The 107,895-nt window shown below is 46.7% G+C and overlaps 1 protein-coding gene across 4 annotated transcripts; it reads right to left on the bottom strand.

Moving 5' to 3' along the window:
• Positions 1-2,067: 2,067 nt before the first annotated feature.
• On the bottom strand, positions 2,068-107,170 carry DPYSL3 (dihydropyrimidinase like 3). 4 transcript variants are annotated; one of them, XM_081137256.1, is made up of 14 exons: positions 106,714-107,170; positions 36,240-36,328; positions 31,713-31,897; positions 29,271-29,435; positions 26,674-26,735; positions 25,732-25,812; positions 21,670-21,738; positions 17,464-17,584; positions 13,357-13,513; positions 12,508-12,649; positions 11,330-11,500; positions 9,687-9,866; positions 6,604-6,769; positions 2,068-5,253 (listed from the first exon to the last, which is right to left on the bottom strand). In XM_081137256.1, exons 1-14 carry the CDS (start codon positions 107,092-107,094, stop codon positions 5,165-5,167), a joined length of 2,058 nt encoding a protein of 685 aa, XP_080993382.1. In that variant the 5' UTR covers positions 107,095-107,170; the 3' UTR covers positions 2,068-5,164. The 4 variants fall into 4 exon arrangements, with proteins under 4 accessions (XP_080993382.1, XP_080993383.1, XP_080993385.1 ...); XM_081137257.1 differs by having other exon boundaries at positions 6,604-6,766; positions 106,714-107,169; XM_081137259.1 differs by lacking the exon at positions 106,714-107,170 and adding an exon at positions 61,995-62,192.
• Positions 107,171-107,895: the final 725 nt, after the last annotated feature.

Genomic DNA, 107,895 nt, shown 5'->3' with positions numbered 1-107,895 from the left:
CACCTGTGGCTCTCAGCTGCCACTTGAGGGCAGCGCAGGGTCTCTGATTCAGGAGGGTGCCAGCCTTGAGTGAGGCCGTTTTTGCAGGTTGCTTTGGCCCTTTCATCCCAGACTTCTGTTCACGCTTAGTATTCCCTTTGTGAAGGCTTGATGGAAGCAGAAAGATTCCAGAAAGTTCTTTGAGACCAGAGGGATCCGGTTATTCCTATTCAGTGTTCTCCTTCCCCACCTGGTCAATGTGACTCAGCCTAGAATTCCTCCAACCCGCAGGTGAGGTTAGTCAGTGTGCAAATTGCACTAACATTTTTTAAGAACTGTCCCATCTCTTTTAGAGCCTTGCGGCCTGAGTTTACTGCAAGTGCTGACCGTGCCCTTTAAACCCTCGCTCACCCTAAACAGGGCTCAGCTTGTGCCTTGCTCATGAGCAGGGAGAGGTGCTTCCCCGATCCCGAGTTCAAGCCAGGAAATGGGACTATGGGCCCAAACTTATTTTTTTAATCCTTACCTGTGGATATGTTTTGCTGATTTTAGAGAAAGAGGAAAGGAGGGGAAGGGGGAAGAGAGAGAAGCATCCCTCGGTTACCTCCCGTATTCGCCCTGACCAGGGATCGAACCCAAAACCTGGGCATGTGCTCTGACCGGAAATCGAACTCGCCGCCTACCGAGCCACACCGGCCAGGCTGGGCCAAAGCTTATGGATCATCAACCTTGAGCCACAGCTGAAATGACTCCTTACGGGCCCAGAGGAGCTGTTGGTGTGCTTTCCAAGCTGTGTAAGAAGCACCGCGCTGTGCTCCCCCACAGACAGCATGGGTCTAGCGAAGCAAGAGGGGCTCACCGCACATAAACACAGGTCACCAGCAATGACCACCGCGACCCTCCCCACCCGCCTCAGCCTCAGCACGGCCGCTTCGCTGAGCACCGCATCCGTGCCCCGCAGGCTTGGGGACAGTGGCAGGGCCGTCTGCTGGCTTTGCCTGCCCAGCAGCCATCCCATCCCCTCCTCTTCTGGTATCACAAATCACTTTTCTTTGAGTTAGTGACAGTCCACGTGGGTCAGGTGGCTGGGCACGTGGCCAGGTATGGCTGATCAGTCCACAGTCTCCCGGCCACAGTGACCAGTTCCCTGATGAAAACCCATGACCTGAGCCAGACCAGTCACAGTCCGTCTCCTTGGCTGGAACTATGGAGGGAATCCCTCTGCTTCCCCTGAAATGACTCAGCTGGTAAAAGGAAAGCCTGCAGACGCCGATGGCCAGGTTGGCTCCCACGTGCAAAGAGCTTGCTTAAGAACAGAGCACCGACCAGCAGCAGGCAGGACAGAGATTCTCAAAAAAGCAGCAGCAACATTCTAGACCAGGCTTGGCTGGAATCTACCCAAATCTATCCCTCCAGTTTTCAGTTACACCCTTTTAAAATATATACACTTTTTGCATACACTCGCCCAACATTTGCAATGAAAAATGTCCTACGTAAGTTGTAATTGGGTCCCGGAGTGTTTCCCCAAAAGGGTTTAGTTTAATGGGTTTGGTAGAATGTTAGATGATAAATAGTTAAAAACTAGCTTGAGAACCTTGAATTGGACAAATTTGGAAAGACATAGGGCTTCCCAGAGTTTTGAATTTGATGGTACACACATTAAGTCTCTCAGAGGAGTGGACATGATTAATATCCTTTCCAGCACTTGGGACCAGTTTGCTAAGAATATACCTCGGAACATGCTTAGATTGAGTTTCCTCCAAGTCCCAAAGTCTTTACAAAGAAGCAATGCTTTAAGGGGATCACAAAACAAACAAAAAGCCTTTTACACTAATACTAAATTAGATGATCTGTAGAAAAAACACACATATCTTTAGTCATTCCCCCAAATTTCAATAACGGTCATCAAACTCCGTAGCCAAACAAAAGCTCCCCCTCAACTGAAAAGCTGGGAACTCCCCAAATTGTCTCTAGATAACTCTGTTTTCATCAGCTTTGCCCCCCTCACCAACCATTTCAGGTTTACTGTCCGATCTTAATTCTTTAGGTCAATGTCACGTCACACACAGAAAAAGACGGAACGACATCTGTGATTTGATAGTTATTTTAATAACCAGGTTTACATTAACAGTCACTTGATGAACTTTTTTTTTTTTTAATCTCAGCTAAACTCAAAACACAGTTTTCTTCACGGTTCAAACCAAACAGCTCTTCACATTCCAGAGCTGCCTCACAGCTACCACAGGTCACAGGGGGGTTCACTGTCTGTCCACAGTCACCAGACAAAGAACTGAGCACCCACACACCACTTTCCAAAGAGGGGACTCACGGGGATGCTGGCTGCCGGGACAGCCCACGCGACGTCTGGGACTCCAGCTAGACTTCGCCAGCGGAGAAGGCAGGGAAGCTTGTGTTACTTGTCTCCCTGTTGGGAAGGGCTACTCGGGGTGAGTTAAAAACCCAGGCTTAGGATTGGGGCCTTCGGAGCAGAACGTGACTCTCTGGGCGCAGTCCCGAAGAAAAAGGCCCAAGGATGCCTGGACTTTGGAGAAAACCCATTTTGGGGATGACTACAACCCTGCCATTTTTAGAAAACTTAGAAACTGAAGTCTCTCTGTTGAGGCGATTGAATTAACAGTTCCACAAATACCTTCTCAAGTGCCCCAGACTGTGGCCCTCCAGACAGGACCCTAGCTGATTGCCATCTGGGCTTGGGGACAATGTGGGAAGGTTGGGGCTAGGGGAGGAAGACGGGTTCCTTAGGGGCCAGGCCAAGACAAGAGACAGAAAAAGAAAGCTTGGGAGGAAGACAGGAGATCCCGCAAGGCCTCCCGTGATCTCTTCCTAACGCCGTGTGTAGGGCTCTTTGATGTGTCTCACGGAACAGGCCAAATTTGAATATAACTGTAACTTAAGTAACAAGGAATCAGAAATCACAGTCAATAGTGGGAGTGTTCCTGGAATTCCCAGGAATCTCTATGCTTGGAAAACTACTAATAGTAAAAAAAAGGGAGGCTTTTCTCAGCTCATGTTGCCCAGCGTCAAGGCATGGAGGAGCTGTTCCTAGAGTGTGGAAAGCTTGTGTAGAATACAAAGTTCTGGTTGAATGTGTCCTTCAGAAGCCCCAAGTGCAGCCAACTGGGCCGTGAAAGGTGGGTTTTCATGGCATAGAGGGGTCACGAAGGGACGAGCTGGACTCGGGCGGTAACAGCAGCAGATGGCACTGCAGTGGAGGCTCCCACTAGAGTTACTGACATGTCTTTTCCCCCATCTGGTGGCTGTGGCTGATACGGCAACACATCCTACATCCCAGCCCAGCCAATGAGGTATATAGAATATGCTTCTGACATGACAAGCTCCCTGTCTGCCTAACTGTCCCTCCGAATTTGGGACAGGTTACCACATCTTTGAGTCATAAAGCAAGAGCTACAACCTCCCCTTCACTTACGTTTCCCTGAAAGAAAGGCACCATGAAAAAGCCTTACAAGTAGCAAGATTCCTCTCTTAAGAGGAAATCATCTTTTTCATGATTTGAACAGAAATGAGCTTTGCTGGGGAAACCCTCTTCCTTGGCTATTTCCAAATGCCTCTCCAGCGCGTGCTCCCTCCTCTGGCCTTCAACTCAAAGCCCGCAGTTAGAGGTCATGCTTCTCCAGGCACCTAAACGGTGCCTGAGGCCTGCTCTTCTCTTCGAAGCACCCAGCACCCAGGCTCACGAGTTCTACCAGCTGGATCCCAGCACAGAAGTCTGGCCCCAGGTGAAATACATCTTTTCCTGCATAGGGGCCTCTTGGTTCTACAGATCCTCGTCTGGCTCACAGAACTTGTTCCAAAGTTGAGTTTTGGGCCTGGGGGGAGGGAGGGGCAGGACCGGGAAACAGACATGTAGCTCTAGCAGATAAGGCAGGTGCAAACGCTCCTGTACTTTATGTGCCACATCAGGGAGGCTGCATGTCACTGCCACCCACCTTGGGAGATGTGGGTACCAAACAAAAGCTCCCCCAAAAGGCTGTACTGATGGAGGGGAAGCAGGTGGCTGAGGCCTGAACACCAGCGCCATGGCCACAGAACGTGCTCCCCCTGCTCCAGACTGGCCTTCCCAAACCCCTGCTCGACTCCCATATACGCTGAGATGCCCTGTTAGTGGTCAAGTCAAGGAACACCTAAGAAAATCAATTTTCAACAGCCACAAAAATCCCATTCGATCATGGCTGGGCTGGGATCTCGGGAGATGAAGACAAACACTCACCACTGGCAAGACAAGCCCTTCGCCGGAGATGCCAGGGGCAGGCAGCCCTCCTCGGTTTGCAGAGACCGGAGAGTGAGGGGTCCCCAGCTCCCGTTTAGAGGGAGGTGCTCTAATCACGGCCGCCCCACCCCGGGGCCTGCGCTGTGCTCCCAGCTGCTGCTCCTTAAGGGCACCAGAGAGGCGGGCAGGGCGAGGCAGGGGCGGCTTCCCCCCGTCCGCTCCTCCTCCCAGCCAGGAGAGAATCTGAAAGCAACGCTGAGAAAGAGGCCCGGCCAAGTGGAAGCGATGGTTGGGTTCTGGTGTTTGAATAAAATGCTCAAAGAAATGAAATCTGCTAAGAGAAGACGGGACAAAATCCGGAACCTGAAGACCACCCGCCTGCCTCCTCTGCAGACCCCAGGGGACCGTCATGAAGTGACACTGCCCGCAGGGGCCATCTTCCAAGGAAATAAATGTACTTCATTAACACAATACACAAGACCCCTTATGTTCACCCCCCCACCACCCCCCTCCCCATACACACCCTACCCCAGCCCTCTGAGCCCCCCGCCTTGCTCTGGGCTCCCACCACCCACTCACCCCAAATAACTGTGTCCCTTCTGTTCATTTTCCTGGCATCCAGCTTCGTCTGTCCCCTTGTCTTAAGATGCAGCACTACACACACTCTCAACACTAGATAGCAGACTCTGTACCTTAGTGGCCTGATTGCATGCATGTAAATGGGGGAGGGGCGGCCAAATCAAGGCGAGGCATAAACAAAGCAGTATTCGTAAAGCTAGGCAAGCGAGCGTAACATCGGAGGAACATAAGGCTTGAGGCTTATCGATTCTTCAGATCGTAACTGTTTGGATTCGCTTTCCTTCTTAAATATCGCTGTACCATTTTGGCTTCAAAACAATCTCTTCTTGCTTCTGCCCCCGTCTCGGGAGGGGTTGCTTAGCTCAGGGACGTGATGTTAGAACGGCCTCCAGGGGGCGCCACGATGCGCTTGCTGGCGGAGCGGACCCCTTCATCCACTTGGGTGCCTGCAGTTGGCAATAAATTCCCGGGGAGAAAAAGGGGTGGGGGGTGGACGAGAGAGAAACTGGATTAATTTTGAGAGTGTAAGATATTTCATGACTTCCTGGCCTCATCTCGCAAGACGCTTCTAGTTTGTCAGGTATCCCTGGCTTGTGATGCCCACCCTCCTGAAACTCACCCTCTGCCAGGGAAAGCCAGGTTTATATCTAGATTTCACCCAACCCTCCCCATCAAACAACAACAAAAGGACAGTGGGGGTGTCATAAAAAAATAGCTGCTCCCATTCCTGTGACAAGCAACGTTTTATGTGTTTCTCGGGGTCCCTCACTCAACCCTCCCCACTACCCTTTCGGAAAGGGGCTGTTATCCCATTTGAGGAGGAGGTGACAGGCTGTGAGGGGCTAGGTAACGTGCCCAAGGTCACAACTGGGAGTGAGGCTGGGCCCCTGCAGCCACAGCGCAAAAGGAAACCTCGGTGAGCCCCTCAGTCCGTTCAGAAGGAGCCAGGGAAGCTCAGAGAGCACGGGAGCCGGGGAGCAACAGAAAATGGCAGAAACACTAACAGAAGTTTCTGCAAAGAGCATAAGGTGGCCTCTGGCCACGTCGCCTGGAAACTGGTGGCCCTTTTCTTCTGTCTTCCTCCGCTACCTAAGTCCCCCGGTCTCTTTTCCTCCCCACTGTCCTGCTGCTCCCCTTCCCCCCACCAAGTCCCCCCCCATTTTCTCTTTAACATCTCCGGCCCTTCTTGTTACCCTGCTTCCTCACATTTAAACTGTTCATATGGAGATGCTAACCTACATTTATTTTCTTCACAATCTAAGACTATTGGTTATGGAGCAGGTGACTAATTACGTCCGATTTATATCAGGTAGTTCTCAAAGAATAGATAAGATTCCTGACCTGGCTACCCTACGGTCCATGTCCAGCCACCAGAGCCTGCTGTGAGCTTGATGACTTTTACAAGGACAGGGAGAGAGTAATAAAAATCCTAGGTGGGAAGAAGCTATTGCAGTTGAGCAGGAAAACAGCCTGAGCTGTGTGTCACCTGGCACATGGTACGGCTCCCACAGCCTCATGCAGAAAATCGCCACCAATTCCTCGCCCTCCACCACCGTGTGAGCTGAGCAGAGCTGGGCGTCACTGAGCCTGACCTTTAACCCCACTGAGCCTTACCTGCTTTCGCAGCAGGACTTCTTTTTGATTCGCAAACCATCCTCCTTGCCCAGTAAGCGCTCCCTAAGAGGCAGTCTGGGTTAGCTCCCAGGCCCGCCTGCTAGCCTGGAGCACGGAGTCTCCCCCAACCCCCCCGCTGGCCCCCCTTTCTCCCATGGTCACCATCAGCTTTTCTGACTCACCCGACAGGCTAAATCCCGACTGATGGAGGTTCCTCACGGGCGGGTTCGGCCGAGTGGGAGAGCCCCGGGTGGAGCCCGCAGGGGTGCCCCCCTTGGGGGTGGTGGTCAGGTCAAACACGGGCCCGTCATACATGCCCCTGGGGACGGCGTGCAGGTCTGCCATCTGCTGCAGAAAAAGCACGTCACCATCTGCTCCTTCAACAATGAAGGGTCTGTTCTAGGCAGCACAAGTACACCGACAGATTACGTGTGTGTGGTGGGAGCCAGAAAAAAAAATATTATTTTAAGGAAAGGAGTATAAAATAAAGGGAGGGGGTGTTATGATGGAGTGCTGATGGAGGAGGTAGGCGAAGGTGTCGCTAAAAGATCAGCTTTGGGCCCGGCTGGGCGTGGCTCAGCGGTTGAGCGTCGACCTAGGATCCAGGCGGTCGGAGTTCGATTCCCGGTCAGGGCGCATGCCCGGTTGCGGGTTTGATCAATGACCCTCTCATCATTGATGTTTCTATCTCTCTCTCTCCCTCTCCCTTCCTCTCTCTCAAATCAATAAAGATACATTTAAAAAATAAAAATAAAATAAAAATTAAAAAAATAAAAGATCAGCTTTGGTCTCAAGGGTCCAAGGAGCCGGTTGTGGGCAGGGATGAGGGCGGGCGGGGGCGGGGGCTGGGGATGCGGAGCGGCGTGGAGGCCGCGCTCCCCGCAGAGGAAACGGAAGAGCCAGCTGGGCGGGCAGAGCAGGGCAGAGGGAGGGCAGCAGGTGCTGGCAGGGAGGACATCCCACGGGAGGTCCCATCCTCAGGCTCCCCAGCGCACATCAGAGCCGGCAAGCCTTTAAATGGAAGTGAGCATCCTGGGGCCTGACCCACTGACCTCTGGCTGTGGCTGTGAACTCTCCCCGGGACTGTGGAGCCAGCCGGCCACGGACACGGCCACGGCCACGTCACCTGAGGGATGTTCTGTGCTGGGCCTGGTGCCAAAGGCCGGGGCCTGTGGGCCCACGAAACACAGCGCCTCCCCAAAAGGCGCTCGCAGTCTGTTAGACAAACGCTGCAAGACCAAGGCTGCGGTGCTGTGGCACCCACCTCCACCCGTTACAGGGGAGCACATGCTGCCAGGAGCCTGGCAGTACAGGGTGGCCCCTCGGAAGGCTCCCAGGCTGCCCGCCTCTGAGCTGTCCTCCGCTAGCGACTCAGGTGGAGGCCCAGAGGTCAAGCTCATCACATCTGCAGGTTAATGATCCAGGTGGAATGCTGACTCTCTCTGGACCCCCCAAAACACCTTGACCAATTCTCCAGATCATCAGCACTTTGGTGGTCCAGAATCTAAGTCACGTTAATGGAAATAAAGAGTTGCTATGTGGGAAGTTTGAGTTTCATTCTGTTCTCTACTAGGCCAGCACTGGAGTGTGGAATTTTACTCCAAACCACTTAACTTGAAAATGATCACTAATAAAGGGACAAGAATGGTGAAGGGATTTAAAACACTGTCATAAAATGAATAATGGGTGGCTGCAGGGCGACTTAAGGACAGATGACTTTGGAAACACACAGACACTCTAAGACGGGTTTAGTGTATCCTGTGCAAGTGCCGGGAGCAGAACTGAACTGGGCTGGTCGACTTCAGGGGGGTGGACTTCAGCCCAGCAGAAAGGGAGGGGTTCATTCTCACAGGTAGAGATGGTCAGCAGCCTTATAAGATGGGGAGCCTCCCTGTGCTGCACAGAGGTTGGGTTACCCATTACTGGGACCACTGGGGTCCAGGAGTGGGATGGACACTTGGGTGTTGAGCTTCTGTGAGTCTCTCTTTAATGGGCAGTGCAGCGTGCACCCAGATTCCTGTCCCCAACCCTCCACCTCTCTATCACCATGACTAAAGACTCATTCCCCAGCAGCAGGGGGTGTTAGCAGCAGGACATAATCAGCAGAGTTCCCCCCCAGGGTTGTCCTCAGCTGAAGACAGCCTCCTTGCCCAGGGGCATCTCACATCCACTGGCTGGTTGGCAGGTTGGGGCTGGGGAAGACGGGAGTAAATATAAGGCCCAGACCCCTTGCAAGGACATGCCCAGCTGGGGATGAGCCGAGGCCTTCGTTACGACTGCATCCTGGTCTAACTCTTCCTCTGCTCCATCCTGCTTCCTTCATTTTGCCACAAGGGGTGATCCTGAAAGCAATCCCAGGTAACGGCCTACTTGAAAATCTCCCTCCCTGAGCCTGTCTCCCAGGGAAATTGCCCTGAGACACGCTGGGAAGCTGGGGGCCCCGAGGTGGGGCTAGACCCAGAGGTGGGCAGGACTGTTTCCTCTACACTGATCCACAATGACTTATAAAGCGAGCCTCCCCCACTCTGTCCACCATCTCCATCCCACATGCACAGATGATGGATCTCTTCTGACAGGAGATCAAGACCAGGGCTCAAATTCCAGGCTCCTGGGGCGGATCTCACCCTGCTGTGTAAAGCCCTAGCCTTACCTGAAAGTGACCTGAAGATTGTAGGGGGATAGGATGGGGAGCTGGAAAGATAAAGTTCTGGCCTCACCCCCTAGATCCACTAGAGCTGCCCCGCCTGTAATGTGTAGGTAGGTAAGGAGGTAGGTAGATAGGTAGGTAGATATACGTATGTGCATGTCTGTCTATCTATCTATGAAATCTGAAACATAAGATTTTATTTGACTCACAGATCCAGCTAAAGGAATTATAAACATCTACCCCGTGGACTAGCATTGGAGAGAATGGGGTAGGGAGGGGTGGGGATGGACTCCTGGTTCTCATGAGCCTTAAAGAGTTAATTCTTTCGAGAAACATATACTGACATTATTTTGAATTATTACAATTTTAAAGAAAAGCACCATAAAATGGGGGGAAATCATTTTTTAAAACCTTTCTTGGACCAAAAACATTTTCAAAAGCCCTTTTCGTGCCCATTAAATCTGAGCGACTGCTGTCTGGGAGGGACTGTTGCTGTGAATTTCTTCGGTGGGGTGAGGAGTGCACAGACCCCCCCCCATCCGTGGCTACTGTCCCCGTGCCTGAACCCGACCCAGGCCCCTTCCAGCCCCCGCGCCCGCCGGCTCGGGGCCGTCTCACCTTCCTCCGGGCTTTGATGCGCTTGTAGACGTAGTCGGAGAAGGGGCCGCAGGGGATGAAGCGGCCGGCGCCCTGAGTCACGTGCAGGTTGCCGTCTTCCAGCATGATCTTGCCCTGGCAGATGACCACCAGCGGAGCCCCGCGCAGCTCCATCCCTTCGAAGATGTTATACTCTGCGGCCTGGGGACCGGGGAGGGCAAAGCCGTGGGTGTGGGCGTGGGAAGGGGAGAGAGACGAAGGCGGTTCTCGTGTGCTTGGGACCCTGCCTTCAGCGTCGCTAGAGCCGACTCGCCAGGTGAGCCAGGAAAAGCTGACCACACACCTACAGGTTTCAGTGGATAGAGGCCCTCGAGATAGACGCTCCCCAAATGTAGGCTGGAGAAGCCCCCAGTCTTTGTTAAGGTCCCCGTGTGGAAGTAAATTTTGTCACTGTCCGTGTCCAAGGTGAAGCCCGCTGAGTATGAGGGGTGCTGTGCTTGGCAGCCCGCTGGTGGGTGGGTAGGTGGGGTGCATAAGGTCCCTCAGGTCCCTGCTAGCTTGACATGAAGTAATGTGACATGGCACAATGTTTGAGCAAAGGCCATTCCCCCGACACATGGGATTTCTCCCGACCTTCATTTACTCAGCAAGCACAAGGCGACACTGCAGTGGTTCGGACCCGGCTCAGAGCCAGGTTGTCTGGGTTCGAATCCTAGCCCGTCTCCTTGCTGCCTCAATTATCCATCCCTCCGCCTCACTTCCTTGTCTGTAAAATGGGGAGACGGACAGGGCTGCCACTGGAGGACTTATGGACACCGAGTGCATTACAGGCACAGGAGCTATTTTATGAACTGTATTTAGCTGTATTTTATTAACTGCGAGGCACTGGGCTTTGGTTACCAGCTTCCGCCTGGCACTCTTCACAAGGAGTCGGCGATCCTGGTCACCCCCTTTTCCCCCATTCTTTCCCTTCTAGGCACAAGGCCCCACTGCACTGCCTGCCCTCCTGGAGGAACTTGTGGCCACAGGACCGGCTTGGGCCAACGCAGCGTGACAGAAAGTGACATCTCGGGAAAAGCCTCTGGAGACAGGACACCATTCACCAGGGCCTGGCCCCCGCCTCACAATCACGGGAGCACGTGCAGAGATGACATCTCTACTGGCCTCCGTCGCTGAGTGACTATAATGGGCAGGGCCCGAGCCGTAGCCGCGTTTGCTCAGTGGTTAGAGCGCTGGCCCTGGACTGAAGGGTCATGGGTTCAATTCAGGTCAAAGGCACATACTTGGGTTGCAGGTTCAATTCCCGGGCCCAGTCAGGGCATGTGCAGGAGGCAACCAATTGCTGTGTCTCTCTCACATGGATGTTTCTCTCTCTGTCTCTCTCCTTCCCTTCCACTCTCTCTAAAAACTTGATGAAAAAAACATCCTCAGGTGTGAATTAACAAAAAATAAATAAACAGGCAGAGCCCTTCTGCTGACCCATTTTGGAAAGCAGAAGTGAGAGAGAAACCGTTGAGGCTGGAAGCCACTGAATTTGGGATGGTGGGCTACTGGAACACCCCCGAGCCTAGCTGCCCCGGGACACCGCACACACGCATCTCCCCACCGCCGAGCTCCCTGCGCTCATCTCAAGCCCTGGTCCACACCGCCGGCGCCAGCCTCACCGACTGGTGGTTCTTGGCAGAGACGATCTTCACCGCATCTGGGTCCCAGATCACCAGGTCGCTGTCGGAACCCACAGATATCCTTCCCTTGCGGGGGTACAGGTTGAAGATCTTCGCAGCATTTGTGCTTGTCACGGCCACAAACTGGTTTTCATCCATTTTCCCTGTGGCCTATGGAAATATAAAATTTTTTTTTTAATTGTCAATGAGGGGCTTCTAAGCTCAGAGCAGGGTGACCACAAAGGCCCCAAAATACAAGCAGGGACCTCTGAGGTTGTGAGCCCAGAACCGCACCCTGCAGGCCTTCAGAATCAGCTGGGCTGTCATGGTCGCCCAGGGAAACTGATTAAACACCCGGCTTAGAGGGAAGTTACTGCTTCTGAACTACGCCTTTTTTTTCTGGTTATGTGCATACATTTACTTACTTTCACCCCTTCTAATTCCAAAAAGGATTATGGAGAGTTCACAATAAAAACAAATGTGAGGATGAGTCCATTTTTTGAACATGTGTTTGTATTTGCACGGACATAGGATAAGTATGGAAAAACCTCACCCAAATGATCACAATGGTTATCCCTAGGGTGCGGAATTTATGCATAATTTTTGTTTTCTTTCGTGCGTGTGTTTTTCGGTGGTTTCCAAGGGTTTTTTATCGAGAATGTACCATGTTGGTAATAAATATGTATGTATTATTTTTTAACATTCCAGATAGTGCCAAGATAAACATACATTTGTATGACATACATACATTCATAAATATATAACAATGTAAAAAAAGATAAAATCTAAGTATATAAGAGAAGAGACATAAATATTTATCCTTTCGCTCTTCTCAAAACAAAAAACCCAGGTAAGGGGGAAAAAATTTAGCTTAAAATCTAGCTTTCAGCTTCCTGGTAGCCAAGAAGAAAAGGGAAACTTGGTGGATTACACTGTGTAGATAAATGAGGCATTAGATCATACACATTCTATTTGGCTCTGAAATGAGTGTCCCTAGAGTTTTTAAAATAGAACAGAGGGACATGATCAACTTAAAAAGTTAATCATTAATTTTACTGAAATCTTTGAGAGAACCTTCATTTGCATGGTTATTTTTTTTATTTTTATTTTTTGGCAGCTTCTATAATGTTAACAAGGAAAATAAAACCAGGTCACGCTCCCTTGACCTCGATCCTTACCACAGCCTTGTCCCAGATGACAGACATCCGCTCCTCCACCCCGTTGGTGCCTTCAGGAATGGCTGTGAAGTTGTCCTTCCCGATCGCTTTCTGGGCAGTGCTGAAGGTGCAGTGGGCACTGCCGGAGAGCTGCAGGTCCCCACTGGCAAAGGAGAAAAGCTCCATGTAAGCGGGAGAGGTGGCTAGAGGCACCTCGGGGGCGCAGACTCAAGTGTCTAGTGTCAGCATTCTGAGTGCCACGACTTCAGCTGGGAATCCTTCCTCTACATCTTGCCAACTATGTGAACATGGGTGAATCTCTTCCCCTCTCTGGGGCTTGGTTTCCCCAGCTGGGAAATGAGGGCGTGGGATTAGATCATCTCTTGCTTAACAAAACAGAGGGGCCCCAAATGAGTGATGGGACTGATCCACAGAGGGCAGCAGCAAATGAGTCCCCCCCTATAATTCTGGTTGGGTGGTCATCATGACCAGCTGTTCAAAATTCAGTAAATAATTTCGTCTCTCTCACCCTCAGCTGCTTAATGTGTAAAATGGCTGTGAAAGTCCCTCACTCGTAAAGAGTTGTTATGAGGAGCAATGAGATCATGTGTGTAATCTCACCCTAGTACCCTAGTGCCTGGCACACGATACGCATTAACTGCTACTACCATTATTAATATGATTACCCAAGTATTTTTAAAAATACAATGGGGAAGAACCTTCTGTCTGCGCTCCTGATTGCAGGGAACTCTCAGCGTCTTTCCTCGCTGTAGACCCAAATCTAGCTGACGGATAAGCTACTCTATTTCTCATCTGACCGGCCCCAGGACCTTTGCACACAATGCCAGCTGCTTGTCACTCTGCACCAACCTGGCCAGCAAGGAGTTGATGTAGTCAGGAGTGGTGGGGTCAGGACTCAGAGGTGGGGATGTCACAAAGGCAGCCGCCTTGGCCCAGTTCTTGCTCCAGTAATGGGTCCCGTCTGTGCCGAGGCTGGCAGTGATGGGCTCACCAAAGACCACGTTTCCTGAGAGGGGTAGGAAACAGGCAGAGTTTGCATAAGGTATTGCTGCCCTGGGCCCGGCTCAGGTAGTCAGAGCCCTTCAGCCTACTCAGGCTGTGGCTCTAGAGTCAGACAGGCCTGGGTTCAAGTCCATGTTCCCACCTCCTCTAAGCCTCTGCTTTTCTAGCTGCTAAATGGGGAAAAAAGATTGTATTCCTCAGATTACAAGAAGCCATTGTTTGCAAGATTCAGCATTAATTTTCAAATTTTCAGGCAAATTGAAACTGAAGGCAAAAGAAAAATATATAGACACTTTTTATAAGATTCAACCTCACTTCAGAAATGTTAAAATGTGGAACAGATCCCTCCTGGAATTGATGGAACAAAATAATGTCTATTCCCCAGGCATGTGAAAATGAAAGGATTTGGCCTGTACAAAGTGTCTGGCACAAAGGAGATGCTCAATAAATCTAGTTTCTTCATACCTCTTCCTCCTTCCCATGGTAGGGCCCCGATGCCCCAAATGTGCCCATGTTACTAGGAACTATGAGATGCTGCTGTTCCAAAGACATGATTTGGTTCCACAAAGTACAATCCACTCCTGTGGATGAGAGGCTCTCATGATCTTTTCCATAGTGCTTGTCACTCCCTAACCCAAGGCACAGAGAGATTTACTCAAGGACACCCAATAACCTGGGCACAGCAAAGATGAGGACAGCTCCCTGGACCCTATGTCTGGAATTAAAGACTTAAATGCAAATCAAGGAGAGGAAGGATATTGGGAAAGACACTGATCTAAGCTTTTCTCGGGCTTCTTAAAGAAACGATAGTGATCTAGAAGGCAAATGTAATCTCACAGAGGGTGAGTTGGTACCCAGATTCTCTGTGCCAGGACCCTGGGCTAGAGATGGCCCGCACTGCCCTGGGCTTCTTTAGCTTCGGTCCTTCATCTTCTACATGCAAGTTCCCTACGGGGTCAAAGTTTAGGAAGGCTCTACGGCCAGGATTATAAATAGGTGTTGCCTTGCTCCAACTGCTATCAACTGATTCTGGTTGCCTGGAATTCTGTACTAGGGAAGAATCCTAATACTGCTTCTGGCTTCACCAGAGAAGACTCAGGATCCATTAGCGATGCCTGCCATAGGCGAAAAAAGGAAACAATGGCAATAACTCATACAGGGGTGGGCAAAAGTAGGCTCACAGTTGTGAGTGACACTCAAAAATTTTGAGTTAATAAAGCTACTGTACTAACCATAACCTGCATGTCTTTTTCCATACGAACAATGGTAAACATACTTTTAGCCAACCCTTGTATGTATGACAGCCCTGCTCTTTGGGATGACAGTCATAAAGGATCCACACATGACTAATGAGAATTTCAAGGGCTCTCCAAAAATATTTATCGAGCTGAAGCATACAGGGTCACAAAGAAATGAAGCAACGAAAGCCAAGGCCAGCATTCCAGTACCAATCACTAAGAGAAATTATAACTTTAAAAGTGGAAGAACTCTCCCTCTGGACTAGCTGTGGACGAGTAGAACTAGCAAAGCTGGTCATTGTACCCAGGCTTGAATACTAGCTCTCCAAGCCGGGAGAGGTCTGGACGAGATGTGCTTCAATTTCCTCATCTGAAACTGGGGTGATCATGCCGATTTCTCAGGATTCTTTGAGAATTCTACATCATAATAAATTTAGTGTGCAAGCATACCTCATTTTATTGCATTCTGCAGATATTAGGTTTTTTATAAACTGAAGGCAAGAGCCTCCACTAGCAAAAAGATTATGACTTGAAGTCTCAGGGGATGGTTAGCAATCAAGTATTTTTAATTAGGGTATGTACAGAGGGAACCCTGTTTTTTAGACATAACACTATTGCACGCTTACTAGGCTATAATAATAGTATAAATGTAACCTTTACGTATGCACTGGGAAACCAAGAAGTTCACGTTTAACTTGCTTTATTGCGGTGGTTACGAACCAAATCCGCAATATCTCTGAGATATGCCTGTATTTATCTCAGTGCAGGATACACAGTTGGTCTTCATTAAACTGCAGATTCCTGATATTAATTCTGAGCTGCTAAGGAGCACTTGGTGATTAAACGCACTGGGACTTACAGAGTAACCTGCTCGGGAGGAAGAGGGAACCCTGTTGCACTCTGTCTTCCCATTTGAACGCCCTCAACTCTTTCCCAGGGAACAACAGCTCTTGAGAGGTTTTTTGGCTTTGATCTCAGCAGCCAGTTTTTTTGTCACTGAAATGATGCCACCCTTCCACCCTGAGAAACAGCTGTACTTGTCCGTGCCGGCAAATCATGAGCCAGAAGGCTAAGGGTGAGGAGTTTTTCTACATGAAATTTAAAATAAGACATTGCTTGTAATTGAAACACTCTGTCCTGAGGCCCCAGGTCATCCTGAGGATGGGTCCCAGGCAGGAAGCAGCCATCAGTGGAAGGTACCAGGGGGTGACTATGGTAGTGGTCATGGAAAGAGGTGTGGTGGTTTCCCTACGCTCCTTTCTTTTTCTTTTCCGGCCTTTCTCCCAGAATGGGTAAGGAATGTGGGGCTGCTCTCCTGGTTCTCGCCCCAGGACTCATACCCAGTGGAGCCACCATACCATGTCATGCTGAGACACTGAAAGCTAAGAGAAAACAGCAGGCTCATTGTGAGCAGTAAGGCAGGAGGTGCCCTGGAATCCGCCAGCTAGAAACACTGTCTAGACAATTAGGATGGTTCCCTCCCCTTTGCCAGAAGGCCAGGCCGCTGAACACTCAGCCATCAGAGTCAGCGGGGACTATTTTCAGCCACCTCAGTTACTCACATCTGGTGCCGAGTGTGGTAGATGAATCACTCATTGTGGGTCTCTCCACATCCAGAACAGCCACATGCACCATGGTCATGATCATCCAACCAAGCCTGGTAAATCCCTGCTCCCAACCAGAGCCCCCCGCTCCCAGCCAACCAGAGCCCCCTGCTCCCAGCCAAACAGAGCCCCTTCCTCCCAACCAAACAGAGCCCCACGCGTCATCATTCACAAGTGAGCCCATTAGTCCCTGATTAAGGACAAGAATGAAAAGCGGAAAAGAAAGCTTTGAAATGAGAGTCAACTTTAGCTGAGCACAAGGTGAGCGAATGAAGCCCAGGTTAAGAGCAATGGAGGAAAGCAGCCGAAGGCAGTGGGGATAGAGCCCCGGGTCACGAAGGCCATGCTATCCTTCAACCCCTTTTCTAAAATAACCTGTGGCAACCTGGGTGGCTCGGGGGTGGGACCCTGCCCTCAGCCCTGGCCAATCAATTACGCTACCCCCACAGCATATACTGGTTCAGAGATGAGCCCATGACCCAAGCCAAGGCCATCACAGTTCTGGGGACTTGTGCTTGAGCTGCTGGAAAAGATGTACTCTCTCCCTCCATCACGTTCCCCACCAAGCGTGAGAACAACAGGAACCTCCTGGCATTTATTCTTGTCGCTGTTCCTACTGAGAATAAGGCTGCCAGAGAGGCCAGCAGACCAGGACAGGAATCAGAGTGACAGAACCCTCGTCTCGGTGTGGCCACACCTGAAACACCTTCAACCAATAATTTACTTTTGTTTGTTTAAGTCAGTTTGAGTTGGATCTTTGACTTTCACACCCAATATAATCTTGACTAACGGGCCCATTTATAAAGCTCAGATAATGTGAACTGACAATAAAAGATCAAAGGGAGGAAGATGAACCAAGTCTCCAAATAACCGATTCAAGCTGTGTCGTCTCGGGAAAACCACTAACCCTTTCTGAGCCTCAGTATACTCATCTGCCCAGTGAGATTAATCCCAGGATCCTGTTACCCACGAGGATGCAGAAAAAAGTCACAGATGAGGGGCTCCCAGAGAGCGAGGCAATGAGCCCAGCAGGCACCATTTAACACAGGCTTCCCAGGGAGGAAAGGAGACCTGCAGCGTCAGAGCCCGAGGTCTTGGGGACCACAAATCACCTTTTTTCCTGGCTTGTGAGATGAGGTCGGCGGCACTTTTGCTCATGACCTTCGTGACATAGAGAGGGCAGTTGGTTTGGCTGGCAATGGTGATGGCACGGAACACAGCCTCGGCTTCCAGCTGCAAAAAAAAAAAAAAAAGTCCCCAGGAGTCAACAGGAACCAGAGGCTCTCAGAGCCACCACGCCCCCGCCTCAAGACTGAGAACACAGGGCGGAGGTTAGAAGCCTGGCGCTGGATGCGCTGGATGGAGATCTCAGAGCACTTCCTGGCCGGGTCACGTCACAGGGCCTCCGCCCTCAGCTGTGACGGGGACATCAGGAGAGGACAGCACAGAGCACACTGCACGGCGCAGCTAGTTTTTCCTTGGCCTATTCTCTCCCCTCCCAGCGCTCATCACAAAGGCTGCATGTGATGGAAGCCTTCGCTCCCCAATCTTCCCAGGGCACATTCTCTGGCAAAACACAAGCCCAGCACCAACACGTATGAAATGCCCCGTCAAGGCGATGGGGCTCGTGTGTCTCCCAAGCCTTCCCGCAGCAGCAGGTGGTCAGTAAGGGGTTAATTTCGCAGGCGCCTCTCACACTAATAACTCCCAGGCTTCCCCGCACAAAGACTTCTTTTGTGATCAATCTCCTCCAACCCGCCCCAGTGTGGAATTCATGTTTGTAAAGATGCTAACCAGCCCAGCTGCATTTATTAAGAAACAGTGAGTTTTCCCTTATTTGACTAACAAAGCCAGGTCTGAGCTCAGGCTTTCTCAAACGGCCTGGGTCTGAGCTCCGGTTTTGCCACTTAGAAGCTGGGTGACCTCAGGTACCTTGAACAACCTCCTAAAGCCTCAGTTTCCTTGCCTGTAAAGTGGGGATAAGAGGACCTGAAACATCTGGGTGTTTTGAGGGTTAAAAGAGCTCATCCATGCAAGGCGCTTTGGCCCACTCCTGGGACAAGGCCGTGCTCCTTGAAGGGCGGCTACTGGCCTCCTTGCTGATGGCTTCTGACTAGCGCAAGAGGCTGTGTTATACCCAAAGTTACTACCCAACTTGGTCCAATTCAGCCCAAAGCAGAGACACTGGCATTTTCCCATTCAATCGGCAACAGCTCCTTTTTGGATGGCATTCTGGTTAGCCTGTGCGGCCCAACCCTTTAGAAAAGACCAAAAATAGTTTGCAGATACCCGATGCAAACCAGTTCCTGCCTGTGGCGAGTGTGGCTCAGCAGACAGACTCTAAGAACTTGGCTGGGCCAGCTGGCGTCCCCCAAACTGTACTTTGTCCCACGTGGACGGGACCCTGGAGGCCCCTGACCCTGGGGAAACGAGGCCGCCTTCCTGCAGCACCCGGAGTGGTGTCCCTGGGCTGGGGCTCAGCCCTCTGAACAGCATCGCTCGGGCCGAGCCGGTGTCTGGGTGTCTGGGTGTGCTCTGAACTGAACCGAAGAGGGCTGGCTCCTCCCTGCCCAGTCCTCCCTCTTCACACCTACACTGACCTCTGCGGCCGCCCGTGACCTCCCCGGGCCCCTTTGATCTCACTCCCTCGCAGCACTGCAGGTTTTTCAGCACCTTGACAACATGACTATCTTTGGAAGGTTACATCACTCTCCAGCTTCACCCAAAAGGGCTTCCAGGGTTGTTGGGATCTGCCGCCGAGAGGCTTTCTACTAAAAAGGAGACGGGAACAGGGAGGAACGGGATGTGGGGGGGTTGAACAAACAAACCAAGGAACAAAAATAGACTTTGCTCAGAAATCCCCTGGCTGCTGCTGAAGGCTCTATCTTGCCAGCACATCTCACCAGTGACCAGCATTTAGGAAAGTGTCACACGCAGCGCTGAGCAGCCCAGCCTGCTCGCACTGTGCAACAACTCCCCAGCCCCTGCGCCGCGGTGGGCCAGCGCCTTAACCGCTCTGATCCTCGGCTTCTCAGGGCACAGTAACGCCAGCGGCCAGAGCAGCGGCCAGGTCAGCTGCGACAGAGCAGTACCGGGCGGAGCAACTGGTCCATGGAGGGACCTGGCAGCGAGGACACAGGCTTTTACAGGGATGCTGTGACTGTAACCCCATCGCAATTGTTTAAATGGAGGTTTAATTAACATATAACACTATATTAGTTTCAGGTGTATAACATAATAATTCGGTATTTGTACCTATTGTGAAATGATCACCATTATAAGTCTTGCTAATATCCATCACACATGGTTAAAAAAAATTTTCTTGCAATGAGAACTTTCCAAATCTATTTTCTAGCAACTTTCAAATACGCAATACAGTGTCATTATAGTCACGATGCTGGACATTACATCGCCATGATTTCTCTGATTTATATATGGAAGGTCGTGCCTTTTGACGGTCTTCATCTAATTTCCTTACCCCTTGCCTCTGGCAACCACCAATGTGTTCTTTGTATCTACAAGCTTGGTTTTTTTGGGGGGGTCATAGAGAGTGATTATTGTTTTGTTTCTTAGACCCCACACGTAAGTGAGATACTATGGTATTTATGTTTCTCTATCTGCCTTACGTCACGTAGCATAATGCCCTCAAGGTCCAACCATGTTTTTACAAATGGCAGAATTTCATTTTTTTATGGCTGAATAATATTCCTCTGTGTGTGTGTGTGTGTGTGTGCCACATCTTCTTCACCCATTTATCCATCGACAGACACAGGCTGTTTCCATATCTTCGCTATCATAAACAACGCTACAATAAACATGGAGTGCAGGCATCTTTTTGAATTAGTGTTTTCATTTTCTTTAGATAAATACCCAGAAGAGGAATTACTGATAATTCTATTTTTAATTTTTTGAGGAACCTCCCTACTCTGGTCCATAGTGGCTGCACCAATTTACATTTCCAAGAGACAAAATTATAAATTATTTCAACTGGCAACAAAAATATCATAGACATGCCCGAGGCTGGTGTGGCTCAGTGGTTGAGCATCGCCTCATGAACCAAGAAGTCCCCGGTTCCACTCCCGGTCAGGGCACACGCCTGGGTTGTGGGCTCAATCCGCAGTAGGGGGCCTGCAGTAGGCAGCCCATCAATGATGTTTTTCTCTCATCAGTGTTTCTATCTCTCTATCCCTCTCCTTTTATCTCTCTAGAAATCAGTAAAAACGTATTTTTAAAACAATATCATGAGACAAAGGAGTTTCTGGGATGCTGATGATGTTCTGTTTCTCCCACTGGGTGCTAACTACGTAAGCGTATTCGGTTTGTGAAAATTCATTGTACTTTTATGATAGGAACACTTTTCTCTATGTGTGTTACGATTTAATTTTTAAAAAGATTCTGAAAGAGATGGGCATCGGGAATGCAATCATTTCTGGTTCGGACTCCTTCTCCCTGGTGCGGCGTGTGGCGCTTGGAGTGACAGAGCAGGAACACGGTCCATCTCGCTGACATGGAGGACCTTGAATTTGCCCCAGGTGCCAGACCCAGGCTAGTCCCCCAAAGCCAACGCACTCTTCAGCCATCTGGGCAGCCCATTCCCAGCTGTGCCCCGTGCCAGCAGCTGAGCCTGCTGACATCCCAGAGACATGGAATCAGCCTCTACCTGCCTCTCATTTGCTCTTCAGCTGCTAAGCACAGTCGCTAATCAGCATTCATCTTACACGTGGGAAACTTCCATACCTGATGCAATCAACCCCTTACACAAATCGACAGACATATCGCCTGTGAAAGCCATTCAGCCTCCTATCCATACGGCTAGTATTTTGCAGGACTCAAAATATAATGTGGAATAAGGGAGTAAGTGGAAATGTCTCTGGAATTCATGTTGATTAAGAAAGGATTTAGATATTTTCCACTCCTCCTGAATAACTGCGGAAGGCCCTCCAACTGGGGTTATCTTTAGAGAGATTAGGGGTCAGGAGTGAGAATGCCTTTCTCATTTCCTCAGGGGCCCTCGAGTTGGCTCAGTCAAAGCGGCCTTTGGAAGAAATGTTCCACTCTTGCTGTCTGGGGTTGATAGAGGCCCATCACCTTCAACCATGCCTGTTCATGCACTGTGTGTGCATATGCCTAGGGGAGGTGGGCTGAGCACTAGCCCTGTGGGTGCAAAATGACTGGCAGGCCATCTGGGAAGCTGCTGGGATTGGGACTGGGATGACACGAGTGTCTCAGAAGATGCTGGTAAAAGAAGAAAGCCTCTGCTGCTACTGCTAAGCTTCTCTCTCTCCCTCCCCCCCCCTCCCCCCACCCCCTGTACTGACCTCCTCTGGTCTGCTCAGCACGTGGCCTTCTGGGCCAGTTATCCCCATCTCCAACATCCGGGATTGCTCCTAGAACGAGAAAACAGAGGGCAGTTTGTGTTTTTTATTTGTTTTAAACTTAGGATATCACTTAGTCAAGATTTATTTCAAAGCCTGAAATCATTCAGATCAACCAAAAATGGTACTGCTGACATTTCTTATAAAACATCAATTGTTAAATTAAAACTTCAAAAAAATAAGGTGCTATTAGCTAACGCCTAATTCTATTTCCTAAGAAAGAGAGGACAGTTATTAGATGAGCTCAACTGAGATTTGGAAAAGTTACGCTGCAGATGTGTTCAAGGGGAAAAAGAATATGCATGTTGAACAAATTCATTAACTCTATACGTGGAATTGCAAAGTAGGGTAGAGTCTTAACTAGACGGAGAAGAAACATTGAAGGGTGGCCTGTTTTATTAAAAGAAAGACAGTTTGTTAAAGAGTACCAGCTTTTTCTAAATTATACAACAAAAGTCACATGATCACTTATACTTCGTTTCTTTCGGATGCAGGCCTCCAAAAGTGCACTCCCTTGAACTCATTTTTTAATTCATTCATGCATTTTAAAATCCATTCATTCAACAAAAGTATCGAGTATCTGCTTCATGCTAGGCTCTAGGTTAGATACTTGAATTAAGGCAACGAGGTCCCTGCCTTGATGGGACTTACAGTGTGGTCAGTCCTGCGTTTTCCAAAGTCTGGTCAACCCACCACCTACATCAGGATCCACTGGGTTGTGTTTGTAGAGATGCAGATGCCTGACCCTCTCCAGGTCTACCAAAAGCGAGTACCTGAGGTTAAATCCTAGCAGTCTGCATTTCAGGAAGCCCATCAGGCTGTTTAATGCTTTACTTTTATGAATTAAATGAATGCATTAGAATTTAACCGGACAAAATAGTGCCTCTAACCAGCATTACCTGAGTCCCTCTTTTGGTCAAGTTCTATTTAATCAGGGCTTGGATGAAGCAGAGCTGTCTACCCCTTGTGGCTGACAGCTAAATTCCTCAGACTTCTGGCCAGCTTTCCGAAAGCAGCAGGTGGCTGGACAGTGAGCACACACATGGGCTAATCGGATCTGGCACAAATCCTAAGTGACCATCTCAGCGATTTTGCTGGCATTCACTCTCAAAGTAGGAAGGCCAGTTTCTATGACCCTCTCACTGCTGGTGCGAGAGATGCAGAGTGAACTGAAACATGAGATATTTAGGAAAAAAAAGGATTCCTTCTACCTGAAAAAGAAGGAATGTTGTCGTTTGGTTTTAATGATAATTTTTAAAAGAGGAGTAGAAAGGAAGATGCTACCATAAGCAACCAGGAGAAGCAAACTGCTCACTGTCCTCAGCTCTGCAGAATTTGGAAAAAGGTCAGAGGCTGACTTTTCCAGCAATGTACCTCCATGTTTCATCCTTAACTGTTTCATTGGTCAAAACCTGGATCGAATAAAACTTCTTCCAAGCTCTGGTGAGTTTCCACTTTGAGTTGCCTTCTGAACTCACACAAGGGTAAAGGTCTCCAACCAAAGCATCTCTGTCCGACAGGACCCTCTCACTCTAATCCTGTTCAAGGGTCCTGGGACCACGCATGGATGAAGCTCACCAGGGCAGCTCTTCAAGCACACTTATCTGGATGCTACTCCTGACCTCCTGAATCCGAATCCCCACAACTAGAGAATCCTAGGAACCGGTCCCCGAGCTCCACGGGTGTTTCTACTGCACTGCTCATGCTGGAGAGTCCTGCGCCAAAAGCCAGGGTGCCCCACAGCTGGAAGATTAAGAACGGCATGTAGGAGGCCCTGGCTGGGGAGCTCATTCAGGTAGAGCATCGCCCTAATTCACCAAGCTTGCAGTTGCAGTCCCGGGTCCAGGCACATACAGGAATCAGCTAATGAATGCATGACTAAGTGAACAACAAACTGATGTTTCTCTCTCTCCTCCGCCCTCTCTCTCAAAAGAAAAATCAATAATAATAATAATAATAAAAAGAATGGCATGTGGAGAGCCGTGGGTGCCACCTGACACGGGTGGGCAGCAGTGGCACCTTGGGGCACTGATCACTGCGGTAGGCACCTAGTTTGGGTCATGGCACAGTTTCAGTTTGCTCCATGAGCAAAGGGACCCTCCTTTGTCATCTTCCCTCTCCAATGTCTCACCTATAGTAGGTGCTCACTAAGTATTTGTTGGATGAGTGGCTGAGGGTGCTGTGCTTTCAGTCCTTTTGAACGTACCCCTTGTTGGGACCCATAAGAAAAGATTTCTTCTTCCTCTTTAGTCACTTTGGCACGAAGTGGAGCCAGAGACTCTGAGGACAGCAGCTGCTCCGTTTAGATAATGCGATCGGCTCTTTCAGCTCAAGCTGAATTTAATAAACACACACAAGAAACTCATCCAAATGGAAAAATGCCCTATTCTTTACCTAACTCAAACCAGATCTTCCCAAGGCAGGGAGGGATTGGGGGGGTGGGGGGAGTAGGGGCACTTCTGTGCCAAGGAGTCACAGAGGAAACTGGGGAAGGGGCTCTGAGTTGGAGCCCGTTTGCCTGCACTAGAACGAAGAAGCAGCGAGTCTGGTTTCTTGGGCATCTGGAGGGAGGGCTGGGGCCTCTGGCTGCTGCACTGAAAACTTGGAGAAAGGAGAGGAGTGACACCACCAGATAGCTCCCCAGGGAGCGAGGCATTTGGACCCTCTCTGGAAAATGATTTCATTATCTCTGGGTGTGTGGGGGATGAAGGACAAGGCTGTCAGGGCCCTGACTAATTAACTTCTTGGTCATAAGCAAGAGGAAAGTGCACACTTAGCTCACCTCCTCCACTAGGGAGACAACATTCCCTCTGCTGGAGCCCTGCAGCCAGACTGGGGGGCCAGGGGCCTGGGCGCGCCGTCTCTGGGTGAGATGCCCACTGAGGCACATCACCTAAGGGACTGGGAACTTGTGTTCTCCCAGTTATTGACTGTGATCTTTGGGCCAATGACGTGCTCCTTCTGAGCCTCAGTGTTCTCAGCTATAAAATGGGAAGGATGGCAGTCACCTTTAAAGGGCTGGGTGAAGATTAAATGAGAACTTAGGGGAGCACTTAGCAGAGCCTGGCACACGGTAGGAGGTGCTCACAAATGGTACCTGCTATTGGAAGCCGACGGGTCTGACCTAGGCTCGGCTTCAACACTGTACCCACGCCCCTGCCCATCACATTGACCAAGTCCTGGGCAACTTCTGAAACGAAGGGACAGCCCGAGCACTCGAGAGCCATGGAAGACATCTGTTTGGCTCCCCTCTGTATAGCCTGCTGCCTGGCACAGAGTGCTCAGGAAGTGCTCTGAAAGAATCAATAATGCTTTCTTGCTATTAACGTTATCGTGTGGACTGAGAGAGCTCACACTCTTTCCTGGCAGCCTCCATCTAGCGGAGGCCAGTCCTGGGGCAAACAGGCCCCTGGCTCAGGCACATCTGTGCATCTAGCCCATTAAGAGCCTGGGGATGGGGAGAGACGTGCTTTCTGCTTCCTCACAAGTGATCAATTTGGGCCTTGGGACCATCACTTTCCTCGCATTCCTCGGGTTTCTCCCTACGATTTCTAGGAAACCAACGGGGCGCGTGGGCCCCACAAGACCTAAATTCTTATCTAAGGCTGTGAATGCCGCAGTCCTGGATCGGATGTCTGATTTCTGAGAAGTGCTGCCTTAGGGTTTTTCTTTAGGACAGAGAATGCCACGTAGCTTGGGCTCGTTTTCAAAAGTGAATCAGCTATGCTCTCCTAATAAATGGCCTGATGTGAAAACCACCTCTTCCAGGAAGCCTTTTCTGATTCTCCAGAACGGCCAGGTCGCTCCCTGTTTCCCAACAGCTTGTACTTGCCCCCTCACTTGTCCCCATTTCCTTTGTGCCTCCTCCTGGACAGTGAGGTCCGTCAGGGCAGGTTTTCAGCGGAGTGTTTAAGATGATGCCTTGCAACAGGGACGCACAGAAGCGGAGGGATGCGAGGCGAAGCCCACACAGAAGGCGCCCTCTGGGGAGCCGCACGCTCTTACCTGGGCGATGATGTCTCCGTTCTCAGCGTGAACTTGAGCAATGGCTCCCAGCTCTCCCAGGCAGGTGAAGATCTCATAGAGCTGAAACGGAAATGAATCTCTGTCACCTTCACAAGCCACCGGTGCTTCCAGCAACCCCTCACACAAGGACTGATCACAAGAGCCAGATGGGATAAAGCAGGGGACCTAAGCGATGAGGGCAGAAATACAGCCGAAAACATGCACGACCCAAGAGGGGTACTAGTCCGAGGAACTTCAGAAAACTGTGTATACAGAATCTACGCGTCACCTCAGCAGACAGGCAAATATGTGATAATGCTACTGACCCCTCTACTCCCCATATAAAGCACACGTCTTTATGGAATTATTTCCCACTGAGCTGAGACAGCTTCAGATCCTTCTCAACAAGTGCTCCTGAAAGCCAGAGCTAAACCAAGAGCTGAAACCACTCTCAACCTCCCTTCACCTTCTAATCGGGAAACATGGGAATTAAATTCTCATATTGCCTCTGAAAACTTTAGATCTGTCTAAAACAAACACATCTCACAAATTTCTTAAGGACAGAGTCAGCGGCAAGCTGGGACAATTACCCCAAACAGCAGAAGGCCCTCCTAAATCCTGCACGGCTCGGCCCCTTGCCTGTTCCCTCAGCTCGTAAGGGTTTTGCATCTGGCTGGTAGATGGAGATGTAGGCCTGCCCTTCCTCTGTGTCCTTTCGAGAAAGCTGCTCCCAGTGGCATTTCTAGCTCCCTGTCGGCCTTGCCTCAGCACCCTGCCCATTACCTGATTTAAAATGTCGCGTGGACTGCGAGGGCTTTGAGAAGCACTCTGCCCAGCAGTCTCCCCTAAGCCCACAGTGACTCATGTTGAAGGAGCCAAGGTCATCAGCAACAACAGGAAGCCCACCCAGATACCCCAAGCCACGCAGCAATGGGTCGTTACCTCTGTGTTGGACACTTGATACAAATCCTTATAGGCCATGTAAACCATGAAGGAGTTAACCCCTGCAAGAGAGGGAAGGGGAGGGGAACAGGAGGAAGACAACGTTATCACGACCATTCTCCATCCTTTATTCCCGCGTCTATGGCCCACGGGCCCGAGGACATTACAGGCTCCCGTCTAATGCATAGTGGATGCTCCCCATTCTCCAAGAGCATTTTTCTATTCCTTCCTCACGCTGTAAAAGCAACAATTCCTACGTAATGTCAGAGAGAGTGGTCTCTTCTTCTGCACCTCTTTCTTGCCCCCCCAGCACTCCCAAGCCTACAGGGTCAACGAGCTTCGCTCTTGCTTGAGGCTGTGTGTGTGTGTGTGTGTGTGTGTGTGTGTATCTCAATCACTGAGAATCACTGTAGCACACTGGTTGTGTTCACATCCTGGGGGTTGCACCATATACTAGCTCAATGAGCTTGGAACACCTAACCTCTCAAGCCTCAGTTTCTCATCCGGAAAATGGAAAAATAACAATACCCTGCTTTGTAGGATTGTTGGCAACATTAAATGAGATACATACCAAGCTCTTAGGACCAGCCCTGGCACAGATCTGGCCTCTATGAATGGATCTCCTGGGGTCGGTTTATTTCACTACTTAACAAGTGCCTGCTCTACACGGGACCGGTGCAGGGTCGAATCTGAGAGGACCCTGTCCTTGGAGAACCAACAGAGCTACCAGGCAGAAGTCAAGTGTCACCTTACGCTTAAATATCCAAGTCGTAGAGGTTATGAGGAAAGAGCCATTTCGTTTTTCATCCCTAATAAACTATTAATGTAACAATGCACAGAAATAGGTGGGCTGGGAAACAGAGAATCACTCTGAAAAAAGGGGATAATTTTGGTCTCCAACCATCAGGGCCATCTCAGCCCGCAGTGTTTCAGGCCAAGAGTGGGTTGTAATATGAGAGCTTCCCTACCCAGAGTGGTTCAGCTGAGGGCAGTTTCCCCAGCACTACCCCTCCCACAGCCTCTGTGTCATCTGTGGAATGGAAGTGGGTGTTAAAGCCTTTCCACTCTCCCCAGTTCAGATGCCCAGTGTGAAAGGGGACACATGGAAGAAGGGAGGAGGTTACTTCTATTCTGTTTTGTTTGTTTTTTTAAATATATTTTTTATTGACTTCAGAGAGAGAGAAAGGGAGAGGGAGGGAGAGAGAAAGAAACATCAGTGATGAGAGAGTCACTGATCGGCTGCCTCCTGCATGCCCCCCACTGGGGATCGAGCCCACAACCCAGGCATGTGCCCTGGCCAGGAATCGAATCGCAATCTCCTGGATCACAGGTCAAAGCTCAACCGCTGAGCCACACCAGCCAGGCAAGCCTCTCATTCTGAATCAGGAAGGACTGGGGCAGAACGTGCAGGGTGAGGAGGGGAACAGAAAGGAAAACTTGTCCTCTGGGAGGTCATCCTCTCCCCTCCAACCCAGAACACGCCGCCTTCCATTGCTCTCCTGGCCTCTGCACAAGACTGGACATCGGATGACAGTCCTCAGCCCGTGGCCTCTGTTGTTGCTCTTCACTGGCCTGCGTCCTCCTGCCTCGGATGCTCAGCGGAGGCCATTCCTTATGCTTCCCTACATCCCCCTGGCTGCCTACATGTGGAGTGTATCTCGGTCTGTACGGGGGGGGGGGGGGGGTGCATGTGTGTGAAATATCTGGCCATCAAAACATAGGAAGAAATAGAGAAGTGTCTAAGACGACGATGGGAACCTAAACCATGCACTCACTGAGCGGAGACACACACACACACACACACACACACACACACACACACACACACAAACATGTTTTTATGCCCTAAGCTCCTAGCTTGTGTACAAACACATCTTTGCTCCCAGAAATGTCTTAGCTTTTCTGAGGATGCTGTTGACAGATACATAATAGAAATGGGTTTGATCTTTGGAGTAAAAATGAGGGAGCTTAAAAATTCCTAATCTCATACGGAGCAGGTGTGTGACCTTATGTATGATGTTAACCTTTCCTGACCTCAGTTTCTTCCTCTGTCAAATGGGCAGCTCTGCGTGGAGGTGAAGAGCATAGACGGTCGGGAGACCTATTGCTTACTAGCTCTGGGATCCTGGGCTACTCATCCTGAACCTCGGGTTCTCCATCTGCCAAGTGAGGGTGACAATCCCCATCTCATGGGAACCCTGCAAGGAGTGAGAACGATGGACTCAATAAAGTGCCTGGGGCCCAGCCGGGCGTGGCTCAGCGGCTGAGCATCCGACTCAGGATCCAGGAGATCGAGGTTCGATTCCCGGTCAGGGCACATGCCTGGGTTGCGGGCTCGACCCAATCAATGACGACTCTCTCATCATTGATGTTTCTCTCTCTCTCTCTCCCTCTCCCTTCCTCTCTTTGAAATCAGTAACTATATATTTTAAAAAGTAAATTAAATAAATAAAGTGCCTGGAACACAGTGGTGCCCGTCATCCGGCAGCGTGCCTGAGGCTCCAGGCCCCAAGCAAGAGAAGGGACGCGAGTGAGCGGATGGTGTATGAAGGGCGGGCGAGGGAGGAGGGGGAGGGGGGAGGGCACGCTGGGCTCACCTTTGTCCTTGGTGAGACCCTGCACCTCCTGCTTCACACTGTCGTTCCAGTGGGTGATGTCCACGTGCAGGGCGTAGTCACAGCAGCTCTTCCCATCGGCCCACTCTCGCCACTTCTCATAGGCTTCCGTCAGGCTGGACTCGGGCTCGGGCACCACGTGGTCGACTGCACGACAGAGGCCCCCGAGGGTGGGTGACTCACGGACACAGCTCTCGCTCCCCTTCGCTCAGGCCTGCTCCTGCTGGCTTCGCCATGACTGCAAAAATCTCTACTTCCCGGGCATGGGATTAACCTTAGAAAGTGTTGCCGATGATTTAACTGCGTGACCGTGGACAGATTTCTCGCTTCTCTACACCTCATTTTTCTCATCTTTACAACGGGTCCCAAGTAGGGTGGGAGACAGGGTGGCACAGTGCCTTCCTTCTACGTTTGTTAGGAGATGAAGAGGGAAAAATGCACTCAAGTGCTCTGCCTGATGCCTGGCACATAGTAAGTGCTCAATTCATGTTCGCTATCAATGTGTGCCTACTATGTGCTATTATTACCAGCACTGTAGGGAGTCACTAGAACAGATAAAAGTCCAGCTCCCTTCTAAGGGTGGAGGAGGGGTTTTAATGTTATGTCAGGGCTCAGAAGAGTGACACCCCCATGCTTACGCCGCAGCAAAGAGCCAGTGTCAGCTGAAGGACCCTGACGCTGGGCCCACACACCTTATTTCTGTGTAAACTCTCTGTCAAGAACCTGGTTTCTTTGAGGCCTAAATCTACTCATGCGGTACCTGCAAGCAAAAATGTTATTTTTAAAAATAATAACATTTAGTTGGTGAAGATAATGCTCTCACAGTTTGCCTGGGCGGTAAAGGAAAAGTGAGAATTGGTACAATTTGCCTAAAAACAATTATAAAACAGATCTCCAAAACCTTGACATTTTTTTCATACCTTAACTCAACGATTACTCCCTTATCTAAGAATTATTCCCAAGGAAATAAACAACACTGCGTGCAAAACCTGGGTCCTAAAGGGGTCTGTCAAGGCTAAATTATTACATGTTTATGTAAGTGGAAAACTAGAAACAATCAAAACATCTAACAATAGGGTAAATGGTTAAATACATAAATTGTGATACCTTCATAAAACGGATGGTTGTTCAGCATCCATTTTACATGTTGTGTTAGAAAAAAAATAAACACAGTATGTCTATTACGATCCTATTTTTGTTAAACAGGAAAAAATATATGGGCAAACAGAAATAGCGACGTAAGATTTACGGGTTTTCTTCTATTTTCATAACTAAGGTTTTTGAATTATCTACAAAGGACACATAGGCTTATGCGGTTCTTTGCATGCTTTTCTCCCGTGTCACCTGGAACCCTGGCTTTCCTCCTGCTCCTTCCCTCACACAGAAGACTAAGCAGCATGCACATCCCCAGAATGCTGACAAGTTCAAGTCCTTGTCCAGGTGGCCGAGAGCCAAGCCGAGGCCGCCCATTTCCTCGGCCGCTATCGCCAGCGGCCTAAGTGCACTTATCGGAAAGCGAACGCGCGGGGCTGCATTACTGACGTCTGGACCCGCACCAGGGCCTTCGCGGGCAGGCCGCTGCTGAGAAGTCAGCTGGCTTCCTCCCTTTGGGTGGAAAAAGCTATGGTCTCCCTGAATTGCACCTTTTATGGCCTCAATGCAATTTCCCTGGGCTTCCACACCCCGCTAGCCGGAGCTGAAGCCTGCTAGGGCTCCCATCGAAAGGAAGCAAAAGAGAGTGAATCATTCTATGGCTCAGGCTGTTCTGTTTCTGTGGGTGGATGTACATGGTGTTCAAATAAGCGGTGCTCTTGCTGAACACGTTGGGGACGGGGGCTGGGAGAGGACCCAACTCACTGGCATTCCCTTGGGGGCAGGAAGGACTGACCTGGACACTTTCTGTTCAGTAATGCAATGGCATGCAACTCCCTAGGTTGCTTTGGAATTGCAATAGTTACCAGAAAAAAATAAAAATAATAAAGGGAACCACAGACACAGCTTGCCTAATCTTAAAGATATGAACTGCTCAACATACAGCACAGGGCAGATTACACTCAACGCCACCAGAGCCCACTCATTTCTCAAAACTCTGTCTCCACTGTCACTCTCTCCGGGATGCTCTGAGCCCCACTGGCACGCTCTGCTATGCTCTCTGCCCCCTCCCGCCTGAGGCCCAAACTGCAAGTTCTGAAATAACTTTTTGCCCATTACCCACTTTTCCCATCCTCATTTCCCAGTGACAGGCCAGAGGTGGTCATTTCTGATTCTCCATCACCTGCACACCCAGCCCCTGATACTAACGGCAGACAGGAGAGGATGGCTGCTCTCACGGTCACGGGCCTCATGAGCCTCTTTATGGTGAGCACAGTGGTCAACACATTCCTAACACTTGGGATCCGGCATGTGTAATTTGGGGGGACTTACTGATCATGGTGGTGCCGCCGGCTAAGGCAGCCTTTGTCCCCTGGAAGAAGTCATCCACTGTGGTCATCCCCTTGTAGGGCATCTGGAAGTGAGTGTGGACATCGATGCCTCCGGGGATCACCATCTTCCCATTGGCCTCAATGGTCTTCACTCCTCCAGGGACAATCAGATTGTCTCCAATTTGCCTGGTAAGACAGTGAAACAACTGGCAATTTTAAAAAGTGGCTTCAAAGACATAGTATTATAAGGGTTTTAAACATTGGAACACATTTGTCAAAGTAGTCCTTGCAAGTGATGCACAAGCTTAGCAATCTAGAAACAAATAAAGATAATACATACAGAAAACAGTTTTTACAGACACAAAACAATCCAATATGCTGTTTGATGGAAACACACACGTGTCCTGGTTTAGTACTATAACCCAGGGATTGGAGACTGTCTAGAATATAGGGTTTGAAATAAGCATTTTTGAAAACATGCTGTAAAATAACGAACTGTTGTTAGGAGAGATTGCAGGAGGTAATGAAATCATTTAAAAAACAGGTGTGTGGGCCAGCGGGTGTGTCTCAATAGTTGAGTGTCAACCCATGAACCAAGAAGGTCCCCTGTTCAATTCCTGGTCATGGCACATGCCCAGGTTGCCGGCTCCATCCTCAGCAGGGGATGTGCAGGAGGCAGCCAACTGATGTCTCTCTCATCGATGTTTCTATTTCTCTCTCCCTCGCCCTTCCTCTCTTTCTAAAATCAATTAAAAAAAATTTTTTTAAAAGAACAGGTGTGTGAACTTAACTACCTCTAAGTGTGTTCATCTGGGCTGCTAACAGAAGAGATCCTTTTGCACTTCAGTCTTCACTCAGTTGCTCCCTTCCCTGAGGATGTATCCGTCAGTCACACATGAAGGCAGACTCAAAAAGAGGGAGGGAAAGGTGTAGATGCTCTGTCCCAGCGGCTTGGTGGGGTCAGCATCTCAGCAGAAGCGTCAGGCCGAGGAGATGACTCTGACAGCCTCTGGAGGCCACACACACCTTCCCCAGGAAGCTTCGGAGCACCCCAGGGAGGATGGGAGACGAGAGGGGGACTTGGGTGGGGAAGAAGCTGGTGAGTATGCCCAAGGCTCACTCCACAGGGCAAGGGACAACGACAACTACCCCTGGAACAATGTCACCTCATACCTCATCTCCTGCTGCTTGAATTATATGTGATTTCACACCCTTGACTTAAATGGCCGGTTCAATCTGTCCAATATGGAGTGCAGGTAGAACCCTGATTCATAAGCTCCGACACTGTCATCAAATGCCTCCTACCTTGGGGACAGGGGAGCCCCATTGCCAGTAGCATGAATGCCCCCCTCCCCTTGTTCATAGCCAGCTAAGAAAGAAACTCCCTTGGGGCACTAGAAGTCCACCACTGGCCTGCCAAAGTCTTAGTTCTGCAACTAAAGTAAAGTATTTCTGACATCTCTAAGAGTTCAACTTCACCCCCTCACCACGGGGCCATTCCAGAGCCACCACAATTCAAAACACACTGTGGAAAAAATGCAGCCTCTGATTGCAACCCCCTTCTAGCCCAGATACTGGTCAGCTGTGTTCCCGTGGTTTCTCCCTCACTGATTTTCCTCCGAGGGAAAGGAAGAACCAAAGGCATGAAGAGCTGCCTGGCCTCTGAGTGTGTATGTACGTGTGTTTTGACAACTAATTTACCACCAAGTCCGAATCAAACGCCTTCCCCTTTTCCTCCACTGAACTTACCAAGGTCACATTAATCCCTGAAGGCTCAGCTTCCATCTCCTCTCCTTGGTGAAGTTTCTACTAACACCCAGAGCTAATAATTAAGAGTGTGGGTCAGCTCTGGATTTGGGGTGTGTAGATAGATGTACAATCTTGGCTCTGCCAGTTACAGCTTTATGACCTTGGCCAAGTAACTTGAGGTTAATCACCAGGTCTCAATTCCTTCATCTGTCAAATGCAATAAAAATGCCTACTCCATAGAACGGTTATGGAGATTATATGTTATTGTTATATGTTAAGCCTAAAGAATAGTTAGGTACATGAGAAATCAATAAATATCAATTATTATAGTTAATAAGGACCCTACTCCCATATGGCCCTCTCCTTCTGAATCCCATCATTCTACTACTTTAATATTTGATGTTGATATTATCTGGTAATGTTATATCTGTCCTTTGCACATACACACACACACAGAGATTATTCAGTTCCCCTAAAATTCTGTAAGGTCCCCAGGGGAAGAGAGCACAATGACTTGGGTTCCAATGGTATCTCCCATAGCATGCAAAATAGCATGTGTCCAGACTAAGACAACTGCCTGGCACAGAGCAAGCACTCCATAAATTTTCCCAGGCAAATAACTCTGTAACAGTTGGAAGAAATAACAGATGCTCCCAGACTTACAATGGGATTATACCTCCCAATGAACCCATTGTACACTGAAAATACCATAAATTGAAAATGCATTTAGTACACCAACCTATCGAACATCATAGCTTAGCCCAGCCTACCTTACGCACGCTGAGAACACTCAGATTAGCCTAGGGTTGGGCAAAATCATCTCGCTGCTGCGGCCTAGCATCATACGAGAGTATCTATCATACCACCTATCGCTAGCCCAAGGAAAGATCGAAATTCAAAACTTGAAGTATGATTTCCACTGAAGGTGTATCACTTTCAAACCACTGTAAAGTAAAAAAATCCTAAGTTGAACCATCCTATGTCGGGGACCATCTGTATTTCTGTTTCTGCTAAGAATGTTGTTAGAGACAAAGGAAATTTCAGGACTGGATGAAGATCATGTTATCCAACCTTGTTTCCACCAACACACACACCTGATGGTTAAATTCCTTCTATAACACCCTTGGTAGGTAGTCTCTAGTCCAATCTAATAGAGATGCAAAAGGAATTCATTTCGCATATTCGACTCTGGTAGCAGATGTTTGAATAAGTGTGTGAAGATGGACTGAGCCTGCACTTAAGACTCAACTGTGAAAAGTTCTGTGATCAATTACTGATACCTGTCATGAGCTCTGAAATAAGGAAGCATTAGGTACTAATTTTTTTTCTCTCTCCGAATCTCTAAATGAGGGAATTTGCTACCTCTAAAGAGAGCCAACTATATAAAATAATTTTTAGTAATAAAAAAACATAAAATCAATTGTGACTTATATTTTGACAAAATTGTTTTATATCGGTTAGCTTGCCTAGTATTTCCAGTTTTTCCTACTTCTACTACGAAAAAGCATTTATGGAAATTGGCAAGGCAACTAAACACCAGTATCTCATATTTGTCCATCCATTCATTCAATGTATCTGATTAATGTTGATCTTTAGCAAATTATTTACTTTATACGTTCTTTCTCTTCATCGGAGAAAAGGGTAATAATAGTACTTACTTCATAGGATTACTGGCAGATTAGATAAGGCATGAAAACATTTAACAGTGCCTGACATATACTACATACTCAATAAAAGGTAGCTCTTGTCGAAGCCCCAGTGCTCTGTGTGCTAAGGACCGGGTTAAGTGCAGGGCACAGGAGATGAACAAGGTATGGCCTTTGCTCTCAAGGGGGCCTCCCGGTGTCAGGGCTGCTATGCTTGAGAAAACACAGGTGTTTTTAAAGCTCAGGGAAGGGGAAGCAAGCTTAGATTGGGGGGCTGGTAAAGAATGTCCGCCTACAAAAGATTTCTAGCTAAGCCAGGTTTTCAAAGATAAGAGGTCTCCTATAACCAGAATCTTACACTAGTCAATCAAGTTGAATAATGTAAATATAAAACCGAATGAGGCTGGAAATGGCTAACAGGAGGAGTTGAATGCACCAGTTTTACATCCCTGTGGGGATGTACCTTGCTTTCTGTGGTGAAGGGCTGCGTGTGCGTCAAACCCTTCCTTAAAGGTCACTAGGTAGGAAGCTGTACATAAAGGTTACCTGGCCGGGCTGCTTACAGGCACCCAATAGCAAACCATTTGGTAAAGCAATTATATATTCCCGAAGGATCTATTTGGAAATCTTGCCTGAAATGTATGTCTTCTCTGTGCTCTGCCCATCGAAGTCTTGCCTAAGTCAAGGTTCGGTTTAAATGACCCCTCCAGCCCAAAACCTTCCTCTGGACACTTCTAAAGTACATATCCTCATCTGCGCTCCTTGGGTACCGATTTTAGGATGCTATAACTTGTGCGCATTTTTCAGTACCCTTAAGGACAGTGGTTGTGTCTTCCACTTGTCCAAGACACATGGAATGGGGGTCAAAGCAGCTTGCTCAGGGGCACCCTCAGCATCCGCGGATTGACTGGATCCAGGTTTTTTACTTCATTCGTATAATCCACGTGAACTAAGGCTAGCTCCCACCTTTGAAGAATTATGCACATCCAGACTGGAACGTGAAAAACACTCATTTTTGAGAAGAAGAAATGAAACACAGGGAGCCATCAGTCGAGTAAGCAAAAGGTAGCGAGCTTCTTTCTGAAGAAGAGATTACGTACAAAAAGAGAGAGAGAAGGGTTCCATGTACGTACTTTATCAAGCCATCTTCCATGTAAATATCAGCATAAAAGGACTGATCATCGTTGACGATTCTGCCTCCCTTGATAAGAAGACGGTCACTCTGGAAGAAAAAGGGAACACAGTCATTCTCATAGCCACGACTTCAGAGAAGAGCGGTCTGCCAGGGTTCTCCCACGTCCTTGCTCTAGAAGCCTAGTAAGACCACATTTACTAAAGACATCTGCGTGCCTGACGCACTCAGGGTTTGAGCTGAGTGGATAGGTTGGGGATCCAGTCTTTCTCCTTTGCCTCTAATCCCAATTATTCTGGAGTCTCACCTCTTGTTTCTGCAACTCTCCTAGCCACTCAGAAACAGAGCTACTCGGGGGAAGACACCCTTCTTATGATCTTTTCTGCTTCAGGAAGCACTCAGTATTTAAAGTGGAGTAACATACACTCCAGTGCCTAGCACCCAGTCTGGTGTTCTGCTGACACTCCATGTGATTCTCAGAAACAGAGCTTAGGAGCAAGAACACTGTGAAACAGCCTTTAAAAGTCTTCACAATGACAAGGGAGCCATGCTATATTTAAAGCTCAGGATACTTATACACGTATGCACACATGCCCACAAAGTTGTGGAATGCCTGAGAAAACCACCTGAGTCCTGGCCAGACGGCTCAGTTGGTTGGAGAGTCGCACCGTACACCAAAAGGTGGCAGGTTCAATCCCGGTAGGGGCGCAAAGGGGAAGCATCCTATTGGTGTTTCTCTCTCTCCCTTCCTCTCCCTCTAAAAGTCAATAAACATATTCTCAAGTGAATATTAAGAATGAAACAGAACCACCTGGTGGGAAAAAAAAAGACAAAATATCTCAGGGTGAAAAAATTATGCAGGATTCCTATTTGCTTCATTATGCTCAGTGTTTCTCACATCTTCTGAAGTGTATTTCTTTATTGCTTTTATTATTACAAACTGCTTTTGCTTGTGAGAAAATCTTTAAAAATGACAGCTTAGATGAAGTTTGGTGAGTGATCCAACTGGAAATAATGCATGTAGACGCCAAGGATATTAAAATATAAACACATATTTCACATATAAGTCAGGAGAGGAACAAATCGGTGTCAGCTTTTGAGACGGGAGGTTTCATTAAGTGCATGGAGCTCAGACCGCAGCATGAGAGATGGATGAAGCTTTGTGAGGTTCATGGCGGAGAAGAGAATTCTTAGGAGCCTGTTTGAATGGACTAGAGCATGAAAAAAGAGTGGTAGGTTGGATTCTGTTAAGGTTTCAACTTAAGGACTCCATCCATCCATCCATCCTCTCATTCAGCAAATGTTTATTTAATATTTATTATTAAGCAGGTGGTGAGGGTGCTGTTGTGAATGAGTCACGCCAGGTCATAGCTTTTAAGGAACTTAAAGGGGAAGCCTGGCAATAAAGAAAAAAGAAAGTCAACAAAATAAGTAAAATGTAAAAGTGTATTAAGTGTCCCAAGTGTTCAGCCTCTAGGGGAGCAGAGATTGTTTAACTAGAGGCCTTTTCAGGAAGGTCGGTTTAGACGGGGGAGGAGCGGGAGGACTACAGGCTGAGGGAACAGTGTGTGCAGAGGCCCTGAGGCAGGAGTTCGTTTCTTTGAAAACCTGAGAAAGGTCAGTATGGAGGGGGCTCAGCGATCAAGGAGGAAAGTGGCATGAAATGAAGTTGATGAGGTAGGCACTGGCTTCCAAAGAGGACACAGGTTTTATGGGGAAGGAAGCCCCACACACGAGCTTACTTCTGGCTCCAAAAATAAAAGTGGCCAGGGCCAGAAAATGACACTTGAAACTAGGGATCCATGAGGGATACGGCAAAAATTACCACGTAGTTTCTCCTGCTTCCAAGGTATTGCGTGAGAACAAGAGATTTCATCACCCATACTGTCGGGGGAGCGGGTTTTTAAAAGACACACATCAACGAGGAGCTTAGAAAGAAGCTATACGTGTGGCGAGGAGACGCGCCAATAAGGTGGAACAGGAGCTCCCAGCACCCGTGACCCACAGGCCCCTCGAGGTCCAGGCGTGGTCAGTATGTCCACCCCCTTCTGTCGTGTATTGCCTCGTACTTTAAACAGCAGCAAAACTAAGAAACGCGTAGTTCTTGTCACACATCACGCTCTCAGGCCACTGAGCCTGTGCAAAGATGTTCTCTCCGCTTTCTTGTATGTTTACCTGGCATCCAGCAACCATCCTCTCCTTCGTCCAGCCTCTGCTTGAAGGGTTTCTCCCCGAGGACACACTGCCTGACTTTCCAGAAAATTCCACTTGCTGCCACTGCAATTCACTTCAAACGATTGTACTGTTCTACAATAGCTGGCTTCGTGTTCAATTGTCTCCTGACCGGACCAAAGACTCTTTTAGTCTTGGAACCACGTGTCTTTTGATGATTTTATCTTAGTTCCTGCAGGCCATCCTAGACAGCTCTAAGTAATGGTCAAATGAATGACTGAAGGCTGGGACACAGGAAGTCGTATTATATCGATAGGATGGGAAGGCCATCTGAGTCAGAAAATTGAGTGACGTGGGCAAAAACTGGACTTTTAAGAAAAACTGGGGGGGAAAAACTTGAAGGCCATTATAATCTACTGTTTTAACAGCAATTGAAAATTTATATGAGGCAGTCCTAGGACTCTGCTTCCTAAACTAGAGAATACAGATTCCCATGCCCTGCTCTGGCCACCACATTTGTATTTCATGAGCTCCACACTCAGCTCTGATATAGCCATCAGCCAGCCCAGGACCAAGTCAAAGACCAGCAGCAGAAGCCACTGTCCCAGTCACAGTTCTGTGTGTCTATGAGGGTGACAGAGGTGCCTCCGGCAGGAGCTTCGTAATAATAGCAATCTTGGTAACTGTAAGTTCCCCTCTCATAGCTCAGTGCTTTTCTGGTGTCCTTTTATCTTTCTACAAAGAGCTGAAGTAAGCTGGCTTTTGGAAAGGAGCCAGTTACTGTCTGAAAGGAGACCAGCTATGAAATATGACCATCCTCCTGCCTTGGGACATCCAGCCCTGAGCTGCGGGTGTGCTCACCACTTTCTTCAACAAGTATCAAATGTTGGCCAAGGGCAGAAGCTATCTTGGGCCCCACATACATCAGGGGGATTAGTAAGAGCTGATCTAAGTGGATTTAACACCATTGAGATGCAGTCATTGGAAACCCTTCAAATGATAATTAAATAAACCTTCTCTGGCTCAATAGTCAGGAATCGAAACAGAGCTACCAAAACTTCAACTCACAGAACTCCAGGAGATGTTGGCCCTGGGATCCTCAGTTTATCCCTCTAACTTTTATTCAAGTGGTTAATAAAACTACTTTATTCATTTTAACTTTTCCCATGCATGTGGGATGGGATCCATGACAAAGGGCAGCCCAGGCAAACTGCTGCTAGACACAGAAGGGTCTGAAAAGCAAGACTTGGGCTTGGCATTGCAGAATGACTGCTGACCACGCCCAAGCCACATAAAACCAAACTCGCTTGTTACAGAACACGCTTGCCTGTGAATTCCTGGACCAGCTCTGCAGAGTAACACATGCTGGGGTCAAAAACCAGGACAATAAGTCTGACATCTGAGATTAGAAGGCATCCTAGATGATGTCAGAAAGAATGGGGGGGATGTGGCCCTTGTGAGTTTTCTGTTCCCGGCAGCTAAAGTTGTCAAGCATCACGAGCTGACAATGCCCAAGGAGGTAAAAGGGTCTAGTTTGGAGCCTAACAGCGCTTCTCATGCAGTGAGACATATAAAGGATGAGAGTATTGCTAGAGGACACCGGGATCATTTGGAGGGCATCTGGAATGCAAAACAAAGCTCTTCAGAGCCTGAAGCCATCAGCCGAGGACTCTCTCTGCCTCAGACCCTGCACAGTCGCCTGGGCTGAGTGTGGCCAGCTCCTGCAGCCCATAGGAGCGCCGGGCATAGCAGCCGGTGAGTGTGGGCCCAGCTGGGTCCTCCCACAAGTAAACATCTCTAAATATGAATTATATTTATTCCATTCATATTATTTACAGTACCCTAAAATTTTTTTAAAAAGCCTTAAGATGTTGAAAAGGGACAGTTATTCTCATTTTCCAAATGAGGAGATACACACAGGAAGGTGAGTGACTTTCTCTGAGTTCCAGTTGGAAGGAAATCCAGGTCTCCTACCTCATGGCATCATACCGATTTCCACTGGAAACCGCTGTACCAATTGTCCTTAAACCTGATGACAAGTGGCTCTTTCTGATGGGGCTCTCGTCTCTGCTCAGTACTGAATCTGACTGCTCAGAGCTGACGTTGCCCACTGGCACTGCGCGGGAGGCAACCTTAGGAATCCGTAACTTTGCGCCACTACCTATAGGGTCAGGGCAGCAAACCCGCCCCCGGCGGCCTCAATGTGTCAACGCGGCTCATAAAGGGACCCGATTTACAATCCGGGGTAGCACAGGTCCCTGAGGTCTGAGGAAGTCATGAAGTCCAATCGTTTTTCCTTCACTAGGGCATAATAATAACTGAGACAAACCAGTATAAAAAATTAGGGGTTTGTGAGAAAGAGGGAGAGGGGAGAGAGTAACAGGGAGAGGGGAGAGAGAAAAGAGGGGGGCAGAGAGCGAACACAAAGGAGGCCGGGGGGGGGGGGGGGGAGCGGCAGGCAGGAGGCAACAGAGTCTATGTTGTAACAAGGGCGCTGCTGAGAACGGCTGGGATTCAAACGGGAGCAGAGAGAGAAAGACTAGAACCCTGAACCCAAGCCTAGCGGAGATGAGACGCCGCTTCCCGTGTTTGCTTCCCTTCTCTTGTCTTCAACTTAAAGAGCTGGAACTATAGCCTGCGTCCCTGAGGTCATGAGAACACGCCTCCCAGGGAACCCAGGGAACCCAGAGCCCTCGGGGGTTCCCGTCAATAAAGTCAGCGTGAGAACAGTGCGGATGGCACCTCTGTCACCTCTGTTCTCCAGGCTGCAGACATCGCAGCAGCTCAGAGCAAGAACCAGAGTCCCGGGAAGACAGAGAGAGGACAAGGAGTGGGGAATGGGTCTCACAAAATCAAATATTCTGTCACCTGCGCTCACATCACAGAACACTGGTCTGAGCCTGTGGGGACTCAAGCGTCACTAGAATCCCAGGTGAAGGGCGTAATTAGACTTGACTCCCTAATAACACTTCTGTTCTCGAGAATGCAGCAGGACGGGTAGACTACATGGATGAAATCTTGTTTTTCTCCCCCGAGGCAGCATCAATTAAAGAAGAGAGAGAACAGGCTTTCTAAGACAGTCCAGTGGACTCTAGAAGGTATTCAGAACCAGGTGCAGAGGCCCCTGGGGGACCAGAGTTCTCCTCCCAGCTCTGCCGTGAAAGATGCACTTTGGACGAGACGCAGATGTGAGCTGAGATTCTAACACTAACACTAACGCTGTGTTCGGGGGAGTGACTTTACCTCTCTGGGTTTCAGTCGCATCATCTGTGAAATGGGGGCATTGATACCTCTCTTTGAGGGTGCTGGTTAGGATTACGGGGGATGCTATATGCAAAGGGCTGGACTCTGCTCGGCACGCTATGAACGCTTAGTGCACGTGAGCTACCACCATTACTGCTCCTTATCATTACAGCTGGCTCCTGTCCACTCCCCCCTCACATATGCTCAAGAAGAACTGAACTAAAGGTTTGCTAATCCCAATCTACAGACCTTGCCATGAAGGGAATTCCAGACACCAGTCGCTAGCCAACCCTCAGCAACTGCTCTCAGCTCCTGCCACCAGCAGCCAACGTTAGCCAAGACTGTTCCTTTTAACCCCTAGCCCCACCCCCACCACCAAGGGCAAGTTCCCATGGCCCCTGCAGGTCATTCTTCCTATGGAAATAAGCCTCGGAGAGGAGATAAGAGGAGATAACAATAGACTTGCTCTCTTCCAGCAGGAATGGAGACAGGGTGGAAAGGTCTAAACCCACCCCCAAACCCACACTCCCTGCCCAAGGCATAGATCTGTCTCTAGGACCCTCAATGACAAATGTGCCATTGAGACAGAGACAGAGAAAGTCCCAGAGAAAATACACATCTTCAGGGGCGATGCAGTTTCCTGACTCTTGAGTTTGGCAGGGTTGGCTCCTCCAAACTTCTGAACTGCTACAGACGAACCTCAAAAACATTCCTTTCTCTCACCATCCCAACACGCTACGACCATCAAAGTGTGCTGGATGGAGGTTAACCTGGGGAACCCCCGTCAAAACCCACTAAGCCGAATTCGGACCAAACGAGAAGCACCGTGTTCGCTGGCTCGCGCTGGGTTTGGCCCTGCAGCGCCGGACGGCGGTGGGAAGGGCAGCCAGCAGAGGAAGGAGTAGCCGAGGGATATCAACCAGAACGGGGGGCTGCTCCGTCTTCTCGACCAGAACATCAGAGTGAGCTGTATGCACCCTCCCCTTCCCTCCCCGCCTTCAGAAGGATGTGTTAACGGTTCTAAAGATGCAGTTATCAAAGGGCCAGCCGAGGTATGCGGCCTGCCCTCCGTCAGAGCGCGGTGGGGGGATGAACGGTGGGGGCTCCTTAATCCTAGCCCCCTGATAACAGTCTCTCCGTCTCCAGCAGGTTTCCAGACAGGGATAAGCACAAGTGGGTAACCAGGCCAGGGACGAGAGGATGGGGAGGGGGGACAACCCAGCCCTGCGCTGGAGGAGCCACAGAGCTGAGCCCTTCCAGTCTCAGGCGGGAAGTGGACTGGGCCTGCAGAGCCCAGACTTCAGTCACTTGTACGCTGTTTTCATGAGATTTGACATATCCTGGGACAAACTGTCCTGTTACTGACTTAGTATCATGCCTAAATAAATGTGTTATAAAAGGAAACACTCTCTACCTCCCATAAATTCTAAGCCAGTATCACTTACCAAAAATAGACAATAAACCTAGGAATAAAAACATTGCTAAGTTTTGGCTGCATTCTGCCGCCTTCAAAAGCATTCTAAAGGCTGAGCTCAGAGCTGCTACCTTGGTTAAAAAAGGAGGGTCACCGCCTGGCCAGAGTGACTCGGTTGGTTGAGAATTGTGCTGTGCACTGAAAGGTCGCCGGTTCGACATGGGTCTATCAGACGCAAAATCGGGACCCAAAGCAGAGCCATGGGGACCTACCAGGCCCCGCACAGCACAGCAGAGGGAGGAGGTTATGGGGATCATGAGGGACCACCGGGTCAAGGTTGAAGGGATGAGGGAAAGGCAGGGTGGGGAGGTCGAGTGTGGGAACAAACACGCCTTATCAGAAAACAGGATGCACCAGGTGTGGGTAAAGAAGAACTGTGGCATGTTTTCTGCTGAGCTTTTGGGAGGGAAAATAGAAAGGATGCTGCCTGGGGTGGACACCAGCCCTAGGAGCAGTTTGCAGGGCCACTCAGAATCTCCGGCAGCCGCCCAGGGAGTTTGGAAGCTGGAGCTACAGCTGCATCTCTGCCACATACTTATGTGTGTGATTTTAGGCAAGTGACCTCATCTGTCTCTGGGCCTCAGTTTCCTCTGCTGGGTGAAGGTGTAGTTCTCTAAAAAGGCCCGTTTATGTATTTATAAAGTACAGGTCACTATGCCAACCTCAAGGTGTAACACTGCCGGGTTGGGCACTTAGAAAAGGCTCCATAAATGGTAAGCATTATAACTATTACTACTACTATTACTATTACTACTACGCTCCCATCTTTATTTTACTGCTCTTATTATATAGATGCACAATTAAAGGCAAATCCAAATTGCAGTGCAAACAGAAGTTAGCTATTACTATTATAAACAAACTGCCTGAGAAACATATAGAATACAGACTGAAGAGAGGTCAGTGCTTCCAAGAACTAATTCACGGCTGTCTTTAATCTGGATTTATATGATAGTTTTGTTTTATTAATTTGCTGTTTTGCTTTGCATTGCCTCTTTTTAGGCCTCCAATCCACGTGTGACGGGTGCAAGCTCTCTGCACATACAGACTAGAAAACTGGGCTCCAGCTTCCTTCCAACAGGATCCTGTGTCCTTGAGTCCCAGAGCCTGTGCAAAAGCCAAGTGCCTGCGCCATCAGGCAGGAGGGCCTGAAATTTCAACCCAGGCCTTGATTCCAGGGATAACCGGGTTTAATAATTCATCCCCGAAACACACACTTGTGTGACTACTGGCTGTGAAGCTGGATGTTAGGTTTACGGAGAAGCAAAGATGAAACAGTAGGAAAAGTAAGCCATGGACACAGTAATGTGAAATAGAAAGAGAAAGGGTGAGACTATAGAAGCAGGGAAGCGATCAGTGGTTTGGGGAGGTGGGGAGAGAGGTGGGAGGGGTGACCAGGGGAACACATGGAGCACTGAGGATTTTCAGGGCAGTGAAATTATTCTCTAAGATACTTTAATGGTGGATGCATCACAATATGGATTTGTCAAAACTCATAGGACTGTACAACAAAAAGAGTGAACCTTAATATAAAACTATGGACTGTTGTTAATGTATCAATACTGGTTCATCGATTATACCAAACGCACCACACCAATGCAATATGCTAACGACAGAGGAAATGGGTGGGGCAGCGAGGAAGAGCATATGGGGGCTCTCTGTACCTTCTACTCAGTTTTGGTAAACCAAAAACTGCCTGAAAAAGCAAAGTCTATTGAGAGAGAGATCCTCTGTTGGCTAGATGTCAAAGAAGGGATGGGTCTTGGGAAAACAGCCCATCTGGACATGCAGGTATGGGCAAAGGCAATTCTAATTAGAGTGGGGGGACAATAATTCCTAACTAGCACTTATTGAAAACTTCCTATGTGCCGGAAAGTCTTAGAAGCCTATGGACATTTTGTTCAATTATCCCTCAACCAATGCTATAAATTCTGTTGTTATTACCCCCATTGGATTGATGAGGACATGGAAGGCCAGGGAGTTTGGCTCATGGTCCGACATCACCTAACCCGTCATTGGGAGACCATCTGTGCCAATGCAAGAAATGCAGTGTGGGGGGGGAGGGGGACTATGGAGCTGTGAGGGTCCCTCGTGCTTAGGATCCTGGAGTGGGGAAATCATGCAAGAGATGGCAGGCTAGGCTGGGGCGTTTGACCTTTATTCTGAATGCTGGGGAGCTCCGGAAGGATTTTGAAAGAATGGGTGAAATACAATCTCAGAGGAAAAAGAAAAATCAGGGTGACAGAATGGCCATGCTGGAGATTAAGGAAGAAACTAGCCAGAAAGTAGCAGCAAGCAGCAGAAAAAAAGACGAAGAAACCACCTTTATCACTTAGGGTGCCAAGAAACATACAGGATACTCAAACCGGGTTACAGAAGAGAGTTCAGTGACGGGATTATTTAGCAAAGTGGGCACAGAGTTTAGGGAAATTAAATGGATGTGCAGCACCCAGGGACCAGCAGCAGGGAATCATTACCATCCCAGGCCTGAAGGAGGCGAGAGCAGGGCCCGGCTATGGGCACTGAAGAGGGCAGCTATATGGAGAGGTCAGCGTGACAGGAGCTGTGTCCTTCAGGGGACACAGGCAGCCGCTCCACAGTGCCCCGGTGGCAGGGAGTCACGGAAAATACCCTGACTTGATGACCTGAATCCCACCCGGAGCCCAAGGGCAAAGGACCTCCTGATGCCAACCAGGCAGGTCCAGGGCATGGAGCGGGGCAGAGAAAGGTGCACAAGGTATCTGGAGAGGCAAGTAGGAAACATCCAGCCTAGACCCTGAGCATCCAGCCATGGGACATGATTTCACAAACTGCAATAAAGCCACACTATGACTTATCATGCAGCTATTCTTGTCAACAGGTTAAATAGGCATCTTGAACTGAAGATCTAGAACAAGGGCAAAATATGATTCTATTCTTACAAAAGCAAACAAAAAATACTCTAGGTAAGTATGTTTATGTTTTTGTGTGAGCAAAAGAAAGGTCTGGAAGGATGTCCACCGATTATTAACCCTGGGCATGGCAGGAAGAAGGGAAGCAGAGGGAGGAAGTATGTGTAACTTAATTTTTCCCCCCTTTCTCCTCTATTTATATATCATTTCACCAGTTGTACAATGCATATGACATTTTATTCTTTTTCAAACAGATTGAATAAAGAAAATTATAAAAAGGAAACAGAATAAGGCGATTGCTACGGCCCAGTGTGACAGCAAGACTATAGATCAGGGAATGCAAGGCATAGTGCAGAGAAAGCTGGGACCAGCCGAGCTACTGAAAGGGAATGGAAGGCGATACGTCAAAACAGACTACAGTTTCGAGCGAGGATGGCAGGGAGGACCCAATAGTAAAGACGGAGAACAGAAAGGAGAGTGACAATGTTGAGGGACATGACTTTCAGTAATAATTAGACCTGCTGGCCAACCAAACAGCCGTGCAGCAGACAGCTAGAAGGGGGGTCTGTGATTTGGAAGAATGGTCAGGTGCTCAAGGACGGACTGAGTTAATGTCACACTGAAAATGGCTACACCGACGGAAAGGCCACAGGGTAGCAGAAAGGCCCCAGGGATGGGAGTCAAGAGCCCTGATTCTGGTCATAACTCCACGACCCCGAGCAAGGCACTTAGCCCTTCTGGGCTGCTGGCCAGTGCCCGGTGCCCACTTCCCCCTCTTAGGAGCGTTTCTCCTCTTTGATCACTGCTGACTGACGGCTGGCTTTGACTGAGCCTTCAGAATGACGGGGAAGTCTAGTGAATTCCCACCGATTGCTTCTCAGGAACAAGAAACTCTTTCACTAAACCTGAAAGCCAGCCAAAATGCAATTCCCAGAGGAGCGCGGGCTCCGGGCTTGGAATGTGTGAGCGGTACCTTCAAATGACAGGCAATTACTCCCCATCTATTTGTGGTGGCCACGGGGAGTCTTCTCCAAGCCTGACCTTATACTTTGAAAATTGGCGGGGGCTGCCTGGGGATCGTGGTGAGAAGCACAGCAACCACTGGCTTATGCAACTTCCTAAAACTGTCCCATGGCGGATGCATCTGAGAGAACACACAGCTGCAATGTTGCAACTCACACCGCGGCCGTGGACAGAGCCCTTGGGAAGGCGGTGTGGGAGGAGGGCACTGTTTCAAAGGCCGAGATGGTCCCCAGTTTGCTCTGCTCTGGAGCCCAGACATCAGAGATGGGGTCTGTCTAGGAGACTGCACAGGTCTGACCAGGCCTCAGCCCTCTCTTTACTGCTAAGGAACTGCAGTGCCAGAGCAGCCTGGTGAAATGATGAAAACAGGGGGCTTTGGAACTTTGATCTGCTCCAAGGACTGGGGTGAGTCTTAAGCCTACATTCTGATGTATAGTAAGTGCTCAATAAATGCATATTTCTTTAAACTTGGACCCAAATGCTCTTTTGCTCAGGCCCGTGGTGCCGGCAAAATAGGCAGGTGTCACGGTCTCTCTACTGCCAGGAAGTGGGGAGCTACTGACCAGGTCAGAAAAGTGCACTTGGGCACAGCCCTGAAGGCCAACCCTCTCTGAGGCGCCTCCCATGCAAAGGGAAAAAGTAGGGATTGAAGCCCAACAGCCAAAGTCTGCCACCAGGAAGTGTGTCAGCACCCAGTTGATCAAGAAAGGGAAAAAAATAAGAAATAAAATCACAGCCTTTGTACCCAGTGATGGTGGTTTGACTTTTATTGAGGAAAATGATGATGTTCTGGTTGCTAAATTTGGTCACAAAGGTCCTGCTGTCGGTGACATTCCTGGAGCCTGCTTTTAGGTTGTCAAAGTAGCCAATGTCTCCCCTTTTGGCCTTAGGCAAAGGCAAGAAGGAAAAACCAAGCTCATAAGCTCTGGTGGCAAAAACACAGTAATAAGTTTTTATATGAAAAAAAAAAAAAAAACAAGTTGCACCCAAATCTCCTCAGGTCACTGCCTTTCACCTGGATGCCTACTCACTCTCTCCTCCATCCTAAAAAGGAGCTTGACTTTGTACTTTTTTTAGTTTATATGTATGTGCTTTAACTCCTTTCCTACGGAGCCCAGACACACTTCCTAAGATGGAGTGTGGGCTGCTAGCAGAGGGGATGGAGGACATCTCTGGTATTTCTGGCTCTTTCTTGACACAAGAAGCAGACAGTGGTGATGACTGATTCTCTTGGTCACAGCTGTCGATCTGCCTGGAAACCTGCACACCCAAAGCTCCACTTTCATTTGCTAGATAGGTGGTTATTTTATTCTTGGGCCCCAAACTTCTCCAAATTACACTGACAGAGAAAACTACAGATGCTCTGAGAATAAGGCCTTCAAGAGGTCATTTGAAGGAAATGAACCCTTGAAATAAATACAATTGAGGCTCCACTTAAAATGATCAGAACTCAAAAATGAGACTAGTGGGCAGTTAATCTGATAATGAAATGTTTCCTCACCTCCAGCAAAGATCTAAGACTGTACATTGCAGGCACCTCCTGGAATGTACTCAACACTGCTTTATTTGCAAATATCTCACTGAGGTTACAGGAACATATTCCCTGCACCCACAGGCCCGCAGCCTTCATCCCTCCCTGCAGAGCTACAAAGTGCACTCTTTCAAGGGTCACTATTTAACACTGCATGGTTCTAACACCGGCGGAATAATCTTCTTTTGGAATTAGCTCCAAAATGTGCGTTATTTTTGTTTCTCTGCTCAGTTCCCAAAAGTGCTATGACTACTGAAGTTTACAAAAGGCACTTGTCCTGTGCATAGCAAAGCAAGACGTGACACATATTAAATTGTGTCTAAAAAAGGGCAAACAAGTTCCAACCCTTGCAAGTTGCTTCGAGTCATCTCAGATACTGCAGTTTTCATCTGTGTTTTATCACTTCCGTCCGTTATCCCAAGTCTCTCCCTCTTTCATTCATCATTCCATTCATTCAAGGTTAGCCTGAGCTGGGCCTTGGTAGTCCAGCAGAGAACACAGACAAGGTCCCTCTCACCAGGGAGCAGACAGCCTCATAGCCTTCTGATAACACTGTTTCCTTGACACTTTTCCCCAAACCACGTAATCCAAAAAAACCACAGTAGTTTACAGTAAAGGAACAGTATCATTCATTCATTTACTTATCCATTCATTCCTTCATTTAACAAATGGAAATGCCTCCTGTTCACAGGACTCGGGATATAACAGTGAACAAAAGAAATTCCCTGCCATTGTGCTATCTGGTTGAAAGGGCAAACAACAAGTGAGCTAGGAAATGACTGTAATTTCAACAGTCCTAAGTGAAATTCAGAAAGAGGGTGAGGGGACGCTGGAGGCTTGGAACAGAGCCTGGCTCCGCTTCTGAGGAGGTTTTCTAAGGCATGTCTGAGAAGCTGTCGGCTGAACAGAGCTCTGAATGATCTGAGAAAGCGAGTCGAGTAACCAAATGCTCCTAGAAAACAGTGCTCCTCAGCCAGAGGGAGCAGCCGGTACAGGAGCTCTGAGCTGGAGATGGACATGGCAGGTCCAAGGGACAGTGAGAGGGGAGGACGGCTGGTGCCAAGTCACCGCGGGGCAGTGGCAGGACTGGAGTCGGAGAGATGGACTGGAGGCAGGGCCAGGCCACGTGGAACCTTGAGAGCCATTCCAAGTGCAAAAGATGTTTTAGCAGAGGTGTGATCGGACCTGATTAATATTTTTAAAGCATCTCATGGGGCGATTCAGTTAGGGGGTTCTTGCAGTCAGATGACAGAGGCTTGAGCTAGGGTGATGGTGGCAGTGATGAAAAATGGTGAGCAGTGGTTGAATTAATATTCTAGTGTAAAGGTAGAGGCAACGAAGTTGCACAGCTAGTCTAAGACTGACTTAACCGGGACTTAACCCCAGTATATGCTGAAAATGAAGCTCACAGAACTCATAACTTAATTGTGGTCTCCTTACTAATGAAGTCCAAGTGGGTTTAAACCTATACATTGAAGCACTGATAGACCACGCAACCCTGAACCAGGGAGGTCGCAGCTGTGGGAGAGCCATCTACATTCAATATTTAAAGCAGCTCATATTTCTCCTATCATAACAACTGGGTTTACCAGCACTCAAGTTAATTTGAATTTTTTTTTTTTGGTTAATTACATATTTCTTTAAAATGCTTCTCAAATATGTCACTGTAAAATTCTGGCATAGACGGTTTCCATACCTGCTCCTGTTACAGAGGCAGGGATCTGGTTTCCTGCTTTAGCAAATGGGACCCGGTGCGGGTAATAGATGCCCCTCTGATGGGTTAGATTTCTTTGGCGCCTGGGGTCTATCATGAAGAACGTTAATTCTTCTGCCTGGGAATCGAACCTGCAACCTTTTAGCGTAGGGGGTGATGCTCCAACCAGCCGAGCCACCCGGGCAGGGCTGAAGTTTGGAGTTTTTCAAAGTGTCTGTTCTTAACTTCCCCCTGTGTTAGTTTGCCAGGGCTGCCACAACAGAGTACCAAAGGCTGGGTACCTTAAACACAAAAGTGTATTTTCTCCCAATTCTGGAGGCTAAAAGACCAAGGTCAAGGCGTGTATGGGCAGAGTTGGCTTCTTCTAAGGCCTTTTTCCTTGGCTTATCAATGGCCCTCTTCCCTTTCTGTGTCTTCACGTGGTCTTGTTCTGTGTGTGTCTGCGGACTAATCTCTTCTCATAAGGACACCAGTCATATTGGATCAGGGCCCACCCTAATGACTTCATTTAACTTAACTACCTCTTTAAAAGCGCTATCTCCAAACACAGTCACATTCTGAGATACTAGGGATTGAGACTTCAACACATGAATTTTGAAGGGACAAATTCAGCCCCACAACGGCCCCTCACATTCCCCACCCTCAGAAAAAGTGTAAGGAAAGCACAGAATCAGATCAAGAGAAATGAATCCTAAGCCTTGGGGTTTTTTGGTGTGTTTTTTTTTTTTGGTTTGTTTTTTAATAAAACTATTTGACTGCATGACCTTTGGCAAATGACTTTCTCTCTTTGGCCCATATTTTCTTAATCATTAAAATGAGAGGGTTCAGAATAACGGATTCCTTATTTTTCTTCCTGCCCTTAACCGAGCAAAGCTAATCTTTCCCCCAAATTTCTCCGAGCAAAAAGGACCTGACATAGAGCAATCAATGAAGTACCTGAAAGAAAACAAAACAAAACAAAATGAAAACATATCTTCTTTGTGGAATAGGCCCAGGATGGAGTCTCCAGAAGCAGAGGGTTATATTCAATTGCTTTCAAACCTTCTCAGTTGTTTAAAGCTCTCGTTCTAAGGCCATAATTTAAACCAATTTAGTTGGATAAGCCAGAAACCCCACTCTGAATTTATCAATATCCCAAACAGAGTAATCTCATCAAGCTTTGGGGCACAGATTGGCTTTGAGGGAAAGGGTGTATGATTTCAAACAAAGGTCTCCTTGAAAGAATGAAGGGGGAGGAGAAAGTTTTAAAAACAAACACACACGCACAGAAAATGTCAAATTAAAACCAGCTCCCAAGCTTATAGGTTAAGCCATTGGGGGGGGGGGGAGGACTGGGCATGTTTTCTTTCCAGCTGCGCAGCCTCAGGTCCTAAGACACTGTGTACCTCTCCAAATGTCAACAGCCTCAACAAGACAGGGAGGCAGGCTTGGGTGGTGGTGAGAAAACAACTATGCTCATTCAAGCGGGAAAACAGCTTTCCTTGGAAAATGGCACAACTGCTGAAGCAACCGGAGCGATAACGAGAGGATAAGACTAAGATTAAGGACACCGGGATTCAAATCCATAGTCTCATCCCCATGAACTGAGCAACTTGGGGCAAGTGACTCCACCTCTCATCCTGGAGTAGCTTTGAATTTAACTTCAACTAAAAAACAGCATCTGAGAATGAATCCATTTCATTTTTGTTGTTAATACCAAGACCTTGGAAACCACCGCCAAAAAAAAAAAATCTAAACAAAATGGGATTAATTTAACCAGACCCACAAGTATGGGGATAGTATGTAGGTATTTACATGATGTTATGGAAGACTATTTAAACCATGGGAGGATGTCATATCATACTGTGTAAAGCAACATGAACAATATATGGTAGTTTTAATAAATGGCACATATAGTCGTAAGAAAAAACCCTGGATGGGTCTATTCCTAAAGTTTACAATGGCTATCCCTGATTAACTTCATGTTAGCTTATTTTTACTGTCCTTATTTATTTATTTATTTATTTATTTATTTTAAATGTATCTTTATTGATTTCAGAGAGAGGAAAGGAGAGGGAGAGAGAGAGAGATAGAAACATCAATGATGAGAGTCACTGACCGAGCCCGCAACCCGGGCATGTGCCCTGACAGGGAATCAAACTCCGATCGCCTGGATCCTAGGTGGACGCTCAACCGCTGAGCCACGCCCGGCCGGGCTACTGTCCTCATTTAGTTTGTTTTTTGGTATATAGTTCTATAATCATCATGCTTTTTTATAATTGAAAAAAGTTTTTTCTACTTGATTTTAAAATCTCAGTGCCCTACAGTAAACCAGATACTAGAAAACCCCCGAATTCATTCAGCCTCACTTGGGCCTCAGTTTCCTCATCTGTAAGGGAAGGCTGGATTAAAATCATCTCTAAGGAGGCTCTGACTCTGAATTTCACGGAGCCACGTTAGGTCAAAACCTCAGTGGACTCTTGCTTAGGATTTATCAAGAAGCTGGGCAGTGCAGCGTGGGGTGTGGGATGAGACGGTGGGATTCAAATCCATGTTAAGAAGAATCCCTCGTTGGTATTTCTGCTGATTCAGTGCACAATAGCCTCCAGTGCTGAGTGGTGGGCACATCCCAGGCAAGTTGACTGGGTAAGTACAACAGGGTGGAGTTGCCAGGAAGCAAGGCTGTTCCTAATGGGAAGGCTGGAGAGCTTCCAGAACCAGGCAGTGCTCCGGAGTCCAACCCCGCACAGAGGATGGCACCACCTGCCTGTTCTTTGTGATCCTATAACCAGAACTACTGACTTATGCCTCGGGAAGTAGGTACAGAGAAGGATTGAACCCTGGACTTTACGTGAACTCCAATCTGAACCTACATCTCATGACCCCGGAGGGGGGAGAAGATAAGAGAAAGTAGAATTGAAGGTAGCACCATAGAGTGGAGTTGAGAGTGTGGGCTCTGAGTCCACTTGAATTTTGGTCCCACCAGTTCAGGCTTGTGCGATCTTAGGCAAACTTCCTGGCGTCGCTAAGTTTTCTCATCAATACAATGAGAAGCTTAGTTGGGAATCCATCTACCTAACCGAGTTGTCTGGAGGACTACATGAGATAATGGGTAGAAAGCACTTAATACAGGATACAGTAAATGTTAATTCTTGTTGTTATTAAACTAATTTCCCTGTATGTTCTAGATTAGACGTTCCTGTGAGAAGCATCGCATTGCTAGGCCCAGATTTAATGGTCGATAAGTATTTATTCAATCAAAAAATAGCAAAGTGCTGACATTATACCTGATTATATGATATGTGACACATTCTAATGCATAGAGTACTTCACATGCTTTCTGATCTAAGGTTTTAGGTTCCATGAACATACCTGAAGTTTTCATTTTGCCTTCCCTTATAGCTGCTCCTCTTAAAAGGATCGAGTCATTACTGGTAAACATTGATTGTTGAGACCATAAACTGTACGGTTTGCAAACAGAGATGAGCTTGGTAAAATGTATTTCACTGTCCCCACCCCTCAAACCAAAGAATGGATTTTAGAATAAAAGCCAGTAACAGGAAAAGCTCCAAATCGAAGTCCAGAGAAAGTTGACAGATGCAGTAGGGTGAGGGACTGAAAGTCGTTAGGATGCACACAAGCACACAAGCATTCCATTGAAATGTCCAACCCTAACGGGGAAACAAAGAACTACGGGCTGTTCCTCGGCTGAGCTTTCCCGAACGGCGGAGCTGGCTGTGTACACGCGGCCCGGCCGGTCTAATTGCGGCTGATCACTAATGACCTGCGCTTTCTGTGCACAAGCAGGAGGCCTCAGTTAAGATCTATGTCAGATCCCGGTTCGAAAAGTCACGGTGACAATTTTCTCCATCTGAAGGAAGACAGAAAGGTCCCTATTAATTCTTTTAAATCATTTGCTGTAAGAGAAATGACAAATGATGGTCCTGCTTGCAAGTGAGGAGTGCCCAGGTAGGCCCCAAAAACAGTCAGAATGAGACCCAGTGCAGAATTTGGAAGAAAGAGAGGAATGGACCGAGGCCAGAAGAAAGCAGCACAGTGATGGATGGCCTCCCTGGCACATCTGCCCATCAGGTCCCGGGTCACAGTGAGCTCTGCTTTTTCTGCTACAAGGCTGCCATGCTTCTCTTGGCCCAGTGATCTTACACCAGTTTCACAGAGGCGGGTCTTACCTCTTAAGAGTTAATATTCTAGAAGGCTGTCGGCAAAAGGGAGGATGGTGTACAAGCACAAATGCATGCACGTTCTAACCATCTTCTCCCTTGAAATTATTCCTGCAAAGTAAGTGCTAAGTGCATCCATGCACTCAACAAAGATTTACAGGGCGCTAGATATGTGCAAGCCAAAGACTAAATACTGGAGAGTCAGTGGGAACAAAACAAAAAGTATCCCTACCCCATAGAGCATCTGCGGCATTGCTTGGCCTTTGGGGCGGGTTATTTCTATTGGATGTCATCCATCACATTGAAAATACTGGCAAGGGCGGCTGACTAGAGCTTGGTGAGTTGAGGGTACATAGGCAGGGAGTTGTTTTCTGTCGGTTCGCTTGTTTGTTTGACCATCTAGATTTGGGGCAATTGTGGCCTTTGTGCCCTTACCAGTGGTGGCGTTATCTAAAAGAGAGACTGTATGTGCGAGCAAATGGATCATGGTATCACTTCAATAGCACTCATTTGAATTAATTCTAATGCTCTGCTAAGGAAGGGACCCATCAATCATCATTATTGCATTTCTCTCCTGCACACAGCCTACTAACCAAGTCCTCTGTCTGAGAAAAGGGCTGGGGTTTTAAGGGTAAAAAGCAACCAAAGACCCTTACATCCAACACAGATGTTGGCTGGTCCCGCTGAGTCGAGGCCAACAACTGTTGCTCTCCTCCAGTCTCTCACTGCTTTCCCTTCCCCCAGGGGGAGGGCTTGCAGCTCCTCTCTGTGAATGTGGAACTCGGTGAGGAGGAGCTGACCATGATCTCAGGAAAAAACCGAAGACACAATGAAGGCTCACAGGGTCATCTGCACTGGCAGGGACTTTAGGGAACATCTAGTTCAGTGCCCTCACTTGACTGATGCAGAATCTGAGAAAGATAATAAGGGTTTGCCCAAGTCACACGCAAACGAGAGGCAAGGGCAGGCCCAAACCACAGTGCACCGCTCTCCTTCCAGGGTTCTCTTCCTCCCCCTGCATCCTGAAACGAGAGGGCTCCTTTGCTCCAGGAGTCAGAGGAGCTCTTCTCTTAAAAGACAATATTCTCATCGTATCCTTCAAATCTCACTGTCCAGTGCTTCCATAGGAGAAAAACAGAGAGAGGCTGATTAAGCCATAAGAAATGTGTCTTTGATTTCCAGATGTCCCAGTTAGGTTCCTGGGCCACTCAAGAGTGGAGCTCCCCCATCTGGCTTAGAGTGCCGGGTCTCTCTGCCTGGCCGAATGGGAACACGGAGCCTGGCTCCTTCTGGGTCCGGGAAGAAGACAGGGACACAGAGGGAAAAGGGGCCTTGGGCCCAGATATGCACTCAGGCAAGGCAGCAAAACAGCATCTGCTCTTCCATTCTTTTTTTCCACTCACGCATGCTCCTGGGCAAAGGCCAGAGCTCACTCAGACAGCTGGCAGAGCAGCACATGAACCCCTATCAGAAGGGGTGCACTCAGTTGTTGCTCCAATGGCGATGTGATAGCTTTGGCCAGGCCATCCCCACTCCTCTATCCTGAAACGCTGACCCACATTCGTGAGTTAACAGGTGTGGTCAGTGGGAGGCGATGGGAGGCGGGGATAGTCACCTGTGGGTATGGAGTTACTACTCTCCTGTTGGTGAAACTAACTCTGGAGGGATCGATCCCAAGATCTTGCTTTTCAGCTGTGTGAATTCCGTCAAGTTACTTAATCTCTCTCTGAGCCGCTATCCAGACCACCAAGTAATGGTTAATAATTGTAGCTACAGGAGTTGTTGGGAATTAAATGAGATAATCCATGCAGTATGTGCTAAGTCATGAATAGATAGTAGCTGCTAATAATCACTTCTAGGCTTAGTGCCATCTTTCTAACCACTGAGTTCCCTACACCCTAGACTAGGGCCAAAGAAGAGGCCAAGTGGAGGGGCTCACCCTGTTCCACCACACTACTTTTGGTCTCTTCCACATACTGAAATAGACACATATTGAGTTTGATGAGAGAGGGATTTCGCAGCAGAGGAGTCTGAAAACAGGAGCCTGTTTAGGTGGTCCAGGATCTTCCTCACCTGTTTCCCGCAGGCCTACAGAAAATGGGAGAAAAGGTAGCATGGAGCATTGACTTGAGGAGGGAGTAAAGGGAGTAACCAGGGAGCCCTGAGGTTATGACATATTCAGATCTCCAGCCCCCTTATGATTAGCAGCACTGATTTAATCAAAGACATGTGCATTTACATCCCAGAGACAGCCCCACAACTGTAAATATTTTGTAATTTTTCAAATGTCATAAATGGTTCTATGAAATATGTCAATACATAAAGAACAGAGGGGGCCTATTACGATATGAAGAGATTTACTGGTTCTTTTTCAAATTCAATTTTATTTTATTTTTTCCAACTGAGGAGAAAGGGCAGAGAAAAAGCCACTGGACAGGAACTTGTGAAGAAACTGCTAGAAAAGAGATTTGTAACCTGTGTCCCTCCAGGCTAGAGGCTGATTAGGACTGAAAACGATATCGTTGCACTAAGAAAAGTGTCCTTTATTTGGGCTGAGAGTCTCTATCCTGAAGTCCAGAGGCCGTCTAATGGCCTCTATCAGACTGTCACCAATAAATGACCAGCATGAGCCTGAGGAGCACTGTAACATAACTAAAGCAGGAAAAAATAACGGTTTTTATATAGCACTGTGCTAATTTTTATTTGTTTTTGAAAAGTTGTATTTTTAAAAAATTTCCTGAGTAGCCTGTTTCTGCTCCAGACCTTTGTCAAGTCTTCTTTTATGAATTTCCATGGTCCAAAGTGGTAGAGATTTCATAAATCCGTGTTTACTCCCTTGACTGCATCTGGGGTTCACAGACCACGGCCACCACAGCCCAACGATAAGCAGGGCGGAGTTTTATTTATAAACTGCCAGCTCTACCACAGAGACTTGAATTCCCCCAGGAAACCTATTTCTCTAGGATGCCCCCAAGGGCCCAGCTGGCTCCATCAGCTACTAATAGCTCTCCATTCACCTGAGGCGTTTCGCTTCTATTTGAGAAAGAGGAATTACCCGGCTGAGCCTCATACCCGCTCAGATACCTGCTCAAAATATAAGGTAACAAATGAGCACCCCAGGCAGGGCCTTGCCTGAGGTTTCCATGATCAGACCTAAGATGCTTTCCATTCCTATTTCCTCTGTCTTTTACGCTGGAATTGAGCTTCCAAGATGCCTTCCATGGATAAAGCTGGCTTCGGGTGACTTCTCTTTCATGTGTCTCCCAAACTCTCGCCCTGCATCTCCTTATATCTGCTCCCAATCCAAAGTGGGAGCAAGAGGAAGGCTCACATCCAGGGATGGGACTGCACTTCCCCCTGCTCCACTGTTGCAGAGATCTGGGCGTTCCCCAAGTTCCTAAGCCCCGTTCACTTCCCCTCCAAAAAAAAAAAAAATCCCACAACACTCCCAGTCCCACCCAGCGCTCTGACTGGGTGCCCTAGACGGAACCCTCCAGGTCCTGTTCCGGACTGAGGGTGTCTTCAGGCAATTCCCAAACGTCACACACGGATCACCCAACCTCCAAGGCAGAGGAAATGCAGTATCTGCCAGGTAGCATTTACAGAAATCCAATTAGTATTTGCAAAAGGCCAGTTCTCTACGCTTGGCCTCCTAGAGGGAATTCAGCCCTTTGTCCACACCTTTCAAAACCTCCAAGGCACGTGCCTCTGGGAGGCGGTGGCTGTGCCAGGGTGGCTGAGGCTGTGAAGTCAGACGAGACCTGGATTTCATTTCCAGCTTTGCCCCCAATTCTCTGTGTTACGCTGGATAACTGACTCCGCCTATCTGTCCATGTTTCAATTTCCTTCACTGTGAAGTGGGTTTTTGCAGAGACTCTGTTCAGATATATAAAGCACTGGAAGCTAAGCGTCAGCTCCCTGCCCACTCCTGTGGTCAGCTTCAAGTTGTAGCTTATATCAGAGGACAATGACTGTAATTAGCCAAACTTTCCACCTGTGGCGTTGTGATAGTAGCCACCATCCCTAAAATTGGCATTTGTATTTATTTAACATAAAAAGTAAGAGGGGCCATGCTACAGAACCGGTTGACAATGGCAGGAAAATGTGCTTCACAGGTCCTACCAGGAGTAGAGACTGTAGTAAACCATCTGCCCCACCAACCCCAAGCGACAGTGATGGCAGAAGCAGGGACATGTACTTTGATTTCAGCCAAGTGTTAGGTTTGCATCCTGCCTCTAACATTGTAGCTCTGACCTGGGCCAAATGCATTTGATTTTCAGGCTTTTTTTTTTTAAATCTATAAAATCGGGGCAACTATAGTACCTCTCAGTATTGAATCAAGGGTGAAATGAGAGAAAGCATGTAATAAACACTCAATGGGTGTGAGCTATTCTCATTAGGGACACTTTCTAATCCATTTATTGGCTTACCAGATCATCATTAGGTGTCCAAGTATTAGGCACTGTGCCAGTGAGTGGAGATAGAGGTCCCTGCTCCAAAATGCCAATCTCTGACCTCTAGAAGCAAGGAATACTGTTGAGGTGACTGTTCAGGTCATGCACGTAAGATGACTTAGGTGGCACAGTGGCATCTAGGCCTGAGGTACTCACAGGGAAAGCCCCAGCCAGTTCTACCAGCCACAGAGAAACCCCCACCCCCTCCAGGAAATCAACAAGCGCAGGGTATGGGGAAGGCTGAATCTCAGGAGGGCAGCACAAATAGGAGGAAGGAAAGGCAACAAACCAACAAAGCCTTACTGGGGCCCCCCAAATTGTGCAGAGGGTGGTGCCTAGGAAGATAAAAGGTGCAGGGCCAAGAAAGGCTGCCCCCATCCATCCTCAGATTAAAGTGACATTTTAGCTACTGGGTGGGGCAGCCTTTGCAAGAAGGACTACGGAGAGGATAATAAACTTAATTCCAATTCTACGATCTTACCATTAAAAATGTACTAGAATTGATAGTAGGGGATATATGTTGTATTTAAATCTTTAATCATATTTTCTGTACATCTATATCTGTGTCCATATTTTGTTATCTATGGAGATAAATATCTCAACCCTTGTGGTACATAGATAACCATGATCATCTCTGGACATGCAAAAGTACAAAAGTATTTTATTATGAAATTGAATCCTTGTTCACAGAAATACAAACACGAGGCATAAAAAAAATCTACAGATTTCTTGTTCCCAAAGATCAGCAGCATCCTGCCCTACCCCTCTCCTCCCCCTCCCCCTGCCCCTTTCAACAATGAATTATCAGGCAGCCTGGGCTGAAGAAATTCACCACCACTGTACATTCCTGTCACAGCTGCTGGAGACACAGCTCCAGCTTCGAGCAGAGGCTGCTCTGCAGCACCACGCCCCGCACGCAGAGAGAAAGGATGGGAGCCACGCTGAAAATGAAGGATGCACCCCGGGGAAGAGCATCCAAACAGGAACAAAGGGAACCCCTTGCAAACCTGGCCCTGGGACTAGGACACAGCCACACACGCGGTGGCTTCTAAGGCAAGTGAGTTATCAGGGCTAAATTTCTGTCTCTTTCCTTAAAGGTGGCTTTAAGTGATGCCTGGAAGAATGGGCGTGGCCCTCAGTGCCATACCACAGGCTAAATTCACAAGAACCATTGCATTCTTCAGACTAGGAAAAAAATAATCTGTTCTCTGTTTATCCCAGACAGGAGAATGGCAAATGCATCCTGGATGCAAAGCAAGTGGCATGTGGGCAGCGGACCCCGCATGTAACAGCACCAGAGCCAGGCTTCATCTCTCCTGAGTTAGGGAAATTAAGTACAAAAAGTGAGCTTTTGTCCCAATCAGCCGTTTTTTCTTGCGATACCTTCCACAACTCTTTGCAAAAACAAATGGCACTGAGAAAATTCCGTGCATTGTAAAAGACCCACAATATTTCTTCAATAATGTGAAGCCAGTCATATCAGTGAGAAAATGCTGCACATTGTCAAAGACCCACAATATTTCTTCAATAATGTGAAGCTAATGAATGGTAGAAGAGGATCTGCTTAAACCCATCCCCTCTACCAGGCAAAAGGATCCCTACCCATCCCAACGCTCTCCCCAGGGGAGTGTTTCTTTCCGGGGGGCCAGGTAAACAGCAGGCAGGGGTGGGGCACACTTGTGTGGTATGAAGCTCAGGTGCACGAAAAAGATAGGATGCTGCAAAAGCAATGAAACACTTAAAGTGCACGAGTGGCAAAACCAGCTGCCTGCTGCCTACAGAGGGGAAGGTCCTGCCTGGCCATCGTCAACGCACAGGGTGTTCCAAGCACAACCCAAGGCGTGCAAACAGGCTCATGCCCACAGCAAAACCTAATGAATTGGGGCGAATGAACTCCAGCAGCAGGTACGGCTCTGCCCTGGGGCAGCTGCAGAGCCTCCCCAGGGGCCAGCTGATCACTTCCTTTGTTCGCCTGCAAAGATGGAGTAGCCACCCATTCCCTTACTACACCCCGCACACCTCGTTCACCACAGACAAAGCCCAGCTGCACTGCTTCGTGGGAAACTACCCAATGTCCGTGGTGTGGGTTTTTTTTGTTGTTGTTGTTGTTACGCTTTTTTAAAAAAAAAATGCTCATCCCAGCCTGTAGAATGTCCCTTCTATTTGGGGGTGTCGTTGCAGGATATCCCCAGGAACCCCAGCCCAGGGCGCGAGAGCATCCCGCCCCACGCTGTGCAAAGGCGGCCCCGGCACCCGCCCCCGGCGCGGCCCCTCCACCCGCCCGGGCGCTCGCCCCGCGCCCCCGACGCCGCGGGCCCGGGTGGCTCGGCTCGCACACAATGGCAGCTGGACGCGGCGCGCACGGCGGGCGCCGGCGACCGCAAACTAGGGTCTGCTCGGAAAACTCAGCCCTTTCCTGGAACGAGGAGGAGAAATGGCATTGCCGAACGCAAACTGCATCGAGGGCAAAAAACCCACACAACAGTTGTCATCCCCGCTGCAGCCACGCTAGCTGCCCAGTCCCGAGTGTGACGCACTGGAATAGGAATCGGGCGAACGCGGGCGAGGAGGGGACAGGGAGGGGACCCAGGTCCAGGCGCCCGCGCGGCGCGCACGGCCACGGGGCTGGAGCTGGGGCTGGGGCTGGGGCTGGGAGAGGGGCGCGGCCGGGCTCCCACCCGGGACCCCCGGGGAAGGTGTCATCTCTGCACCGCCCGCCCCGCCAAAAGCAACCTTAGACAAAAAAAAAAAAAAAAAAAAAAGCTCCCCCGGCCTGGGGCGGCACGCACCGACACCCCAGGAGGAGCGTCCTTCGGCACCACCGGGCGGGTGGGAAAGGAGGCTACCAGATCCTCATTTCTCCGCGCCAGTGTTTGGGTTTCCTCTTTGTTTTGTTTTCCCCCAAACCCCAGGGTCGCTCCGTCTGGGTGGCGCCCTCCGCGCCGGCTGGACTGACCGCCGCTCTCCACCCCCCAGCCCCGGGTCCCCGTCCCTCCCGGGGGACCCGACCGGGGACCCGAGCCGCCCCGCCCGCGGCGCAGCGGGACCCGCGAGGGAGGGAGGGGGAGCGCGGGGAGGCGGCGGCGGCCGGACTCACCGTGATCCGCGGGATGTTCTTCTTGCCCTGGTAGGACATGGTGGCGGCGGCGTCCCTCCCTGCGCCCTCGGCTCCGCGCGCCCGCGCCGTCCTCCGCGCGCGGCGCCCGCGATCAGGTGGAGCGAATGGAGCGCTGGCCACGGCCGCCGCCTCCCCTCGCCTCCGCCCCCCTCCCGGGCTCCCGCGCGGCTGCCAGAGACAAAAGTAAATCTCCCTGGTCCCCCTTTCACCCCAACCCCCCCGCCACACACACCCTCCTCCACTCGCGTTCACGCCCGGGCGTTGTGTTTTTTTTTCTTTTGCGGTGCCAGCTGGGACCCCGTAAGACGAGAGTGGCTGGCGGATCCGCGACTCCTCCCTCTCCTCGTATCCCTATTGATTCTCCTCGGTGCGGCCGCCTCACCCACTTCTTCTTTTCCTTCCCTTTTTTTTTTTTTTTTTGGTGACTTGCGAGTGCGGCGGAGCCAAGTCCTCTCCACGGCCACCAGGGGGCGCGAGGGACTTTTCCGGGCGGGGACGCTGCGGTCCGGGTGCGGGAAGGGCAGCGCCGCGGTCGCCCTCCCGGCCTCGGGGGCCGAGCTCCCCAAAGCGCCCACGCCCCGCCCCCAGCCCCTGTTCCGAGTCCTCCCGGTCACCACCCGCATTTCAGAAAGGGGACGGCCCTCGCGGAACCCGCCCTCCTCCGCCATCCCTCTGGAGGGCTGGATGGCGCGGCCGCTGCCTTTGTTCCAGCCCCGAGCTGGGCGCCTCCTCTGCCCGGCGCCGGGTGTGTCCACAGCCCGCGCAACCCCCTAAAAAGCCGGGAGCTGGGCCCCCTCGGGGCAGCCTGTCCCGCCCGCTGTGATCCTGAGAGCTACCCCGAGGGGCACCGTGTCCGCTAACATCAGTTGTTGGGAGGGTTTAAAAAAAAAACAATGAAAATAATATGTTTTAGGAAGTTCACTGCCAGGTTCTCGGAGTCCGAGAGCACCGACGCTGCTCCGTGCGCAAAAGGCGCACCCCCCCTGGAGGGGGTGGCGCGCTACAGCCCTCCCCGGCAGGGGGCCTTTCCAGGGCCTCTCCAGGGATTCCGGTCAGCCCTGGGCGCAGCTCAGCATCTCTAGTTTCAGGGCTGATAGACAAGAGTCCCTACCTTATTAGAAGCAAAAACGTGCCCTTTCAGGGCTGGGATAGATTGTTCTTTAGCCACCTGCTCAGATCAAACCGCCAAGGGAGGCAAATTTGGAGGGGCGACTGTGGTGCTTGGCTAGGGAGCTTCCAGCTCCCCTGGAAAATAGTATCAATCCTATCATTTATTTTTTGTAACATTTTTTTTATTAATTTCAGATAGAGGAAGGGAGAGGGAGAGATAGGAACATCAGTCATGAGAAAGAATCATCAGTTGGCTGCCTCCTGCACGCCCCCCACTGGAGATCCAGCCAGCACCCCAGGCATGTGCCCGGAGGAGGAATGGAAACTGACCTCAGGGTCAATAGGTCGAAGCTCAAGCACTGAGCCACACCCTCTGGGCTCAATCATATCATTTAAATAACAACTACGGCTTGCTATGCAAAAATTAGAAACCCCTCTCAAGACAAGTCTCCTACCGTCCCCCCACTCCTCCACTGTGGACCCTAATGCCCTACTAAACAAAGCCTTTGGATCTCGCTAAGCATGACTGGGTCTGCGTGAGGGATCTTGAATTCACCACATCTTTTCATTAAGTTGAAGGCTTCCTTTGCAATGCAGACGCTATGCAAAGCATGCACAGAAAGGGAGTACAGAGTATTTCAGCTGGGGCTTTCCAGAGACCTGAAATGAACCAGCCTGGTCACATAATCAAGGGGGAGACTAAGGCCCCCCTGAAACACTCTCTTCTCCAGTTAATCCAAGTTTCCGGTCTATTCATGCGTAACTGGACTGAATGCAGTCTTCACAGGCAAAGTCCACAGCACTCTCCACTCCATTTCTGTGATACTCTGGCAGGGACGGTGAATGCCAGGCAAAGGTCACCTCCCTGAACTCTTTTGCAAAGTACGGAGGAGGCAGGAGGAGACTGAAGCCAAAGGCACGCCCTGAACATTTTGCTTTGTTCTTAAAGCTTAAGTGCTGAGACCACTAGCCAAGAGTTGTGAAATTACAAAGCATTCTGGGGACTGGCATGCAAATAAGCAGGATTATATTTAGAAGAGAGCAAAAGAGAATTCAACTACATACTATGAAACCCTGCAGGGGTCTCTCTGAATCTTTCCCACAGACTTTACTGCCCCCAACTTGTTTGAAGGGATCTTGCAAGTTCTTCTTTTAAAAAACAAAAATATACGGGAGGGGCATTTACAATCCTAAAGAAATACTACAAACTTTTTTTTTTTTCACTTTTAATTTCCTGGGTTTCTTTGCCTGTCTTGCATCCTAATTATGTCCTCTGTCATGGTCATTATGATCCAGAACACTCTCTACTAAAGAGATTGATACCATATTTTTGGTCACTTGATTTTGTGTGCGTCTGTGTGTTGTTTCAAATTACAAAACTTGGTTAAACTCTTCGAGGTCAGGTTTGCCCGCAAGAGGCCAGGCACAATAGGACCTGTGATGTGTTTCTCCGGATCCGACTGCTGTGACAAGCCATGCACAGGAATGCGTAATAACCGGCTAATCGATTCAAGCTGTTGCCATCATCAGAAATGTAAAACGAACACCATTTCCCCCCCTCTTTCATCCCCTTCAATCATCTCTCTCTTTTTTAAAAGCAAAATCAAGTGCCTGAGATGAGTTTGCAGGAAAAAGCCTCCCTCGGTTCTGCCTTTCTTATTCAAGAAGTAAGAAGAAAGGCAGCCATCAACACAGGATGCCTCTGTGTCTGGCCAAGAGGCTGAGGAGTGGGAGCAGCGTGGATGTTTTCCACAGTAGAATGACTCTGAATGGTTTTCCTTGGATACACAGCAGTACTTGGCTTTAGGTATCTCAGGAAACTATGAGAGATGGAGGGAGACACAGAGAGACTTAATTTATGGTCCCAAAGAAACTTAATTTTGGCCACCATACCCATCACACCCATAGACTTCCACACTTCAATCAAGGCTAAATTATTCTAGTTGCTCAGGCCAATCCAACCCAATCCAAAGTGCATGGCCTCTCCCATCTGTCAAGAAATGCTGTTGGTTCTGTCTTCCGAATGCATCCAGAATATAACCTCTTCTCTGCGTCTACAACGCTGCTGTGTGTGTCTAGGGACTCCTGCAGTAACCTCCTAGCTGGGCTCTCTTCTTCACCTTCTCATTCATTCGTTCATTCTCACAATTTCACCAATATTTGCCTTGTGCTTACCATATGCTATTATTTTTCTAGGTACTAGTGTTCCAGAGGTGAGTAATAACAATAGTGCCCCAGATCTCCTGGAGTTGACTTCATACCCTTATCAACAGAGGGCCCCTTGTTAGCCCGCTTCCGTGTTTTATTTATGTTTGTGGCACCTTTCCCCACATGGCATATTTATTATTGAGTATGATCCTCTTTCCCATCACTAGAGTGTAAGCTCCTTGAAGGCAGGGAATGTGTCTATTTTATCCACTGCTGTGTCCTGAGTGTATGAAATAGGGCTTTGCCCTTAGAAATCTCTCAATAATTAGGTGAGTGAATGCAAGAATGGTTTAAATTCTGTCTGAAGAAAGAAGAGTAGCTCGATGGAGTAAGAACTTTCCTGTAATTAAAGGGCATGTGGTTAGAATGTAGATTTAAGAACACTTATGCGCCTCTTAGACTTCGTAGAGTCTCCTGATTCTAGATTTCAGTGCAGGTAAATTCAAGATGGTGAGGAATTACTTTGCTGATACAGTCACCAAATTCCAAGGCAACGCATGGGCCAAAGAATGGCTCAGTAGGATATGTTTGGTACTTGAGCCCTGACTATAAAGCTACAGCTTTGAAAGGAACTGCAATCGAAGAGTATGGGAAAATCGAAAGCCTTGTGGTAATTTAAAGAACTTCTAAAAAAAAAAAATTGATGAGTTCAGAGGGAAAACTATGGACTTGAACCCAGAATAGTATACTGTTTAAGGATCTGGACTGAGGAGTAGAGGGACCTTGGTCCATATGGCAATTCGTACATTTCCTATTTCTACGACCTTCAGCAGATTTCCTCAACTTTCTGAGCCTTGGTTTCATCATCTCTAAAATGAGCATCTCATTACCTACCTTTGCAGTTTTTGTGATGATTTATTAATTCATTCAACTAATATTCATTGAGTACCTACTATGGGTACCTAGGTATTAGGGATACAAATATTTGAATGCAACAGACAAAATCCCTGCCCTCTTGAAGCTTCCATTCTAGGGAAGGGACAAATGAAGAGTGAAAAATTAAAATACACAATCTTTAAAATGATGGAAAGTGCACTGGGGATAAAGAAAGCAGAGATGGCAAGGTGAAGGTCATTCCAGGGTCTTGAGGATGGGCTGGAATTTTACATACAGGGGTCACAGAAGGCAAGGCCAGATGATGGTAGCTCAGGCCAAATGGTAACAGTGGAAGCAGTGAGAAATGGTTAGATATTGGGTCTATTTCAAGGCGCAGCCAACAGTATTGGCTGGGGATTTAACTGGGATATGAGAGAAAGAAGAGCCAAGGGCGACGCTAAATTTGTTGGTCTGAGCAACACAAAAAGATGAAGGTAGCTACGGAAAACTGCGGGAGGATTGGGACCGGGGAGAAAGGTCGGGAAGATGCTTGTGGACATTTGTATTAAACATCCGAGTGAAATGTTGAGCAGGCGGGTGGATGTTTGAGATGAGAAACCTAAGGGGAGAGTTAGGAGAGAAGGACAAGCTTGGGGGGTGGCAGCCACTAGGAATGACTGGAAGTCACAATGTTGGATGAGATGCCCAAGGAGGTGAGTGCAGACAGAGGAGAAATCTGAGGTAAGTGGCATCCCGAGTGGACATGAGCAGCCAGGAAAAAAAGCAGAGAGAGCAGTCGACGAGGTAGAGGGGGCTCCATGCAAGCACTGTGTTCTGAAAGCTATTTCAAAGAGAATGTGTTTACTTCTTTCATTGCTGCTGAAAGGTTTAGGAGGATGGGAACTGAGAATTCATCAGCGCATGAAAACACTGTCGAGCTCACCAAGCACCTTAACCAGAGCATCTATAAAATGAGTATCTTAATACCCACATCACAGTGTTTGTTGGGGAGCGTGTATGAAAATATTCAAGTGGTATCGACTGAGTGCCTACTATGTGTGTGTGCGCATGTGTGCCAGAGCAGTCTTAATGAATCTGTGGGGGTGAAAAGCAAAGTGGAAATTGGAGACATCGAGATAGGGCACTCTTTTAAGGGACTGCGTTGCAAATGGGGACAGGGAAACGGCCGTAACTAGCAGAGAACGTGGAATCTAATACAAGAGAAATAATATCATGGTTGTATGCCAATGGCGCTAATTCAGTGAGGAAAGGAAGCTGCAAGATGCAGGAAAGAAATGGGACAAATGCTCTATCATTCTTGAATGGGCACCACAGGTGGCATCCAGTGTTCAAAAGGAGGGCTGGCCCCTCAGTGAGGAGCAAGGATGGCTTCTTCATAATAACTGAAGGGAAGAGCACGTAGGCACAGAGACAGGTGGCTAGGTAAGTGTCAGGAGGGAGTTTATGAAAGTTCTGTGGTTGTATCTATTTTCTCTGTCATCAGCTAGGACAGTCTGGGAGGGAAGGTGTTAGAAGTTAGAGGGGAGAGGAGTTGGTAGGAAAACTTTTCCAGGAGAGTGAAGGGACTAGGGAAATGTGGTGTGATTACCTGGCAGCACTACGGATTTCCTTCAGTTGGTGGCCGTGAACTTCAAGACAGACTCATAAGCATGCCTGTGGATATTCCTCCAGCCACGTACAGCTGTATACATGCAGGCCCGGGGTAGGGAGGGCGTGCAACTTAGCAAGGGCTTTGCAAGATGAGTGCTGAGAAGGGAGAGAGAAACTCAGGGGAACTGAGGATGAGGCAGGGGGTCTACGCTGGTTAGGAGAGAAGGGAGGGCACAAGTGGGCAGGTGAGGAAAGGACAGAGAACATGTTGAAGATTAAGTACCATTATTCATGCAAAGCTCTTACAAAGTAAGTTAATTACAGGCCAGTTATTCCTACCATTATTTTTTTTCAATAAAAACTAATGCTATTTATTATTGTTAATGGAATAAGATCAAATGAAAGAAAAACAAATAGCCAGTAGAGAGGATCCACGGTAATTTGAAAAGATTAATAAAACAGTTGCAATTGTATCTTTTTTAAATTTCACATTTATTTATCTATTTTGACATTCAATATTATTTTATATTAGCTTCAGGACCTACCATTATTTTTAATGTTCTGATTATTATTTGCTTAAGTTGTTTACGTCGGGGACTACATCTTATTTATCTTTGTAGACCCCAGCTCTTTTATAATGCTTGGAATTGAGTAGAATCAATGGGGAGGTTTTAATTGAATAGAGGGGAAAGTCAAGAATAGTCTGTCTTCCTTTTAACTGCCAACATATCTAAAAGGAGTGCTTAGCCATGTACACTGTTTTTACTATTAAAAATATTTTCTACTTTTTAAAAACAAATTTATATTTTGCTGTATTAACATGGGGAAACAATTCCCCCTCATCCTGATTTGAAGGGTAGAGAAACAATAGTCCCAAAACATATAGAAGAATTCGGAAGAGAAAAAACCACACACCAGGCCTTTGGAAATACACAGGCGATTCTCGGGGGGGGGGGGGGGGGGGGGGATGAGTAAACAATTAATCTCAGGACTGCCCATTAAGTCACGTGGGTCTATTAATTTTACCTACAATTCAAACAAAGGAAACCTTAGCTGTGTAATTCCAGGGTCGCAGGATGAAAATCCAAGTGGTGATTCACCTGCTATTATTAGATGTTTACATATAAATACACAGAAATAGCCTGACAATCAACCCTACCCTGGATGTGCATAAGCCAAAAGAGGGGGAAAAAGATGATAGCCACAGAGTAGTATTTCCACGGGCTAATCCCAGAATCAAACTTACACCAGCGAGAGCAAGGTGTGCAAACTTCTTCCTCCCCGATGGAGCTTCTCATTCACTTCTTTTTTTTTTATCCTTACTAGAGGATATATGTATATATATATATTTTTTTTTCATTGCTTTTCAGAGAGAGTGGGAGAGAGAGAAACATTGACATGAGAGAGACACATCAATTGGTTCCCTCCTGCACACATCCCAGCTGGGCCAGCAACCAAGGCACGTGCCCTTGGCTGAAATCGAACCCAGGACCCTTCAGTCCAGGGGCAGACGCTCTAACCGCTGAGCCACGCTGGGTAGGGCTCATTTACTTCTTTAGTAGAGAATTGTTCTGAGGGCCCCTGACTTTCTCCATTAGCTTTAATGGCAACTCATTTCAAAGCCACAGGCAGGAGTATCCAGGTGGGCCCAGCGTAATCACAAAGGTCCTTATAAGGGGGAGACAAAGGGTCAGAGAAAGGGAGATGTGATGATGGAAGCAAAGGTTAGAATGATGTGGCAAAGAGCCAAGGAAAATGGTCCGCCTCTAGAAGCTGAAAAAGGCAAGGAACGGATTGAGCTTCTAGGATCGCAGCCCTGCTGGCCCTTGATCTTAGCCCAGTGAGGCCCAGTTTAGACTTCTGACTTCCAAACTGGAAGAGAGTAACTCTGTATCGTTTTAAGCCCCTAGGTATATGCTAATTCATTACAGCAGCAATAAGAAGCTAAAATAGGCAGAATTCACAGTAAGCCAAGGATTGATGATCAGGAGGCTTCTCCCTTGCCCAATTTCTGGATGTGACCTAGTTTCCCAGCTTGCAAAATGTTAACTGAAGGAGCAGCGGGGTCATCGGGAGGAAGGAGCCTGCAACACCATCCTAGTGTATATGATAACGATTCTTGTACTGCTTCCTCAAGTGGTCCTAGGGCCATAAACTAATGTCACTACCAACTGGGAAAGGGAACTAACGAAACATTTTGAGGACCAATGGATAAATTTCCCAGTTGACACTGATACGGAGAGACTTAAAGCATCAGCACAGCTCCTCTGTCAGAGAGAAGGCATGTTGAGGTCAGGTAATAAATGGACCCCCGGTCTAGACCTGGCTTACATTTCCCCCTTTGGGTTCACAGATCCACCTAGTGGTCATTTTCACAGACTTTCATTGATTATTGGAATAGAGAAATATGGCAATTAGTACAACTTCCACATTGGTTTCTTAGCCTATGGGGTAAGAGTTATCAAGTAGGAAAGATTAGGTAGAAGGCCCTAAAAGTGACCCCTACTCCTACCCAAAGACACTAAAGCGAGATAGTAATTTTAAAAACAATTGCCTCCTAAGGGAATAGCAGACTACCTAAGGGTAGTCCCCTTCATATTGCCACTTAATTCACTAGTCTGGATACTGCAAAAGTCAGACAAATAAATCCCGAAGTGTAACTCAATCAATAGCCCAAATTGAAGCTACTGTAATATATTTTTTTAGAACAGACTATATCATTGCCATTGATCTAGCAAATGAGTTTTTTTCATCCCGATCAGAAAAGGGGATTGAAAATAGTATGCACATCCTTGTAACAGGCAATAGTACAGATGAATAATCTTGACTCCAAGCTATGTTAATTATCCTTCCCTCCACCACAATAAGGTCTCTAAAGATCTAGACAGTGTGGACATCTTTTTTCTTTTTTCTTTTTTCTTTTTAATATGTCTTTATTGATTTCAGAGAGAGGAAGGGAGAGGGAGAGAGAAACATCAATGATGAGAGAATCATTGATCGGCTGCCTCCTGTACACCCCCTGCCGGGGACCAAGCCTGCAACCCGGGCATGTGCCCCGACCCAGAATTGAACCTCGATCCCTAGATCATAGGTCGATGCTCCACTGCTGAGCCACACTGGCCGGGTGACAGTGCAGATATCTTGAAGAACATCCCACTGCTCCATCTATTGATGATATCATGAAAATCCTTCTAGATGAGCAAGAAGTGACAGGTACGTTGGAGGCTTTGGTAAGGCACATGAGCTCTACAGCATTTATGAAGGACACATGAACTCTAAAGAGTGGGAGATGAAGTCTACAAAGATTCAGGGGCCTGGCACCTTGGTAAACTGTTAGGAGTCCAGTGGACTAGGGCACACCCCAGAACTTCCTACAGATCAAAGGACAAAATAGTGCATCAGCAAATCCCTTGCAAAGAAGGAAGCAGAAGCCTGGTAGGCCTCTTCAGGTTTTATAGACATCTCATTCCATACCTGGAAATACTTTTACAGCTCATACACATGAAAGGCTGTCAGTTTTGAATGGCTCCTAGAAAAAGAAAGACCTCGGCAGCAGATCCACAGTGCAGTGCAAACAGCCCTGCCACTTTAGCCATATGACCCAATAAATTTTATAGCACTGGAGGTACCTATGGTGGGAAAAGTCACCACAAGGAGGTTATGCAAGTCCCAATAGGAGTATCACAATTCACACTCCTAGGGTTCTGGAACAAGGGAATTATGTACTATTTTAAAAAATAGGTTTTTGAATGCTACTGAAACCCAGTAGAGATGGAAGACAGAACCAGAGTCACAGAGTGGCAATGCAGCCAGAAATACCCATCATGACCTGGTATCACACCCAACAAGTCATAAGATCAAGTTGGCCTAGCAGCAATTCATTCTAAAGTGAAAGTGATACATCCAAGATTGACCATGAAAAGAGCTGAAGGTCACCACTGAACTACCTGTGCAGGTGGTCCAATCGCCCACGTTGCTCCAGTAGCTTTATGTTGCAAACATCTATGGCCCTTATGATCAGCTAAGCCTGGTGTACAAATGGGGTGACTTGGTACATGGAGCAAACTGAAAATAGACGATGACCATATGACAGTCCTAATCAGGGGTGGTTTTGAAAGACAAGAGTGAGATCATCTCTTCCCAATAGTCATAGCTTCAGACAAAGCACTTGGTCACTCATCCACTGTAGAAAGAAAAGTGGTCCAAGATTATGTGTTGAAATGTTCCTAGGCAGAAAACGGGGCTGTGGGTAGAAGCATATGGTGGACCCATGGACGTGGGCAGGAAGAGCGAACATATATGAATTACGTATTCATGCCCTCCACAGGGATCATCCATCACAGAGGAGACACTGAACATCGAGGAAGATAAAATGACTCCGTCAGCTGGCATCAGCCAGGCTCCATCATTAACCACCCCAATGTTGGCACAATGGGCACATGAATGTAGTAGACACAGTGATGGGGGTAGAGGCTATGCAGGGGACCAACACCCACTCACCAATGCTGATCCGGCTACTGGTGCTGTCAACCATCCATCCTGCCAGCAACAGAGAGCAATACCACTTCCCCAATATGGCACTATCCCTCAAGGATACACACAGCCACTTGGTGCCAAGTTGACTACATTGGATCTTTTTCACACCAGGAGGCACAGTGATTCATGTTTACAGAAACGAACACATGCTAGGTATGTATTTGCCAGTTCTGCTGCTAGGACCTGGCTCAACACTACTATCTGAGGGTTTAAGAAGCGTTTGATGCACTGGAACGGGATCCCACATAACATCACATCAGATCGAGAGGCCTGAGATGCAAGAATGGCCACGTGACTGTGGGATCCACTAGTTATATCAAATACCACATCACCCTGAAGCTGCCACCCGGGGTGTGAAAGAATGGCCTCCTGAGGGCACAACTGAAGCACCAATTCAAAGACAGGTTCTTTGCAAGGATAAAGCACCATCCTCCAGGTTGCACTGGACATTGTAAATCTATGCCCTCTACATGGTGCTCTGTCCAGAAAGGAAGAAAACATGGGTCCAAGAATCCAGGGGACGAAGAAGCAGGGACACAACTGGGAAATTTGTGCTTCACAAGTCGGCAACTCTGGACTGTTTAGTCTTTTCCCCCAAAAGGAAGTGCTTCCACCGGGGGGCACAGCAAGAGTCCAACTGAACTCTAAGTTACAGCTGCTAAGGGGCACTTTGGGCTCTTTGTGCCCAGAGACTCAACAGACTCAGTGAGTCAGCATCCTTGTAGGACCCTGGTCATGAGGAGACAGGGCTGCTGGTACACATAGGGCCAGAGAGAAGTATGTAGGACCCCTTGAGATCCACATGGGTTCTTTTAGGTACTACCTTGCCCAGTCTTGCTGGTAAATGGACAAGAACATCAGCTGTACCCTGAGAAGGGCATGGGGACCAGGGGCTCCGACACCTCAGAGATGAGGGTCCATGTCCCAACACCAAGGAAACCGCTTCACCCAATGAAGGAGTTAGCCAAGTTAGGAGGAGAATCTAGAACAGTTAGTAAACGGCAATAATGAGTAGTATTGTGGCCCTAAGACCAGCTATGGAAATAGAGGCCCCCAGACCCTCAAGAGAAGAGGTGTTCCCAGGTCCTAGAGTTGTTGCAAAGGAGTGAATCTGAGCCGCACAAGGAGGGGTCAGCAGGAGACAGGGTGAAGCTCTGCCCAGCTCCCGGTTCAGGACTGAAGCGCTCATCCCCCCAGCTGCTCTCAACCCGCAGCGGTCAGCCCTTTCTGGAAGCCGCCCTTGTCTAAGGTACCCACCCCTGCAAGGGCAGCCTGATCCAGTCACTGGTTAACATGAGCATATCAAGGTCTGGCCTCCTAGCCACAAAAGAGCAACAACTATACAGGTTATCCCGATTTCAGGGCTGTAGGTCAGCTTATGCCTTTGTTAAAGACCACATGGCAGATAGACATCTCCCTGGGTCCAAACCTCCCTCCCCCCCTCCCCACTTCCACGCCCCCCCCCCCAGCTGTTGCTTCCAGTGCCGCTCCCTAATAAACTTCCTGCATTGTATTCTCCTGCTCAGAAGCTGCTTTCCAGGACACCCAACCTGTAACAGTGAGGCTGCTACTAAATGAACATCTACATAGTGTGACATTTTTATTTAGCCAATATTTAAAAATGCATAAATTTTTGCACTCAAATTTGGATTTCTTTAAAAATTAGAAACCTGGCAATTCTGGGCTCATAGGCACAGTGGTGCCCATCAGCTGGAGTAGAATACTGGCTGCCTTTTGGACAGAACAGGTCCCCTCCCCTTAGTCATAATGCCTGCTGCTTTCTGTTCCTTCCCGAGGAACCCTGTGTGCATACGTGCTTCCGTGTATTTACGCCACCTGCCTGGCTATCGTCATTTGATTTCTGACATCACACCACTTGGAGACTCTTGAGTTATACAGGCCTTACAGAATAGGGACTCTGGCCCTGGCTGGGTGGCTCAGTTGATTAGAGTCATCCCGCTATGCCAAGGTTGTGGGTTCGATCCCGTCAGGGCATATACAAGAATCAACCAACAAAAGCATCAATAAGTGGAACAACAAATCGATGTTTCTCTCTCTATCTCACTCTCCCCCCTTCCTATCTATCTCTAAAATCAATCTTTCAAAAAAAAAAAAAGGGGGGGGGAGACTCTGTGTCTCAAAGGTGAGGATTGTTCTTTTCCAAAGCAGTCTAGTGTTTGTTCGGGATTGAAAGAGCCGTGAGTTTTCTCCAAGGAGCTACCGCCTCCCCAGCCCACCCCCACTCCACCCTCAATGGGCCTAAATCACAGGATTGAGTCCCGGAGCCGCCAGGCTGCCCGTTAAAAGCCTGCTTGAGAACATGCTCTGGAGCTGCTGGATCTAAGGTTCAGTGCAGGCAGTTTCACCCTTGGGCTGGCTGGAAACACGCGTGATTGGACTCAGACCGCTCCTTGTCCAGCACAACAGCTCACTCCCACGTGAGAGATGTGGGACTCACTGTTGGATGGAGGCTCGGAACAGCAAGCCAACCCCAAGTGCAAGACTGCAGCCCCAGTTTATATTTTCCAGGTTTCCCATCCGTCTCCAGGAAGGGACTTTGGCTGTATGTCCTTTGTTTTACTTCCTCTGGTTTCCTGTACTCAGCTGTAGCAAATGCTCCAGGGCCACAGGGCCTCGTCCGCCTCTGGCTCCCTGTCTTTTCAGAGAAGTAGGAATGGCAGACACAGATGCCTGATGTCCAGTCACAGTGTCTCTAAGCAAATTCCCAAAGGAGCCAGGGAATGAAAAATGGTCCTTAGGTCACAAATGAATTGTCACTTCCTCCATTACCTGTCCCTGAGTCTCCACTCATTCCCCAGTACCTGAGGTTAAGCCTCAGATCCTTAACACGATACAAAACTCCCCGCACGTGGCCCCTGCCCATCGCTGAGGCTTCATCTCTCTTCCCTCCTGATTGTACTTTCTGGTCCAGGAACCCTGGGAACCACGAGTTCCTCTCACATCCAACTGCTTGCCTATGTCATACCTTCCGCCTCAAAGGACAGTTCCTCTACTGCACTCGGAAAACTCCCGGCATAATCTCTTCCAGAAAGCTTTCCCTGGCACCTATCCACTGCCCCCTGGTGCTTCCTCAGCCTCTGCCAGCTTCCAGTGCTGCCCTGACCGGGGATGCTATAATTGTCTCTTTTGTTGGCCACTGTCCTCAGGGTCCTTGAGGGCAGTGCTGCTTATTCCTCACTGTGTCCCCAGGCCCAGCAGTGTCCTGCGTATAGACGAAGGCAGGCCTGACATGTGTGTTGGATGCCTTGGATGAACATATACCAACATACACATACTATGCAGACACGCACACGCCATACATTCGCAAACAGACTTGAACCAGATGAAAGCCAACTAAAGGTTGGCTGGGTGGCAGAAAGCTTGGGATGGACTTATTTGCATGTTAACAGGATATCATTTAGGTAGACTATTAGTGAAACCACCTTGTTAAAAAGTTAAAGATAACAATCTCAGTAAAACAATTTAAAAGGGGGGGAGGGGTGTATTTACTTAAAAGATTCAAGTGCAAGTATGCAGCCAGGCTGGAATCAGGACCTGTCAGCCACAGTCTCTTTTACCTTCTGAGGCCTCGAGCCATTCCCTCAACTCTGTTTACATTAGGTACATTTTTCTCTAAACATTTGGCTGCCCCATGTTTCTGTGCTCTAAGCACACTGAGAGAATAGAATGAGGGTCTCTTGGTGCCAGTTCTAAATTGGAGAGAATTTGATTGGCTCTGTTTGAGTCAGTTGTAAACCTACAGTCTAATCACCTGCGGGGAAGGGATGGCGGAATCACAACATAAACCCGACTGCAAGGAGCCCACCCACGTGGACATGGAGAGAAAGGAGCCCTTATGATCTTAGCAGAGCCCAGGAGACGGCTGGTGCACCGATTCTTATCTGCTGTCCACACAAAGGGGCAGGTGAGGGTGCACAGAGGCTCATCTGTCATTACCAAGGGAAAGAAAAAATGTCCTGCTTAAGGTAGGAGCCCTCTAGCACGTGCAGAGAGAGTAGATGAACATAAATTTTGCAAGGCCGACCGCTGACAGTGTAAACCCGCCTGCCTGCCATATGCTAATGGTGTTCTCGGTCCAGGTGTCACGCGGGTCCCTGTCTCTCTCCCGCACCCCTCTACCTCCCTCAGGCTTCTTGGTTGCTGTCTCTGATCGTCTGTTTCCTCCTCGCTTCGATATTCTTTTAGATCTTCAAAGGGATCAAGTCCACGAGGCCATAGCGATCGACCCACTCGATCCTGTTGTGGAAGCCCATGAGATGACAGAGGCCTATGGTCTGCCTGCCCCTAACCCCAGCCAGTGACACGACTGGTGCAGGGCTCTGACTCCTGCTCCGGAGCCCACCCCCACCCCGGGCATACTGCCTCGCTTCACCCTAAGTAGAGGGGTGTGGGGCAGAGGGGGGTTCAAGCCCTGTTCAAACCTACAGTAACACTGAGCCTCAAATGAAATAAAACTCAGAAACAATGACTACCCTGAGGGCCAAGACACTACAAAGGTGGGGCTGTGAAAAGAGAAACGGAATAGCCTCGAGAGTCCCCCGTCTTAGCCACGTCTATTTCATTAACAGACAGGTGGCCGTGAGCAATTCATTTAACTTCTCGTCTTCTCCGCTGAGCTGATGATTAAATGAGATCATGGAAATGCCCTCATTTGAAAAAAACACACCAAATGCACTCAGGAAGGCTGTCTGAACACCAGGCCTTAGTATGATTTTTTCCATCATGTTACAAACATATCCCGGACTGATATCTGCCCAAAGGCCTATTTACCGGCGTCCTTTCCAAGCACGGCCCTTCCTCTAAGTACCTCTCTGTTTTTCGAATTATGTCTTTCTCCAGATGCACGGCTCCCCTCTTCCAGGCTGACCTCATTTACTCATTTCCTGTCCAGATTTCTAATCTCGCTAAGGTGGGTCTGTACTATGTCTCCTGCTCACCAGCGTCTAGAGCACCATTCTATGTACGCTGATCTGCAGATGCAATTACCATAATGGGTTTATAGCCCCTTTCCAGGCCATTAATAACAACGCGAAATGAAACTGTCCCAGGCTGCTTGCTGCCACATCTTCCCGGGCCTTGCGGCCTGCCAGCTTTCATTCTTGCTGGAGTTTTCAGCCAGTTTTGAGGTCATTTCTCATGGTTCAGAGAACCTCCTAACCCAACCCAAGACTGTTTGGTTTTCTTTTTCGTTTTAGTCACTTGGGAAGCAGGCCTTGTTTTTCCTGATCACAGCAAAATAAAGTAAAATACAATAAGTTACACCACGCCAACACATGAGAATACATCAGGGGCTCTTTGTGGATTTTCTCCTGTCTCACAGCAGCATGAGGGTGCTCGCTGCGAGTCCAGAGATCAGGAGGACCTGCATTTTCCAAGCGCAATTCCAAATCCTCGTGTATCTTTCCACTGAAAACCCGCAGCCAAGCTCCTCCACAAACCCGAGGAACAGGGTACGTAATCTTTGAGGCTCACTACAAAGAAACTCTTCCCTGTTTTTCTCAATAATTTGGCTGACATTAGAGTCCCTTCTTTGCTTCCATTACAACACTTGGCAGTTTCGAAAGAGAAAGGGGTTTAAAGAAAAGAAACACAAAGACTAACCCGTGGGTGAATAAACTTGAGAAATCGTTCTGATGATATGAGTGCCAACAATTTTCTTTCCTTCTTAGGTTGGAATTAGTGTTTGTACTGTCTTTAAATTGAGTTCAGCACGGGGCACTTTGTCTTCTGCTAATCTCTGGAATGTGTCTGCTCACTTCTCACTAAGCACTTCTGGCACCGGACTTCCCACCAGCAACTTTGCCTTTTGCAGCCTGAGCCCTAAACAGTTGGAAATTCAGATTAAGTAAAAGCTTGGGGCTCTTTCTGAACTGCCCTAAGGATCTCTCAGTTTCTTTTAAAAGTATAGGAAAAACATTTTACATACAACAACCTCAGAAAAGCTAAATTTTAGTTTCTGAATAGAGAGGAGAGAAAAGCTGCAAGTATCTTAATACCCTAAGTCAGTGATTTTCAACCTTTCTCATCTCATGGCACACATAAAATAATTACAAAAATTCTGTGGCACATCTATATATATATATATATATATATATATATATATATATATATATTGCTGATCTAACAAAAAAAATAGGTTTGATTTTGGTTTACTCACACGGGACGGCTATTACTGTGTTGGCGGTTGTCATATTTTTGTTTGACAATCTAAGGGAAAAGAGACCAGTGCCCACCTGGCTAGGTGGCTCAGCTGTATGGAGCATTGTCCCATATACCACGAGGTTGCAGGTTCGAGTCCTGATCAGGGCCCATACCTGGATTTCCAGCTCGATCCCCAGTTGGGGCATGGACAGGGAGGCAATGGGTCAATGTTTCCCTCTCACACTGTTATTTCTCTTTCTCTCTCCCTTTCTCTCTCTAAAAAAAAAAAAATCAGTGAACATATCTTTGGGTGAGAATTTAAAAAAAAATTAAAATGAGATCAGTGCCCTTGACTAAATAATCAGGTATTGCATGTGTGGGTTTTTTAAGACATTTTATTGATTTTTACAGAGAGAGGAAGGAAGAGGGGGAGAGAGAGAAACATCGACGTGAGAGCAAAACATGAATCGGCTGCCTCCTGCACGCCCCCTATTGGGGATATGGAGCCTGCAGCCAACTGAGCCACACCGGCCAGGGCAGGTGCTGCGTATTTTAAAAATTCTTGTGACACACCGGCTGAAAATTGCTCCCCTAAGTTAACTGTAGTGTTTGAAGGAAAGTCTAATTTGTATCAATTCCTTTCATTCCCGAAAGTAGGAAAGCCTGCATGTGGGACATAGACCTGGCTTTCTATCCTGGCTCTATCAAATATTTGCTTTAGGAAACTGGGAAATGTTCTTAACCTTTATGAGTTTGTTTCTTCTTCTGTATAATGGGAATACTACTACACCCATTGTGGAAAAACTTTTAGACTAAAATGAGCAAAATGGCAGCTAATAAATACAGTGTCTGGTGCAGAGCAGGTGATCAATGTCAGTTGCTTCCCTTGTCCGCCCATAAATACAACAGCAAAATCTGTCATCTTTTATTAACACATGTGGCTCACATTCTCATGACACTATTACCAGGCAGTTTTGAACTGCGAAGAGGAAATGTCTTTCCATGAATTTAATAATAAACCTAATGATACTAGGCAGGCATCATTCTAAATAATTTATATGCATTATTCCATTCAATCCTCACAAAGAAAGGTAATTTTACCATTCCCATTTACAGACGTGGATGCAGAAGCTGCAAATGGTTAAGTGACATGCTAGTTAGCGGTGGGTCAAGATTTATGTATATAAAGCATTATATGTAATGCCTGTCACATGTAAATTCTTAATAAATATTAGAAATTCAGTGAAGAATTAAGACTTTTAGCATAACCCATGGACACAGAAAATAGTGCGGGGAAGGCCTGGGGCAGGGGGTGGGGGTGGGGTAGAAGGGGTCAATGGGGGGAAACAAGGGGGACATCTGTATGACTTTCAACAATAAAGATAAATTTAAAAAGAAGTCTTTTATAATAAAATTAGATCCCTTGTTCCCAGCTGGTGTTACTCAGTGGTTGAGCATCAGCCTATGAACCAACAGGTCACAGTTCAATTCCTGTGCCAGGGTTTCTGGCTCGATCCCCAGTAGGGGGCGTGCAGGAGGCTGCCGATCAATGACTCTCTGGCCATTGATGTTTCTACCTCTCTCTCCCTCTCCCTTCCTCTCTCTGAAATCAATAAAAACATAAACATTTTTTAAAAAAATTAGATCCCTTCTTATAATATCCTTTTATTTATTTTTACCTTCTTTATTGAGATATAAATCATGTACCATAAAATTCCAATTCAATGGTTTTGGGTATAGCCACAGAGTTGAACAAACATCATCACAATCTAGATGTGGAACATTTTTGTTAATTACCAGAAAAATCCTTTATTTTTTAAAATCTGAATTTTCATAGGTTTGTTAAAGGAGAAACTGTATTAAAAATGTCACTTCTCTCATACATTGTTGGTTGGAATGGAAAACGGTAGAGCCACTCCAGGAAATCATCTGGCAGTTTCCTATAAGACTAAACATGCGCTAGCTATTCAACCTCGCAATTACACCCTTGGGCATTTATCCCAAAGAAATAAAAACTTACAATCCTACAAAAACACAGACAAGAATGTTCATAGCAGTTCTATTCGTAAGAGCCCCAAAGTGGAAACAACCCAAATGTCCATCAGGAGGAGGGCTGGATAGCTAGAGTCTGGTACATCCACACGAGGCAATACTACTCAGCAATTAAAAGGGTCAAACTACAGCTAGAAGAAAAAGTAGGATGGACGGATGGGTCTTAAGGTCATTACACTTAATGAAAAAAATAATATCGCGAAGTGATGCACTGTATGATCCCATTTATACAATATCCTCAAAACAGCAAAACTTTAGGTAGCATGAGGGACTTTCTTTAGCGTGATGAAACAATTGTGTATTTTGGGTCATAATGGTGCTTATATGAATATGCATGGGGTGACACTGCATAGAACTACACACACACACACACACACACACACACAAATGAATGTAAAAACTGGTGAACTCTGAGCAAGGCCCTGCCATCTAGGTAACGTGACTGTACCAGCGTCAGCTTCCTGGTTTTGACCTTGACACGTCTATTGTTACCTAAGACGTGACCACTGGTAAAAGCTGAGTGAAGTGTTCGAAGGGCTCTATGTACCACTTTTGCAAATTCCTGCGAGCCTATGATCATTTCAAAATAAAAAGTTAAAGTAATGGCATTTCAAAAAGGAAAGCCAAGAGGAGCTCTGAGGAGGGTGCCTGGACAAGCGCGCTGGCATCATATGATTGCTGAGACCGGTCTTAATATTGACACAGCATGACCGTCATTGCTCAGGACCTGACAGAAAGATCGAAATCACAAAACAAATTGCTCGAAATGGAAAATTAATCAGGGGAATGGAAAGAACACCTTGAGAGAAGAGAGAAAAGCAAAGCCTCGGAGCTGTTAATAAATATAAGATAAATTAAAGATTAAGTAAGATATACCTTAGAAAAGGTGGAAAGATCACAGTCATTAGGAGCTACAGGAGTAATCCCATGCAAAGGATTGTCCTGCCATTTTATTACAATAAGAAAGATGACTCAAACTCTTGAAAACACTCTTATAAAGGTTTTGGAGGGGAAAATTAGAGTGAAAAAAAATCTGAAGTTAAATTTTTTTTAATTTAATCCTTACCTGAGGACATGCGGAGAGAGAGAAACATCAATGTGAGAGAGAAACAGCGAACGGTTGCCTCCTGAACCCAAAACCCAGGTACGTGCCCTGACCAGGAATCGAACCGGTAACCTTTAAGTGCACAGGATGATGCCCAGCCAACTGAGTCACACTGGCCAGGGCTGAAGTTAATTTATTTGGATTAAGAGTATGAACACAAAGTAGCACCAATAAACTCATCCTCAGAAATGAATGCACAATGATCATACTGCTTCTATGGAAAATGACAGTAATAATAAAAACAAGAGTAAAATTATTAAGTGCTATCCACCCAGGAACTTTTCCTAATGTTTTATGTGTATTATTCAGTTCTCACAGCAACCTGCCAAGGCTGATAGTATTTATTCAGTGAGAAAACTGAGCCACAATGATTTTAAGTTACTTGACCAAGCTCACATAGCAAGTAAGTTGTAGAGCTAGAGCTGGAATTCATACAGCTACAAATGGTAAGGAACCTCATTTTGAAATTCAAAATTGAAGAAAGGATGCCAATTAATCTATAATTTTAGCAACGGAAATTAAGCCCTAATGCCCATTAGTCCTTCAATCGCCTAGTCAAAAGGAGAAACAAACTGATTTTATTTAAATTAACATGAACTTTTAGTTATCCTGGGTCCACTCAGAGGACAATTTTTATGACTATAAAATAATTGATGTCCAGAATATGGTAGATTAGATGACTTAGCTCTTCCAACACATAATTAAAGGCAAGAAAAGGAAGGGACTAAAAATAGAAGTAAGCAGGAGGGGTGAAACTTTGGCTGCCTTATAGGAATTTGCCCATCTTGCTAACCAAGGGTTTGGGTTTTAAAGCTCCAGAGAGGACAAGAAAAGAGGCCCTTTGGTCCAAACCAAAGCAGGTGGAGTTGGAACAGAGACACCTCCCCCCCCCCCCCCCCCCCGCCATATAAATGTTGGTCCTTTCGTGAAGAAAATCAAGTAGGAAAATCTTTTTAATGAAGGGTGGTAACATGGAACTTGTTGGCGTTGGCCCAAGCTCTTGATGGGGCATTGTAAGGTGGGTCTCCTAAGAATTTGTAACACAGGCTTGGATTTTATTTTAAACCACTAGGGATTCCTAAAGTGAGATATTAACATTAAAAATGGTCATGACAAAGATACCATTGGGGTATCTGGCAAAAGCAAAGCCACTCACAAGAGACACTCTAGACTCAGGCTCATTAGATTCTTTCAAAAAACAGCACTATCTAATATGAGCTATTAGAAATTACAAAACACATAAGAAAATAATCTATCATAAGCAAGATTTAGCAGACACAATAAATACACTAAGTCCCCTCCAAACTTCATATAATAAAAGAATCAAATAGATAAAATAAAATCAGCATGTTTAAATTGACAAAATTCATAACAGAAATAAGATTGAAGTACAAGAACAGAGTAAGATGCTATCAAAACAGAAAAATGCAGATTTCAAAAAAAGGGAAAGGATATATGTCTTCTGGAAAATTAAAAAAAAAAAATCAGTGAAATAAATACTTAATGGACAGTTAAATAGCAGATTAAATACGTCTGAAGAGAGAATTTGTGAGCTGAAATGTAAATATGATCAAATAACTCTCATTGTGGCAAATAATGAAAAGAAATGGAAAATATAATAGAAAATATAAGAGTCCAGGACATTAGTGAGATGGTTCACCATTAAGTTAACAGGAATTGCAGATAGGAAAGGAGAAGGGATGGAGAGAGAATACTACAGTGATAGTGGCTAAGACATTTACAGAATTGTTGAAAGACGTGTCTCCTTGGATTCAAAAAGTATGCTGAGTTCAGAGAAGGAAAAATCAAAATACCTAAATCTTTATAAAATTGCAGAACTCGCCCAGCCGGGCGTGGCTCAGCGGTTGAGCGTCGACCTGGGATCCAGGCGATCGGGGTTCGGTTCCCGGTCAGGGCACATGCCCGGGTTGTGGGCTTGATCAATGACTCTCTCATCATTGATGTTTCTAACTTTCTCTCCCTCTCCTTTCCTCTCTCTGAAATCAATAAAGATATATTTAAAAAAAAAAAAAAAATCTTTAAAATTGCAGAACTCAAAAGACAATGAAAAGATGTTAAAGGCAAGCAGAGAGAAAGATTGCCTACAAAGGAATGTTGGTTCTGAAACCACATCAGGCTTTGAAAGACCCTTTAAAGTAATATGAAACACCAGCCAATACAGGGTTAACGTTTAGCATATTTTATTTATTCTAATTCTCAGTAATCCATGCAAGTCACATGTGGACATGATAATCTTCTTCCCTTTGTATGTAGTATACAATTTTTCAAAATCTCTACCACATGATGAGTCTCTGGCTCTGGAGTCAGCTGAAAGGGATTCTAACCCTGGCTCCTCTTACTAGAAGCTTTCTGACTTTGAGCAAGTTATTTAATCTCTCTCATTTCACTTCCTTATAAAATGGTAGCGCTCATAGATTATCATGATCTGTGTTTCAAGTGAAAGGATACAGTACATGCAAATTGCTTAAAACAGTGTCTGGAATACAGGAAACACTCAATGAACATTAGCTAGTGCTATTACTATCACCATATTTCATTTGATCTTCATAATAGCACTGCAGTAGAGGCTTTGTTTCCAGTTTCCCAGGGAATTGCATTATTTGATAGTTAATGGCTCATGCAGAATCACAATTAGACTTTCCAGAGGTGGGCCCAGAATTCATGTTTCTTGTGTCCTACCATTTTTTGCTCTCTTTCTAATTATTTCTCTTATAAGAATGCTTTTCAATAAAGGATTTATCCTGGGTTATCCACTGCATGAGATAACACATTTCTCAAAGCTTCTAACAGTCCCTCTGCATTTATTAGTCTGTCAGAGGGGCTTCACATGATTTTCATTACATCTCCAGGCTGTACACATCAGTATTAGTTAGGACGGTCATTCAGCTATGCATAACTTTATCTGTGAGGGAGGCTGGAAAACGGAGGTTCTCAAGTTAGGCATACTGCCGCCCTCAACAAAATCAGGGCTGACTTAATAAAAAAGGAGAGAATTGATTATTGGTTAGACAAATGCCATAGTATATTAAGAGGTATGGTCTGAGAAGCAGATGGCACCGTTCAAAAGAAAGAGACAGCCAACAGAATTCGAGAAGGCTCCCAGGGTTTTGCAACCCTGCACATGGTCTGTCAGGCTCTGCATAATCTGGCCCTGGCTGATGTCTCTGGCTTTTGCCCAACTTTTGCCCAACTAATGCCCTCATTATCTATAGGAGTTCAGGTTCTAAAGCGTGCCATGCTTTCTCTATAATAGATCCTCTGCCTGGAAACATGCCACATACACCCCCCAGCACCACCACAAACACAACCCTCCGGGCACCCCCCCCCCCCACATGCCAGCATAAATTTTCATCACCATGCATACCAGGCGTGCCTATTTTGCCAGACTAACTCAACGGTGCATTGCGGTCATGGGAAGCCTTCCCTGGCCCCCGAGTCTGGGGTCAGCTCTCTGTCTCTTAGCCCCCGTATCCCTTTGTAACCCTACTGTGACACCTAGCACACTGTACTGGGGCCTCGTGAACATGGCCAACCCCCTCCCCCAACACTTCCTAAACTGTTAGCACCTAAAGGCAGGAACTCTATTCTATCTCCACCAGGTCAGGTTTGCATTTCTCTCATTTCTGGTTCTCCAGTTATTTGCACAGTATCTGGCACCTAATGAGTGACCAATAAACATTTGTGGAATAAGTAAATTCAACGCTGAGTATATCAGGAGTTCATAAAACAGAAGAGATAGTGCCGACAGGCAGTAATAATAGTTATTGCATATTGAGTGTTTGTGAAATGTGAAGCATGCTGGGTTTAGGGCTTTAAGTGAATTATCTTCTTTTATTTTGCCAACAATCCTGAGATATACATACAATTACCATGCTCATTTTACAAATGAGAAAGCTCAGGCTCAAAGAGGCTGTTTGCCCGAGGTGATATAAAACATTGATCGGGGATTTGAACCCTGGTTGTTCCTACTCCACGATCTGAATCCTAAGTTGCCAGGCTGTGTTGCTGAAACTCAAGTTGGCTGTGTGCTCTGAGAGGGTGCAGCAGGAAGCTCCAGGCCCCTGAGCAGCTGTTAGGTAGCACAAATCTTGCTGACTCAGTGAAGGACATTTTATCTTCTCTGAAGAGAGCATGGGAGAGAGAAAAGTGGAAGGCTGGGGGTCTTTCTTTGGGGAAAGAGAAGCAGCAGGATGACACATGAAATAAACTAAGAATCCACATCAGAGCAACCACAGCCCCTGTGTGAGGCAGGCATTTCATCTATCAGCATCATCCTGACAACCAGCTAATTAAACATCTCTGGGGAGAGGTTTCCCATCTCGACTCACAAGGGCAAGGGCAGAGTTCTGAGGCTTGCTCTCTGCATGGGGTTTAGCAAAGCCAGCCTCCCAGATGGCCTGATAATCCCTGAAGCCAGCGTTCACACCCGAGTCCCGCTGGAAACCGGGCAAAGGCGCAGATTAGAGAGAAAGCCAGCTTAGCAGAACAAGAATAATAAGAGCTTACATTTATTGGGCACTTGCGATCAGTCCCAAGCAACTGATTGGTTATTTCATTTAACCCTCCAAAAGAATATAATGAGATGGACGTTATCCCCACGTTACAGACATGGGGCCCAGGGGCAGCAGCTGTGCTGGTTACTTGACTACTGTATCCTACACTCGCTAACCTCTAATCGGCCGGAACTGCAAACTGCATGACCCAGGGCCCTTACCTGGCTAGTTTCCTATTAAGTCCTGCAAATAGAAGGCAGAAAATGGAGAAGAGAGAAACAAAGGGAGACAGACTTCCTTCCTGCTTCCCTGTCCCTGCAGCATCACTCCTATAGCTTCCAGATTTCGGGCACGTCCACTCCCAGTTTTGCCACACCTCAAGAGCAGCAGGAGCAGCCAGGTAGAGGTCTCTTTTCAGAAACCTTAAGCCAAAGGTTATTTCCTTAACTACAGTATATTGTAGTTAAGCGCACCAGCCCTCTCTCTCTGTTCGTTCAGCCTTGGGTGGTTGCTGCTACTTCCTCTGGTTACTCTCTCTAGATTTACCTCTATGTTCCTCTTTGCTCTTTCCGTGTATACTCAGTTCTCTGTATTAAATCCCTCTATCTGAAGCACCTAGGATGGTGTCTGTTTTTATGACTGAACGTCAACTGATACAAAGATGCGAAATATCTCGTCCAACATCACACAGCTAGTAAACAGCACAGTGATGACTGAACCCAGGTGTTCCACAGAAGCTTAAATAGGCAGCTTTATTTGCTGGGGGAGGGGGGGGGACGACTAGGGCCAAAGTAGATGATCAATACACATGTGTTGAAATGAACCCGTTTCTTAAGGATCACATCATAATTACATTTTCATTAAAAATAACATCTGTATATAATGCTTTACTGTTTGGAAGGGATTTCATAGCCATTATTCAGAAAGGAAATATATTGTAGTCAAGGATATAACCTTTGGCTTAAGATAGACATTAATTAGATCTCCATTCTGCCATATAATAGCTGTGTGATCACTGGCACATTACTGAACCTTGCTGAAACTTAGTTTTGTCATCTACGAAATCGGGCTACTAGAAATACCTACCTCAAATAGCTGTTGTGATCATTCACTTAATGTAATGTAATATATACAACATGTCAAGAACTGCATAGGGTCTGAGATTTTATCCTACTTACAACCTAGCAAGTTAGCTTGTCACTACTATTTCATGGATTCTGACAGAAGACAGGAGACCCCTGGGTCAGAGACAAATGACTTCATTACTTCATTACAAAAGCATTAGCCAGAGTTGCATGTTGGTTTTCACTGATTGTTCACGCTTCCCAAGTCACATAGGGATGACACCAAGGGCCCAACACGGATGCCTGCACACAGTGGGCTGTGTTACAGAACACGGTGCTTGGGGGATTCGCTGTTTTCATAGTATGCTGAAGTAAGACAACCCTATGTCTGGGAAAAATGTTACCTCATCTGTCAAGCTTGCTCACTGGAAACATAGCTAGGAGGAATAATCCAGGTGAAAAAGCAGTCAGGGCCTTGCATTTTGGGGATAACCAACAAGAACATGCAGGAATATTCAAAGCCCAGGGTGGATTGCCTCTCCCAACCAAATGACTTAGTAAATGATAGTTATTATGAGTCTCATAAAACCCAATCACAAAAGAATACTTACCCCAATTTATAGTGACTGATTGGCTTAGAGAAGTGAAATGACTTGCTCAATGGTGATACCCTTTGGGGAAGTGGTAGTTTTGAGTTCCGAAATCAGAAATCATGACCCCAAATCCCGTGCCCATTCCTATCAAGATGACTGTTTGTAAGGGAAAGTGGCACACACCATTAGCCCAGGACTGGCTGCATAGCTTGAGGGGCTCAGTGTCCATATTGCTAGAATTCTTGAACTTTACAACCAAAGGGGCCCTAAATATAATCTATTCTAGTGGCTTCCAAACCATGTTTACCAGAAACCTTGTTGTCCACTGAGCTTCCTCAGAGGCTACCAAAGGTGGAGAAGGCCTCTATCCAAACAGCTCCACTTTTATTGGGGTTATGCATAAGATTACTTTGGATTTTCTTAAAAGAGAAGGTATGCTCCTAGAACAGCTCAGATTTAACTCAAGTAAATATTTGTTTTGAAGACTGAGAAGCCAACATGAAGGAATTTGGCCCAATTTACACAATAAGTAACAGAACCAGTTCTCACTTTCGTTCTCTTGGCTTTCAGACAAATGTTCTTTCCACCAGATTGGGAGTGGCCTCAGGTAAGTACAAGAGCTGCTATGTAATGAGATGTTCTTCACAAAGCAGACCATACCAAGCCACTATCAGGAAGCTATGCACTTTGAATTTCTGGCTAGACGTGACAATGATCCTTCCTACCAGCTAATGCAACACAGTGCCTGAAGTCAGAAAAGCTTGGCATGACTCCCTGGTACACTGGGTAATGAGCTAGTTGATGTCCATTCATTCACTATTTCATTCAAATATTCATTGAGGGTCTGTTATATGCCAGGGACTGTGATAATCCCAGGGATACAACTGTGAAAATGATACATTTTTTTTTAATAAGTTACTAAGACTTTCTTATTTATTCATTTAAAAATATGTGTTGAGCACCTACTATAAGTCAACCACTGTGTTAGATACTAAGGGGAATGCCCTCCAAAGATTCCCAGGCTAGTGGGAAAGAGGTAAACAAGAATCTACACCACAGAATGGTTTAAGTGTCAAACAGAGGTGCCTAAGGAAGGAAGGAGAGAGATACACCTCACTGGGCCTTGAGAACCCAGGGGAAGGTCCCTGGAAACACTTAAGATGAAGCTGAAATCTGAGGGACGGAGAGAGTGAGAGTAGCCCTGTTACCTCATCTATAAAATGAGAATAATCATATCTCAGGGACACCATAAAGGTCCAAAGGGACAGCAGTCCGCCCATATCCGTGGGGATACGTTCCAAGCCCCTCAGTGATGCCTGAAACTGTGGATAGTTTCTTCCTATACATACTCACCTATGATAAAGTTTAATTTATAAATTAGGCACAGTAAGAGATTAAAAACAATAGCTAATAATAAAAATGGAGCCATTATAACAAATATACGACAATAAAAGTTATATGAACGTGGTCTCTCACTCTAATGACGGATCTGATACCCCAGCCGGCTACCAACTGACTCATGAGTGGGTGGTGTATACCATGTGGACACACAGGACAAAGGGATGATTCACCTCCTGGGCAGGACAAAGCTCGACAGTGGGAGATGTCACACTACTCTGAATAGCACACAATTTAAAAACGTATGAATTGTGGATTTCTGAAATGTTCCATCTAGTACTTGCAGAGCACACTTAACCTGAACTGAAACTGGAAACTGAAACTGGGCATAAGGGGGGACCCCTGCATTCACGTGTCCAGCCTGGCACACAAAGATGGCATTCATTGCATGTTACTTTCTCTCCCTGTCTTCATACACACAGGAGCTGACCAGGACCTTACGTCTGTCTGTGGCTGATGACCACTGAAGTCAGCAATCCACATAAGAAGAAATCCTTGTCTCTGGCCTCATTAGCATCAGGGTCCAAGCAAGTAACCAGGGCCAGACACTGGCCTTGGAAAGGAGCCTGCACTGCTAGCCAAGGCATTTGGGAATTTCACCCTGTGGCAAAGACTGCACCAAAGGCCTCCTAAAGCCGTTTTCTCCCCTCCCCCTCCCCCATTGTCTTCCCTCACCCCACCCCCACCCCAGCACCAGGTGATTTATGGCTCACCGAGGGCCTTTTTCCCCCCTCGCAGCCCATCTGGCCTTCCTGCCTCAGCCTGCAGGGAGGGTGTAACCCGGTGTCTGCAGCTTTCCAGAAGGTTTCTATGGCAATTATGACAATATCACAGCTACTATGGAGCCACATCATTGCTGACTGAATGAGACAGGAGTTGAAAGGGGAAATTTGGAATTAAATATCAACAACCTAAATCCTTAGAAACGATGACTTGTTTTCCTAATGTTGTTCCTATCAACAGTACAAACAATAACCAAGGACAATTGTTCTTATGCTACCAATTTGAAGAAGGGTTACTTCTCCAATCCTCTGTGGAGGCTGCGGGACGGGCCCCAAGCAAGGGCTTCCTGGCAATATTCAGACGTGAGCATCCCACTCATCCGTGGACTCACAGAACAAGCAAACAAGCTCAGCTACAGAAAACAGGCTGGTGGCTGCCGGGGGGGGGGGGGGGGGGGGGGGCGGCGGCGAACTGGGCGCAGGGGGTCAAAAGGTACAAACGTCCAGTCATAAAGTAAGTCCTGGAGACTAAAGTACAGCATGGGGACTATAGTTAATAACGCTGTATTACATGTTTGAAAGTTTAAGATTGCAGATCTTAAAAGTTCTCATCACAGGAAAAAATAATTCTGTAACTATGTACGGTGACAGATGTTTAGTAGACTTACCATGGTGATCATTTTGCAATATGATATAAACACTGAATCATTAGGTTGTACATCTGAAACTAATATAATGCTGTATGTCAATTATGCCTAAAAATAAATAAAAACAAAATTAAAAATTAAATTAAATTAAAAAGAGCAAGGTAAAATTTTAGGTAGAGGTTAGAGAATAGAGGGGCATAACTAACTGAAAGCTTCGAATTTCTACCACATCACACAGGAGCAGGCTACAGCTGCAAAGGGCTTGGTGTGGCTTGTCAACTGCTTTCTCAAGTCATCGCAAGAACTCTGTAAGGAACTGGGAGATAGAAATGCTTATTTAGGGAAAAGGAGTGGTCAGCATCCATTAATAGTTCCCAAATGTGGAGATGGTCAAGAAAGTGACCACAGAACTGTCCCTCCATTGAGGGTTTCTCTCCAACACTGTGCCTTAATTTTGCTGTGGCCCATATTTTTTTTATGAGAATTTAATCTCTTTTTTTAATCGACTGTGATCTGAGGTTAACTCGAGCAGGGTTCTCTTTGTTGTAACAGAATATGTAAAGCATTTATTCAACTGCAGAAGCAATGCAAGGTCTTCATGGGAAATGTTGAAAATGTTGCTGAAGAAATAAAAGGAAACACGTTACCCATCTTCTCTCTGCTCAAAAATACACCACTGCTGAGATTTTGCTCACTATCCCTTCAATTTTTCACTGTGGCTGAGCGTGGGTTTGGGGCTGTAGACAGGCTCCTGGCTTGGGCTCCTGCAGGCTGCTTACCCTCTCTAGGCCGCAGGTTTCCTACCCAAGGAGTTGATAATCCTTCCTTCAGAGGGCTGAGAGCCCGAATAAACCAGGAACACATTCTCATGCCATTATCCTAATATGGTACCTTTTTTTAAAATCCTCAATTGAGGATATGTTTGATTTTTTTTAGAGAGAAAGAAAGGGAGAGAGAGAGAAACATCGATGTGAGAAAGAAACACTGACCGGCTGCCTCCCCTACGCGCCCCAACTGGAGACCAAACCTCAACCTAGGTATGTCCCCTAACTGGCAATTGAACCCACAGCCTTTCGGTTTACCTGGCAACGTTTCAACCAGCTGAGCCACACCAGCCAGGGCTACAGTATCATTTTTAATGTCTCTGTACTATTTCATGTGAATACACCATAAATTATTTATAATACCCTGTTACTGGATCAGTTGTTTTATATATTTACTATTATAATACATAGAGTGACTTTTAAAAATAATCTCCAATCCTTCCTTTTGTTTCCTACATATTATTTAGCAAAGGAGTTTAAGTCAACTAATTTACCCCAAATGTACTGAGCACATGTGGCCGGGTAGACACTGAGGAAGAGCAGTCAGGAGCACATGGTGAGTGCCCTTACAGAGCTGAGCTAGTGGGGAGAGTGGAAAGAGCCCTGGGCTGGAAAATGAAAGAAAATTAGTCATTGCTCCAACCTCTCAACTCCCTTCTACTAACTGTATCCCTTGGGCAAGTGATCTAATCTCTCTTTTCTCATTTGTAAAATACATGTAATTCAAGTTCCTCCCTCCAAGGCTTTGTTGTAAATGGATTAAATTAATAAATGTAAATTGCTTTAAAAAGTGCCTGGCATAGCACTATTCACAACAGCCAAAAAAAATAGAAACCCAAATGTCCATCAGCCTGTGAATGGTTATACTAAGTGTGGTATATCTATTCAGTGGAATATTATAGCCACAAAAAAGGAATGAAGTACTGATACAGGCCACAACATGGAACCTTGAAACACGACGCGAACTGAATGAGCTGGACCAAAAAAAACTAAAAAGGTCACATATTATATGATTCCATTTATATGGAATGTCCAGAAATAGGCAAATCTATAGAGACAGAAAGCAGGTTAGTGGTTCCAGGGGCTGGAGGGAGCGGGGAATGGGGAGTTACTGCTTGATGAATACAGTTTCCTTTTGGGGTAACGGAAAAGTTCCGGAACAAGATAATGACAACTGTATAACACTGTCAGTGTGTTTCATACCACTGACTTGTACTTTTAACATTATTAAAATTGTAAATTTTATGTTATATATATATTTTGCTCCTGTAAAACAACAAGAACATAAAACAGTGCCTAGCATACAATACGCACTCAATAAATTTTATTTTTCATCCTTAGTGTTCTCTGAGAGTCTCAGTTTTCCTATTTATAAAGTGAGAGGGAAAAAATAATCTTCAAAATTGTTTCCAGCTCTGAGATTCCACAGTCCAGTTGGAGGCATCTGCCTTGTGCTGGAGAAATCTTTCTATGAATATCCATGCCCTGCCCTCTCCCTCCTCTGGGCTGATGGAGGCCCCATGCCCTTTTCCTGGGCATTCACTTTGAAGCTGCCATCACGTCTCTGACACAATTTCTTCAGGTACCTGATGATCTCTGATTGCTGGGGTCCCTGAAGAGGCACATGGGGGACTCTCCATAAATATCTGTTGGGCCCATGAATGGATGGAAGGAAAAATGAATATATCTGAATAAACCTGAAACTCTAATTTAAAAGAATATATGCACCCCTATGCTCACTGCAGTGTTATTTCCAATAGCTAAGATGAACACCCAAGAGTCCATCAGTAGATGAGTGGATAAAAGAACTGTGATACATTTATACAATGGAATACTACTTGGCCCTAAAAAAGGAGGATCTCTTACTCTTTGCAACAGCATGGGGGGACCTGGAGAGTATTATGCTAAGTGAAATAAGCCAGTCAGAGAAAGACAAATACCACGAGATCTCACTCATATGTGGAACCTAATGAACAAAATAAACAAACAAAATAGAAAGAGACTCAGAGAGACAGAGAACAGATGGGCAGCTGTCAGGCAGGAGGGGGGTTGGGAAGAGGGGTGAAAAAGGTCAAGGGATTAAGCAAAAAACCCCCCACAAAACTCATAGACACAGACAACAGTGTGGTGATTAGCAGAGGGAAAGGGGGGTGGGGGGAGGGAGAAGACGGTATAGGGGTGATGAATGGTGATGGAAGGAGACGTGACTTGGGGCGGTGAACACACAGTACGATATACAGATGATGTATTATACAATTGTACAGCTGAAACCTATACAATTTTATTAACCAATGTCACCCCAATAAATTCAATTTAAAAAAATAAATAGTAAATAAAGAGAATTTTAAAAAAGAAAAGAAAATGAATGAAAGAGTGACTGCTTAGCCAATGATTCTCACTGCGTGCCTCACGCCCCAGCTGAATCGCTAACCCCTAAGTCGGATTTCCTGCAGGGAGCGCACAGCTTCCAGAAGGTCATAAACACATGCCTAAGTACACCCACCCCTTCCCTGAGAACTCCTAATCTCACTGTTATTGGACAAGCCATTATTTCAGCTCCCAAAGCTCCGCAGTTTTAACCTGTTGACATGTCTTAAGAGCAAGGCTAGCATTCCCCGTGCATTTAATCAGGGCACGTCCTGCTAACACTCCCTAAAGTCGCTCTCCACCTTTTCCTCTTTTCGCAGCTCCCAGCTGTTTGCTCCTTTCCCTAGTGCCCCGGAAAGGCCTTATTGTAAGTCTGACCTCCCTTTTCCTCATCACTGGGGCTTTATTTATTGCTTCCCCACTGTTATTTCCAGGCTATCCTCTCCAACCTCCCCCTCTCTCCTGTCTTTGTTCTTTGCAGACCTTGCCTGCACTTCACGTATGGGCGTTCGAAAATGCCTTGCATTGTCCTCTGCGTTGGCAGATACGTATTTATTTTTAATTTGCTCCTCCAATCTGAGACGGACAGAGAGGGGGAACCGGTGCTCCTTGTTGGGTCTTTAGATTGTTTCGGATAGTTACCATATCTACTTCAAATGTCTGAATCTTTTCATATTGAAAAGTTGCTAGGACTCACTCTGCCTTTCTAACACACATGCAAACACACATACACATGTGCCCCCTTTTTCGTATTCAAGACCAGGGTCAGCAAACTATTGCCCTTGGGCCAAATCCAGCTCACCACCTGATTTTGTAAATCAAATTTAATTGGCACATAGCCACCCCATTCATTTACATATTGTCCGTCCATGCTTTTGCTATACAGAGTTTACTCTTTGGGACAGACACCTTATAGCTTGTGAAGCTTAAAATATTTACTATTTGGACCGTTACAGAAAAACTTTACAGACCCCTGTTGTGCACAATTGAGGGACATCCTGTAAATGCAAATTCTTAGCTCACAGCACGCATAGCCAGATACTGCCTTTATTTCAAATCCCCCACACCCATTTCAAACTCCCTGCTCGACACCCTATAATCTCACTAAAAAGTCCCCTAAGTGCACCCCTGGCTGGCTGCCAGGCTCTCCCCTGGTGGTGTGTAGGAGAGAACTGTATCTCTGGAAAGGTTTTCCCTCCCTAACAACTGTGTTTTTTCCCTTCTCACTCAGTATCCATCTATCATACAGCTTTCCATGTTGTTGGTTTTATTAATTTCTATCTTAATGACAGGATGTAGGAATATTAGAGGAAAACAGCCCCTCCCGAGCCCACTTCCAACTCAAAGTAAACATTGCATCTTTTCTCTTTGGACACAGTCTAACTGCTTGAAAACAAAACACTTGGTTCTGTCTTTGATAGAGACTGTCCAGAATGGGCCCCGTGTGGGCTCCAGGGTCTCGTAGACCTAGATTGGAGCCCGATCTCTGCCGCCATCCTTTGAATACCACCAGGCCCTGGTGGGTGCCTTTAAATCAGATCAACCCCTCCAGCAAGCCATAGCACCCAATAAAAATTATCATTAGGCACTTGGGACAACTATCCTAGTCCCTCTCGGCTCCTTCCTTCCCTTTCTCTATCTCCTGGCGGCTTTCTAGGGACTCAGAGCTTCTGATGTTTTCTGCTTTAGCTACGGTGTTCTCCTTTTGGACTTGACCAAATTCTGCTTTCCTATTTTGATTCTGTGAGCCCCATCCTCTCCCTCTGCAGAAAGTCCCACAAGCACAGATTTTATTTTAATTAATCCTCTTAGCCACGTCAGTTTTAGGTGCTGGATGTCATTCAGTACCGATGCTTATCCACCTCCATATAAAATAGCAACGTGGTGTAGCAGGAGCCATCGGACAAGTCCCAGAGCTGAAATCCTGAGCTTGTTTCTAGTTGTATGATTTCAGGAAGTCAAGTAGCTCCTCCGAGATTCAGTCTCTCTTCCAGACTCTGTAGATATTAATACGTGTTTTGTAGAGTTATGGTGAGGGTTAGACAGCAGTGCCTTGCATACATAAGTACTCCACAAATGGAACTTTTCATTAGGACACACCTGAACTTCATATTTGTGTCCCCAAATCCAAGGAACAGTAAAACTCCAAGAGATTATGATGAGAACTACTTTGGTACAGTCAATTCTGTTCTTTTAGCGGGTCTCCTTTTCATAACTTTAACTTTCTATGTTTTCATCCGCAGCTAAGATTTAAAATCTTCTTCCTGTGTCTTTTATTTTTGCCCCCACGTCCCTGGTTCTTGTGGCCCCTTAATCTCAGCCACAGCTGAGCAATGTGGCCCAGGCTGCACCCCTCTTTCTTACTGGATTTAAACAAAAGGCTTCCCTGGCTTTCAACACTCTGGAGTCCTGCCTGTGAAACTTCCCGTAGGAAGCAGCCATCCCATGCTCAGTGTCCCTGCAGCACGGGAATGACCACACCACATGCAGTCATGTCCAGGAATTTTCCATTGTCAAATAGTAATGAAATGAATATGTACAAAGATTTACCTATAAGGAGGTCAATCGCCTTATTTATAATAGCAAAAGAAGAGAAAATAAAAGTAAAATCAAAACTGAAACCCCCCATAAATATCCTATTAAAAAGATATTTAATACAAGACACGTCACAATGGAGTAGTATATAGCCATTGTAAATTATGCTTTAGAAAAGTTTGATTCCCCATGAAGATGCCATAATTACTCAAGTTTAAAAATGTAAGTTAGAGTTTCCAGTCTGGCATTAGGAGCTTAGATGTTTCCATTCCATCCAAACAAGTAAAAAACTGAGCAAACTAACAAATTAACAACTTTTCTTACACCCAGCAGAAAGGTGAGATCACAGGGGAAACTGCTACACCAAAACTTAGGGAGATAGGTGGATACAGAAAATCGCAATTGACCTGAGCAGAAATCCATAAGCAAAGACTTTCATGGGAACCAGCTGGGGTACGAAAACCTGAACTGCTGTTGAAAAATTGCTGGAGACTCAGTGCAGAAAGCTCTGAGAGATAAAAACTCCAAAGGGGCCCTGGCCATGTGGCTCAGTTGGTTGGAACATGGTCCCGTACCCTGAAAGGTTGCAGGTTCGATTCCTAGTCAGATCACATAACTAGGTTGCGGGTTCAATCCCCCGTTGGGGCGTGTATGGGAGGCAGCTGATCTCTCTCTTTCTCTCTCTCCCTTCCCTGCTTTCTAAAATCAATAAGCATGTCCTCAGGTGAGAATTAAAAAAAAAAAAAATCCAAAGGGATTCAGTTATCTGAAGGCCCTCACAGTTTTACAACCGTAACCTCCAAGAGCCCTACTAGGCCCTCATGGTGACTATCAGAGAAAAGTCTCCTCCTGCTTCTGGAGGGGACTCTGAGAAGCATGCTAAGTCTACAGTCCAGGACCAGGAGCTCACCAAAAGACTAAGTCCTAACCATACGATTACAGAATGCTTCCTGACCCTCCACACCTTACCACTGCATTACTAAAGGTCATCATGTCCACCTTTCAACAAAAAAAGTACAAGGCATGCTAAAAGGCAAAAAACACAGAAGAGACTGAACAAACATCAGAGCCAGAGTCAGAAATGGCAGGAATGTTGGAATTATCAGACCAGAAATTTAGAAAAACTATGATTAATATGTTTCAATGGAAAAAATAGACAACATGCAATAACAAACAGATAATGTAAACAGAGAGATGGAAGTCCTAACAAAGAATTAAAAATGCAAGAAATGAAAAACACTCTAACAGAAATAAAAGATGCCTTTGATGGGCTCTTTAGTAAATTAGACATGGCTGAGGAAAGAATCTCTGAAATGGAGGATGTAACAATAGAAAGTTCTAAAGTTGAGCAAAGAGAAAAAAAAAGACTAAATAGAACAGAACAGAATATTCAAGAACCGTGAGACAACTACAAAAGGTGTGACATACACATAATGGTATTACCAGAGAAGAAAGAAAGAAAGAAACAGAAACATTATTTAAAGTAATAATGACTGCCCAGCGGTTGAGCGTTGACCTAGGATCTAGGCGATCGGGTTCAATTCCCGGTCAGGGCACATGCCTGGGGTGCGGGCTAGGTCCCCAGTCACGGGCATGCAGGAGGCAGCTGATCAATGACTCTCTCATCGTTGATTTTTATATCTCTCTCCCTTTCCTTTCCTCTCTCTGAAATCAATAAAGATATATTTAAAAAAATAAAGTAATAATGACTGAAAATTCCACCATAATTAATGTCAGATACCAAACCATAGGTGGGGGAAGCTCAGAATACCCAGGCATATACAAATTATATCCAAATATCCTCAGAAATCATACAAACAAGAAGACAATAGGGTGAAATATTTAATGTGGTGAGAGAAAAAGAAAACACCAACCTAGAATTCTGACCTTGCAAAACATCCTTAAAAAGTGAAGGAGAAATAAAGACTTTCTTAGACAAGCAAAATTGAGGGAATTTGTTGGCAGTAGATCTGCCTCACAAAAAATGTTAAAAGTTCTTCATAGAGAAGGAAAATTATATAGGTCAGAAACGTGGATCTACACAAAGAAAGGAAGAGCACTGACAAATGAGTAACTGAGGATAAAATTAAAACATTTATTTTTTGTATTCTTAATTGATCTAACATAACAGTTTGTTCAAAATAGTAACAGCAACAATGTATTCACTTATGTATGTGTGTGTATATATATATATGCTTATATATAAATCAGATGAATAATGGCAAAAGAAATTTTAAAATATTTTGGGCTAAATAAAAGTAAAAATACAACATATCAAAGATTCTAGGATGCAATTAAAACAGTACTTGGAAGGAAATTTATAACATGGAATACATATATTAGAAAAAAGAAAGACCTAAAATCAATAGTGTAAGCTGCCATCTTAGAAAACCAGAAAAAGAAGAAAAATTAGACTCAAAGTAAGCAGAATAAAAGAAAGAATAAAAATTAGAACATAAATCAATAAATTTGAAAACAAGAAATCAATAAAGAAAATTAACAAAACCATAAACTGGTTCTTTGAAAAGATCAATGATTGATAAACTTCCAGCTAGGATAACTAGAACACAAAAAAGAGAGAAGACACAAATTATCTATATCAGAAATGAAAGAGGGAACATCACTACAGAGCCCATGGGTATTATACGGATCACAGAGCAATATTATGAACAATTCTACACCCACAAATTTGATAACATAGATGAAATGGACTAAATCCTCAAAGGACACAATCTGCCAAAACTCACAAAAAAGGAAACTGACAATCTGAATAGACCTATATTTATTAAATAAATTTAATCAGTAATTAATAATCTTCCAAAACAGACAGCACCAAGCCCATATGGGTTCACTGGTGAACTCTACCAAACATTTAAGGCAGAAATTATACCAATTCTCTACAATCTCTTCCAGATGTCAGAAGCAAAGGGAATACTACTTAATACATTCTACGAAGGCAGCATTATCTTAATGCCAGAACCAGACAGACACTAGAGAGAAAACTAGAGATCAATATCTCTCATGAACATAGAGGCAAAAAATTCTCAACAAAATATTAGCAGATCAAATCCAGCAATGTACAAAAAGAACTATACACCACAACCAAGTGGGATTTACCAAGGTATGAAAGACTGGTTCAAATTAGAAAATGAATGTAGTCCATCACATCAACAGACTAAAAGAGGAAAAATCACATGATCATATCAATAGACGCAGAAAAAGCATTTGACAAAATCCAGCACCCATGCATGATAAAAATTCTCAGCAAACAAAAAATAGATGGGAACTTCCTCAACTTGATAAAGAACATCTACAAAAACCTACAGCTAACATCATACTTAATGGTAATAAACTGGAAGAAACTGACACTTACCCTACTTCAAGACTTACTATAATGCTAAGTAATCAAGACAATGGGGTATTAGCCAAAGAACAGACAAATTGATTAATGGAAAAGAATGCATAGCCTAGAAATAGACCCATATAAATACATATAGTAAACTTATCTTTGATAAAGAAGCATAGGTAATACAATGTAGCAAAGATAGTCCTTTTCAATGACTGGTGCTAGAACTGGAACCCAAAACAATCTAGGCACAGAGCGTATACCATTCACAAAAAATTATCTCAAAATGGATCGCAGACTTGCACATAAAACGCAAAACTATAAAAAACTTCTAGAAGATAACACAGAAGAAAACCTGGATAAACTTGGGTATGGCAATGACATTTTACATACAGAGCCAAAGGCACAATCCATGAAAGAAATAACAGGAACAAACCAATTTAAAAAGGGTCAAAAGACCTGAAAAGACACCTGACCAAAGAAGATATACAGATGTCAAGTAGGCATACAAAAAAAGAAAGAAAAAATGCTTCACGTTGGATGTCATTAGGGAATTGCAAAATAGAGCAACAATGAGATACCCCTATACATCTATTAGAGAGACCAAAATCCAAACCACTGACAATACCAAATTGTGGGTGAGCATGTGGAGCAACGGGAACTCTCATTCATTGCTGGTGGGAACGTACAATGGTACAGCCACTTTGAAGGTCAGTTTGGAGATGTCTTTAATAACTAAATGTACTCTTACCATATGATTCAGAAATCACACTCCTTGGCATTTACTCAAATGAACTGAAAATGTATGTCTACGCTAAAAGCTGCATGCGGATGTTTATACCATCTTTAGTCCTAATTGCCAAAACTTGGAAGCAAACAAAATGTCCTTCAGTAGGTGAGTGGATAAATAAACTGTAGGACATCTAGACAATAGAGTATCATTCAGTGCTAAAAAGAAATGAGCTATCAAGCCATGAGAAGACATGGAGGAAGCTTACATGCTTCTTACCAAGTAAAAGAAGCCAGTCTAAAAGGGCTACTAATGACCCTAATATTAGAACCACTGACTGGTATGGCTTTGGTCTAAAGATCCCAGACTTACAAGCACTCAGCCTATTGGGTGGGCAAGATGAGCTACTGGGGTACAAGAAGAAAAGATCAGGATTTCTATTGGGACTTATGCTATCTCATCCTTTTTAGTTTGTACTTTTTATTTGTATTGTATAATAGTTAAAAGACATCAATAGCCCAGCCGGGCGTGGCTCAGTGGTTGAGCGTCGACCTAGGATCCAGGCGATCGGGGTTCGGTTCCCGGTCAGGGCACATGCCCAGGTTGCGGGCTCGATCAATGACTCTCTCATCATTGATGTTTCTATCTCTCTCTCTCTCCTTGCCTCTCTCTGAAATCAATAAAGATATATTAAAAAAAAAAAAAGACACCAATACATGATTTGTGTATGTAATTTATATAGATGCAGAGACGTATGTCATTTGCATAGAGGAAAACAATGAAAAACATTTCTAGGGCATTGCCACAGTGACCACCTGGGCCAGCCCCGTCGTTTCAGGAAGGAGGGAACTAAAGCTCAGAGAGAAGGGCGGTAACTTGCCCAAGAGGTACAGCTGGTTAAAGGTGGGGTCTCCAAGCCGAGACTGCTAATGCTTTATCTAGTTATTTTGATTTGGTGGGGGTTTTGTTCCGTCCCATCTCATTGTATCTTGATGGAGTATAACTGTTCTTTGAATACCTGTGAGTTCATGTTAAGGAGTACAGATAAATTTTAATGTCACATTTTCCTAGAAGTTTGACTTTTAAAAAGGGCTTACACACCTATAGGGCCTTCTGTCTCCTCTCAAAACCGGAAGGCTGAGTCCCCAGGCATGGATGGCCTTCTCCACAGCCAGAGTCCCTTTCCTAGTGAGCTTCATGCACCCTCTCCCAGGAACACTGCTAGAAGGGATAGTGCCCCGTGGAGATAAATCTCAGGAAACTCAGCTGTAGAAATCACTGACAGAAAAGCATCCGAGACAGTCTCTGGCCGTCTTAAACTTTACTTACGAGAGCCGTCAGCACAATCCTGTCTCCAGGGACCATTACTTTGAGGGAACCCTGCCAATCGCAGCATTACTTGGAAGGCACACTTTTTATGTTCCTCAAACGCCTACTGTCAAACTAAACCAGAGTTCTGAAAAGTTCCAAACACTCCCAAGCTGGGGGAGGCAAACATACTCCCAGATTCTGCATAGCCCGAGGGCCAGGTAAGCAAGAGCCTTTCCCCCAGCTTGGTGCAAACCCTCACATGTCAGAGCAGCCTTGTAAAATTAGTTTACACTCCAGGGCCTGGATTCTGAGGGCTAGAGAGGCCCTTATAAAGTTAGACTTCTATTTTCAGCTGTCTTCCTTTGTGCAGGGTTAGGAAGAGAACTCCAGTGTCTCAGAGTCCTTTTGGAAGAGTATCGCCCAGGACCAAAAGGCACATGACAAATGGTCAAAAGTTAACAGCCACGTCTCATTTGTTTAAGTTCTCTCCTCCAGCACCCCTGCTGACTTCACAAAGGGAACAGCTTGCCCGAAAGTGGCCCACGTGGGAAGCAGGGAACTAGAAATGACCCCCAGCTCCTGAAAGGGAGTGATCAATACACACACGTAATCACAAGTGTCATTGCTCTGTTCCCACTGGATGACAGTCTTTGCAGTATCATTTGCTCTTGGCGGACCATATATCATCACTCTCCTCCCTTTAGTAATTTCTTCACTGCAAGAACAATTCGGGAAATCATCTTGAGAAATGGTGGAAAATATTTACTTTTCACAAAGAATTGCTTTTTCTGTACTGATTGTTGAAAATCATAAACAAAAAGGTTCCAGATCTTGGCTATTGTAAATAATGCTGCAATGGACATAGGGGCACATATATGCTTTCAAATTAGTGTTTCGGGATTCTTAGGATATGTTCCCAGAAGACTAAAATACACAAACTCACACACACGACATTTGTTAAAACTCAGAGAACTATGTGCTTCAAAGGGTAATTTTTTACAGGATGTAAATTATACCTCAATAAATCCAATTTTAAAAACTTACAAATAAAAAGTTGTGTGAGCCACCCATGAAGGATTTTGGCAATATGAATGCCCATGATGAGAAAAATCTAACTATAAAGTTTAACAAGGTGTTTACAGATAGGTCCAGACCACCACATAAACACCCAAATTTAACATTCGAAATATAACTCAGAAACATTTTTATACTTTTATTCTGCCAAACACTTTTGTTATTTAATTCTTTCATAATTTTTTCTGAATTAACTAAATGCATTTTCTGATGGTGGGAGTAATGAGTAGGTATGCTAGAGAGACAAAGCCAATTTTGAGTTTTTTGAGATATTTAAAAAAAAAATCTCTTTTGATAACCTTGCAATCAGCTTGTTAGAAGACGGATTTGGCAGCAACTATTTTTAAGGGTGAGCAGCTGATCTCCAAGTGGCCTGAATGAGGGCTGGTGGCAAGATGGAGGAGGGTTTCCAGAGGCCTGGAGGGAAGATCTGTCCTGGCCCCGCATTGTAGTAACATGTGTCAGGAGCAGGCACAATGGCAGAACCATTGCATTTAAATAAAGAAGCAGCCTCCCAGTCTGGAACCACTTAGAGTACCTGGCTTTCAATTTCCTTATCTGTAAAATCACTTTCTATAAGAAAACAAAAGGGGGAAACATACACACACAGAGAGAGAGAGAGAGAAAGAGCTAGAAAAGAAGTACTTGCTATCAAATCTGCAGATGACCAACAGCTGGGGACAGGGGTGCTGTATCATAGAATTAAGGTTCAAAATTTTTGTGGTATAATAGAAAGATGAGCTAAGACGGTGATGAATATTACAGCAGGAAGAAAAATAAAATCTTATAGTTAAAGTATTTTTTTTCGTTTTGGTTTTAAGTCTAGTTGCACCAGCATAGAATACAGAGCTTGTGTGAAAAGTTTCTGCGGGCTTGAGTGACAGGGAATTGGAGACAATAGCAGGACATGGGCGCTGAATTAGTAGGTGGGATCCTGGACTACAAAAGCATATGTTGGGTATAAATCAAGGCAATTACCTAGCCTAATGTATTTGCCATGGCCATATCCCATCTGGAGCACTGTGTTCAGTCTGGGCACTGTATTTTGGGCAGAATATTTACAAAATATAGTATAACCTGAAAAGGAAGTCAGAATGGTGAGAGACACATATAAGGAAGGCTGACTAAGCTAGACATGATAAATAACAACGGGGATTTTAGAGAGAATGGTATCACTGTCTTCAAACATATAAAGGGCAGTAAAAATTGAAGTGTAATAGTAATTAGGATGTATTGAGTACTTTTTATGGGCAAAGTAGTCACTGTTATCCACATTTTGAAGGTGAGCAAACTGTGGCATAAAGCCAAGGTACATGGTTACAGTGACATCATTTGTAAGGGTTGAGCCAGGTTTCACCCCAGTAACCCATCCCCAGATCTGGGAGAGATATTAAAACTATTTTCTAAATATTTCCAATCTCTGTCTTACAGGATCGTGGTAAGATTTCCCTTTCCCAATTCTTTTGAAGTCAGGCACACACTAATGATTTGCTCTGGCCAATGAAATCTGAGCAAAGGCCATGTTTGTGACTTCTGGGACTTCTGTTAGGGAGTTTAAGAGTCTGTAAGCAATCTGCCACATGCTCTTCCCACCGTGATTGTGTGGACACGGAACCTCCATCAATTTAGGTCTCTGAGGTGCAATGATCAACAGAGCTGCCCTGCTGACCCAAGCTTGCCAAGTGGCAGGAGCAAGAAATGAACTGCTATTGATTGATTAAGGCATGGAGATCTAGGGATCGCTTGTTACTATAGCATTCCCCAGCCTGTTCTGACAGATACATGAGCCCAGATGCTTAAAATCATTAAAATATTTCAGAATAAGGAAACATATTTATTCTTCTATTTCCAATGGTCACAACTAAGAATAGTTTATAAAAACTACAAGTAGGCAGATTTAGGCTTACTTTAACTTTCTTTAGTAAAGTTGTCTAAAAGTTGCTTCACGAGGGAGAGAGCACCCTGATAATGGCAGTATTTAAACCGAGGCCAGATGATCATCTGGCTTTTATGTAGCAAAATATATGGCTTACTTAAGGAGGTTTATGTATCAAACATTTATGGAGCGCACCTCCAATGTACCAGGCATTTCAGTCACAAAGATAAAGCCAAACACATAACCCCTGTCCTCAAGGAAATAACCATCAAGTACAGAAGCAGATAACCTATGCCGTCTCTTCTAACACTGTGATTCAACCAAATTAGAGATAATAACATGGCCTGGATGAAGCTGACAGCAAGCCCGAACTTACAAATAGCCACGTGGCACAAGAAATCCTGCTGATGTTTAGGTTGTATTATTATTTTTCAATTAGGAGCCCAAAGTATAGGGTTTCTAAAGGGAAGGAGAAAGAGAGAATTGCTGGGTTTAAAGGAGGAACATTTTCCTTTCTCTAGTTACCATTCTTACATCTTGCAAACCAGGCATATTATCTGGCTTACATCAGGGGTGTTCCAGAAAGGGAATGGCACTGACTCACAGCGATGGCTACTGACCTTTTCCATCCTTTCTCCCACCCCTGAGAGTCAGGAAGGGGACTTTTCAGCACTGATCCACTCAGACTTGAAGACAGGCAATGACCATCCTATAGGGCCATTCTTTAGTTTACAAATCAGTTTCCAAAAGATCTGAAGTTTTTCCTCAAAGAGTATTTGAGTAGGGCCTAGCGGAATCCCATATTCTAAGGATGAAGTGACAATCACAAACTGAGTGACTCCAAGGGACACCAATATTATTTCCCAATGGCACTTTCAAACGGGACCTGCTTTTCCATGGTGGTATCAATAGTTAAAGGTTTGTTTGGTTTTTTTTAAACTTCCAAAAACCAAACAGTGGAGACGGATGTGCTGTGCTGTCCTTTCCCTGGCTCTCTGCATTTTCATGGAAAAATGTCTGAAACGTGGGTAAGCATTAACTGTAATTGCTCTGAGGCAAACATTTCCATTTCAGGTTATTATTCATAACAGTATTGGTGCAGAGTAATATATGCGGCTGGATTTTGCAGCCATAATCTAGACAAGGGTGACGTATCTGATTACCATTGTCCCTCAACTGAAAAGCATGGGTTTGAACTTTGAATACCCCAGCTGTGCCCAGGCCCTGAATTTTCTGAACTACAGTTCTGATTTTTCTATAAAATAAATAAATCAGGGCAAGCTGGATTTCAGTGCCATGCCTTCAGTCAGTTCAGTGTGACATAAGTTTCTCAAAAATACAGACAGAAGAAACCGGCTTTGGCACACGTAAGAGCAGCAGGGAAAACTTGCAGCTCATGCTAGTTTAATGTGCACCCTTCACACTCTCGCCTATTTTAAAAAATGCAATGACATTCTTCCAGAGACAGCTGGATCCTTGTGGTACCCAGGCTTGCCCCAAGCCCTGTACACAAATACACACTTTACAAACACAGATGTGAAATGTCCATCGAGGACATGAGTGAGGCATGGAGATTCGATTGTTTAGTCCGGTGGCTCTACACCTAAAAGTTTCAGGAGCAGAGCTGATATTCCAAGAGTGAGAGGGGAGACCCCCCCATCCTTTCCTCTGGACACTATGGAGATGACCCCATTTTCCCAGCACCAGTTTGCCCTCTGCCCTGATGACCCGGGTTGAGATTGAAGGGCCGGAGTGGAGGCCGAGACAACTGTGTGTAGTTACTCAGACGAGAGGAGAGCTGGAAATCACTAAGCCTTCCTGGACTGGCCAGGCTGACACACCCACCCAGAACCCATGGCCCCGGGGTGCAAGAGGGAGGCAGGGGGACCTGCGCGCAACAAGATGCTGAAATTGGGGACACGCGCGAATCCAGGTCCGGGCTGGGAGGTCACGCTATGCTCAGCGGAGGGTGCCCTTTCCCTCTCCTAGTCCTCGGTCTCGGTGCAAAGTGAGCAAAAGAAAAGTTGTGCCCGGGCCATGGCGCCCCTGGCTGCACAGGGAAGGACGGCAGACGGAGAGGAGCCCCGGGCCCCTTACCTTGTCCTTGGGACCGAGGTTCTGCAAAACCTCCTTGCCGGTGGCGCTCCGGATCTCCACCCCGGTGGGCGCGGGGGCGGCGGGCGCGGGCTCCCGGCTCTCCTCCCGGCCTTGGCCCCGGCGCGGGGAGTCCCCTTCGAGCCCGGGCCGGCTCCCCGCGCCGCGCCCGCTGCCCTGGCTGCTCCGGGGAGTCTTCGCGCCCCGCTGCCCCACGCTCAGGGCATCGAAATCCAGCGTCTTGCTCTCGAAGGCGCCCTCCACGTTGCAGAACATGCCGCCGTACTTCTGCCGCGGGACCTGGTCCGTGGTGCCCGGCCTGGCCAGGTACACGGGCAGATCATCTTCGTGGGAGCTGTCCCAGCCTCTCCGGCCCGAGGCCATGGTTCCAGCGCCGGCGGCCCGCGGCTTTTCTTCCCCGAGGCGGAGAGGGCAGCCGGCGGCAGCGTGCGCCCGGCCACAGTGACTGGGGCGGGGGGAGGCGCCTGAGCCCTCGCCAGAGGCGGCAGTGCTGCGCCCCGCTGCCCGTCCCCAGCCAGGCGCGCGCAGGGGCCGGCGCGGGGCGCGCTCCGCTCGGGACCCTCGCCGCGCGGTGGCCGCGCGTCCTCCGGCACCGGGGACCCCCACGCCACGCCTCACCTGCCTCGCGTCCTTGCTGCCCACGGAAAGTGGGAATCCCAACTTGCCGCGCGTGCACACACGAGCGCGCGCGCACACTTCCCGCCGGCCCCACAAGCCCAGATGCACGCTCAAGGACTTGCCTCGCTCGCACAGGCACACATGCACACACACGCACACATGCCGCCGTGCCCACGCCGGCTCCGAGTCTGCCCCACGAACACAAGCCTTTCTGCCCCGCGTATGCACTTCAACCTCGCTGGCTCAGGGGTGCTCAGGTCAAAGCGAGATACTGATTTACAACCACACACACGCACACACAACTCAGATGCATCACTCTCAAGATCCTAGACTGGGGTTCCCCATAGTCCCAGACTGGTCTCATCTCAATTTTAGGATTTTCTCCAAATTGCTCCCAGTTCTAGAACCTCACAAGCCTGCACCCTCAAATAAAGAACTCCTGAATTAGGGTGAGGGGGTGGGGGGAAGAGAGAGAGGAGAAAAAGAGAGACCCTCTTATTTCACTGACAATCACAAAGGCCTATAACCGACTCAGACAAATCTACA

Source organism: Miniopterus schreibersii, assembly GCF_964146895.1.
Source record: "Miniopterus schreibersii genome assembly, chromosome: 4".
Taxonomy (NCBI): Eukaryota; Metazoa; Chordata; class Mammalia; order Chiroptera; family Miniopteridae; genus Miniopterus; species Miniopterus schreibersii.
Note: the sequence above shows the minus strand (reverse complement) of the source record. Positions and strands in the feature narration are given on the sequence as shown.

What these genes read in the sequence shown, in the direction of transcription:
- DPYSL3 (XM_081137256.1), bottom strand. Translation starts at nt 107,094, where the DNA reads ATGGCCTCGGGCCGGAGAGGCTGGGACAGCTCCCACGAAGATGATCTG. An exon ending in CTCACAAGCCAGGAAAAAAG is followed by an intron (nt 13,514 to 17,463) that starts GTGATTTGTGGT and finishes TACCCCTCTCAG; the next exon opens with GAAACGTGGTCTTTGGTGAG. An exon ending in CTGCCAAGAACCACCAGTCG is followed by an intron (nt 9,867 to 11,329) that starts GTGAGGCTGGCG and finishes CCCGGTCCCCAG; the next exon opens with GCCGCAGAGTATAACATCTT.